Raw genomic sequence first — 144,179 nt, 5'->3', positions numbered from 1 at the left:
TAATAGTAATAGTAGTAGTAGTATGAGAAGAAGGAGAAGAAGTAGTAGTAGTATAAACAATTATTTCACAATAAAACATTAAGAGAAAACACAATTATACAAAATGTCTTACATTAATTACATAGTACAGTACTGTTGCAGAATATTTATAAAAACAAAATGAATTTGCTTGATTACCAATTACTACCTGTGCCAATCACGGAACCGTTATTCCAGTGAAAAGAAGAACAAATGAAAAAATAGGCTGGGGAAAAAAGTTGAAGGAGAGGTAAATACACATACAGCAGAGTTCATAAATACAAGGAAATATAATCATAGAAATAGTAATAATAGTACATAAGCTTGTTAATACAGTGGTGCTAAAAGCCAGTTCGTAGTTCCTTTCTGCGCATGATCAGAAGGTCATTTGTACTAAAGTGACATGGTGCTTTAAAATCTAATGAGATAAGCACCAACTTTGATGTCTTGATTATTCATATATTCTTTTGAATTGTCGTTTTCATTTACATCCACAAAAAACAACAATGCTTCCACGAACGACTGGTATTTCACAGTTTGTCAAGTACATTGTGCAACATGCTAAGATATGCATTCAAAGTAGGAATGCAACAAATACCTTCATTAAGTGTTCATTGGTGTGCTATTCTAGTCATCTGGTCTATTCAATTTCTTCATCCTGCTATGTAAGGCAAGCTTACGTAATATCTTGCTTTGAAATCTGCCTATCATGATGAAAGAAATGAAAGGTCATTTGACCAAAATTGCCCATGAAGTAACTACGAACTGGTCTATTGAACATCCGGGCTTGTCCAACATTATTGTGCTGTTTGTCTACATGCACCACTCAGAATTAAGGGGTGCATTTTGTGGTTGGTTTCATTAACTTCTTAGCAGAACTGTATCTATATGCATATAATTAGCATAAAATCCGTAATACTACACCCAAAATTATTACAAATGGTGCCGTTAAACTCCCATCACTCGATGCCACCCCGAGGACAAAGCACTTTTTTGATAAAATGTTAAAAGAAAACGAAAGTTGAGCATGAGCATCAGCATATCTCATGCTCATGGTCAGATGAGACATGAGGAGAGACAATATTTCTCCTCTATACTAAAGATCCTTTCCATATATTTAGTATGAGGTTTAGTGGTTAATAGTAGGCACCTTTCGCAAATCTCTACAACGCGAGATTAGAGTCGGGTAACTCAAAAGTTAACGATTAATCATAGACTCGAATTTCTAGATTGATTATACATTACAGTCAATACAATCAAACGTAGAAAACTGTTTTACAATCATTGCCAAGCTTTGTGTTACAGGCCCTATAGATCTTGCTTTTCGTGTGCAAAGCTCTTTCATACGATACCAGCATGCCATGCCATGCCATTTGCCTGCCTAAGCTCGCGGTGGGACTGTACCTGTATCATGGCTATGACTCCAGCTGGCTAGAGACATGCGAAATGTAGATTATGACATGGTTAAGAAAGTGTTTTTTCAAACAAATCGAGTACATATTGAGTAAGGAAAAACTTACCGAATTAAGGCTTAGATATAGATCATTACAGTCCATCGAATCGATATTGCATTTAATGTGCATTATTTGTGGATCACTGGCAATTGATTCCATGGGTCAGATCACCTCTCAAGCCGAATCATTTCCCATGCGTTGACATGTACACAGCATGCAACAGGCCATAAACCGTCTAAATTTGCGGAGTTTTTTTTTTTTGCCAGCACCTTCTACATAAACGATATGCCTCTAGCACACAATGTAATGGGCAGTATGTTTTACTTTTCCGCAGAAATGGGGGGTTTGCCGGGGGGTACACTTCCATTGATGAGTGGATACCAGGCGCGACCATGGGGTTTCGAAAAGCACCCTAAACAAGGGAAGGTCTTTTCCAGATTATGAAAATGCATCTCTCAACAAGTATTTGGGTTGTGACACCCTACAAGTAGTGTAAATATATCCCTTTTCACTATTTTAATCATTGTTTCTCACACTCTCATAACGATACGTAACGTAGTTACCCACTTTCCCTTTTTACGTGTGGTCGCGCCTGGTATCCACCATTCAATGGAAGTGGGTCCCCTCGAGCTCTGGGAGGAACCAAATTTGGATTTGGAAAGTCGTCCTAAATCAGATATATCGCTGTTACCATAGTAGCAACCAGAATTTTGCACACGAAACGCAAATTGAATGTTTCCGTTCCAGATGCGAAACGAAAAAAAATCTCATGTCACACAATTTGCATTACAGGACGGAGTTTTACGACCATGACGACGGGCCCAAAAGTCTCTCCCAAAATGAACTACCGTTCTAAATAAGCGCGCGCGTCCTCTAACGAAAGGTCGGGAGTGTTAATCTCCAGAACGCAGGTTGTATTCATAGGCGGGTGTTTGAAGCAGTCTGAAATGTATGTAGCCTGAATAGTCATTTCATTTACGTATGTAAACACTATGCTAGATTACGTGTATTTCCTTTTCCAAAGAGGGTATACAAATAAGGGCCATTTTTAAAACATTCGATATGATATTAGTCTTTTGGAATGCACGATTATTTTTACATAATGTATTGACCGGCAGGGTTTGATGTTATTTTTTCATCTTTCCATTAAGTACTTAATATAATAGCCGAGCCGTAGATGGTTAAGCAAAGTAGGGATGGATACAGCACACACGATATCTAAATGGTTACATCCCTATTTCCATGTAGGTATTGAAACCTTCTTGCAAGGCGGAAGACGCGTCGTCATACTCGGCACCATTGTTACACTCGTAAGAATCACTTGTAGTCTGGTCAGTTAGCGGAATTATGTGGACACGGTGGACAAAAGCATGATTTTTTCTCCAGACCTTTGTTTATGTATAAGAATTAAGAATGGGGTATGCTCCAAAAAATCTGGCTGCAGGAACAGTGAAAAAATGGGTGAAAATGTCAGAATTTATGAGTTCAGATTTGTCTGGTATATAGACTAGCGCTAGTGCAAAACTCAATAGCAGTGCATTATTTTGCATTGGATTAGTTCTTGAATTCAGACCCTTTTTGAACAGATCTTCTGTTTGTCCTCGCATCTCAATGCACCAAATATCTGAATGAAGATGCTAACCAAGCCGAAGGGTGACGGTGGAGGGGGTTGAATGTTGGTGTGTGTGTACATATCTTGGTCTTGGGGTAAAGGTGTGCAAGACACATTTTTTGCATGTGTTGGAAATTGTGTTGCCATGGTAACAGTGTATTATTGCAAATATAAGGTAAAAATCTTGCAGTTAGAACCACTTCCTCTGTTTTTAACCGATTCTCATGAAATTTGGCACACACATTGGTCTTGAGGTGAAGATGTCTAAGACACACTTTTGTGTGTCTTTCAGGAATCTTGTTGCCATGGTAACAACATATTATATGGTGAAAATTGGGAAAAAATCTTACAATTCAAACTGCTTCATCAGTTTTCAATCAATTCTAATGAAATTTGGCACATACATTGGTATTGAAGTAAAGATGTACTAGGCACTTTTTGTGTGTGTTTCAGAAACTGTGTTGTCATGGTAACAAATTATCATATGGCAAAATTTAGGTAAAAAACTTGCAATTTGAACTACTTCATCAGTTTTGAACCAATTCTCGTGAAATTTGGCTCACACATTTGCCTTGGGGTAAAGATGTACAAGAACCTTTTTTTTTGCATTTGTCAGAGAGTGCATTACCAGCATGACTAGGCTAGCCACATATGATATCCAGAAATGTAGGAAAACTTATTGTGGATCAAACTTCTTCCCCTGTTTTTAGTCAGTGCTCATAAATATTCATCTTAGGGTAAAGATTCATATTAAATTCTAAATGTCTTCTCTGCATTAAAATGTGGGGGTATTAATCCCCTTCATTAATATTTCTGGGTTTGGGGGAAGGGGCAGGATTAGTCCTTTAAATCTGACATCAAAGAAGGTTAAAGGCAGTGGCCATTAGAAACATAAAAATGATAAACACTCTTAAAAAACGCAACCCCTTAAGGGCATATAGGCTGGAGGTACACTGGGTGAATATGAAACCTTCCGCTGAAGCAGAGGAGTTCCAACACTGGCAAGCAAAACAAAATGTGTACCCCTTCTACTTTCAACAGCTGATTTTCCAAACCTTAGTTCCACCTCCCCAAGATGTGCACCCCTCCCCATACCACTTTTAGTTCTACTTCCCCATGCTCAAACCAGTCTACACCTTTGTCCCTCAGGGGTCAATGCAATTTTAAAGCTAGACATCACTCTTTTTTGGGGGGTGGGGTCTTTAGAAAATGACCTCATTAAAATTACAGTTAAAGGATTATGACTAGGAACTTAACACCCCCCGAAAAAATAGGGGGCTGATAATACTTTTTAGCAGAAAATCCCCCCCCCCTTCAAAGGTAAGAAGAGTCCTTTGCACTTCAGACCATTCATTTGAAGCTTAATGCATTCTGATTTGATAAAAGAAATTGTTTACAGTACCCAATTAACCATTGTTTATTTATATGCTCCTACTCAGTCTTTTATTCATATTCCGTTCCTACTCTTTCTTTTTAACTTTCACATCACTCTTGATTTTGAGCTTCACTATGCCATCTCCTTCTGTTTCCTGTCTCTAAGTATATTTTTTCTGACATATTTTAAAGTGTACCTTTAATCATGCAACTAATTATTATAGAAATATAAATATATACAAAAATATCTGCACTTGTTTTAGAAATTCACTTGCAAATCCATGACTCAGTAACATACCATGTCAAAAATATATCTATGTGCACAAGAGATTTTAGCCTTATATTTTCTTTCATTTAATTTTTTCAGTATATTTCTGTGACAGCCCCTGCTTCATGCTTCAAATAAAACATTGATTAATTGGACACCGGAAACTTTTTTTCAAAGCAGAATGTTTGAGGCTTTAAATTAATATGCTGAAGTGTAAAGGATTTCCCTTTTTTTTTGGGGGGGGGGGGGGTTAAGCTCCTAGTCGTTATAATTTCATTTTAATCTTTATGTGGCAATTTTCTAAAGCCCCCCCCCCATAAAAAAAAATGTAAGGGGTGTTTTTTTAAGAGTGTTTAAGTTCCTCATGGTCATGGCCTTTAACCTTCTATATTTTTATGTTGTCAGTTTTTAAGGACCTTCTCCGCCCCCCCCCCCAAAAAAAAGCCTATAATTATTGAAGGTGATCAATACCCTGCGCTATTATATGACGTTATAAAGGGGAATCAAACCCAAATAAACACTTGTTTTTAGAGGAAAATGAAAAATCAGACAAGTTTATAGGTCAAAGTTTGAACAATATCGGACAAACCATAACAAAGTTGTGAACATATTAAAGTTATAAACATTGGTAATCACTATACCCATGAAGACTTCAAATTGACCGCATATGTGATGTCACAGTGATTTAAGAAGGCAAGGACCACTCTTCCATGTACTGGAATAATTAATTAGCTAAAATTTCTTTTTTCAAAAGTTTTAATTCAAATTATATCTTTCTTTCATGAGGACACAGAACATACTACCGGGTTTATACTACAGCCCCAATGGAATAGGGATTTAGGAGAAAACCAAAAATCCTGATAACTACTAGTCTTATGGGAAAGTTGTCCTTGCGGCCCCACCCCTTGTCATAATTTACTTACCCAGTTGCCAATTTGAATTCTATATACTAGTAGCCTTAGGGATCTTAATTTTAAAGCAGCCATAACTTTATTTTGCTTGTCCGATTTCTTTAAAACTTTCACCATTCTTATTTTTCTCCTTTTCCATGCACAAAACATTATGACCAAGGCTTGATTCCCTTTTAATACTGAATATGAATCTTTACCCAAAATGAATATTTGTGTCAACTTTTATGAGCACAGGCTGAAAACTGAGAAGTAGACTGATCCACAATGAGTTTCCCCATATTTCTGGCTAAATGTGGTTACCAAGGCAATGCACTCTCTGACAAAAGGTTCTTGCACATCTTTACCTCAAGGCCAATGTGTGAGCCATAATTATTTCATGGGAATTGGTTCAAAACAACAACAACAAAAAAATGATGAAGTAGTTCAAATTGCAAGGTTTTTACCTAAATTTTGCCATATAATATGTTGTTCCCATGGCAACACAATTTTGGAAACACACACAAAAAGTGCCTTGTACATCTTTACTTCAATACCAATGTGTGTGCCAAATTTCATGAAAATTGATTGAAAACTGATGAAACAGTTTGAATTGTAAGGTTTTTCCCCCAATTTTCACCATATAATATGTTGTTACCATGGCAACAAGATTTCTGAAAGACACACAAAAGTATGTCTTAGACATCTTCACCTCAAGACCAATGTGTGTGCCAAATTTCATGAGAATCGGTTAAAAACAGAGGAAGTGGTTCTAACTGCAAGATTTTTACCTTATTTTTGCAATAATACACTGTTACCATGGCAACACAATTTCCAACACATGCAAAAAATGTGTCTTGCACACCTTTACCCCAAGACCAAAATATGAACACACACACACCAACATTCAACCCCCTCCACTGTCACCCTTCGGCTTGGTTAGCATCTTCATTCAGATATTTGGTGCATTGAGATGCGAGGACAAACAGAAGATCTGTTCAAAAAGGGTCTGAATTCAAGAACTAATCCAATGCAAAATAATGCACTGCTATTGAGTTTTGCACTAGCGCTAGTCTATATACCAGACAAATCTGAACTCATAAATTCTGACATTTTCACCCATTTTTTCACTGTTCCTGCAGCCAGATTTTTTGGAGCATACCCCATTCTTAATTCTTATACATAAACAAAGGTCTGGAGAAAAAATCATGCTTTTGTCCACCGTGTCCACAAGTAGGGCATTTTTGACGCTAACAGACCAGACTATTGCGTCTATATTTCCGTATGCAGCCGCGGACCCATTTCGTGTAGGACCAGGACTATCATTTTTATGGTCTCCTTTCCTGTGCGTGGACTCTTGACGGTCTGACTTTTCAACATTCATATAGACAGTTCCAGACTTATCTTGAGTAAGGCCAGAACCAATACATTCGTAAAATTCGTCGCCAGGAATAGGCTTCAGACCCATGCAGAGGCTAGTGGTCTGGCCTGGTGAGGGAGATTGTTGGTCCATATTAAGGTTTGTGTAGATTCCTTGCTCCACCTATATGAAAATAAGATGTTACCTCACAGTGCCTTCATCATAAATATGATATGTTAAACCTATATAACGACAACAACTTAATTTATGATTAAGAGAAATTAAACATAAAGCACCAATTAGAAATGAGAAAATATACTATGATAGCCTCTGATAGGCCTACTTACCCTGTGGTTTCCACGTTGGATGTCTTCCCCCTTCCCTGCGAGTATGGAATCAGATGAGGTAAGATGAATGTAGTGGGAAAGAAAAAGATATAGCGAATTAGTCTGAACTTTCTGATCTGAGAGGACTTTGCCTGATACATGCATCTTCATTTTTATTCCATATCGAGACAACCATGCAAGCGGGTAGTCACACTGCACTGTACTCCTTTTTTGATGGTTCTCTCTTCGTTATTTTATTTCGTTTGGTTTATTCTTATCTTTAATCATGACAAGAATAATAGGTAAACATCATTACTTCTCACTTTTACCTCTGTACATTTCTCCATCAATTATAACTCCCTCATTATAGGTTATAAAAGAGGGGCCTATACAGCACACACTTCGTACCTAACAAATCTCCACTTTCTTAACCCGTTCCACCGTAATTTGGCCCTGGAAGCGAAGGTGTTGGACATGCTGAAGCACGCCTTTATGGGGGGGGGGGGGGTGCTGCGTTTGTTATCCATGATAGGCAGCACGCTCAGGAAATCGGGTTGGTAAAGCTAAAAAGCAGAAATTCAACCAAAATCACCTTCAACTTTGGAATGAAAACCTCAGTTCGTTTTTGCTTGTCAATTTTGTTCTGACCAAAAACACTTCCATTTAAGAGTGAAATCCTCCTGTTTTTGGATTGTCATGAAAAAAAATCACCTTTTTTTTCTTTCCAAAACAGCACTGACCCTCTCGTAAAAAAAACTAGAGTATAGATCTACCGGATTTGTATCTAAACGGTCCTGGTTTCGGCATCGTAAAAATTAAAGCTTTATGTAAACGTCGGTATTATGGTTAAAGTTGATAAAATTCAAGCACTTGCCCTTCTTTCGTTTCCTACAGCCTAACGTCCCACAGAAGTGCATTGCAACCAGTAAGGAAAGTAGGATTAGAACAGCACCCGTCACTCCGAGGGCGATTGGTAAGACTGGTGATTGCCTCGGTGCCGTAGAGTCTAAGAAAAAAAAAACGATGCCAACTCTATATAATGAATAATACAAGATACATTAAGCAGACAAAAGAAAAGACACTCTTTTTATTACTGAGGCGTTGGGAATGGGGATACACCCCCCTTAAAAGAGAACTGTCAGGGATAAAAGAAGTCGACTTGTGAAAGATCACACCCAAACACACCTCTTTTCATATTGTTATAGTAACAAGTGTACAATGTTCCGGGGGGGGGGGGGCAATCAGTATATAATGCGTAGTGGGTATGTGCCGCGGAGGAGACCCCCACTTCCACTCAAAATTCCGTTCCAAGGCATAACATTTTTGTCTTATTGAGAGAAAAAATCAAAGAAAGCCGCTCCAAGGCATTGCATTTTGTTCTTATCAAGAAAAAAGAAGAAAGAAATCCGCTCCAAAGCTTCGCATATTTTTTTTCGTTACGCCGTTCCGGTCGCATTGATCTGCTGCAATTTTGGTGAGAAGCGACCGCAGAGCGCTGTCCAACCATCGTCTCTGCGCGAGCGCACCCGGCGGAGGCCGCGCTAGCTGCATCATGCACGGATGCCCGTTCCATAGGGATGCATACGCATGTACTCACACACTGGCGATCCGTTCCAAGGACCCCACGTTTTCGCAAAATTGTAGTTCCGAAGCCCGTTCCGAGGACCCTCCTTTTTACAATAAGCCCGCTCCAAGGCCCCTGTTTTTGCCTCTCCCGCGGCACACCTCTACCACGTACTTTTTTTGTCTCGTGCCCCCCTCCCCCGGGCACTAGCTCCTTCGAAGGTTCGGACAAGGTTTTCTTTCTGCATAAGAAAATAAATTGGTAGGTTTGTAGTTTGCACTATTATACATGTGATACATATCCAAATAAAATTTTGGGGGGGCAAAATCTCGTTTTGCCCCCCCAAAGTGCCCCCTAAAGTAGAAAAATTATAAATTATTTAAGGACAAAAGTAAACGATGGAAGCACTTTTCTGCCTAAAAAGTGTCATTTCCATTGTCAGAAATGAAAAAATTTCGCCCCTGACGGGGCAATTACATATCATAATCATAGTAAGCCTCGCGTCTTTTGACGAACATGTCCCTCTGTGAAACATACCTTTGATAAGCCCCTTTACCATCTTATTACAGTGTTATAACGTTTAACCTTTTAATGAATACATTTCAGACTAAAACTGAATGGCAAATTGAAAGTGTACCACATCCGCTTTTGGAATGTAATTGTTTTCTTCTAAATAATGTTACATAATGTACGTTATGAACTGCGGTAGTTTGTCAATCAGTTCATGATTATTTACAAATGAAATTTCCTGGAATTTGATATTCATCATTTTCTGGTTATGGTCACATTTTCCCCAGAAAATATGTAAAGAAAAAAGAAGATTTTGAAGTCATCCAAAAGTGCTTCCGAGCCATACAAAACATGCAAAAGGAAACACATAAATCGAGTAATGTATTAAACTTTAATGATTTTCAGAAAAGTTTTAAATTGTTAGATTTCTTTTTCCTCGATCCAGTTACAAAATATGAAACGTATTGCCCACGCATGAATAATCAGGGAGTATCTCCAATGCTGATGTCAGAAATGATTTGTAAGAATGGGTATTTAAGTGCTTATCGACGTCTGCCACGTCAGAACAGTATAACATTTTAAATTGAAAATACATTCATTAGAATTTCTTTTGTTTCTGTTTAATACACTCCTTGTTCTGACAGGAATTTCTTGAAACTTATGATTGTGCTCTCTCGCGTCGTCGGTGTGTATGTAAATGTACATAAATAAATGTTTCTGAAAGGATATTGCATGAAAATTTTAATTTCTGGTATTTTGAGTCAATATAAGCGTGATACGTAATTTAAAGGGATGGTCCGGACTGAAAATATTTATATCTTAATACATAGAGTAGAATTCACTGAGCAAAATGCTGAAAATCTCATCAAATCGGATAACAAATAACAAAGTTGGTGAATTTCAAAGTTTAGCAATATTTTGTGAAAACAGTCGTCATGAATATTCATTAGCTGGGCTGATGATGTCACATTTCCACTTGTTCTTTTGTATTTTATAATATGTAATTAGGTTTATTCAAATTTTTTCCTCCAAGAACTAGAAAAATTGGATTGACAACTGATTTAGTGCATTAGATATTTATTGCTGCAACTTTTTCATTATAAGGGGGACATATTCACACAAGTATGAAATAATGAAAAAATTATGATTTTACGTAATAACATAAGAAAACGGGAAGTGGAGATGTGACATCATCAGCCCACCTAATGAATAATCATGACGACTGTTTTTACAAAATATTGCTAAACTTTAAACTTCAATAACTTTATTATTTGTTGTCCAATTTTGATGAAATTTTCGGCATTTTGCTCAGTGGATTATACTCTATGTATTAAGATATTAATATTTTCAGCCCGGAACATCCCTTTAATTGATCAGACATGAAAACCACATACCGGTTCGACCGTTTTGCGCATAGATTTCATATAGGTTCTCATAAATCATGAGTATAGTTTTCGTATTGAATTCTATGTTCAATTCGCAAGAAATTTATTTTTGAATGCTCTTAAAAACGCAACTTTTATACTCAATTTTTACACAAAGTCCTTAGCGTGGGGGCGCCACACCCTCTCCAGCTCGATCGCTTCGGTCACTCACGCTGTCAAAAATATTGTGCCCCCTTCGGGATTTTGCCCCCCCAAAACTGAAAGTGTTCCGGCGCGCCTGAATAACATAGGTGAAAAACTAACACCATGCAAGTATAACACCTGTGTAAAATAACTGGTGTGGTCCTCTATGTACACCGGGTATAAACACCGCAATTTTTGCTGTGTATATTTATTCATCTTGATCGCTCGCATGATGGCACACGGGGGGGGGGGGGGGGGGGGGTTCAGGACGAGTTAGTGTGGAAGGGGTGTGGCCGGGGTATATCAATTAACTCGTCTTTTCTTTCTCTATCTTCTTGTTATTGAGGCATGTCACTGTCGGGCGAGAAACTTTACTCACTGTGATTCCAAGTACAGGCATTTGCCTTTGTACATATATACTTTTTCATGTTGCTAGTTGTTGTACGGGGGCAGGAGGAATGTGCCCGGGAAGGTAGGCCTACTTTGAAATGCAGAAGCGCAAAACAATTAAAAAAGATGAATCATTTTAGATCAGGGAATGTCTGTAACAATCTTATCAGCCAATCAAATTCAATGATTTCAGTAGGTTGTATCTGTATATGCAAAATGCTATTATAACAAGTTTCATAAAGGGGGCCAGGGACTTTGTCGGATTCATCTCACTTCTGAAGGAACTTACCACTGGTGGAAGCGAAGGTTTCTACTGCACTGCTGGTGCCCAATCTATTGACTGCCCACATGGTCAACCGGTACCAAGTGGATGGATGTAGCCCAACAAGCCTACATGAAGTCCCTGTCAGGACTTTGTCGGATTCATCTCACTTCTGAAGGAACTTACCACTTGTGGAAGCGAAGGTTTCTACTGCACTGCTGGTGCCCAATCTATTGACTGCCCACATGGTCAACCGGTACCAAGTGGATGGGTGTAGCCCAACCAGCCTGCACGAAGTCCCTGTCAGATTGACGAGTATACCACAACCAGCCTCATCCATTTGCGTGTTGTTTGGACAGTACTGCAGAGTGAATCCTTGACGGTGTCCACCATCAAAACCGGGTTGCCAAGTCACGAAGAGGGTCGAAGATGTAGTCTGATTGAGCTCGACGAACAGCTGAGAAGGGGGGTCAGGAATAGCTGAAAACAAACGAAAAAAGTCGAGGTTAACTAGTCAGTGGCGTAATGAGTAAAAAAATGGGGGAGGGGGGTGGGGAGATGGTGCACTATCATGCAAAATTGACAAAATGTTGCGAGCGAGTAAACACGTCGATATTTTTATTGCAAAAATCCAGTTTTGTAAATGTTTTTGTCACAATATTCAGGTCAAAATAATATCATACTTTGCTTTGCTTTTTTTCTCCTTGCTTTCTTTTTCTTTTTTTCGCTTAGTCATATTTATCGTGGGGGAATCGCCCCCAGCCCCTCCCCAATCTTGTTAAATTGATCCCGGTGTAAAATGTGCAGGTCAAAATGTTTTATTTTATATTCCTTGCATTTACTCGTCCTTATCATTTATTAATGGACTTACATGTTGCGTTGAGATTAATGACGGCTTCAACTCTTCCGTAGACGTTAAGTGCCGTGCACCTGTAATTACCGTGATCGATGTCGGGCTGCACATCGAAAATGGTCAAGGTACTCGTGACTGTGCTCTCATAATCACTGTTCACCACATTATTCACCACCAGCGTCCTGTCAAAGAGCTGTGCGGAATGGTTTCCGAGTCTCTCCCAGTTGACACGAGGGCTTGGGTTGGCCTTTATGACACAGACTAGAGTGGCATTTTGACCCTCGTCGGCCGTTTCCCGGAAGTTGTCATTGCTTAGAAAGGTGGGCGTAACTGAAAAGGTAGCAGATCCAAATATATATTTTTGGATAGCAACTGATGCTGATGCATTTCTTTACTTTTTACTCGTGAAATATTTTTCCTAATTATGTTAACCACTTAAGTCTCAAACATTGAAAGAGGAGAGAAAAATTCATGAAATCCATGAAATGAATAGTAGACCTATTTATCCTTTTGTACCAACGGTGTATCATGGTCATGTATACAGTCGCTTGATAAAAAAACAATTTTGTTGATTAGGCCACTGTATGGGAGAATGTCTAGAGGTGTATGTTACACAAATGCAGGGCGCATGGTTTACCAAATCATTGCTATGAGACGGAACATTTTTCTTTCAGTAAGATAGTGCAACATAAGACTGCACAATGCTGTTTAAATCTGTGCCCGTATAAAACAACAACAAACTTTGGACCAAATATCTTATCCAACATGCGTGTTCCTGATATGGGGTAAATCCTTTACCCAAGCTCTGTTAAAGGGCAAGCATGTCTTAATAATACGACATCTGATGAATTACAGCTGGGTTCAATTATGAAGTAATTTGCTTGCATCGACTTTAATTAATGTGGCTAAAAGCAATGTCCTCTTACATATCACGACAAGTTGTTCATAATTGCTGCTCATTGGTGGAAGGTCGTTATTAGCGATGCATCTGTACACCCCTGCATGGTGTCTTCTTACAACCCTGAACCTTAATAGCTGTGAGCCATCCTCTTTGGTCATCTGGTCAAGCATCAAACCTTCGTTGTCGGTCATCATCCAGGTCAGAGCCGGTCTGGGGTTGCCTTCGGCTCGACAGGTGAATTCTAGGTCCGCAACGCCCTCGAAAACTTGGCGGGCAGTTATGCTTCTGGAGATGATGGGTTCTTCTGGTGGAACTGTGGAGAGCGGTGATAGCAGCACATCATCGGTAAATGCATATAAACCACCAGAAGAACGTATGACAAAATTCGAATAAATGTATAGAATATAGTTTCTTCAGGTCGCGTTGCTAGAAATTATTCTAAATACAAATTTTGTTCAATTTAGGAGATCCTTGAATCTTATACAGCAACGAGTTTATCAATACTGTGCTGCACTCAACCCAGGTAAGGTAAGGACATGGCATCAATTTATTCTTTGAAACGCCGAGCATTTAACAGATGCTCTAAGACTTACTGGTAATTTTGGCCTTTTATTTGATTTTAAAAGACATAGAGAGATTCGAGACCTCTGATGAAGTTCGTCTTAATAGTGTTATAAGCATATGTATATCAAAACTTGCCTCAATATAAACTGGTGCTCATTTTTTAGCAGCCCCGACCAGAAAATTGTGTTTAAGATATTTAATCGTGAAGTCGGGTAATTAAAATACGATTATCATTTTCGTGATCTGAAATCTTGCTGCCACCGTTGAAACAATTTGTGACATCAACATACATAACAGGGGCCGCGGAATGGTTTCGAAAGAAGGGGGGGGGGGGGAACTGAGCCGAAAGTGGGGGCTGAGCATGCCAAAAAATCTTAATCAGATGGTCATTTTTACGTTTTTAAACGGTTTTGAAACAAGTGCGGGGGCCCAACAGCCCCGTTTCCGCGGCCCCTGTATGGAAGTTATCTTTAGTGAACAGACCAATTGCTACAATGGCAACAACGCGAGGAGACGGACTCCAGGCTGAACAAACTTTTTACGTTATGTCCAGACAGAGTGTATCCAGGATCTGACTGTTCAGTTGGAAACTGTAGCTTCTACTCACATTTGACATCAGGAACGCAAGGTTCTGAGCAGACGGTAGAATTACATGATGGACCGACAGCGGTACAACACTTGAAGTCCTGTCTGTGGTCTTGTCGGGTGAAGTTTCTCGTGTAACTAAGAGTGGTCCGGGATCCTAATGGTGCGGAGCTTTCCTCAAAGTGGGTCTGCAGGTAGTTTGGCTCATAAATGGTTTCATCTCCTACAAGTATGACAGACATGCCTAATGTTTAATTTTGTATCATTGCTTTACTTTATAATATCTGCATTTACAATAGCATAAAACCATTTCCCTCTTTACTTGCACTACCCACAAAACATATCGCGTCCTTATAGTCTCAAGCCATTCATAGTTTGTACATCTTTTGTATATCGTTTGAAATTGTCAGATTCTTTTATTTTTATTCGGTCGAACGAATAAGATGAAATAGAATCTCTTCAATCTACTATCTGAATAAGGGGATGAAAGTTTTCATCATGCCCACGGTTTTACACTCTGGAATTTGAACTTTCCCTCACTCGTCATTTTCCTGACAGCGCACAAAATGCGAATTTACTTTATTTGTTAATTTTTTTTTCTATATCTCTCTCCCTTACCAAACATTCAAATCACTGCTTTTACACTCGGGGCACGCGGGCACAAGCATATGGAGGTGGTCGTGGGCATGGAGGTGGGGTTAAGTGATCAAGCAAAGGAGAAAAAAGAGAAAGAGAAAACATCGAAGCAAAACTGATACTGAAACACATAGAATGGGTTCTTCGTACTCTTTCGTTAATGAAAACAATTGGAAGATATCTGTATGTCATCTCCCCTGCCCAGCCATCAATTGCAATAATAATGGTAGTAGAAAAAAAAAATGTGATTGATACCTTGCGCGTATATAGTGTATTTGGAATATCCAATAAGAAATCACCTTTAGGGTTCCGGCAAATTGGGTATGTAATCATTTATCTGAATAGGGGCCTAGCCAAGATTTTCCAAAGGAAAAGGGGACACATTTTCCCAAGGAAGGTTTTACAAGCAAAAGTGAAAATTATATAAAAACGGTTTTCACTAAAACGTAAAGATCAAGTTTGTGCCACGTTAAATTTGACAAGTAAAAGTAGGACTCTCAAGGGGGTGGGGGGCATCAGCCCGAATGCCCTCCTCCCTAGACCCGCCACTGAATCTGAATGATATCTCTATACTGTACTTGAAGCATAATAAATGGGCAACCCGTAGGAATTCCTTTGAAAACTTTAAAAGTGCCTAAGAAGGGTAGTTGCTGGCGCAGGGGTAATAGTAACACTAAAAAAATACTTGTATTAAGCGTGTATAAGGCTTGAAACAAATGTTGGATTTTACTATCATACAGTTTTGAGATCATGTAGGGAAGGCTCTCTCCTTATGATTGCAATTGAATTATAGTACATACCTTCGATCCAGACTAGATTAGCCGCAGGATTGGTGGGCCCCGATCGACAAACCATGACCTCCGAAGACCCCTCCTTAACCTCAGGACAAACGGTCACTTCAACGATCGCTGGACAGTCTAGTCGTTGTAGGCAATGATAGAGAGTATAATTAATAGATAAATCAGTTGAGGACAATCGTTGTACCTGGCACATAATAATAATGATAATAATAGCTGGATTTATAAAGCGCTTCTTGCCTGAAGATACAAAGCGCTGCTATTATTACCCCTGCTTTAGCTCGAGCTACCATCACCGGCGCTCAGTGCATTCAAGGAAGTGTGGATAAATTTCTTGCTGGAGGAAAACACGTCATGGCTAGGATTCGAACCCACGACATGGGCGGAAATCTTTCCCGAAAGGTAGGGGGGACAACAAGGGCTGATCCAGCCTTCGCCAATAGGGGGGGGGGGGCGAAAACATTTTCAGCCATAATATGTTAATCCCCGATAGGCCGCTCAAAGGTAATTTTTGTCTGTTTCATTGAAGGAGTATAGTCCTCATAGTCCTTTTTAGCTATATTCTTATAAATCAACATAAATATATATCATTGTCCTTATTTAGGGCCTATATAATGCGAGCGCGAAGCGCGAGCAATTTTTTTTGTGGAAAATCTATATATTTTTTTCTAAAATTTGAACATTCTGGGCAATGTTTGTTATCCTGAAAAAAATGTATATACAACTAAATATTTACTACGACCGCGAAGTGCGAGCAGAGGTTAACTGATGGAAAAAGTACCTGTTAAAGACTGCTTGCAATTACCCATGAAGACGTTACATATTTCAACAATCAAATAATACGAGCGCGAAGCGCGAGCTGAATTTTTTTTGAAATTTTTACCTAAAGACTGGAAATTCGAAGCACTTTTTGTAACTTAAACGTATAATAGGTATATAACTAAACAATTAATGCGAACGCGAAGCGCGAGCGGAAAGTTTTGAGATTTAGACCTGAGAACGAGACACTCTATTCATGTTTTGTAAGTTATGAAAAGGATAAGTAATTGGGGATCTTTCCTACACCCGGTCCTTACATTAATAAAGCAAGAGCAAAATGCAGCCAGAAAATGTTCATATACGTTTAATTTGAATTGATCGAAAAGGTACTTGTTATTTTTAAGGACTGCTTGCACTTAGAGATGAAGACGTTACATATTTCAACAATCAATGCTATCGCGAATCGCGAGCTGAAAATTGTTGACATTTTTTAAAAAAGAATCGAAAATTTTTAATCAATTTTGTAATCGTGAACAGGGTAGCTATATAACTAAACAATTGATGCAAGCGAAGCGTGAGCAGAAAAATTTGAGATTTAGACCTAAAAACGGGACACTCTACTCATTTTTTGTAAATCATGAAAAGGATGAGTAATAAGGGATCTTTCTACATTAATAATGCGAGCACAAAGCGCGAGCAGAACATTTTTGATATTGTGATCTGAAACTGGATAATGATTTAAATAGAGAACAAATTGAATATCTGAATAAACATGAGCGTGTTTCAGATTTAGACTTAGAATCTCTGTACTATAGACATCTATCAGCAAGCGCGAAGCGCGAGCTTAAACTATTTGATATTCCGATTTAAAAAAAAAGAGTCAATTTCAGCTATATTATTTCAAGCACTTTGTAGGAAAATTGTGAGGTGGATATGGATCACACTTAATAAAGAGCTGATAGTTTTCATTATTATTTGAGTTTTGACATATGACTGGGACATCCTTAGGACAAGTCATATGAAAATGATGACTATCTTCCTATTCCTCTTGCTAAGCGCGAGATGAAACAAAAGGGACAATTTAATCATTAAATTGATATCTTATTTATTATTGCATAATGCGGGCGAGAAATCTGATGATGTTATGGCCTGAAAACTGGAAATTTCAAGCACTTTTGTAAATTGGAATAGAATGCATCAGTTAAAATATTACTGATGCGAGCGCAAATCGCGAGCCAAAATCTTTGATAAACTGTCATGAAAATCAATAGTGAGACTTACATAAATCGCCAATCAAAATGCGAGTAGTACTATCTGCTACGTTTTGACAATCAGACTTGAAAAGAGATATTTTCAAACTAAATGGAATACACAAAAGTTATAGGTACTGAATAAATCGAATTTTGCGAGCGCTCAGTGCGAGTAGAAAATGTCAATATTCAGACCATAAAGCTGTAACTTTTACAGATCACTTTTTTAAAAACTGTTTGTAAATCACACAAAATAATGAAAGTTCGATTTCCGAGTGAAATGTATAATGCATATTGACTTCCAAACATGATATTCAAGCTCCATATTGAAACATCATCTATCAAGCAATGCGAGCGCGAAGCGCGAGCGAAAATTTTATATAGTGACATGAAATATTCTTTTTATTTTCCAAGTTTTCTTCTCATCTTATTTATTCACTCTGGAAAATTTGTTTTTCACTCAGAACGTAAGGTCATTTAGTCCAAAATACAAGTATAATTTCGAATGTGAGTGATGTATGTTTCTCCATCATAAAAGACCAAACATAGTAGGGGGGACATTTGATATTGTGTCCCCCTACTATTTTTGGTAGGGGGGACACGTCCCCCCTGGACCCTCGACCCACGACCCTCTGTTTCAAAGGCGAGAGTCAAAACCACTAGACCACGACGCACCCACCATGGTGTGGGATGGTGTGCCAGGCTACGAGTCAAGACATGTGGATTAGCAAGAACAAAAACGCCAGCTTCGAAAGGACAGCAAGTTCCATCAAGTGGCTGCCCCCAATGCTGTCTTTTGCTTGCTCACTTGCATTAGACTTGTTCTGGCGAAGATTGGTCTATTCAACAATCTCCAATTCCAAAGGTATTGTTGAAGTTGTGGTCGTCTTCGCTAGCTAAGGACGAACATCATCATCATCAGTAGAGAGTAAATAATAGTTAACATACATTATTTCGTAAAGTACTGTTAACAGACACAGTAAAGAGAATGATGATAATTGTTTTCATACTCATCACCACCACCATAATAAGAATTTTCGTTATCATTACCACAATTACGATGACTATTATAACATGTATAAGTTTCTTTAACATCTGTCGTGTCATTTTCACCACCACTTGCTTCGCTATCATCATTATCATCACCACCCCCGTAACATTCCCAAGTTGCCACTACCATCTTATTACCGCAATTATCATCACATCACTATCCCATACTATACCACTGAAACCACCACAAGTAAGTTCGTAACCATTCGCACCATCACCAATGCAATCGCTACCATCGTGTACCTCCCTCGTATTCCAATCCCACAAAATATCCCTGCCAACTTACAATTGACCACTAGTTTACCACTTGTCACTCTCATCGGTTGCGAGAGCTGATCATGGATGACACTGCACTGCAACATCAGGCCGTTGTCCTCCCTCAGAGGCAGGTATCGCAATTGACTCAAGACATCGATACGGTTCTCGGCGTCTGCGGATACCTGAAGCGTTGCATCCGCACTGAGGTTCCTGGTCCCAATGAACCATTGAATTGAGGGGGATGGGTGTCCGTTGTCGGCTTCGCAAGTGATAGAGGTTTCCTGGTTTTCATTGATGGCGTCTGGGATATCACTGATAACTGGTTGGTCAGGTGGACCTTGCCAGACACACGTTAAAGATGAGGAAGCGGCATTATGATTCTTTGTTAGTATTCGTAAATGTTTCATATTTGGAAGACGATTGAAGATTTGACCAAGTGTCTATTTAGTGACAACTGTTATACGCTATTGGAACCCTTGTATCTGATTAATTGAGAAGAAATAGATTGAAGCTTTGTTTTGTGAAACCGTTCCCCTGTATACCAAGTTACCATTTACCAAAGATAGTACTGAAGACGCATCATTAGTTTTACCTATGGGTCAGATGATTATGATCAGAGAACGGGGAAGGAAACAGTGTCATCTACATCATTATGCCGGGTTGCATCACTTATAGACAAATTCTGATGATTATTGAGGATATTGGTGACTTAGAATCGGGACTTTTAAAAATATAAAATCAACTTGGGAAGATAAGGAAGTCGCTGCCTGTAGGAGTTTATATAACAAAGTTTTGGGAGAAGTTCAGAATGCAGTTGCAAAAAAAATGTTGGGTTCAACAAGAAATGTTTGTTGCTAAACGGCAGAGGGTAATATTGTCTTGTCTTATCGAAAACATCACCAGCGCCACAGTGTAAGCGAATGTAACAATGATTGAACTGGTGGTGGCAGAGTTTACCTAATTTTTTTGTAGCATAGCTTTAGGTAGCAAGGCCAGATATGATAAAGGATGCTAAAAAGAAATCAAGCGACAGTCTGGAATAGCAAAAGCTGCATTCAAGATCATCTTTACGAGAGTACTGAAAAATCGAACTACTAATGTTTCAACCAGACTTAAAATTACATGTTGCTTTGCAATATTTGGTGTCGGTTGTTTGAAGGATCTAAATGCTAGACTCTAAACAAGGCTATGCAGTAGCGATTGAAAGATAATTAAATGTGTTTATTTTTTGCATATTATGATGGACATGTCAGCAATAATTTTAGGCCGCACTCTTTACAAGAATGCTTCAGAGTAAGTCGCGCTTACTATAAATGGAATGAGTTTACGTGTACACCAAGGCTTGACACTCCACTCAGGGCTAATAGTGATGCCTCTGGTTTACAGTCCATGGACATACGCCGAAAAGAGTGGAACATCTTCTTAAGGCAACGTTTAATTTTGCCATATCACTTTAATGGTATAAAATGGTAGTGCACAACGTATTGTATCTTCAAATTTCGATTTCGATTAATCATAAAAAATATACATGTTTTCTTCTCTATTTTAATAGTCATGTGCTTCACGTGATATGTTATAATATCTAAATTTCTTAGGAGGTCAGCTTAAGAATTTCATCGTACCATCGACGGAGAGTCTAATACCAACGTCACGGCTGATGCCAGAGGTGGTTGCTTGGCAGCGTAGAACCTGCCCATGATGTTCTCTAGAAGGTTGGATGATGATGTTACTTGACGCATCCTGTAACCGAATGTCGTTGGCGTTCGGGGTAAACACCGGTCTACCGATCCCGGACGCCACTTGCACCCCATCGAGGTACCATGTGATAGCAGAGGCGGGTCTTGTTCCAATGCTCCTGCAGGTGATGATGTTCTTGGTGCCTTCATCAAGGGTTAGTGTTCCACCGTCAGAAATGATGGCGGAATTGAGAGCGATGGTCACATTCGTTGGTGGCACTGGATAGAACAATTACAGTACTGATGAAAGAAGGGCCATGGATATCTCGATGGAAGGGGAGGGGGGTGACGGTCAAACATTCCTACAGGACGATGGCAAGGGATATACAATTATGTATATCTAAATCTTGGTCAAAAATTAACTCAAGATCAAAGTCATTGGGCGTCTTCCAATAACATGTGGTAATACAAATGGTGTTAAACATTTTTGTACATTTTGTAATTCCTCATTACTTTGATTTTTCTAATTAGATAACACAATTTACACATTAATATGATCAAGACCCTATAGAGAAATATGTTGCTATGGTTCATTATTTGTGTGTGTGTGTGGGTGGGTGTGTGTAGGGGGGTTTGGGCTAGTTTCAGGCCTACCTTGTACATCAAGCTGAATGAATTTGGTCAACGGTGTCACGAGAGCAGGATGTGTCGCTTCACACGTGACCGCTGTCAGATGGTCAGCCATCGATGGAATTAAGGTCACCTCTCTACTGGACATCGTCAGCTTACTACCGGTCACTGGCTGGTCAACCGTATCATCCTGGGTGATACGAGCGGTGGTGGACGTCCACTCGATGTCTGCAGGAGGGTTGGCACCGGGTTGAGTTGTGCAGGTGAAGGTGTGCGTTTGGCCAGACAGGACGGGCACGACAACGCCTTGTCCGTGGCCAACAGATGTCATTGTGTCCGAGAGTTCTATGCTTACAGGTGGAACTAGGGGGAGCGAGTAAAAAGTACTCGATTTTAGTCATGCATTTCAAAGAAAGATGGCCATGGGGACTGACGAATCCATAGAAGGGGGGGGGGCGGCCCGTGCCCCTCCCCCTCCATTTTGAAAGGCAAAATGCTGGTAATGTAAAAGTGTGCCCCCCTTTGAAAGTGAAGAACTCATTTACATTATTTACTATGTATTACAAAGATCAACATTCACATCGTCAAATCATCGGATATTTGTGTTAATTTGCTGTGGTTATGGCATTTTATATTGAATTGGACTGTTGTTGCCAGTTATTACAATTGTTCCCTCGATACTGCATTACAGTTTCACGTAGGCCTATTTACTTTGGAACAGTGATAATAATGACAAAATAATTAAACTATAAAGAAATTCAGTAGAGTTTCAAATGTATATATATTTTCATATATATACAGTGCGTCCCATAAAAAAACGAAACCGAGATTTAGCGATCATTTATCATTACTTAATCATAAATAAAATAGACAAATGACCTACCAATTTAAAGCTTAGAATCTCCTCTTTCATCTGTTATTACTTAGATCATTTTTCATTCACGCATGAGTGAGCAAATACAATTTGAAGGAAGGATATCAAAAACTCATTTGGCGGGGGGTATCTGGGTTTCAAAAAGAAAACCACATTTCTGAAAAGTTCAATATCTGCTCTTTAATTTGGTACCTCAATTACAGAAAATGGTCAAGAAATAAAAAAGTTCTGGTCATTTGAAGTAAGGCTTGAATTTCAATAATTTCATAAAATGAAGAGGTTCTCCAGGCTGGCTTTCAAACTCACTCGACACTCCGTTTTGTTGGCGATCAGCCATGCATTAAATCTTTTGTTCACCATGCACATGATGCAAAAGCTTCTGTAGGAAACCGGTGAAAACACGTTTATCTCATGAAATTATGGAAATACAAGCCTTATTTCAAATGGCCAGAACTTTTTCATATCTTGACCATTTTCTGTAATTGAGGTACCAAATTAAAGAGCAGATATTGAACTTTTCAGAAATGTGGTTTTCTCTTTGAAACCCAGATACTCCCCGCCAAATGAGTTTTTGGTCTCCTTTCTTCAAATTGTTTTTGCTCACTCATGCGTGAATAAGAAATAACCTAAGTAATATCAGATGAAAGAGGAGATTCTAAGCTTTAAATTGGTAGGTCATTTGTCTATTCTATTTATGATTAAGTTATGATAAATGATCGCTAAATCTCGGTTTCGTTTATTCTGGGACGCACTATATATATCAAATACCCCAAACCAGTGAATAATAAATTAACTACTGCACTCTTAGAATAAATCAAGTTTAGATGATAATTCATTCTACAATATATTGCATATTATTGAAACCCAACAAAAGCTCCACACTCTACAAATGTTATGAAATGCCTTAAATTTTCACATTTTCAAATACAATGCTTTTTGGGTTTTCCCCATTTTTCTTATTTAAAAAGTCTTGGCATTATAGGGTAGGCTTTAGACCTTTAATGCAATCTAACATTCTTATTTCTTGGTATTTATCATTATTTTTCAGGATGTTGCATTTAGGTTTGTAGTTCATCAACAGGTTCTTTTAATGTTCCAACGGAAATCAGGTCTGTTCCCGCAATTGGTATTTAGTTCTGAAAGTTTGCTTTAGAATCAGAGGGGGTATCTATACACAGGACAGAGAACAGTCCTTTATAACATACAAAAAACTCTTTATATTACTCCGTATATTTGATTAGCCAAAATGATAATGATGTAGTAATGATAGAAAGCTATTAACTTGCAGATAACATAGAATGGTACAAGAGCTTTAAGGAAATATATATATCCCCTAAGAGATGATTCATATCAATAATTCATGCAGTAATCAAAGAGAAAAAAAAGATATTTGAACTTCATTAAAAAGTCATTGTCATCAATCATTGTCCCAAACAAATAGCCTACCCTCGCCGACGGGTGGGGAGGGGGTTAATGCCATTGAGCAATAGACAGCATCTGCGAGGATCGTCCAGAAAGAAAATACCCTAGGATTCAAGAGCAAGCTGCTAGGACACTCTAGACGCAGATTCCCCCCGAGATTTCCCAGATTTGCACACCCTAAAACCCCAACCAGGTATTTTTTGTGCAGATGTCCCACCATATTTGAAAATTACATACTCTAATTGGTGTTTTAGGCCATCGTGATTTAGCAGTCTTTTCTCATGTTGGCGTTTTTGACACTTTTGTCACTGTCCACTCTCCAATGACATTGACTCCCCCCACCATTGCTGGGAAATTGATACTAACCATATACAATGAGGCGGGAAAGGCTCCCAGCATCTCCATAGAAAGTGGCAACTCTACAATCATACACATTGTCATCCTCTAAAGAGACATCTCTGATTGTTAAATTGCCGCTTGAAATTAAATCAATGTCCAACAAATATTTGTCTGAATTTTGGTTCGTTCTGCTGCAAGCATTAGGACAACTGTACGCTGCTAACACACTTGAACCCATTTGCCATGCGACAGAGCCAAAATAGAATTCATCCGTCTTAGGCTCGTAACTGCAAACTAATAACACTGTATCTCCTTCTTTGACGGATAGATTTTCAGGCGTTGATACGACTGTTTGCTGAGAAGTCACTGAAAGAGATATGAGGAAGCAAGAAGAAACTATTAAAAAAAAATACTGAGACTTAACTTGGGAATGATTCAAGCATACATTTCCTAGAGTCTCTTATAGGGTTTGACCCACCACTAATTGCAACACTTGATATTCCACTGCAATGCTTTCCAGGAAGGTCCCCTGAACAACATACTAAAAGTCCCAAAAAATCCAAGCTGTGGAAATTTATGAAATTTGCATATTATGCAAATTAGCCATAAAAAGATAGAAAAACAAGGAAAATAGTCCAAAAATTACAAATTAAGTGTCCAAAACAATTTTATTTGAGCGGAAATTCATGATGAATAACTGTAATCAATGTTTTTAATCAAAAATGCAAACAAATCTACCTCATTTGCATAATATGCAAATAAGCATCCATATATGGAAAAAATGTCAAAATATTGCTTGAAAATTTCAATAATGTTGAAATTACTATGCTGCTTTCACTAAGGACGTTGAAAGCATTTATATCAAGCTTAGTGTCTGTAGTGTCATTTGCATATTATGCAAATAAGTATCTAACATGTAATAAATATTCAAGAAAACACACCGGTGATACATTCCTCAAAAATTGCAAGTAGAATATCTATTGAAATTTTCATTTTATCTATTGGTTTCTGCAACACTTTTTCATAAACACATGAGCAATGAAAATGCAATAATAATATATGTATAACTGACAAGCAAACATTGAACATAATTGCATTTTCTATTAATATATATTGATTGTTAGAAGGTTGCAGGGGTTACCACTATAAGCTAAGTTTGACTGCGTGGCAGCCCCAATTGGAATATGGAAATGCCTTACAGGAAAGTAATACCATATTAAAAGTCAACAAATAGACAAGCATAGGAAAATTACAAAATTTGCATTTTATGCAAATTAGCCATAATAATTTGCAAATGAGGAAAATGATCAAAAATTTGGAAATCAAGTGCGGAAAACAATATAAATTGAACAAGCTCATGGTAATCTTTACAAATTTAATAATTCTTCAAATAAAAAAATTGTAAATAGATCTACATCATTTGCATAAAAATTATGAGCATCCTTGTATGAAAAAAAAATCCCAGAAATTTTGATTTTTCTCACACAAACAGTTAAACCCCCATTCAACAGAGAGCAAGACCTCTGAAAGACTGCTGTAAGACGATAAAACTTGCTTGATCTTTCAAGGGCATTTCAACGAACTTTCAAAGATCTCCGATGTCTTTCACGATTCCTGATAGATCTTTCAATGGTCTTTATGTTCCTCGTGAGTCCCAAAACTTTTTGAAACGGTTCAAAACAGTCTTTCAGTGGTCTTACAGGAAAATTGTTTTTGATGATTTTTCAGTGGTCTTTCAATGAACTTTCAAAGTTCTTATTAGTCTTTCTATGATCTTTCGGCAGTCTCTCAAGATTTTTACGGAGATTACTGTAAGACTCATGAGAGATCATTGAAATATCATCGAATGATAATTGAAAGACCAGGCAAAGTCTATGAAAAGAATTTTGAAAGATCACTTGATGCATAAACATCTCTGAAAGACCATTGAAAGATCTCTATAGGACAGGTGTCTTTCAGAGTTCTTTGAGGGGTCTTTCTGAGCCATTCCACAACAGAGATGACAAATTTCAGTGATCTTGGAGACTGCTGTATAAGACCTTGCCAATTTTTTGGTCTCCCCTCTGTGGATCTAGATCAATATATGATTACTAAAGTACATTAATTATCAGCTTAATATCTGAAGTGGAATGTACATGTTATGCAAATAAGCATCCGGCATGTTATAAATAATCAAGGAAACTTGTGATATTTTCCTCTAAAATTCCACGTAGATTATGTGTAACCTTGATGACCTTGCTAGGTTAATATTGACTTTTTTCATGAGCAGTTACCGTCAGAGCAGATACCCCACTCACATTGTGCAATGATGAGTCAGTTCTACATGGGTCCCACTGTTTGAATGCTTCATATTTCTATCCAAGTCTTGCTCTCTCCTTGACTTGGTAGAGTCTTTGCGTTTCTTGCTAGTATAGTCCACGCTAGCATGCTCCTTGATTGTCAAGTGATCAGCACAAGATGTCACACCCAGTACAAATAAAAGCTCGTTAGCTTCGAATATTTGGTCCTTGTAGCACACCACTTGTCTTGGTGGTGAATATGAGTACTTGCTTGAATCACGAGATCTCTGGGCATGGTTTATAAGAGTACCAATGAGCATTTGCCCATACGAGCGACATGAAAGCCACTCATGATAAAGGCTTTAAGTGTATATAGACATCTTTCCCAGATACAGGAATCATGATTAGACGTTCTTGCTGAATCCAGTTGCTGCTTCAGGATGAAGCATCCATTTTCTGTTCTTTCCTCTTTGATGAATCTCCTAAGGATGGCAACTATCTCCAAATATTGTAGCTATAGTTTCTAAGCAAATCGTATGCAAATAATATCAATTTCCTGATATTTATGGCAAATGGAAATTCCTCAGTGAGACAATGAACAACCAAGTAGACGTTAACAGATGAAGGACTAAGCCAGATTATTGCCTTTCCAACAAGAGGACACAACATAACGGAACACCCTTAACATCACCATCAAATACCATCCAACATTGATTAAACAGTGTGTAAAGTGTAAAAGTGTGTAAAAGTTTTATCGGAAGGCTTGCGCATGTTGAGCTCCTAAAGCATCAGTAAGGTGAAGCTCAGAATTGCTACACTAGGACCACAGAATGGTTTGTAGACAAGCCTATAATACACCATTTGTTGACCGGATTGGCAATGATCCAGGCTGTAACAACTAGCATGTTGGAAGCTCTTAATATCATGTTATCATGCTATGACTACATTGGAAGACAACTGATTTTAGTCTTAGTATTTACCACTGATCATGATGATGATGACGCTGCTCTGCAAGGCCTGGAGCCTGTTCTGACCCAGACATTTAGTCAAGCGGGTGTAGCCAAACTACTGAAGAAATTGTTAAAGAAAACAACCTGCACGAAGCTACTAGGCCAGATGGAATCTCTGCTACACTTCTTAATGAGACTACTCATCAGATCTCACCTGCCATAAGTTTGCTTTTCTTGGCCTTCCTTCTGTCGTTCCCATCCATATAAGAAAGGGATGTCAGCTCTAACAAACTACTCACCAATTTCAAATACTGTGCTTTGTTCTTGCCAATCCCATCATCTTGTCAGACTAACAACATGGCTTTAGGACGTGAAGAACAGAGTTCCAGTATTTTACCTTAAATACAAATCATATTAGGATAAATATGCATGCTTAGTGATAGCAGCATATTGATTTGAACAACAGTCAATGTGAGAAAATCAAAATTTCTTGACATTTTCCATATATGGATACTTATTTGCATAATATGCAAATGAGGCAGATTGGCTAGCTTTTTAAAATAAAAACATTGTACTTATTTATTCATCATGAAATTTTGTTCAAATTGCTTGCTTTTGACCTGTAATTTAGAATCTTTGTGTTATTTTCCTTATTTTCTATTTTTAGTGGCTAATTTGCATAATATGCAAATTAATTTTCAGGCATTGTGATGAATTCTCATGCTTAATGATAGTAGCAAAAATGTCTACATAAATGAAATGTTTTCAAGCTGTCTATATGAGAACAATCACAATATCTTGACATTTTATCCATATAAGGATGCTTAATTTGCATAATATGCAATAAGGTAGATTGGCTGGCGCTTTTGAATAAAAACATTGAATGCAGTTATTTATCATTACTTTTCGCTCAAATTAAATTGTTTTGGACACTTAATTTGTAACTTTGGACTATTTTCCTTATTTTTCTAAATTTATATGGCTAATTTGCATAATATGCAAATGTCATAAATTTCCACTGCTTGGATTTTTGGGGACTTTTATTATGTTGTTAAGGGGACCTTCCTGGAAAGCATTGCAGTGGAAAATCAAGTGTTGCAATTAGTGGCGGGTCACCCCCCTATTCTGGCTAGATTGACTGGACTATTAACAAGGTAGGCCTTTGGCTTAGAGAATTGTATCAAGGGCACTGCAACCCCATTCCCTAATGGGGGGGGGGGGGGGGTCGGTGGACGAAAGAAAATAAAAGGAATGAGACGGGGAAATGAATATCGAAAGTGTCCTTACATAAATAAGAACGAGTGAGTACGCCTACCCTCTTTTCCATGCCCCATTCCGGGCCGGCCCAGAAAAGTGAATACGGACAGGGGGTGTGTGTGCGAGCGGGTCGGGTGTACGTGGGGGGGGGGGGGGTGGGAGATGGAGAGAGGGTAGAGATACATTGACTGGGCAACATGAAAAAGAAGGGCAATTATATCAGCCGATTTTTTAAAGAATACTGTTGTAAGTTGTGTGGCCCAGTAGTTAGAAGATTGGACTCATAATCGGAAGGTTGTGAGTCCGAATCTCCAATCTGCCATTGTCTCCACTTTGATAAAAAAAAGACCCGAGAGTAATATCTGTAGTCTATAAGGTCAGCCACTACTGTATGACGGATCAACCTAGACGTAAAATGTTTCCTATATACATAATTGGTTATATACCAGGAATATGCTTCTCTGTCGAGTTCCTACTGGAGTTACCATAAACAGAAACAGTTATAATTGAGCTAAACCTGCTTTGGTAAAGTAGATTAAAGCATGAATGGCAACATAGGAGGCGGAAGGGGGGGGGGGGTTGTTGCACCCACAAATGTAATAACGCCCACAAATGTAATAACACTTTACCCACAAATGTAATAACGCCCACAAATGTAATAACACTTTACCCACAAATGTAATAACACTTTACCCACAAATGTAATAATTTTTGATCGCCCACAAATGTAATAATGACTTTACCCACAAATGTAATAAATTTGAAGGGATTTTTGGCGAATCCGTTCTAAACTAAAATCCTATAGTAATGCGTTCATATAGCACAAAAGTGCAAAGTCTTTTTTTCAGACCGGGTTAATAAAACATCAAAATACAAGTCCAAAGTCTTTCTTCCAGACCCGGTTGTTTCAAAAATTATAATATAAATCCAAAGTCTTTTTTCCAGACCCGGTTGTTAAAAAAATATAATAAAAGTCCAAAGTCTTTTTTTTTCCAGACCCGGTTGTTTAAAAAATTGTGATATAAGTCCAAAGTCTTTTTTCCAGACCCGGTTGTTTCAAGAATTTTAATAAGTCCAAAGTCTTTTTCCTGACCCAGTTATTTCAAAATTTATAATATAAGTCCAAACTAAGATACGATAATGATATTCCTGTGGAAAAAATGGGAATCGAGCTTAGTCTTTTCTCCAGACCCAGTTAATTAAAACTGGTGGAATTAATGTCTTTGTTGTTTCAACTTATACGGTGTATATTGTGAATATATGCACTAAGAGTAAATTGAGAATCAAGCGTAGTCTTTTATCCAGACCCGGTTACCTGTTATTTAAACATTATGAATAACAGTTTAAAAACAGTATAAAGACCCCATAATCTTATTAATGCTGGATATATAGCGTAGTCTTTCAGCCCGACCATTTTTTCTTAAAAAAAAACGCTAATAGTAAGAATTAAAAAAAATCAAAGTCTAAGACCAAACAAACCTTCAACCTAAGAACCTGTTTTAAAAGAGGTTTAGAGTGTTGTCTTTATTCCAGACCTAAAACAGTTACGAAAAAAAATCTTCTAACATAAGACCTTATATTCTTATTCTCGTGGAATAACACGAGTTTTAAAACGTACCCTTTCCTCCAGACCCGGCTATTAAAAAAGGTAACTGAAAAACTTCGAATCTAAGGCCAAATTTCCAAAGTTTCACCCAGTAAAAATATGTCTTTTTTTTAAATAATACTACTACCCCTACAAAACATTGTAATAACGCGTGGGTAAAGCAGACATCCTTTCTCCAGACTTGGTTACTATTTGAAAAATAAAATAGTTTTTACAAATTAATATTCTAAAACGAATACCCAATAATCTAATTACTGTGGAACAACATGAAGACCGATTGTCGAACCGATCGACTTCCCCCCAGACACAATTATTTCAGGAATAAAAAATCAATAAAACTCAACACCCAACAACGAATCTAAGAACCAACAATCCTCCAAATTAAGACCATGCATGTAGAAAAGCACATGTTTAGAGCGTTGTCTTTATTCCAGACCCGGTGATTTAAAAATGATTTAAACAATCCTAAAAACAAAAGACTCATATTCTTATTCCTGTGGAATAACACGAGTATTATGCTTAGTCTTTCGTCTGGACCCGGTTATTTAAAAGATAAAGAAATATTGAAAAAAAATTACAGCTGAGACCAATCTTCAAAATTAAACCCACTTAAAATGCTTGGGCTTAGAGTGTTGTCTTTACCTCTCACCGACGTATATTATAACTTTTGAAACGACCGGGTCTGAAAAAAGACTTTGGACTTGCATTATAATTTTTGAATTAACCGGGTCTGGAAAAAAGACTTTGGACGTATATTATAATTTTGAAACAACCGGGTCTGGTAAAAAGACTTTGGACATATATTATATTTTTGAAAAACCGGGTCTGGAAAAAGACTTGGACTTGTACTGTAATATTTCATTAACCGGGTATGGAAAAAAAGACTTTGCTATTTGAACGCATTACTATAGGATATTAGTTTAGAACGAATTCGCCAAAAATCACTTCAAATTTATTACATTTGTGGGTAAAGTCATTATTACATTTGTGGGTAAAGTGCATTATTACATTTGTGGGTAAAGTGTTATTACATTTGTGGGCGTTATTACATTTGTGGGTAAAGTGTTATTACATTTGTGGGCGTTATTACATTTGTGGGCGATTATTACATTTGTGGGTGTAACAGGGGTAGGCACTGTATATAAACTTTTCACTTGATTTCCAGACAAAACACATCCACAAAATTGTACGGAAAACGCACCCCCAAGGAAGGTATAAAATTATTTTCGTTTGTCGTTCTTTTATTGCAACCCCCCACCTTAATGTTGGAACCGTCCCTGCATAGCTAAGATTTACTCACCTGAATGCATCCACTGCGTCCAAATCATGGCTGTTAAGATCAAGATAACGGGGTGCTTATTACAAGCAGGAGCTACCATTCCCATTGTTGCCTGTAAAGAGACAATTATTACTTAATTTAGATATTAATTTCAATACTAGGTATTTGAAAATTGTCCATGAATATCCGAATTCAATTATCGTTCAATCCTTATAAAGGAACATCAAGTAGTATATTAATATTCATCTAAAACACACGATGAATTATTTAAAACCAACTTAGTGTCCTGGAGTCTTTGATTTTCTGATTAAATTAAATAACAAAGCTGTCGGAGATAAAAGAGCACGAGACCAGTTCTGTGATGGGACGTTAATTTATAGTTGAAAACTAATTTGCGCCTGCGTGACTCAGAAATTGCGTCCGTCCATATCTGAGCAACATTAGCTTTGTAGCTTATTGCATTTTAAAATACCAAAATATTGCGATTTTGTAAGGGATATATGAACGGTTGTTTTTTTAAATGTGGCAATCGACGTCCATACATGTATTTATTAAACATTACAGTAATTTTCGTTATTTGAGCATGATCTTGTCATGCCCCCTATAGTTTATGATGTGAAATCATCAAGTATTTTTGTTATTAAATTTTGAAAAACAGATCCTGAATTAAAAAAGAAAATGGATTAATTTAATATTTATTGAAAATAAATAAAATAGTTGTTGTTTGCGTGAGATTAGACTCTGGAAGAATATCAGGCGGTAAAAAAAACGCGTTGCATAATTCTGTGTTAATTATGTTATGAATTATTGATAATACTGGAATACGTGGGGGAGAAAGGTAGGCCTTTAAAATTGTTTGGACCTACAGACCGCCGGGTGAACTGAGTAAACGGAATTAGTTTTCGTAAATTGTGACGTCTTCATTTGCATCAATTTGAAAATGATCCTAAATGTAAACAATATTTTTTAAGAAAAAAAATGTTAATGGGACAAATTGAAAAATGGCGTATTTTATTTTTCCTTGGTGCTTTTTTGTTGTTGCCTTTATTACATAGAAACCTATTAATTGTCAATAAATATGATTACCGCCCTCTTAAGTCCAATCAGAAACAGCTGCGTGTTATGCTATGAGGAAATTAATTCAATTCAATTCAATTCAATTTTATTCACATCTCTTTAAAAACATCAAAAGATCAAGTATACAAATCAATACAAAATACAACATACATTATACATAACATTATAAAAAGAAATGGTAAAGATGAAGTGAGGAGGATGTGGGGGATAAACAAAAGGCCATTGGCCTGTCAAGGTAAATCCCCGATTTTACCCCACTTCAAAAAATAATACATTACAAACACAAAACTAACAACATTAAAACAACATAAAAGGCAATAAATTAAAAATTAAATTATTCATATTCAAACTTAAGTAAATACAATTTATATTTCCTCCTAAAAGAACGAGTAGTTTGACTTTCTTTGAGGTCATCTGGCAAGATATTCCAAGACTGTGGGCCTTTAAAACTGACAGTTGTTCTTGAAAAATTATAATGGTAAAAAGGTACATACATTTTATTGGCATTTCTTGTGCAATATTTATTTATGTTGACGTTATATTCAAAGTATTCATTAAAATATTTTGGGAGCAATTGTTTAGAGTAAGAAAACATAAAAGATGCTAGTTGTAATTTATTTATATCATAAATATTCAGTATTTTCAATTTCTTGAATAAAGGTTGAGTATGTGCTAAGTAATTGGCATTAGTAATAACTCGTATTGCACGTTTCTGTAATAAAAATAATTTCTGTAGTGAATGAGATGAACAGCTGCCCCATACAATATTGGAAAACATGAGATGTGATAAAATCAAGCAATTATATAATTTGATTAAAATTCTCAATGGTAAAATGTGTTTCAAACTATTAAAAACTCCTATGGATCTTGATATCTTTAAAGCAATGTGATTTACATGTTCCTTCCAATTCAGGTTTTCGTCTATGATTACGCCAAGAAATTTAGTACTAGTTTCTCTCTTTATTAATACATCATTAAGTTTTATATTTATTTCACTATCTTGTATTCTGCAATTCCTACTTTTAAAGATCATGTAACATGTTTTATTTTGATTAATATAAAGTTTATTGACAGTAAACCAAGTTTGTATCTTTTCCAATTCTAAATTAAATAAATTGTTCAATGCCACCGGATTATTACCTGATAGAAATAAACTGGTATCATCAGCAAACAAAATTATTGATAAAATATTACTAACATATTGCAGATCATTGATATAAAGTAGAAATAAAAGTGGCCCGAGATTTGAGCCTTGCGGTACGCCTACCGTAACATTTTCATATTCAGAATTACAGTTATCAATAGTCACATACTGTTTCCTGTTAGAAAGATAGCTTTGAAACCATTTTAATGCACTTCCCCTTATTCCATAATATTTCAGTTTGTTGAGTAAAATCGAATGGTTAATACAGTCAAATGCCTTTGACAAATCTAAAAAGAGCCCTATAACAATATGTTTTTTTTTTCAAAGGCTTTGGCAAGTTTATCTGTTAAATCAATTAATGCATAAGTAGTATGTTTCATGTAAATTAACGCTATGCTGTTAATTGATTTAAGTGAAGCAAAGGGTTAAATGTAAGCCTGTTAATGTATTTGCATAAGGAACGGGCCTAGATCATCACTAAAGGGGGCGCAGGGTTCTACCTCCCCCCTCCCCTCTGATTTTCCAAAAGATGATAGAGAGGAAATATATTTTTTGAAATCATAATGGTAGGCCTTATGAAAATAAATTGAAAAGAAAATACAAACAATTAAATTAATAAAGGATTTAAAACAATGATATTCTTGAACTGCCCCTGTTTAGAAATCATGAATAGGAATAAAGGGCAATGAATAAGCAGAATTTTTTTCTGGTATCTGATTTCTCCTGCTTTAATCCCTTGTCCCCCATCATTCAATTATTTTTTTTACTTATCCACTACTGTTTCTTGTCTCTCTTCATTAACTGTGACTACAATCATGGCAATTAAAAGAGGAAGTTGATCATATTTTTCCGCAATACTAATCCAAATATAAGATACGCTAAAGAAAACAAATTACAAAACCTCTTTTGAATATCCACTTTAAAAATTCAAAAGGCCTTAAAACCTTACATGGAAAAACACACAATGACAATGTACGTAATGGACTGAGGCAAAAAATGTGAATGAATGGAATATAAAACAGCGAGACTATGCTAAACAAAGTTAGTCAAAGGCATGTTATACAACTCTTGATTTCACCACATACGGTTTGGAGGTGGAACATGCAAAACAGATTCCTAAATTATTACTTATAAAAAGAATAGCTAGATTAATGACGGTCATCCATCACACTTACACACACACACATACATACACACATACATAACAGGTACTTATATAGCGCTTTAACAAAAATATGATCAAAGCCCTGTACTTTGAACAACTATAATTCATCACTGCTCGTTTATTTCGTGATCTAAAAAATCAAACGATTCCAATATTATTTTGATAGGTGTATTTTTCAAATTTAATCAATAATCGGCTGCTGCATAGTTTTATTAATATTTATTTATTAAAGCATCGGCCATCGCAGCAATATAATAAACAGAGAACTGCGAAGTGTGAAGCTTGACAAAAATAACTCCAATTTAGGTAAACTATCAATTTTGCTTTCCGCATATATGGAATAATTTGCAAAATGGTTTTAGAAACATTCGCAGTAGAAAAGAACAAATATGTATCGATTGTCAAAAGAATCCGGCTGAAAAGAAAATTAATAAATAGGCATCAGTATACACTGCCTAATACTAAAAATTTGTTTAAAGATTTTTTTGATTAATGACATTTTTTCTGTAAATACGTTCTTTGAAGATAACTAATTATGTGACTCAGTAATAAATCGAAATGATTGAATTGTTGTTTAAAATATAAATTACATTATTTCGGGCTAACCTCAATTAGGATTTTGAATAATATGTTAGCTCCAATTATCATTTGTGTGTGTGTGTTCAAATGTGACGTACTGTTTCATGGAAATATATTTGACATTGAGATTGGGTAATTTCGTGGGTAGGATAGGAAAGAGTCGTCAGATTCAGTTGTAGTCGATCTTTCAATTACCAGCCAGATCAAAATGCCATGAAAACGAAACCAAAACAAAAATCCCTGCAAAGACGGGAAAACAAATGAAGTACATTGAACTACAAGGCAATCATATCTGTAATATGCATATTATCGTATCAATGATTGTTATACGATTGTAGTCATATTAAGTATTTAAGTGAAAATAAAATCAGTGTGGATACTGCTGTTTGAAATATTTATATGCATTTTGCATGATATTGTAACTTTATTTGTATTTTAACCTTGTTAAATCAGGACATTGGTGTGAAACAGCAATTCAGCTGATCTTTTTATCCTGTATAAATATGTTCTGATAAATGAATGAATAAATAAAGTCAATACAAATTATTCATTAGCACCCTCATCTGTTCTTTCTGTATCATCAAATCAGATAATGAATAAAGTGTATATTGAGAACATCATCACCTCGAATGTGACATGAAATCCTCTGACTTGCTTCTCAATATCTACCTCCTCGTTATCGACTGATAACACTCGTCATCTTACAAGGCAAGATCAAAATAAATTTGAAAAAAGGAAGAAAGAAAAACTAACTCCAACCCTTACTCTTAACTCTAGAGCCTGAAATAAATTAAATGAAATGCATACTGGATGTACACATGCAAGTACCTAATTGCATATCAATTACAACCTCTCATTACTAATCATACATGTCCTGTAATTCACAGTAATCTATCACAACAAACATACTTTTTATTTTATTTGAAGCTTCAGACAATGTTCTGAGAAGCAAAACATATTTTATCAATCTTCAAAACAAGACCTACAGATTTCATCACACCCTGAAGTCCACAGCCAGACTGCTATATTAACAAAACAATTAAACTATCTTGTGAGTGGTCACTCTAATTCAACAACTCCAACAACTCTCATTACTCTTAAGGTCCTGTCACATTGTGACCATCACGACGGCACCAACTGAACAGCCAGCAGGCAGCTAATAGATTAAATAAAAAATCGAATTACCTACCTATATATACTCAAAAATTTAACAACTTATAGTTGTTCAAAGACATTTATCAAAATTGAATTCAAAAGTTCACCTGCTATTACTTCTCATTTATCACAACTATTAACATTCATATCAAATCGAAGGATTCATTCGTTGTGCGTTAAGATAATTAAATGTGTTGGTATAGATAGGTTGGTATGATTAAATAGGTTGGTATAGGTTGCCTTGTAGTATTGTTCTCCAACAATACTACAAGGGTATAACACAGTTTATTTAATTATCTTAAGGCCCCACGAATGAATCCTTGGATTTGATATTTATTGCATGGGATAACTTGAACCCAGGTCGCTATGGGTACTCCGGTGGTCTAGTGGTTATAATTATGATAATAATTGTCATTGGTAAAGCGCTTTATCAATCTACAACTGCTCAAAGCGCTTCGCAGTTATTAGTACCCGGTCACTGGATTCATAGCATTCCAAGCAGCCTCTTATAGACGCACACTTGCTAAACCAACCACAATGTTTCCTACCGGTACCCCATTCGCACCTGGGTGAGAGGGTCAAAATGTGGATTGACGCTTTGCCCAAATACGCTGGGCCATGGTGGAATTCGAACACACGACCCTCTGATTACAAGGCGAGAGTCAGAACAGCTAAACCACGACGCTTCCACACTGGTTATGACACTGGTCTCGTAATCCAGAGGTCGTAGGTTCGAATCCCTCCTTGTCTGCCTATGATTCCTTATGGGCAGGCATCAAAACAGTAGTTGTGCTACCCTTGTGGTATTGCTGTAGAAAAATACAACTTATTTAATTATCAACATTCATAGCACTTCATGTCATGTCATGTCATGTGTTTACAAGAAGACAGAGTCAAGGTTCTGAACGTCGTGATAATCGAGTTTACCCATTTCGTTATGTGGAAGTTTACGAATCTTTCTGAAATTTCCGGTGCTGCTTCTGACATTATTTCATTTGACATTTGTTTTCATCGCACTCAGGTCAGTGCTGTTGTCGTTAAGCGGATGTAACGTCACTCCTCCCCGCCTACATAATTTCTAAAGCCATCTTGTTTCTAACATAGGGATTATGTATACGCATTATTGGTAGTTTTGGTTTGGTTTTCTTCACGGTAACAATGTAGAGTAGTAAAATAAAGGTTACAGATAAGAATATTAATACAATGAATACTTATTAAATACCTTTAAAAGATGCCGGGATGGTTCACCCCATTCAGAGTCAATGATATAATGGCTCTATTTTTCAATGAAGTCAAGGCGTCTTTGTTTTCATTTGATTTTATATCTTTTACCACTTGAAGAGAAATATTTGATAATAGATCGAAACACCGTTTATCACGTGCTTACTCCATCGGAATTTCGTTTCCCTTTATTCTAGTTTAAATGATTGTAAAAAATGTGTATAGAAACTGTCTAATGGGGCAATTAGCAATGGAACCATGATTGTATCTTGACCAGTACCACACTCTTTGCTTTTGATTTCAATCTTATATCAAATTTCCCTGACATCTGTCACACTGACGTACAGATGGGGGAATTTGGGGCCATGACCCCCCCCCCCCAAAAAAAAAAAATAAATTAAGAGAAAGGATAAAAATAGAAAAAGAAAGAAGGGAATGTGACTTTTGAAAATATTGCGTCACAATCTATGACAAGATTAGATTTTTGAATTCAAAATTATCATTTTTTTGCTGGCTCATTTTGGTCGCTCGTAGCCTTTTTTTTAAAATAGAAAATGTGCTCCATAATATACTATGTCAGGGGAGCGTTTCATGAAAGGACTTGTCAGACGTTTTATCCGACAAGTCCTGTTTTATCCGACAGTTACTATGGTAACAGTGCTTCTCAACCAATCAGAATCAAGGAAAGTTGTCAGATCTGACAACTTGTCGGACGAAATAGTGATGAAACGCCCCCCCCAGGGCTCCTCAAATTAACTGTTGGCCCATTACCCTACTGATCTGCCATGCTATTAAACCTCAATCACGTCACAAATCCCCAATTCAAGGGGTCTACCAAGTAAGAAGTCATATAGGTCCATAGAACATATAAGAAACTTAAATTTCTATGAACTTATATGGCTGGATAGTATTAAATGCGGATGCAAAATCCATATGTAGCTTTAGCATAACACCTACCCAGGGGCGAATCCAGGATTTTCCGAAGAGGGGGGGGGGGGGGGGGGTCACATTTTACCGAGGAAAAAATTGACAAGCAAAACCCCAAAATGGTCTTCAATTTCAAAAAGGGGGGGGGGCACACTTCTGTTTTAACGGCATTTTTAACATTAAAGATTTTAATTGTGCCTCTAAAATCTAAAAGGGGGAGCACGGACCGGCTGTGCCCCCGGATCCGCCAGGCGACCTAACAGAATCTAAATGCTGGTAAATGCAAATTGGTTTTGAAAAATTTTGTGATGCATCGACACAGTACTTTTCGAAGATGATTCTTTCAATTTTACAATATTCTGCCAGACCCTGCTTGCTTCAAATGATTTTACAAGAGGAAGGAAGTCCTACCTCCGCAATTTGTTTTTGTAAAACCAAAATGGAGAGATACATATAGAATTTCGTTGTCTGTATATTTCATTGCGCGTACCTTATATTCAGGATTACCAGATGTCCTGGATTTTATGGGACAGCCCCATTTTCAGCAATGTGTCCCGCTTTCCGTATGACCTTGCCCGGGAACTGTTTTGTCCACTATTTCACGATTTTGAAGACATTTATGTGAGAATATTCAAGCATTACATTTTTTTGCCATATGCATAGCAGATAAAGAGAAACGGGTGAAATTTAATACCGTTTTTCTGAGGATTATGTCAAAATCTATCACAAAATTTGATTTTCTTTTTAAATAAAAAAAGTCATAATTTTGCTATAGATCGCTTCGCTCACTCGCAGCTTTCTTTTTTCTTTTTTTGCCCTGTAAGCCATGTTGAACTCAGTACGCCACGAATCTAACCTCAACAAATCTTTTATTTTTACTGTCCAAATCCGGTCACCCTGCTTATATTAGCTCGATACCATGTATACTACAAAAATTATAATTTCTCTGTAATAGTGAAGGCCTAAAGAAAAGTATGAATGCTCACTTACCTAGGACTGGATAAGATATCATGAAAAAAGACAATCACATCAGAATTGGCCGTTCAAATGTAAAAGCAAGTTGGCCTATACATTCCAGCAGAATTGTGGGGGAACAATCGATGTACGTATGAGAAAAAAGTGATATCTGCTTCAGGATATAATTATTAAATACTATCTACATGAACAATGACACAATGTAATTATTTTTTTAATGCAATTTTCCCAAGAGATGTCGCTATTCCGGCCAGTGGCGTAGGAATCGAAGAGTTATCATGGGTTGAGTTTTCAATACACAGCGCGCAATCAGAGAGTGGAAACAGCACCAAAACAATTGATATTGATTAAATAATGATTTATCCTGTCTTAATATTTTTCGTAGCAGAATTCCATTAGCACATGACGGTTTTTGAGATCCGTTACCTATTTTTTTTTTCATTCCAGCTTCAAGATGAGATGGATGGAAAGCTCAGGGTTCGAGCCATTTCTTTTGCCCAGCCCCCCCCCCCCGCGGAAAGGATTTTCAGTGGTTCAGTGATCCAATGAAAGGGCTTTCAAACAAACTTTCTCATTGGAAATTGCTTAATGAATAGGCGTTCCTTAGATTATATATATATATATATATATATATATATATATATATATATATATATATATATATATATATATATATATATATATATATATATATAATAATGGTAATATGATTTGTAGAATACCGGCGTGGGGATATTTTAAAGGATAATTTGTTCCATTTATTTAAAGCAAGATAAAACGAGACTCTTTACTTGAAATGGATCTCAGAATAACAGCCGGGGCTTTGATGGAAATTTTATGAACAAGACCATATTGAAAAAACTTTCATTTTTTTTCAAATGTTCAAACATATCCCGAAATAGGAATTTTAGCAAGGTGGATATGGGACCTCTTATGCCATCCAAAACATAGTCGACTGGAAGAATGTTAGTTAAATGATCTTCCCTTAAGACAAGTTCTTCCTCAATAATGAATTTTCCCTGTTTATCTTGAATATTGTAGTAATTCAATTGCAAATGTTAAATTATTATTCATACATTGGGTGCGCTATGGTACTTTTTGTGTTTAGCGCCTCTAAAATATTTTATTATCATTATAAAAAAGATGCAAAATGAGATAGAGCAAAGAAAACATATCGAATTTCTTAACAATAGAAAAAGAAAAGCTAAATAGCATATGGAAGCGAAGAAGAAAAGACCACGACAAAATCACACGATCAATAAAAGATTGATAAAATAAACATTATATTTTCAATTCTTTTGAAACGAGATTATCTAATTAAAAGATGGTGAGATCAATCATCTCAGAATTAATCTATCGGATCCACTCAATTATGTCTGAAAAATGACTTACAGTTTGTGTTAAAAAAGAAGATCCTCCAAAACGTGCCATCTTGAAAACCTGTAGTGCATGTGATTATTTTTTTATTATTTTTTTTTATAATGTAGTAAATACCCGAGATGCATTGCTGGCATTGTTACTAGCATCTCCAATTGGCGTATTAAAGCATAGCTCATCAACAAAAGTCATTAAAAATCAGCCCCTCTATTTCACAAAACCATAATTTCGGTCTGCTAACAGCGAGAAGACTGAAACTGCATTTTAAAAAACAGTAATTGAAATGAATAACAAGCTTAGCCCATCCAGAAGAATATGAATATAGAATTAGACTAATCGCTCACATTTCAATATGCAAAGATTTGGTATAAAAATTCTTGAATTACTCTTATCACTAATAATAATGTTTTGTTTCATAACGCCTTCACGGTTTGATTTTTCTTTTTTTATGTCAGACAAAGGCATCGTGACACAAAGGTTACCGATTAATCGCTAATTTGAAAGAACAAGTCAGTCTACGGAGAAAATACATGTACATATGCAAACATGATCATGATAGACCAATTTTAACTTGCGATTAATCGCTAACTTTTGTGTAACGAGGACCAGAATGTTGATGAAAAGCTTCACAAGATGTAATCGAGCAATTCACTATATGTTGATGGGAGACCTATTCAATGTGGACTGTTGACATATCAGCGTCATTTAAGATGTTAACCAGCAGAGTTTCGGGTCCGACGAATCGGCGCATGGTGGTGATCAATGCCCCGTCCGTTAGCACGCGCCCCATAGCAGACGCATTAATAATGCAGCGCCAGTTAAAGTATTCATTGCCACCATGGTCATGTGCGGCGAGGCAGCTTTCTTCGCCGATGCAAGGCGGTGTGAGTCGGAAAAGAGATGACAGGGGCAGCTTGCAGAAAGATTTGCTTTAGAACATTTCTCCCCCCCACCTCCAAAAAAAATGCGCAAATATCAATGAACAATTCAAAAGTCTTTGTCAGAAAACTCATATCAGGCAACGTTTCAGGTCCAGTTTTATCCGACAGTTACCATAGCAACAGTGGTTCTCAGCCAATCAAAGTCCAGGGAAGTTGTCAGATCTGACAACTTGTGGGATGAAAAATGTAGATGAAACGCTCCCCTGGATTTTCGTCCTTGATTCTCTTTCGTTCTTTCTTTCTTCTCTCACTGCGCCTTGGGCATTCTGCCGAGTGGATTTGGCGCACTATAAATTACATATATTATTATTATTATTATTATTATTATTAACAAGCGACATATTTGATTTTTTTCGTCTGCTCAAAAACTGAGAACGAACCGCTGTTCATGTTCAGCAATATTCGACAAACACCAGTCCCAGTTATTCATTGTCATATTTTGACGGGAATTTTCAATACATTTACTGTGCTCTAGAAATCGTTCTGCGTAGCAGTCCGAAAGCTGGCTAATGCCATGCAACTAGCAGATAAAACAAAACCGATAACAACTGTTTTGTTGGAAGGAGAACAGAGGAGCTGCCACTTTATAATTTTGTATCCATAACAGTTGGATCTCTCGCAAAATAAAAGGCGTACAAATAATATGTAAATAAGGAATAGAACAAAAAGTAACGAAAAAAAATGAATAAAGCAGAGCAGAATACTGGAATACAATAGGACAATGGAATACCAAACATGATTTTATCCCCTGTTTGCACTCGTAGGATAGAAAATGTGATGCTCCCCCAAAGTGGATACAAACTTTTGAATAAACATTTTTTTTCAAGTCCCATGTTACTTTCGATAAATAATGTTCCAAAATAATTAACGCCTAACATGACGTATAGCGATTTTCTTTTTAACCTCACACGGTATTACCATGATAGTGTAACTCTCTGTCAAAAGAGGGCGTGACACGATAGACATCCAATTTGCGCACTGGGTGAGTTGGTTGGACTGAGAGTGCACAGACGAACGCAGCAGCATTTTGCACACGTGCGTTACTAGCAGACGACATCCTTAGACGAGCGAGGCGGGAAAATTTCCCGAGGAACAAAATCATTTCGTGCATGAGGAGGAAACTTAATGACCGCTTTTATCACCCTCTCTTGAACTAAGCCACTCTTTTAAAGGAGGTTATTGTTTTCCAATTTTTAATTCTCTTCGTGGGAAAATATATCTTGTGGAATTTCTTAGACAATCTCCGACAAACTTTTGAGGTGAGTGTATCTATCCTAAAATCGGTTTTCGTATTATGTCTGGCCTTAATTCAAGTACATACTGTAAATCAATATAAATTTGATTAGATGATCAATGTTATAATCAGTCGTGATTAGCTTGAAAATCGCACAGGTTATATGATTATTGTATGTTGAGAAGGGAAATAGCTCCTTACTTGTAATACAAGCATATTTTCATCTGACATTTTTATAATAAATGATCTTCCAATTGACATGCACCATAATTGTAATCATTGATAACATAAAATTTATCGAGGGACATGAGGTCTGCTAATACAAGCTAATTTTCTTTTGGAGTTAGTTGTCTAAGAGCACAGCACAACCTCACATATTCTAAATAAACAAAAGTTTGAAATGTGTTCGGTAACATCACCGAATTTAAGGTATGTTTAAGATTATCTTGAGGATTGTGACTTTATTACCGATAAGGTTGCAATATAACCGAGCTTTGACATGATTACAATAAGGCTCTTATGCATATGCCTCACACATAAAAGAAGCATAGGCTACGCCTTATACATAAAAGAAGCATAAAACTTTGAATATGATAACGTAAATCATTTAGCAGATAGTTGACATGGTTGACATGCCGTGGCCGAGTGATCTTAGGCGACTGGCTATACATGGAAAGTTCGGGGTTCGATCCCCAGTCGCAGCCCCGATGCCCATGAGCAGTGCATTTAATCTACAATGCTCTTATATCCTGCATTCAATTAAATCGAAATGCTATAAGCAATGTTGGCAACTAGTTGTGCACTTGCTAAAGAAAAAATGACATGTATAAACAGGGTATAAAATATGAGTATATTTAGACAAGCACACTGATGTGTTTGTGTGTGAAGGGGGGGGGGGGGTGACAGCCTGGCTAGCAAAACTTAACCTATTTGTTAGATCGTGATATGCGTATAGGCTTTTGATGAATCACTTGTGTAATTTGCGAACTGTCATATTATTTGACATAACTGAAATAAGGCCCAAATGCATATGCCATATACATACTGCATGAAGAAGCACACCCTTTTGAAATGACGCAACTTAAATCATTTAGCAGATCATTGGCATGGTTAAGGTGCCATGGCCGAGTGGAAAGTCCGGGGTTCGATCCCCGGCTGCAGCACCTTTGCCCTTGAGCAAGGCATTTAATCGACAATGCTCTTTTATCCTGCATTCAAATAAATGGAAATGTTATACGCATTATTGGTAACTAGGTGTGCACTTGTAAAAAAAATGACATACTATAGATAGACGATACAGTTTGGTGGAAGCATTTCATGAGCTGAAAAGTCGATTTTGCTCATTTGTTGCTGGTGATCTTTCTTAGATTAATTCTAGTTTACAATTGAGGTGTTGGATTATCTTAAGATAGAATGAGAGAGTGCGTGTGTAGGTGTATGTGCGTGTGTGGAAGGGTGAGAAAGGGAGAATGTGTGTGTGTGTGTGTATGAGGGTGTATGTGCGTTAGGAGGTGCAAATAAATTCCTAATCACTATTTGGAATAATGGATGTCTGTTGTACTGTTTTTTTTTAGATTGACCATTAATCTTTTTCTTGTTATTCCAGGTTGCCATTGGATATTCCTGGATTTTTTTTTCTCTCAAAAGATCGATCAGGATGAATTGTTGGGTTTTTGACTGGGTATATCTCGTTCTTTGTCTCGTTATATACGAGACCGTTGGAGGTACGTATGAAATACGATTTAACATTCATGTCAACACCAATTTTAGGTTATGAGAAAAAATCAGAACAAGTCGGGTAAAAAACTGCAGTCTTCATATTAAAGTAGACCGCACAAATTTTCTTTTGATTTTCAGTGTTAAATTCATTCAGTCAAACATACTTTATTGATATATATGTAGTCCTACCGGTTTAGGCTGTTTATTTAAACACCATTTCATATCATTTCTAATACCTGATGTGCGGTCCTTTATGAACAATTAAATTGGTTTGTTCTGACACCAGAGTTTTAATATCAATGCAACCAATATTGGTGCTATATAAAAACTGCAATTTTAATAACAAACGGTACCAGGAATGGGTAATTTGCATGATTTGTTATTGAAATCTTCATCTGGGTTCATGTTATCTACTAAATACTTATTTCATATTTAAATAAAGTTTAGTCTGACACGGATATACTCTACATGTTCAAAGGTAAGATTGGTTGAAGTCTTCAGGGGTGAAGTTTAACCTTCAGGGTCACAGCGAGGATCGAGCGCCCGACGTGGTTTAGAAATTAAATTCGTAAAGGGTGCCCATTCGGACCCATAATCAAACAAAAAGTTTTTTTTTCTAATTCTCTAGCGCTATTGTTTCAATCATCTGTCGCTTGCCCTCCCTTAAACATCTAGAAAACATTCAGAAGTGGCTAAATTTTGGTATTTTGGGTCGGAAATAATTATTCCAGTGATATCTTAAACGAGAGAACTCTCGATTGGCTTAACAGGTAATTCTCATTTCCACACAGAAATTAGTTTAATTTGTTCGATAAATCTCTGTTACAAAGTGACACTCTAAGAAAGGATCGCTCAAAGTCATCAAACGTTGTCGAATGTGATGTATGTCAGACAGAAATAATCTTGAAAATAAACGAGAATTCAGTCTATTATTTGGGAAATGAATTAGAGAACAGAATATAAAATGGAGAGTGATTATTAAGGAAAGAGGGGAAAAAGTTATGACCGGGTAGTGAAATGATAATTATTAACATACTTAGCATTTTCAGCACAAAACAGGCAATCCCTCGAAAAGAAGGTAAATTGCCACAGCAAAGGTGACCTTGTTATCAAGTGATCTATCCAAAGTAAAAAGCAAGTAATTTTTTTCGAAGAAAAATGAGTCAAAGTCAATAAATTTCTTTGTTCGTGTTTTTATTTCTTGGTTATTTTGGTTTTCCCAGAATCAATAATCTGATAGCAGTGGCTGCACTGATGGAAAGAACGGAATGTGTTAACAGTGTGTTCATACTGTTAAAATGCGATTCACACTATTACAATGCTCAAATGTACCAATGTGAAGAGGAAGAGTGAGTCTTCGCTGTGTGTTCACATTGCTGACAATGTTAAGATGTGATTCACACTGCTAAAAAGCTCCAAACTTTACAATGGGGTGACAAAGTGTAGGCTTACACAATGTATTCACAAAAAAGACTATGTTACATGTACTTCACACTATAGAATTGTTTAAAAAATCAATCTGGGAGGATATAATGTGAGTGTAATTGTTCATTGTGTGTTCACATTGCTGACTATTTCAAGGTGTGATTCACACTGCGAAAAGATTCAAATTTAACATTGGGGTGACAAAGTGGGGGTGTGAACACACAGGCCTACATACACTGTGTAATCACATAGAACACTGTGTTAACATGTACTTCACACTATTAAATTGTTCAAAAAATCAATCTGAGGGCGGATATAGTGTGAGTGTAATTGATCATTGTGTGTTCACATTGCTGACTATGTCAAGGTGTGATTCACACTGCTAAAAGATTCAAATGTAACATTGAAGTGATAAAGTGTGGGTGTACACTGTGTGTTCACATAGAAGACTGTGTTATAAAATGTACTTCACACTATTAAATTGTTTAAAAAAAATCAATCTGGGAGAATACAGAGTGAGTGTAATTTTTCATTGCTGACAATATTAAGGTGTCACACTGCTAAAAGATTCAAATTTAACGTTGGGCTGACAAAGTGTGGGTTTAGCCATGTTTGTTCACATAGAAGACTATGTTAAGGTGTATTTCACACTATTACATTGAAAATCTAACTGTGGAGATATAGTGTGAGTGTAAATTGTGTGTTTACATATAGAAGACTATGTTAAAATTTACTTCACTTTATTGCTAAAATCAATCTATGAAGATAGAGTGTAAGTGTGGGTGTTTATATTGTGTTCTCATAGAAGACTATGTTAGGATGTGACTCACACTGTAAAATTTATAAAATCAAAGTTAACAATGTAAATATAGGAAAGAGAATGTGTTGGTGTTCACAGAATGTTAAGAAAAGTTTATCCAATATTTGGTAAAATGGGAATATGCAAAATGTTTCTTGGACAAAAAAAAAGTACCAAATAATTTGTAAATTTTACGCCATTTTGCGTTGGAATGTACTCTTCAAACATGCATTTGCCCTATGTTGGGGGAAAAAACCCAGCAAGCATGCCTATTCCCTTTCTACCCAAGTGTTTACTCTCCACGTTTAGAGTGTATGTTAATATGTGATTCACTATGTTAAAGTGCTTAAAGATAAATTCCAGTTTTGGAAACGATCTCAAAATGAATTTTGACAGAATCTAATATAATGACCACCCAAGTGTCTGTTTGTATAAATGAAAAATATGTGCCGAAGGATTCTGGAAGAAATTGTGTAATTGCTGAGAAATAAGCAAAATAAGCGCGGATTCGGTCACTTCCGTCGGGTCTTTATTCCAGCAATAATATACACTGTCCCACGTGTGCCTATCCGTGTTGGTGATCTTCAGTGTGGACATTTTTCAGCGTAGATTTCAAGATTACACAAAGTTCAGTTTATGTAACTGTACCAGATCTAGATCCTCGATGATATTCTGACAATTAAGCCTGGTTTTACAAGCCCTGGACTTACTCATGAAATCAGTGTTTACTGCAACTACTGGCATTTCTCTTTAAATTCAATAATATGGATACAAAGCGTGACTCATCAGTGTTTACAAAGGAGACTATATTAGGATTGCTCAAATTAAACTGGAAAGATGTAGTGGGAATGTTCATAATTGACAACGTGGACTTGATATTCACACCCAAATGTTCACATCTAACAGCGTGAAAAGAATTTCACATTGTGGATACCTCTAGGGAGATTGGTATCTATGTTGTCTTAACATCATGAAAATAGTGGACAGTGTGAGCACAGTTAAAGGACAAGTCAACCCCAACAAAAAAGTTGATTCTAATAAAAAGAGAGGAACCCCCAAGAAAAAAAAGACATAATACTTAAAATTTTATCGAAATTGGATGTAAAATAAGAATTATGAACATCTTGGTTTGTATGCAAATAAGGTATCACATCATCCACTTACTTTTTTTGGATCGTATTTATGAAATATGAAATATTCTGATTTCTTCTCATTGTCCTGTGAAACAAAATTTTGTTCCTTCCTGAACACGTAGAATTACCATTGTTTAACATTTTATGGTTCTGTCGGGTTGGTCCTTATTGTCACATTGGTAAAAAATGAGCTATTTTATAATTCAAACTATAAAAATGCACAAAAAATATTGCCTATCACTGAGTTGTGCATATAACTGCTTTGTGAAAAAAAGGCGAAACTTTAAAATGTCAAAGATGTTTTATGTTACATCCGATTTTGATGAAATTCTCAATGTGGTGTTTTTTTTTTAGATTTTTCTATATTTATTCAAGTCAAATTTTTCTGGGGAGGACTTGACCATTAAAGCGTAACAGTGCGAAAATTATTTTCAAGGTGTTTCACACGTGGGCACACTGTGGAACCACTGTGGGACTTCTTTCCAGGAGATTTTCTAATCGCATAGTCAAATTGACTAGACTATTTCTAACTTCGTCAATTTCACGTCTAAAATAAGCCTAGCTTAGCCGGGTAATAATAACAGCAGGGCCCGCTGGGAGAACAGTTTTCGGAACTGAAGTGGCTACCCTGGGTAAATATACCTCTATTGTTATTATTGTTATTGTTATAATAAACATAAAATAACAATGGACCGCCCCAGCATCCTTGACTTCCCCCACGAAATCTCTTTGGATGAAAACTTCACCGAGAGTCATCGGCTCGTTATATTGCTGTCATCGCTTCGCATCGATTCCCCGCGCAACCAATATAAAATATTCAGTAAAATGAGTCCTTACCCATTACTTCATTTCGAAATCTTTCATCACTGCAATGAGTGAATCATTAACTCAAGAGGGAACATGTGTTGAGAGATACATTCTTAAAAGTGGTGAAGAAGAAGTGTCCCATTTTTTGTGCGCAATTTACATCTGTAGCCTATGTTATCAATCTAGGCTTATTTGTTGGGAAATTTGAATGACGTAATCACTATCCTGGCCAGCATCCCTTCAATAACATCACATGCTTGATTCAAATAAAGCAGAAATATATCTTCATTATATCTTCAGGATTTTATGTCAATGAATTTTCAAATTCTAGGGGCACACATCGTAGTAAAAAAAAATCTACCTGGGTTGGTTTACTTTTTGATTGAAACTGATCACAATTCTAAGTGAATTTCAAAGTGAACTCGCATTACCAGAGTTATTAAGTGTCGATATTCACACATTAAATGAGGAATTTAATTTATGGTTGGGAGTTGTATTTTCATGATGAACTCTGTCGGCAGGCCTCCCTTAAACCGCAGAGACAGGTAGACCTACCCTACTCGTTCGTCCGAGATGGCTTAGGCGTAACTGAATCTCACTCTTAGCGAGCTTTACAGGGATTGTTCGTCAGGGATCGTGCGCACTTATTTCCATCCTATAAGCGGATAAGCTGCAAAGAAAAATAAGTCTAAATCCAGGGTAGGTGCTGTTATGTTAATGAGAAAAAAATGTGCATGTGTCTCTTTGATAATCGATATTGTAAAACAAAATGGTAAAAAGATGAAGCAAATAGAATTTATGTGACTAAAAGCTGATTCCACAAATACGAAAAGTCGGTCACTTTCGGCGCAGAGAGTAAGATACGATGTATATTTTTTACTGTTTTTAAAGTTGAGGCGGACCTTGTTTACCAATCGCGCACCACACCATGTGAGCTTGGCCATAAATAATACTAAAATGCCATAAAACATTTCAATTGTAAAGTGGGGGGAATGCCGTTTCCTAGATAACTGTCGCAATTACCCCCAAACGACATCAATAATTCATTATAATATTTTGTCAAAAGGCACTCTATTTTTGCTTAAAACTTTCAAGATATTCCGTATCTTGTTGTACAGATTATGCTGCATGTATTCCAGGATAAAACTCATCTCGTATCGTGTTGGAGTTATTATTACGAAAAAGGTTTAAACAGGGGCGGCTCTAGGGCAGTAAGGGGGAGATGACCAAAATATTGATGCCATTTTTTTTTTACCCTGACGTTACTTTATGATCCCCTTTTCTCCCTCTTTTCAGGTTCTGTCGTATTTGACTTTTCATGTTCTTCTGCTGCCCCTGCCTTCGTGTTCCCTTTTGCATAAGTGTTTAATTCTACCTAAATGATGAAGGCTGTTCTACTAGGTTGTACGCCCTACTAAAAATGGGATTTTCTCAAAGCAAAAGTAGTACGCCGGTGACCACGATAGGGTCAAATAACTGTCGAAGCTTCCTGAAGAAAATAAGGATTTGTAGCTCATGAAGTTAGAATCCCCTCCCCCTCAGCTCTAAAAAATCAATTAACTGTAGCAATGCATAGCAGAGTATCGCATTCGGCGGTTAACCATTATAATGTCCTCTTTTAAAACAATAATTTCATCGTAAATTCAATGTGAAATCAAACTCTGGAATCTAACAATGACGATAGTAATCTTTACAGGTTATACCAAATCTTTGGCAAATATTGTTTGATGTAAATTATTTGGAAATAACCTGTGATTTTATCAAATTTTATCTTTGGTATTCGGTCTCATGATATTTTATACCAGTACAAGTTAATGATATTCTTTTCAGACCATAGTCGAATTTAGTCAATTATGATAAAACTATAGAAGAAACCGACCGAACAACTAAATCCATAATCTGATTCAACATATGCCAGTAAAAATGACGACATTACTCTCCCACCCGCACGAGTAAATATACTTCTTCAAAATTCTAGTAATGCCAATCTAATTTCTCTTAAAGATGACAAAAGCTTTGCTAAATCTAGATAATCGAGTGTTAACTCCTTTGTGGATTCAGAGGTTTCGTCAAATTGTGAATTAATGGTTTTTATAAAAGTCTTTGACTATGACTAATTTCGTTTTGATGGTTCAAAATTCATTTGAATGCTATAGGTGATGCAAAATAATGTTCCTTGAATCCTTCAGTCACATAATGTTTTAAAGAAGATTTTGCTTCATTAAATATCTTGTGCAATATTTTCCGAACATTTCGCGGAATGTCTATTAAGTGCAATTACACGCTTATGGTTTCTTGTCTACCACGGCTTACAAAAATGTTAATTTCTTGTCACCCCTTCGTTAATGAAACTGTAATCGAAAATTCATGAGGTCGGATATATTTAAGCCTTACTCGCATTTTTAAGCATCTTTTACGACCTTCCATTTCTCTCGAGGAATCAAATATTACCGACCCATGCCCACAGTGTGGTATCCCCTGGCAAATCCCTGTACGTATATATGAGCAATAATCCACACAGTGACGTCATTGTTTTGCTCACCTCTACCGGTCTCATCTGTGGGTTATTTCTTACTATTGACTGCGTACGTTTTTTTTTAAATCATGTAACATATTTCTCTAACAACATGGTGCAGCGACCAGTCTGCATATTTCAGGAGATTCAGCATTTCGTAGGGGTTGTAGAATAAAGTATGTAATGCAACATTCGAGTTGTTTCTATCTTGAAAATATGACAAGATATAGAGAAACTATAAAGAGGGAATAGAGGTTATTTGCTAGTCAATATTTTCACTGGCCTCTTGACCTCATAGGGAATTACATATCATAAACCACGGGACTGAAAAATTATCATATATATAATCTATAACATTAAACATGGAATACATAATATGTCAAAGGGATAATTGAATTGCTAAAATAATAATTCAAAGAGTACCAAAAAGGCCAAGTACGGCCAATGTGTAACCAAACATTTTGAATGCATTCCTTCATCATTGAAATAATATATATTTTATTTAAAGAATGGGGTGGTGGTGGTAGCGGGGGGGGGGGGGGTGATAGGTTCACCCCAATCGTACCCTTCTCCCCTATAGCGCTTTCCCTATTCTATACTCTCCCTGTGCCTCTCGCTCGCTGTATCTTCGTGGTGGCGGTAGTGGTTGGGGCGAGAGGGGGGGGGGGGGTCGTTCAAATCCTCCCAACCCTCTGTCGCACTTTCACTATATCATATACATCTTATACCTTGGTCACATTTACTCTACGGAGGCCGTACGACGAGTCGAAATCAGCCGTTTAAACATTTGTCTGTACTAGCTACATATTGGTAGTTTTAGTAAAATGAATAAAACGGCTGTTTTCGACTCGCCGTACGGCCGCCGTAGAGCATATGTGACCATGGGTTACTGGCCATGCAATTATTATTATTTAGAGTAGAAGCTCGAGGTACCGACACTTATGGTGCCTCTAGTACTAGTGGTTGTGGTGGGGGTCATTCAGATACCCCCCCCCCGTAGCGCCTTCCCTATTTTATGCCCCTTTCTGGCTCTCACTGTGCCCTGGCTCACCGCGTCCTCGTGGTAGCTTTCAGCCTTCCGTGGTTCGTTAACAATTCATACGGTCCTTTACGTGTTAACCACGGTCGGTCTATTCCCGAGTCTTAACTGTCACAGTGGCAAGGAATCTTCTTCTTCATCGTTCGCGCGTTCTGGAGGCGATCGTTCACCGAGAAAGGGGGATCGGGTAGTTTGGTAGTTGAAAAACATTAAAAAAGAAGTGTGTGAGGTTGATACAAAATTTTTAGTGTATAGACATCATGGACATTGACCATTCCAGAGAATATATATAGTTGTATTTGTATTGTGTTGTATTATCCGAGTATATTTCATAAAATCTTCATTTCTATTTGGAAACAAAATACTATTATCTATTAAAAACGATCAATTCATCAAGCAACGATGAATATAGGCCTAATGATAATTCTGAAAATTTTAGCCATGTCCATAACGGGTGGAAATAGAGACCAGTCGAATAATAGATTTAACCAGTGTCCTCCAAATATTTGAATTCATTCATTCATTAGAGATTTACAAATGTATCCAAATGAGTAATAATAAAATTCAACGTTACCGGTCACCTTTACAAACGCTCTATAGATTTATTCTAGATCCTTGAAATTTAGTTTGTGGTTGAATATTATATGAATATTGTTTCCATGTATTTTTTTTTGGTGGGGGGATTCGAGAGAGATTATTGTGAACCTAAAGCTAAAGTAAACATAATCTTAACAGGACGATCTAAAACGCGAATATTATGTTCATGTTCCCGTCAGAATAATAGACACAATTAATTAAAAAATTCATTGATTTCCATTGTCATGTTCTTGGTAATGACAATAATTCGTCTATGAATCAGCATTATTTCACAACTTCATGTATATAATTTTACTGGCACTGACACTGAAAAATATGAATAAGGCCTACGCACAATTTCACTTGCAGAGGGATACTTTAGCTTAAGGGAGACTAAGAGGGAGATGAAATCCCAAGTTATAACCTGTAAATAATTGAAAAGAGGAGCTTGATTTTTCAAAGGTCATAATTCAGACGCCATGCGGGAACCTACTCGTAAAAAAAAAGAAACGGCGTTACTAACGCTGTTAAAGAGAAATCACAGTCTTCGGAGAAGAGCTCATACGAACTGGTTAATCACTTCAAAGTGTTTCTAATATGAATTGAAAATTACAAGTTTGATTCCATGATATTACCTATTTAAGTAAATACTGAAAATATATCCGATACAGTGTTATTATGTTATTCTACAGTTAGGTTTATCTTTATAAATTTATCAAGTTTCAATTTGGGGGATCTTGGAAACCTAATATCATATATATATTCATATATATATATATATATATGTGGGTGTGTTTGTGATTTAAATTTCAGTGAGCATGATAATAAAAATGATTAAGACATTAACATGAATATATATGCATTAAATGACGTGACATGGGCCTACTAAACTAATGATCATTCATATTTTTTCCCGTTCTGTTTACCCAAATGCACTCAAAACCCATTGTATTCGCTCTTGTTTATTGATTGTGTACGTTTCCTTATCACGTGATTTGATGGTACGCACGCGCCCTTACCTCCGAACCTACTAATTCCTACGAACCCTCCTACTAACACGTTTATCCAAATGACCTTTAAACTTTTTATATCCTTGTTTACTTTTCTTTTCTTTTTTTCTTTTCTGCTCCGTGGATGTAAATAATTATTCGGATTCTGGTGTTCCCAAATGTGAACACTTTTAACTTTCAATTGTTTTTATTAATTTACCTGGCAATCCTCGGGTTTTTCATTCGGTTGGGTACGGACACTAAAAAAACCGAACGTCCCCCCCCAAAAAAAAACACCAATAAACAAACTAACACACAACTCCTCTTTCCAAAATTACTATGAAATATTCGTTCCAAACCTGTATATCGAATCCCTCGTATGGCACTACGAAAACCCAATTTGGAACGAAACTGGTACATTTCCGACACCTTCCTCCCAATTTACCATTAAACTTTTATGGTTAACCTTTCACCAAAACTTGACGGATTCTGGAATCATTTCTCATGACTCACCGTCCCCCACATATCTCCCACGAGTTTCTTCTTCCAATCCTTCAACTGCTCTTTATCGATTAATGTTTGTCAACACAATGTTGTGAAATACCCCCGTCAACCCATTCCTCTTCTTGAAATGCCCCTGAATTAACCCCCCGACATCCCACCGACGCTCCAACACCAACTCCCATTCCTAATCCATCTTCGCGCCTTCGCCTTGGAACACCCCTCTCTTTTACCCCTCTCGCTCCGTAATTCCCTCTTTATTAAACTCATTCATTGCGGAATAACGTTCGTCAATCCGCGATTGGTATCTTCACGAATACTGGACCTACACTTACCATTTTTTTTGTTCTGGAATATACCAATTTGCTTCATCCCCTCTCACATTGGATTTCCGGGCTCTCTTCTCATACTTGCACCCAAAATGCCCTTGTTATTTTACATCTTCTACGCCGAATCTATTCGGTACTAATCCTACCTTCAAATAATGCTCCCCCACATGAACCAATTTGAATCCGACAAAACCCCTTACTTACATCCTCTCATTTTTGAATACCCCATTGCACTTACCCCTTCCGATCCAAATACCCCCACATTTTGACCCCCTTTGCTATGAAATTAATCCATTTACCTCACTCATTGATCCGGTTAACTCATCACATGCCCCCTTCCGATCCAAATGCCTCCTTCATCAAAAACTATTTGCTTCAAAATACAACCCTTAACTGGAACCCTTTTACCTCGTAACCCCTCACTAACTGTTTACCCCCTTTTGGCCAACTGAACACCCCTCTCACTTACCCCTTTCGCTATACACCTGTCGTTCCCCCAAACCAGTTCCCCGCAAACCCGCCCTTCGTTTCCCCCGTCAAATACCAAATCCAGAGCTATTTCAAGGCCGGATAATCATCGGATCAACGGCTTTTACCGAGCCGATTAGCAACAGCAAATGTGCCCAAGAAGTCGCATCTTCGGATACCGCGTTCCCAGGGTCAATGTACAGAAATTGTACAATGGCTCCGAAAACTACACCACCGGGTAAGTATGAAACGGTTAACCGATCTGACATGTCAATACCATATCATCTAAAACCGACTTCAATCAACTAATCGTCGCCATTATGTCTGAGGATGTGTGAAATTAATTTGCAATGATGTTTTTTTTTAATAAAGAGCTCAAAAATAATAATTTTGTTTATTTTTATGTTGAATACTAAAATATTATGGGCTTTGTCAGGTGACAAATAACCATTAAATATATTTCATGATTCCATATAATGAAACTAACAAATTACATCGAAAAATTACTATTTTCTGACAAAATGAAATTGTATTTTTAGGACCAATATTTGTCAATGATATGTTATCACTAATTAACCCCCAACCCAACCCCTTAATGGACAATACCGTATATATTTCTTTGTTGTACGACAGTACTTCCTTAACTGTACTTGAAGCGAGATGTTCTATGAGTAATTTTATGTCTCTTGTTCAGGCTAAAGTCACACGGCTGAAGCAGTCTCCAAGCCGATCGGAAATATGAAGCCCCCCCCCCCTCCTGTCTGTGCACCTAAAAATGCAACATAAGATAAATCATACTAATTCAGTAGATAATGTGCCTCATATTCTTATGAGTAAGTGTATCAAAAATCTCACAAAAACTTGAAAGAAATATCTAATTTTCTTGGGAAAAATCCTTGGCCAGTCATTCTCAGACTTAAAAAAAAGGAGAAAAATGGAACCCCGTGTCTGCGCACCAATTCACTTTACACACGAGCCAGGGATTTTGATGAGAAAGGCTGCTTTTTGAGGCCGTCACTTGAAATACCCAAAATTCATTATTTTTCCACCATTTTGAGTTGGATTTTTTTTTAATTACTATCATCTTTCTATGTATTGCGTGTGTAAAGTTTGTGGTCGTCGCACTGTTGCGCAGACTTGGGGACCTTACCATACTTTATTGGGATTGACATGAAATATTTGTTCGACCTGGAGCCGGCTTCGCCGGTGTGACATAATTTCTTTTCTTATAGTAATGAATTTGTGACCACCCAGCTTAAAACCTCTAATATACTGTAGAAATGGGTATTAGTTAATCAAATCTAAAACATTCTATTCTTAGATTACGATTGCCATCATTTTCACCAATATTTTTTTTGCCCGATTTATCATCGATTTTGAAGTGGCTGGTTACATTTTCAAGCCTTGAAATACAATGTGTAGATTATCAGTGTGATGTAATAAACATACACGTATACCAATATATTTGTATTGTGTATTTAACTGGTGTGCATATATATGTACGTGTAGTAGTGCGCTAAAATATTTAAACACTTAGAAATGGTTCGTGCTATGTTATAACATGTAGTTCACTGGAAATAGTGTCACATTCAAGAATATTTATTGCATGTATCTTTGTGTTTGCTGATGACAGGGTAATAACGATATGTAAAGTAATTGTTTTTGTTTCAAATAACCACCGTTCTCTTTATAGCATCATGACCGTAATGTATTACAGGTTATTGTTTTTTTTATCTACAACTACTACATTCAGGATTATCAATACTGTTCATACTTATCGTCGTCGAAGAGAGTAATTAGTAACGTGATCCAAACGAATAAAGGAAAACAGTGGAGTTTTTAGATAATTAAAAACAATATTTTAGTTAATAAAAAAAAGCTCTAATGAGTGTGCACTGATGAATATAAAAAAATGATGATTATCATAATTACATCATTTTATACATTATATTGCTATCATCATACTAAATATTGTCATTATTATCTTTATTAATATCATCATCATCATCATCAATTCAAATTCAAAACATTTATTTTCTTCCACTTCATTACATTTTTTTCGTTAACATAAATTCATACATAAATCAATTTGTTATGAAAAATATTAAAATGTACATATTGCGTTTAAGGAAGAAGGCGTATACCCTAAAAGCTGAGGCTTGTGGCGGGATACGCCTGTTCATCATGAACATTCCCATTTTTATTGTTATTAATATCATCATCATTATTTGAAGCATTATTTTGTCGTCATTGTCATCATGATCATCATTAATTATATTTTTAAAAAGCAGATGGAGTTTAAAATTATCCGAGTTGGCTTAATATATATTTGAGAACGAATTTACAGAGCGATGTTGCGTTTCATGGAGTAAGAATCTGTAATGGGTGTTTCGGAAACGCACATACACAAAGATCTGTGTGTAAACATATCTTTATATACACACACAGCCTTAGTAGGGTCCCATCTATGGACTTGCAAGTTGTGAAGTGGTTTCATTGTCCCACATACTCGTTGTAAATTAGCAAATGAAACATAATCTTAGACCCATTCCGTTCCACCAGCCGGGCGTCTATAATTAATTTTACGCTCTTTTGATAATTGGTTCTACGTGCAAAGTTCATTTCATGTTACCTTGGGATATTGATATTCAATTATTGTTAGAAATAGTTTATTTAAGAAAATCATTTGTGATCCGATATTCCTTCATAAATATGTCACGTGGTAAAGGCGCACACATGAAACGTGCAGCACACTATTGCCACACAAAAACTGAAAGACAAAGAAACACACATTTTGTTATACGAAAGTAGACTATCATACAATATTTACAACAACGAACCGTTCTCAATGGAAACTGTACTGCGATATGGCATAAGACTTTACTATGTGGGCTTTTGATATATGACTTTGACCGATTCTCTATGGTAGAGATGTCCAGTATCCGACAATCAGTCGGATCTCTTATTCGACATAGGAGTTATATCGATCCTCATATTAATTTCAAATTTTCGGCACCCCAAAATCACACAAAAATGTAGTCATATAATAATTTACATTCGGGTCGATTTACAAGTCGTAGAAATAGGTCACGATAATATTGTGTCTCCGTGCACAGATCTTCGCTGAAAATGTTTCTGGAAACATTTCCCTACAATATTCCAAACTGCGGGACGGTTAAATGACCAATGAATATATCAACGTCGAGTGATGTGCCCTTAGAAGATGGCTCAAAAAGCTTTCTAGTGATACTGAGAGGTTTGAAACACTTCGCTGTACTAAGGTGGAAAACCATAAGCATTATCGTTAAGAGTGAATAATCTCTTAAAAGGAAAGGCTGTAATGTGCATCTATTTTATTCATTTTTTTGCAGTTGCTGCACTTCTTATGTGTTATATCTTTCATCACCAATAATTTGTGTCTCATCAGGCGTAGAGTAATTAGTACTGTCACATTTCCGTGAATTTGACAATGATGGTTATGATGGGACAATGCGTTCATAATACACGGAAAATTGTATTAATAAAAGTGGGAGTTGTACATGTAGTTAACTCAGTGATAATATGTGGATTATCATTGCAAAGGAGAAGGTCAAAATCACATGTTAAGTAGGCTACAAGTAAAGAAATAGATCGAAAAGACTAATTAACAGTTGAATAAGAATGATTAGTTAGCCAGTTGCATATTTCATGAATTTGGGCATTTATGACATTAGAACTACAATCACTACGAAACTACGTACTGAATCTAAATCGACCAAAGATGATCCTCTGCCATAAAAAGTGATGTATCTTTTAATCAAGAAGGATTTATTTCTTTAATGTGACATTAGCATTTGCCCGTAGAAGCGGTGGATTTTCACTTTATTTTACAATGCAGATGAACGTTACTTACTTTAGTTTTGTGATCTTGCAAAAATCACAGGCAAAAATGAATAAATGAATGAATGAAAACACATCAATACATGAAGAGTATAGTTGCAAAAGGGGTTAGGTCCACTTTCGACCATTCCGAGAAAAAGCATGTTTTTTTTATTTTCACTTATTGCAATATTCTTATGAGAAACTGGGTTGTCACGATGTACTACCCTATCATGTGAACATATAATTGGGTATAAAAGAAATCTACCTGTCTTCATTTTTTTTCTATATTTTTGTTTTAAATTATAATCGTGGACCTAACCCCTTTTGCAAGTAAACCAAAATGAATCCAATCTCTTTTGATTAATAAAAATGATTATTCTTTGCCACTTTCATTAACGTTTTCATTTAAATTTAATTTTTTTAGTATCATCAAAGTGACTAAAAATCTACAGCTAGATTAGAAACAGAAAACAATAAAATTTATGAAAATTGGACCCAACCCTTTTTTTTTGGCAAATGAGTTCTTCAGAAGAGTTTAGTTGCAAAAGGGGTTAGGTCTACTCAAAGAAAAGTTAGTCCGTCACACCAATAAAACCTATTCAAAACCGACCGATGATAATGCCATTGGAAATACCGCAATCCCTTTGGTCGGACCGGAATCGGTTCTTATGTGTGACTGTGGCAGCAAGGTCTGAATTTCGCTTAATTCAAAAACATCATGGAACAATTTAAGACCAATCAAGGTTGAATCCATCTACCCTCTGTGCGTTCCCCAAGGAACCTTCATACCTCCTTCAACAGTGACCTTCAATGGGGCTAGTGGAAGTGTCAAACAATTTATAAGTCATTAGATTGCTTGGAGGTTCAAGGGCAGAAGGCCCATAGGGGTTTGGTATCAACCGAAAGGAAAAAAGAAAGAGGGAAGCCGTGGAAAGAGATGCGTATTTATTTTACATGACGCACTGCGGCAGAGGCGCACAAACCATTGTCAGCGATATGCAACGTTGTTTTATCCCATGTTCATACCTTTGGCAAAATATTTGTAGGAAAATATTCATGCGTTAATTGTAACCTATTTTGTCGTGAATGTGTGCGAATACGGAGAAAAGGGGCCAAAAAAGCCGTTTGGGAGGTATGTCCTTGATACGAATAGTGAATTCCACTGGTAATCAAAGCGGTTTATGGTCTACGTCTTTTTTACCTGGGGTGGGGAGGCAAAATTGGTATTTAATAGCGGGTTTGACATTTTTATCTTGAAAAGAAATGCCTTGGTGCACACTTAACATGCTTTTTCGTCGTTTTTTTTAATGTACAAAGATAGTATCGGGTTTTTCCTTTCGTATGTTGAAAAAGGTGCTTTGGTGCGCACTTTACATGCATTTTAGTCTTTTTTTAATATTCAAAGATATTTTCGGGTTTTTGCATTCTTATGTTGAAAAAGTGCTTTGGTGCACAAATAGGCGGCGGAAGCGGGGGGGGGGGGGGGACGTGTCCCTCCTAAATTTTAGGTGGGGGGGACGGCCCCCCCTAAATTTGTTTTTTGATAACTTTTTTTTTTTTTTTTGGCTCGTCAATTTTTTTCCTGCGTCCCCCCTAAATTCACGTGGACCCCACCTGAAACGTGTGTTGTTCCCCCCCCCTAAAATTTAGGTTTATGACTTTTTTTTTTTTTTTTTTTTTGCTTGTCAAAATTTTTTGGCTAGCAACGTCCTAAAATCTAGGTTGATAACCTTTTTTCGGGGCGCTTGTTTAATTTTTTACCTGTGTCCATCCCAAAAAATCAGGTGGACACCCCCTAAATTTTTTAGCTTCCGCCGCCAATGGGTGCACACTTAACATGCATTCTCGTGATTGTTCTCAATATTCGAAGAGGTTTTCGAAGAGTTTTCGACTACTCGAATCCTTACTCTTCTTGATACAATACAGAATCACTTCAAACGTGGGATGATTTTTGGAAGCAAAAGGTTTCATCGTCAGTTGGTCAAACTATCATTATCACCATTATTCATTAATTACCTGATTGACTGACACCCAGTGCTTTAACATGTTTTATAAAATCATTGAATTATTGATCGTCTTATTTTCTCTCCAGATCCATTATGTATAACGCGATTAATAACTGAGGATACAAATAAATGAAACTGTATCCAACAATACCGAATAAGGTTTGGATACACCGAATCAAGTTAGACAGTTTTCGAGCTTTTGATAAATAGGCATGCTATACAATATTTACACTACATAAGCCTCATTTTGAGGTGACACGGCATTTGTTCTGCGCTCCGCCGACAATTAATCCGTGCTTTCTTTCTTCTATGATATACACTGCAAAAACTCCGGCATTGATTTAACACACTGTAAAACTGTGGTGTTAAAAGTGACACCAATTGGTGTTGATAGCGGACCACACCCTGAGGTGTTAAAATAATACTGTAGAGATTGAACATAACACAAAAGAGTGCAAATGTAACAACCATAGGTGTTGTAATTACACCTATAGGTGTAAAACTAACACCACCAATTTAACACCGATGTAAAATAATTGGTGTGGTCCTCTATATACACCGGTTAGCACCACAGTTTTTGCTCTGCACCAGGCCGGAATCTATGTATGTCCACACCAGGGAAGTATTGAAAGAACACCAGTTTGGAATCAAACAGATGTCAAAAGATGTCAAAAATTTCTCTTACATTGTATATTTCTTATGTTTACCGTGCTCTTTCCTAAAGACGTGAAAGGTAAAAAAAGATCTTATCTATCTTTCCGGAACGGTTAAGAATAATTTGAGAGAGTGAGAGGTAAAGAAATTACTGATAGAGATTTATGCCACAATTGGCTATTCATGGCTTAACCACAACTCTAAACCAGAGTGTGAATAAAACCCGACTTCAGAATACGGGCCATAGTGTTTTGTTACATTTCATTTTATTTTACATGTTGAATATTAAGCCTTTAGTACAGCAATTCAACGCAATATGTATCGAGAATTTAATCTCAGCGCCTGGTACCTAGGAATCACCTCGAAACCACATTGTGAGTAGAAATTTTATTAAAATACCATATCATTTTCAGCTCAGACCACTCTTTCTTCTTCTAAAACACGTGTGGGATATAATTTTGTGTTCTCATTATTTGGAAAGAGACCTTTACGAGAATTTTGAAAATGTTATGAAATATCATGTAATAGACTGACTCGGTGACTCGCGCCCATGTTTTAATGAAGGTCCCTGGGAACGATTATTTTAAGGTGGGGTGCTGATGTAAATTTGAAAATAAAAAAAGAGAGAAAAAAAGGGTTTCACTACAAAATGAAGGTCATCTTGGTTACATTTTGCCATTTTCACACATCTTCCAGAACAGCTGGGGGTGCTGCCTATGGAAGATAATACACAGCACCCCCGCTTCCAAGGGCCACACTGAGTGACTCATGCCCATATTTTATTGCAGGGCCCTGGGAACGATTTTCTTTAAAAGTGGGGGTGCTGATGTAATTTTGAGCAGCAAAAAAAATACACATTTTTCAAATTACATGAGGTGCTGCCTATGGAGAATAATGTTTTAATGATGTCAAAGGCAATGAAAATACAAACCAAGATGAAAAAAGGTGAAAGACCCTTCAACAGTATAAGACCATTATCACAATTCTTCCTAGCGTGCACTTTTTTTATTCCTTCACTGCTTATTATTAGTAGTAACAACGCTTCATATTCTCTTATTTTTGAGGAAGCATTTTTCTTGAATGAAAATCTATCTCTTCTTTTAAAGAATAAGCTTTTCGAAACACTTTCACTTCTATTTTCGTGCCAATGCTTGAACGCTTCCATCTTATAAATTCTTGTAGGATTACCGTTCTTGAACTTCCAGTAAAACTGCAAAATTAAACCCAACTTGCGGTGTACTGCTAATACGTAGTATATTCCTTTCGAATTCAACCTTAACATGCTTAAAGTCATCTTACGGCCTATATCACAGGAATGACCTTTAATGAGAATGCGCGCATATCGGTATTCACAATATCATAAGATATGACTCAACAATTTCTTGAGAGATGCAGTTCTTCTCCTGAAGTTTTGATTCAGTGTAAAAAAAAGTGTCCCTCTTTTGTAAAATCGGGATATATTTAAAAAAAGATTCAAATTTCAAATGCATTTCTTATGAATTCAAATCTGCTTATCACTAGCTTATGGGAACCGAGATAAATATTTAAATATCCTTCTCTATTGGCGGATTAATACTGATTTTTTTGAAACATGAAGATACTTTCAGGTAAGCTTCCGAATTTTATTTTCGCGAGTGCTTTAATCTCTGCGCACGTTGAGTTCGATTATGATAAAAATTCGATTTTTTTTTCGTCCTACAGACAAGTCCGGGATACCAATTGGCACCGTATGATTCACATGGCAGTGCAATAAATTTCTCATCAAATTAAATAATTATGATTGCATGGAAAAGTATCAGAGGAATTATGGTGTTTCGCGATGAGAATTAATCACACCATTCTCAGTTTTATTCATTATATTTCAACAAAGGCAGTTTCAAAACTATTTTCAGTTTAATTTAAGACATGCTTTCTCAGGTTTTGTTTCACGTTTTCAACCCTGCTCAGATAAATTTTCCCATAACATGTAAGATATTTTGGTATTATTTCATTTCTACAAAATATATGTAGGACTTCTTGAAACACAGACTTACCTTTAAGGGCGACTTTATGAATACAACAATTCAATATGAAGAATTCATGAAGTAATGCTAGCAAAGAGTGTCGACTTTTCAGTCTCCTTCAGATTCACCCCTACAATGTCCTTGTTAAGATGTTTTCCATTGTCTAAAAATACGATTAACTTAATAACGCTTGAAATTTAATAATATGAAATTTACTTCAGAGAATGATGATTATACTTGCTTATGTAGCGCTTATCAACTAATCTATATGATATCTCTAAGACCTCTACAAAAGAACCTATGCATTCACGTCATACAACCCCTTTCTTAGAGGCTGATTTATTTGCCTTCCATGCGTTAGTGATCTGAAGCTGGCGTATCTCAGACAACTACGCGTATTCGTATGTCCTCTGAGGGAGGGCGCTTTAATATCATGACGTCATATGCATAATGTATACACAGCTGAAGTAGATCAGCTGTTCGGCCCTCCTGTGTTTCAAGGGGAAATAAAACACCGTCACATTAGAATTAAGAATAGATCCTCATAACTCCTTGCTAACATCTGTATTCCTTTATCCATTAATGATTTCATATCTACTTGAGATGACCTTAATCACATTACAAATAATATGTTACAGTCACTCTGAATACCGTCAGCTCAAGACCAAAACTACCCTGTATGGGTCAAGTATTATTATCAAGGATGCAAAATTTAGTTCATGTGTACTATTATAGGTATCATACTATCCTCTAATCTTTCCAACATGCATACCTCAATTATTTGCACCAAAGTGAAATGATAGTCTGCTTCCAGGCTTTTCAATTTTTTTCTAATAACGATAACCTAAATCATTTTATCTTTTACTCAAATTTCGCAATACATTTTAAAATGTTTGATGGAAGAATGAGGATGATGAGACTGATGTCACCTCTCCACTTGTTTTTTTTCTGTATCTTATTATATGAAATTAGATTTATTCCAACATTTTCCTCTTAGAACTAAAAAATTGAATTAAACACTTATGTAATGGATCATATATTCATTGGTGCAACCTAATTTATCATAAAGGGGACATCTCATTTACACATGAATGAAACAATCAAACAATCATGATTTCATTTAATAACACAAGAAAAGGGAAAGTGGGAATGTGACATCATCAACCTATCTAATGAATATTTCATGTCGATGTGCATATTAATGTTTTCACAATATATTATTAAACTTACAAATTTAATAACTTCGTTATTTGTTATATTTTGATGAAATTTTCAGCATTTTGCTTCGTGATTTTTTTGTAATCTCATTTATTAGAATATAAATATTTACAGCACGGTGTGCCCTATTACGATACACATTATATGAAACATTAACTAAGCATCTGCCTTTAATATTCAGTTTAGCTTTATGACTCAATATCTGTTTAAATTAGGCTACCTAACTTTGGAAAAATAGTCTTTTACAGGTCATAAAAATGTTTTATCTCGATTAGGAAATATGTATATTCACGAAGAAATTATGTGATAGATATATAAGCTAAGTAATATAAAACATACTCCTGAATAGATGCAGATCTACTCACCTTATTCTAAAACAAAATACTACATGTTTTTAATTCTAACAATCACAAGATGATATTGTTAGTATTTGTGAATTAATATCGACACTGTTCCAGTATAAGTAATACACATTTGTATCTCCTTAAAATTGCATAACTTTTAAGGCTCCACACCTTTGTTAAGTAATACACAAAAAACACGATTCATTTATATTTTCCCTTAAGAATACTTTCATTCTTCATATCATTATTCAAAATAAAGCTTCATATCTACTTTAGATTTAGGATAAACACTTTCTCGGAAACATTTGATATGAAAACAAAATCCCCATGTGGTATTTACAAGACTTATTCTGACTGGTAGAAGAATTATAACAAATCAGACGCGGATCCAAGACCCCCACCCGAAACCCCTAAATTCCTTCATATGGCAATGATGACTCTTTTTTTTGCTTGTCATTTTTTTAATACACATACAAGAATAAATGAATGATAATTCGTTAGGTGCATGGTGTTATGTGCTTGCCAATGGGGCCCGTATTGTCTTAACTTTGCTATTATGGCAACTGCCATGGTAACGGGGTTCATCAGCCAATCAGAATCAAAGTTACCATGGCAGTTGCCATGATAATGGCATAGTTACAACAGTTGCAAGTTCTTCATGAAACGGGCCCCTTGGTTTATTATGTTTTCAACACTTGTTTGATTGAAAAAAAAAACTCTTCGGATCGGAAACCTTATGCCACATGATTATCTATTCTTCGGTCTTATTTGTCTTGTACAATCCTCATCTGTCTGTTTTGTCATGTTAATACATGACTTTCTTGGTCTTATTGTATCGTCTTCTAAAATTTAGCCAGATCGTTTATATTTCACACGATGTTGCATGTTGTTTAACATTATCTTACGTTGCTTCTAGCTTGGAGATTGAAGCGCATTTGCATGAGGCTTTTTGTATGTTTCGTTGGTTTGTGCGTTCTATAATATAAATCATGACCATTCCATCACATTTATTTGCTTAATTCCCCAAAGAATGTTTTATTTGCATTGATTCTATCACCATTCTTCTGCTCCATTGCTCATTGTTTGTTCCAACCACCTTCCAGCCCCCATATTTAGACGAGTATCGGGTAAGATGGAAACACATTAAATGCCCATAAAATTCTGACTACTCGTTCAACTTTAACCATGGTCAAGGCCAGGGCTGAAATTACAGGAAGCCAGAAGTGTCCAAAATCTGATTAAAATTCTAAATGCTTTTGAGAGTTAACTTTGCTCTTTTCCCATGTTTGAATGGTGGAGAAGATATATTGTACCTATCATTTTCCCGATTTTCAAAGAACTTGGAGACGATTTGAGTAACAAAATTAATTGAAAATCATACATCGATGGGTCAAACATTGTTTAAGATTTTGAGTGAAATCACCGATTCGAAGGGCGTACGCTGACTTAAGAATGGGAAGGTGCACCTCCTGATGAGGTGTAACTAAAGTGGCATGGGGGCGGTGCACATCTTGGGGCGGTGGAAGTACAGTTTGGAATATCAGCGGTTGGAAGCAAGAATAAGGGGTCCAAATTTCGTTTTGCTTGCCAGTGTTTGAACTTTTCTGCCTCAGCGGAGGTTCACCCCCCCCCCCCCCACCTACGCCCTTGGATTGAGACCACGGTTGAGGTTAAACCGGAGTTTAGAATATGGGCAGTTTAATAGATATTTTAATTCAATCATTTAGAGTTGAGCGTGGGTGTGAACTCTCAGGTTTTATAATTGAAGTGAACTGACATGCACGAATGAATGGAATGTCGAGATTATGGTAAAGCATGGCCACTCGAGTGAATGTATTTGACGTCTTATCATTACCCTTGCAAATGTGAATTGTCCTAGAATAAAGGGTTTCTTGAAACCTTTGCGGCCAAAAACTACTCGTCATGTTAAAAGATATTTCACTACGATAGTACTACGTCAATATACTTACCACTTCCCAAAGGGAAGGAGACGTAGCCCCATAATCAGCCAATTCACAATTTTCTTCAAACTCTGTTGTTTATGTAATGATATGATCTCATAAAGATATGATTTAACCGAATGTTAATACTTGCCATCTAATTCATTACCATGCATTTAGCATTATGGTATTTTCTTCACTCCTTTTATTTTTTTCACGATAATTTATTTTCAAAACTTTATTTTTGATTTAGCATGTGCTTGTTACTTTAAAGGTTTATGGGCATGTGATTTGCTATTTTTGCTGTTACGAAAATACATTTTAGATGTTTTATTGAAATTGTGATGAATAATTTAGAACAGTTAGATATGACTAAATTAACAAGTTGCTTAATTGTAAGCTGAAGCCCCTCAGAAGACACGGTCATGCAAGCCATTAAGATTTTTTTAAGTCTGGAAAATTTTTTGAATTGAATGAAAAAATAATTAATGTGAACAGATTTATAAGTTTTCCTAAAATCACTTGCGCTGAAAGGCTTCATTTGAATAAATATCCACCCATTTATCATGAATAACATTGTAAAAAATGTTTAATGTCACAAATTGCGAAAGAATTACTCTTGCAATAAATGAAGTTCCTTCGCCAATAAGGTTCTAGGAATTCTCCACGAAGATATTCTTCCTAAATAAAGATTTACAATCCCTTAATTTGAAATTTGCTATAAGAATAATAATACAAAATTTAGATTAGGCCTAGAGCTGAGCTCTCAATCATTACTTCCATACAAAATGTATATCCTTTTGGATAATACGCCATTCAAAATGTCAATAATGTTAAAAGCCAAAGGTTACTATATCCAATGTTGGAAGTTGAAGAAAGGATCCCTTACTAAATAGAAATCATGCTTTATGCAGTGTTCGCTGTTTATATGATTAATGGTAATTTTTTAATTGAAGCAATTTTTTCCTGTCGTACTTATTTTTCATTAAAGCTCCTGGAATGCCCTATTTCATCACACACAACGTGCAAGTTATGATTCGAGTCAACGAAGGCGGTAATGCTCATTTCAAATGCCGAGTTGCTGATCTAGGGGACTATCCTGTTGTCTGGTATAAGAACAACAAAGGAATAAGTAAGTGTTACTCTTATAGTGAACTCCGCACACCACCCAATTGTTTTCAATCTAGACCTTATGTAATGACGTCATCGGGCCGCCATCTTAGAGGCTGATGATGTGCAGCTTGCGCATGTTTGGCAACTCCGTTTAGCGTATCGTTGTTCTTATTGCAGCGTCAAGAAAGACATAAGTTGCTCTCGGTACCCCACGTGTTTTGCAAATATTTAAGCAAATTGCTAAAATGCAATAATTTTATTTCTTTTACATCCGACTTGATATTTGTTGCAGTGTAATTCTTCTCTATTTCAGTTAAATCACTTCGTATCAATATTTTTAATCCTAATTGGAATCTTCTATACATGCATTATTCAGTATTATGCAATAATAATAAAAACATAACAACAATAATAATGATAATAGTAGTAGTGGTAGTGGTAGTGGTGGTAGTGGAAGTACTAGTAATACTACTTCTGCTACTACACTTCTACTACTTCTACTACTAATGATGATAATGATAATAGTAATTGTGCCGCAAACTGCCAATTAAACATGTGAAAGATAAAATATATTTGAGGGTATTCAAAGTGAAATAGTATACGAAATTACATCTTTCCGACAGACATAATTGGCATCATTTTGTTTAGAAGAAACCACTGGGACTCTGTACTCGATTAATCGAATTCTATTCGCATGCAATATCTTGGGAAAGATGTATTAATGGCAGAAATGCGTGCTTGTTCATGGAATTACAGTTGGTCATGAATACGGCTTTATAGGAAATTCAGCAGTCCCGCGGGTTGGTGGGTCGGTGAGCCTCGACAACTATGTCTTGATCTGTATAATGAAATCGAGAATAAGGGTCTCATCTAAAGGTTAAAGATAAATAACAGTTGTGGTAACAGTCTAAAAATGAGCATGCACATAATCCAATGAAATTGCCACCAAAGTGTTTGTATGTTTGAATGAAAAAAAAATATGTGCCAATTAGTTCTGATAGAAAATGCGTAATTGCTGAGAAATTACAAAATAAGCACGGATTTCCATCACACGTCGGGTATTCTTCGAAGCAATATTAATAAATGTGTCTCACATATGCAGCTTCTCTGTGTTAGTGATCATCAGAGTTATCGATTTCGAGCCTAGATTTTATGAATTAACAAAGATAAGTTTGCATTAATGTACAGATCTAGAGTTGTGATAATATTTTGACAATTAAGCTTGATTTAAAAGACTTTCTCATGAAATAATTGCTGCAACTGTTTTTTTTTACTTTTAAATAAAATGTTAATTATTGGACTCCAGATCGTCCAAACTATTACGTTATTTTCAATGACATGCAAACGGTCGGTTTGGAATAGGTTTAGGTGGTGTGACAGTAGTAGTGAGTTATGATCTATATTATAGAAAAAAGGGCCTCTGTCCAATAGAGAAAAAACACTTTGTGAAATGTAGTTTCTATGTGACATTGAGTTTGGCTTCCCAAAGGTCCAAATTACAAACAGCAATGCATGTACATGTGATACAAAATTAGCACATTGTATTAGTACTGCTCAAAATTCCTTTCACCAATGATTTTTAGGAAGTCTCATCGCCTTTGGACCATCGATAGTGGATCAATCGCGACACTATATCAAAGATGGCGACTTTTTCAATTCGACCTTTGACCTTCGACTGAGAAAAGTTAGAAGGTCGGACGAGGACATCTACGCGTGCTCTATTCAGACGACCCCGCCCACAGAGCTGAATTTTACTCTACTTGTGTCATGTAAGTGAATACTATCTTTAACATCATTATAATCATGCAAGTCTTAAATTTATTCAATACTAATTAAATTCCCCTGTTTTCTTTCCATTCAAGTATTTATTCATTTATTTATTAATCAATTAATTGATTAATTAATTAATTCATTCATTCATTCATGTTCACAATGTACAATGTAAAAGTAAACACAGGAAATAATGAACATACAAAGGTGTTGCAACAATTTAATATAGATCAGATACAAATTTAAGGATTGGCATTTTGAGAAAAAGCAGTATTAAAAAGAATAAGGAGAAGGAAAAGAGGGTGTCCAATTAAAATCAATGTTTGTACCATTAGTTAAAATCATCTCTTACTTGAATTGATCCCTTGTGGAAGGTTTACTCAATAATATGCATTTCCGTTATTTGGTTGAATATTGCATTATCATTTGAATGGATAAACGCTTTATAGATGTGAGAAAAAAGGAGAAGAAAATGTCATCATTGTTCTGTACCCCTATCCTAACCCTTACCTCATTCTCCCAGGCTACATCTCATTTTTTGTGGATGAATTCAATTTAGATTCAATAGATGTATAGAAAGAATCTATAGGTGATGTCCCTTCCGTAAAATCCAGAGCTATCTGTCCTGTTCTCTTCCTGTGTGGTACATCTTCACTATAGAGATGTGTTTCGTTGAGGTGAATTTTAATAGAGTTCGCCTTAACTGCTCACTGGGGACCAATCTGACGCCACGGTGTGCTGAAAATGGTCCATCACTGTCTAAGAACTGTGAAGCAGATTAACGCCAAAAAGTGCTACACCCTTCGCGTCGCCTGCATGCTAAATACGCTCTTTGCCAATGCAATCAAACGTCTTCTCAAGCCCGATAGGTACGGGCAGGAGCAGCTGTAACATAATAGGGACTTAACTCAACGGATTAAAGAACAGAGTAATTGAAAATGCTTGTCAAATGTCAATGGATAGTTGGGAGGTATTTGTCGAAAGTTGGCGAACCGAAACAATAGTTTCGCCCTACGTTTCGGAGATTACGAAAAATGCAATGCCCGGATGTGACGAACGCGCCGTTTGGGTTCCACACCAATTTTCGACAAAGGCTTCTTGGCTGTTCATTGTCATGAATGGCATCCGGCAATACATTTACCTGTTTACCTGTGTTCTTTAATCCGTCGCTCGTCGTGAAAGCGAAGACCCCCTTAGGTTTGAACTTCGGGCTCGTGCTTCACATTCATTTTCCAAAGTCAATGGAAATTCTCAATCTAAGAACATGCATTCGATCCACTGGCGGATCCAGGGGGGGGGGGCACATCTGGTCGGTGTGCCCCCCCCCCTTGAGAGCCATAATAATAATAATGAAACAAATTTTTGTAAATATGCCGTTCTTACACAAGTTCCCCCCCCCCCCCACTTGAAAGTTACAGCATATCATTTGAATGGGAATATGTCTTCCATACACATGTGAGGATCTTTTAGTTTTATTTTTTGGTCAAATTTTCTTCGGGAAAATCCCCCATGGAAAGTCCTGGATCCGCACCTGGCTAATTCAACCCTTTTAGTAAGGGAAGTAATGTGAGAAATAATCAGAGTTTCAATGTCAACGTAAATCTGGTTTGATGGTCAATGAAAGCTGTAGTATCTTGTGATCAAGCAGGGAAATGGCGCCATTTTTATCATGATTATCAGGACCATGTGTATCGATATGTATGGGGAAAACGGTTATCATAATGAATTTTATGTGGCTTCTTGAACCAATTATTTGATCTCCGAAAGCGCTCGTTTGTACTCAAATTTCGATTTATAGCGATATTAAAATTATAGACCGTATAGCCAAACTTGTACCCATTGTGAAATGTTTTACCTCATGACTTACTTCTGATTATGATTCAACAAATTCGTTGGCAAATGACGCGACCCAAAGTATGTTCGTAATTAATCTTGTTCTAGGCCCTGGGAGTCAATCATCTCAAAGAGGCAAGAGTTTGAGCCTAATGTCGTTTTAAGCCCTGAAGTATTGATATCGTTATGATGGAAATTCACCCATTTGTACCTCAGAGGTTGCCCACCATTACTAACTCACCGTTATTATCAATAATAAATCATTTTTTAAAGGGAATTTTTTTAAGGGAATCAAAGGATCCACACAACCTATTTCACAAGTGGAACCGTGTTTGATAGTTCTGTAAGGAACTGAATATGTGCACAATTAAAGAATGTATAGATGAATTAACTCATAACCGAATTGTGGACATGGGAAATGAAAGCAAGTAGCTAGATCGTCTATTGATTAGAAACACGACGCGCTTTTAAGAATAATTTCAGAGGAATACTTGTTTTAAAATAAGTAGTATCCTGTCAGTCTGTACACCGGTATGCATGGAAAGTCAACTTGATATTTTATATTTTGTTGGTATTAATATTTGATCTAATTATTTCCGCTGAAGGTCACATACAGGTAGAACAGGTGTCAGGAAAATACAGGATGAAATGCTAGCTCTGGGTCATAAAGGGTTCGGTGTGGGGGAAACCGTATAAGTACATAGAAATTTTTAATTTGACCTAGGTCATATTTCAGATTTTTGCATGAGGGTAATTGTGGCATGATCAGAGAGATTTTGAAAATTTTTAATTTGCGAGATCAACAAACGATGACTCGAGTATGAATCACAACATGAATGATATTTACAAGAAATTTATGCAATAGATATTTCGCCATCAATTACTTTAAGAGATTATTCAACTTTATATGCGAAGAATGACTTGATAGAATATTGAGCCACACACACACATGGACCCCCACCCGCACACACAAACACACCCATATTTATATATAACAAATATCAATGTCCGTACATTGAGTATACCATACAATATATGCATATGGGTGCTCAGTAGCGTGAAATTTACACGTGTAAATTTCCTGTCGGTTGCATTTTAATTGTACCTTTTTTTTATCTTTCAACTCGTACAAGACATCGCGTGCCGTTCCTCTGGATACGGGGTATTGTTTACGACCATCGGTACTCAGATTAAAACTAACGTGGCGTACCATAGTTAAATAGGCTTTCCATAACTACTTAGCAGGGGTCTCAAGGTGAATTAACAAAGAGAAATTATTTATTAAAGATTGGCTTTTCTAATTGTGGAGACACAATGGTCTTCAATAGATGGATACAAGTGTTGATGAGATTGGATATGATTATACAAGTTTCATCATTATTCATCCAAACATTAATCCTGGAAGAAAGTAGGCCATGTCAAAAGTTGAAAAGGTTTCATCATAATTTCTGAATATCGATACGAGTATTGTGTTGCAGATAAGGATTTGCATTAATTCTTAGAATATTGCTAAATTTAATTGCACTCTGGTTTAAGTTGCACTGGATCAATACCATAAATACTCTAGGGGCTTAGAGGATGGGGCATTTAATTGTTTCATTAGAATACAGTGCGTATCAAAAAAAGTTTACACTTTGAAAAAGCCTTGGGAATTAAAGAATATACAATATGTGGGTAATTTTTTCACATATGATCTTGGGTTTGGGTCTAATTTATCTAATGAAAGTAAAAGTTTTGACGGAATGTTACACTTGAGTGAGCACTGTCCATTTTTGTAAAGCTCGCAGAAATCTGTTTGCGCAGAAATGCTTGTTTTCACGCTGTGTCAAGGGGAAAGGGTGAAATCAAACTTTCCCTGCTAAACATTTCTCATACATTTCCCTTGTACTTTAAGTCAATTGAAATAAAAGGGATACATTCAAGCATTTTGCAACAATTTTGCCACCCAAATTGAAATTTCAGCACTTGGTAAGCACAACCTTTACACTTTTTGTGCCAGCTGGATCTGAGGACATAACTGAATCTGAACAAAAGTTTATATCAGACATCTCCAGCATTTTTTCACTAAGTTCTTATCATTTAAAATGGGTTTACATTTCATTTTTCACGTAATACTTGTTTCTCCACACCTTTCCCAAGCTTGACAATGATTAACAAAATGAAAATCAAGCCTAAGCCATTTCATGTAAATCACAGCTCAGTGTAAAGCAAATATCGTCACGATGGCCTCAGTGTATGGGGGATTGGGTCGTGGTGAAATGCACTTTTAGAAGTGTTTTGGGCAAAGAAACAAGTCAAGAAAGGTAAAAGATATCTTCAAATCAGTTCAACTAGCTAAATTACACGTGTTCTTCATGATTAAGGTCTACTTTTATTCGCATAACTATTTCAAAGTTCTGCGCAAATCATTTTTCACTAACTTTTCAAAATTAAGTGGTGCTCACTCAAGCAGAAATATTTTTGACAGTTATATCGTCATTTGCTTAAATGGGTCTGTACCAATGTTAAAATGTGGAAAAATCTTCAGGATATTACAAATGTATAATTTTACAGAATTTTTACAAAGTGTAAACTTTTTTTGATACGCACTGTATTACCTATAGGCTAATGAACGAATATTTCCAACGAGTATTGGTCGGTTTGAAAACGTTTTTGCCGGTGTAACTGTGTGATTAAATGCGTCATAATCAACCATGGTCCAGTAACACAAAGGCTTGCGATTGATCGTACGCTTGATTTCCAGGATTGGTTGTACTGTGTAGTCAATGAAATCAATTTTATTGTAAAGATATTCTATGATAACTACTAAACTTTGTGTTACAGGCCCCTGCTTCTTTTAACCTTTGAAAGAACGATTCTGATTGGTTCCCAGTCAGTATACCGGGCAAAATGCGCATGTAACGATGTTCATGATAGGCCATTTCATATAGCGATTAATCGCTAACCTTTGTGTCACGGGGCCCAGATTGCTTTAACCTTCGACATCTTATAGACTTCCTTATGAATTCACGTCACAGATATGGCATGGGTTGGTGCAGTCATTCCCCCAACCGGTTTCAAGTATCCATCGCCATGCCTCAGTCTCACAGGCGAAACCGACTTCCGACCGATCGGATCTATTACATTATTTCCAATGGCTTCCCATCGGTCGGTTAGGAGTCGGTTTCGCGTGTGTGACTGTAGCAACCGGATCGGTTCGAGGTGTTGACATCACGTCATGTACTTCGCCCTGCATCAAGGGAGTGCGCATGATTTACCAACCACGTGCGTTCTTAATGATACATTATCCGAAGCGCTTCCATCAAAGGAAGAAACAATGAATATGAGAAGGGGACATTGCGCTGGGGGATATTTTATACCATCTCCCAGATTGATCATAGTGTTCTTGTTGACGAAACCGATATCTAGAACAAGGCCCACAAAATATATTGCCAGTAGCAATTCTAATCATATGCCCATATGCCTAATGACTATTTTGTTCATGTTGATGTTGTTGGTTTGTTTGGTTTCTTTGTCAATACTGTTTGATCTATTTGAAAGAGCATGTATTAATGACAATGATTGCCTTTGTTCCGTTTATATGAAATGTTTATAATCATCCATTCGCCCAGTAGACATGCAGCACAGCCCCTGCAATATCATGTTTTGAGCATCTGTACCATGTTGAATTTGTGCGAGCATGAATATTTTCCAAGGGAGACCAGAACGTAAGGTCAAAGAATTCATAAAAGCGAGAGAGGCGAATCAATCGAGATGATTTCGAAGGTGTTTTGGAATTTTGAAATTGAAATTGTAGCGGTCCGAAACTCCCTTTGGCAAGAGTATTACCAAAATTCAAAGAAAGAGTGTGTTGATAAAAACAAATACAATCCTGCCTCAATCCTCGTCTCCAGCTGAGCACTAAAAAGTGACCTTGCAATAGGCTAAAAGGGAAATTATAAACAATTATTCATTAACTAGTTTACAATGTATCTAAACAAATCTATATTAATTTTAAGCAACAATGCCTCTATCGTCCTTTCATACAGATCCAGCATCGGTTAGAAGGATCCTCCCTAACGAGGCGCCCTACTGGAGTCCTGCCGAACCCAACCGGGTCTACTTTAACGAATCATCGAACGGGACACTCACGTGCCTCGTCGATGGATCCCCGGCCCCCATTGTGACGTGGTGGAAAAAGGATAGGCCTAGCCGGATGACCAAGGCCAATCACCTGATTATTGCGGCCAGTGAGTATGATCATGACAATTGTCAGTCCCTCCAACCCTTCTTCTCCATCTCTCTTTCTCTATCTCTTCATCTATTTATCTATCTATCTATCTATCTATCTACAATGTATCTATCTCAATGATTTTCCATTTCCAACAATTATTTACAGCAAGTTTTGATGCATATCTTGATACTTAATCAATAAAACAAGGGATCTTTGTAATGAAGATAACCATATTATCTATTTATCTATCTTTCTGTTTATCTATCTACCTACCTACAGGTACATATCTATCTATCTATTTACCTATCTATCTATCTATCTATCTACCTATTTACCTACCTATCTATCTATATATCTATATATCTATCCATCTATTTCACTTATTTTCCATTTCTAACAATAATTTACAGTAAGTTTTGTTACATATATCTTAATACATAATCAACAAAACAAGGAATATTTATAATGAACCATATTATCTATCTATCTATCTATTAACTCATCAACAAAGGAACACTGAAATTCACATAATATGATTCGTACAAGATCTAGGCTAATCATTTTGATGATCTTTGGAGGTTGTCATGGTGATACACATAACCCTGAGGAACTGGTTAGTCCTAAAAAAGGACGGATGGAAGGTGAAGTGGCGAAAATAAAACTGAGGATCGAAGAAAACTTAGGTCTAAATGCAGATATGTATACAACTTTTCATAAAAAAGGGTGAAGATCAGAAGAGAATAGCAGATGAATTAACATAAGTTGAATGGTTTGACATCGTTGAGTACATAATCAGTTGATAGGGGTACATTTTGTTGAGATAAGTTAAGTGGTCCTCGCAACAACGAGTGGACGAGTATGAGATGCGATGAGGAATATTCACTTTCCGGTGCAAGTTGGCTGTCCCTCATCAAGAACTATCCGGTTCACGAGAATAAACTAAGATTTGAATTTTGACCTTTAAGCATGTTTTATTAAAGCCACCACCCGGAATTCATGACTTGCAGTTCGAACCACGGAATGCTGTTCTCGAAACTGAAGATGCAGGCATTGCCATGCCCAGTAAACGTTTACTGAGGTTGATTAGTAAGGGCGTGGAAGGGGTCATGTGGGTGGGAATGGCAAAAGCTCTCAAGCTCTCTCCTGTGTGGAGGAATCATGATCACTTTGTTCTCATTCATATAATATTCAGCATCCCCCTGCCCCCCCTACCTTGATAAACCGAGGGTTGCTCCACAGTACAGAAATAATTCTTCATTTGACGATTTTCAGGCACAAATGGACACATCCTTGTTAAATATTGAGCAAGGATAATGATCAATCACTGATGATATTCATAATGCATGTCCCTCCGCAGAGGTAATGTGCAACCTTTAGGTCAGTTTTGACAGGGTGACCATATCGAAGAGGTTTATGGTGATAAACGCGTGGTCAGCCTTGCTTGTCGGCTCGAGAATTAATCATTCAGCTTTTTGTCATTATTTAGGATCTTGATCTTATTTCGACACAATGTTTATGGTCACGAAAAGGCCCGATTTTTGTCTTGAGTAGATATGAATAGATTACACGAGGCTCACTGTCTTGTTCAGGGCCCCGTTGCGTGGAAGGTAATACTATGGTAACTTCACCATCTAATGGTGACTACCATGGTAATAACGCTCAACAACCAATTAAAAACAAGGATTCTGTGAAAGTTTTCATCACATGGCAAAGTTACCATTATGATAACTTTTATGAAAAGGGGTCCAGGATTGGTCAAATTTTTAAAACACAAATTAAAGCGGAAAAAGTATGGATCACTTACAAATAGAAAAAAATATATTTTCATATGTATATCCGATGTGTGTGTGCCCGTCCGTTTGTAGATTGATGTATTTATGAAATGAAAGTCACAGTTCCACATAAATAATGATGTATATTCTTCTAAATCTGATTTCTTCAATCAATATACCACAAAAATGTGATATCAGAACAAAAATTCTGAATACTTTCTTTCGCATGAAACGTGTAATAAAAAGGTTTATACTGCAGACCATTGATTTTGCTTCTTTGGGTGATAATGAGGTCTAGTAAAAAAAAAATCGAAACATATTCTCAACGATAAAGAAAAAAAAGGGCAATAAGACATTCTTGCTAAAAATTTCAGCTCACTAGAAGAATTAAGCTTTAGATTAATATTCGCTTTAATTTGTCGACTTTGTTCAGCTTGGAAACAAAGTATTTAAGCTGTGTGAGTCATCCATTTCCATCTTACTCAAAAACATATTTCTTCATGATCACAACAATTAACGAAGATGATTACATTTTGGGGGAATCTTTTTGAGTAGCAATGTAAAGTGATCTTTTCTGTAATGCATGCCGAACTATCATCGTTATGTATTGAATTATATTATAATAATTTCGTCCATAAATGTGTTTTTTATGATCCTTGACAAGCGCAATTTCGTCTTTAGAAATACATCACTAGTCAGGAGGCGGTTTACGTGTTTTTATCAAATACATAATGCCTTTTAAACTCTAAATTGATCATGCATTATTGATTAAAGTATGAAAGTAATTGTAAGCACTTCATCGTTAAGCTTTAAAAATTATGCGACATTAAATAAGTTCTGGAAAAAAAAACATTGTTAAGCTTTGAGCATTTATTTTTACTAACTGCGGTGAAATATCATCTCGTCAAAATATTAAAAATATTATGTAGTAGTTTTAGTGCATACATGTATACTGCAAATGTATATTTTAACATATCGATTTACTAGTTTAACTTTCCTATGTTATTTATGTTAATTGGGGGTCAAAGATTAAAACAATATTTTAAATGTTGTGTATAATTGCTTGCTCAAGAATTACTTAAGGGCATACAGTGTGTCATGGACGGACCCTTTTTTCCATATATGTTTTTTTTAATTCAGGAATATCGATCAACTAATTTTTATTACCATCCCTGTGAAAGAAAATCATTATTTTATCAAGATTTATTATCAGTTGGCTTTTCTAATTCGTTCAGTTTTTATCCTTAATTGCATCATATTTTTCTATTGACTTGAAGAAAGATTCAATATGTTGGAGATTGTTAGTCATAATGATGATGCTGTCATGGTCTATCTCATATTTGTTTGGCGACCTTTTTTCACTGGTGTGAAGTGGGTGGCATTTGATGAATAGCTCGATGTGCACTAAATGGTCCTTTTACACGTATAACGTGGGCTGTATCTAATGTGTATCATGGCGTGTGATAAAGAAGACATTTGTACCAGTGTGAAGTGGGTGGTATTTAATAACCAGCTTAGGGCGCACTAGAAAGGACCCTTTTACACGTGCGAAGTGGGTTGGGTAAAGTAGCGTGTGATAGAGAGGACGTTTTTCACGTGTCAATTGGATGGCCTACAATGACTCGCTCGGTGCGCGCAGAAGAAAGGCGATGTTAAATCCATGGTAATAGATGGCGTTTCAGAAACGAGTTGAATAATAGATTTTGTGGCTTAAATGATGAGCGACTCTGATGACAGATTTGCATATTGCAAGACGAGGAGGAGGAGGAGGAAAACAGGTTCAAGGGAAGATATTAAAGTTAGAGACTAGTTTGGGATCGCCTGTGATCAATTCCAGTGAGATATCAACATTAAAATGCTTTCAGTTACAATTAAACGATTACGATTTAACTGTATTGAGGACGTAGGAAGCGATGGTTACGATGGTGGTAATGACAATTGTAAAAGTGATGATGATGAAAATAGTCATAGAAATTATATTATTGTAGTATGGAAGACACGATAGATATATAGGGCAGCAGTAAAAGTAGTAGTAGTAGTAATAGTAGTAGTAGTAGTAGTAGAAGTAGAAGTAGTAGTAGCAGCAGCAGTAAAAATAGTAGTAGTAGTAGTTATGTAGCAGTAGCATCAATAGTTATGTAGTAAAAGTAAAAGCAGCAGTTAATATAGTAGTGGTGGTAGTAGTAGTAGTAGTAGTGGTGGTAGAAGTAGTAGTAGTATAGAAGTAGTAGTAGTAGTAGTAGTAGTAGTAGAAGTAGCAGCAATAGTAGCAAAAGTAAAAGCAGCAGTTAATATAGTAGTGGTGGTAGTAATAGTAGTAGTAGTTGTAATGGTAGAAGTAGTAGTAGTATAGTAGTAGTAGTAGTAGTAGTAGTAGTAGTAGTAGTAGTAGTAGAAGTAGCAGTAATAGTAGCAAAAGTAAAAAGCAGCAGTTAATATAGTAGTGGTGGTAGTAGTAGTAGTAGAAGTAGTAGTAGTATAGTAGTAGTAGTAGTAGTAGTATCAGCAGTAGTAGTAAAAGTAAAAGCAGCAGTTAATATAGTAGTTGTGGTAGTAATAGTATCACAAAAGTCATTTACTTACTGTTTTATTCGCGTTTTCATCACTTTGGATATGCGTATTTACATACATATTTTATGGTTCTGGGAATTCTTAAATACATTCATATTTGGCCCCCAGTGTACTGTCAAAGATAAACAGGTCTGGGTACCAAGAGTGCTGTAGTAGTAATATATTCATATTCCCGTATGAAATATATATTACATTATTCATCCTCTTGCACTTCAACCAGGTTAGCGGTTCTGGGGCCCGTCTTACAAGGAGTTGCGATTGGTCCGATTATCCACAACTATGGAAAGCCAGTAAAACTCTTACGTAGCCTTAGTGCAAGCAGTAGCCACAATCATAGGTTTGGGTTTCCTGATATCATTTCGAATTCAAGAGGCCTCCTTGTCTTAACTGAATAATTTTAATTAGGGAAAGGTACATTAAATAATAAACGTGTAAGAAAGCAATTTTCATTGAATACAATCATTAGGTGATTTGAAAATGGCCGTGTCCATGATGATAAATGTTACCTTCGACTGTTGAAATTGTCACGTTCATAAGTCTTGATTCCATGTTTGCTGACAAGCAATTATTATCATCCTGTTCCTCGGCCAAGTAGCATGGCCCGGTTTATCAAGCCTAATCTATGGTGTTCTAACATGCACAAAGATTTTTGTTTTTCATTTCAGTATTAGCGTATTTAAAGTGATTGGTTAACATTGGTTTGACTTTTAAAAAATCTGAGCTAGAAGGTCACACTTGTCTCCTGTGTCTGTGATATGTTACAAAAATGAAGTCCAGAAAAATCGCGTTCGAAAATAATTATTTAGTGCTTCAAAAATTGAAATTTAAGTGACTGGGAACACCATATTAATTTCATCCAATGCACTTATGTGTACTATTTAGTCGTCTATTAGACGCCTATTTACAAAATCGGGGTTTGCCTTGTAGTTTTAGCTTTTCATTCTCAATAATGGTTGTTTTCAGGGTTTATTAGTTCTAATCATGCACTTGTACACATGTTTCATCTTGGTTTCAGAATGTTTTTAATCGGCTGCTCACAAAGTTAAACAATACCTTTAAAGCCTTCACGCTCATCAATCTTGATACCATGTTCGCTGACAAGCAATTATCATCATCTTGTTCCTCAGTTGAGTAGCATGATCCAGTCTATCAAGCCTAATCTATGGTTTTCTAACGAAAGTTTTTGTTGTTCATTTCAGTATGAGCGTCTTTATCTGATCCATTGTATATAAGAATACATAACGTGTCTTAAAGTTGTGTGTAAGCTATAAGGGTCATTATCATAAGCCTGATTCATGGGATTCTAATATATAATAATATTAATTATGATGATTTATATTGTGAAATTTGAATATATGTATATAATCAACTGCGCATTACAGTACTTAAAAGGTGAAGTAGTTAACAAGATAGGTATACAAAAGAACGATTAAGTTATAATTGCGGGAAAAGGAAAGCCTACTGTCTCTAAAAATGCAACAGGACGAAATTTATTTATTGTAACTCTCTTGAAAAAGGAGGTTTTTAGTTTATTTTTGAACAAGGTAACAGATATGTATATTTTTTTCGTTTTGACTGTTGAGTGTAAGGCCGATCATCATACACCTGATAAAAAAAATCATAATCACATTTTCAAGTTAATTATATGGATGATTACCATAAGCCTAATTCGTAGTGCTCTTAGTTGCATCTATGTTTTTGAGGTTGAGTTTAAAGGTGATTATTACAATCCCGTCCACGGCTTTCATAATGAGACATAATGTTTTTGAAGTTCAGTATAAGGATGATTATCCCAAGGCTGACATATGGTGTTCCTAGAAGCATAATGGTTTTTAAAGTTGACTATAAGGGTGATTATCCCAAGGCTGACATATGGTGTTCTAAGATACTTTTATGGTTTGGGGTTGAGTTAAAGGGGGGTTTTCCTAATTTTATCCACGGTTTTCTTAGATGCATAATGGTTTTTAAAGTTGAGTGTAAGGGTAATTATCCCACGGCTGACATTCTGATGTACTTAGATGCATAATGGTTTCAAGTTTAATTAAAGGGTGATCATCATAATCCTAATCAATGATATTATAATAAAGACAGGTTTAACAAGTCTTGTATTTTAGAGTGCTGGCAAATCACACGAAAATAAGAGAGAAACCAAACCAAAAAAAAAAAACAGAAAAAATCATCATCATGGATGTATAATGGAAGCAGCATCGAAATGCTATCTTTATCATCATGATCTTATAAATGAACAATCTACGAATCATTTAAATTGGTGATGATTAACTATTCCGCTTCATGCTGCCATTTTTTTTACCAAGAATAACAGATTACAGTGTTTGTAATGGGTTACAAACCACTTGTTAAATCGTAAAACCTATACGGGGAACTTATGAATATCTTATGTATGCCTGTAGTTCTTGTCTAGTGGTCGCGTCCCAGGGTTCTACCACATGGTATGGTAAGGGGTTCGATTTCATTTTTTTGGAAATACCTTGATTCTGACTCTTTGCTTTCATATAAGCTCAAGATCATTTGATCGAATCCCATTCCCCCATCCCCCTTGACCAGACGTGAACTACACTTTGTCACTTTAAGATGTCTTTGGATACCCGGTAGAATATTGTCAGTATGGCGTATGAGCTTTAGATCTTATGTTAGAATGGTCCACATGGAATGGAGAAAGTGCCTACCTTTTGTGGGATTGTAGATAACAATAGAGTTATCTACTCAGTGTTTATACACTGTTAGAAAATTCGTCCTTAAAATAAAAGAAGTTCCTGCAGCAGAGTCTCGAGAACACCTGTAATCTTACCAAATTGCGTAATCTTACAGGAAATTGGTATTGGGTGTATGGAACCTTACAAATTTCCTTTAATAAAACACCCTTTTCAAACAGACCTGATCTGTTAATTGCAGAAAAATTCCTGTTTTATGAATTTACAGAATGATTCTGTGATTGCTCTTTGCAAAATAGTCTTTCTTTTATCTGTAAAATCAGGGTATTTTTAACAGTGTAGGTTTCTATGACATTTGCTCCGGCGACAGTTGCTCCGCTCTAAATTCCACACACTCATAGAACAACCAAATTAAACCCTAGACTTAACACTATACCCTAAGCTAAACCTAACTTAAAATCATATTGCAACCCTTTCATCTTAGACGAAATAAAACCTGTAACAATTGTCGCAAGAGCAAAGGTCGTGTATTAAGAGCTCTTCAAAAGTGGAATAACCATGCAGGAAAAGAGCGAGGTGTGGTCACAATGGGTTCACATATTGGACAGTGTGGAAATGCTCAAACTCAACAATGACAAGCTATTTACACCCTGTGGACACCCCGACAGTGTGACTGTTCACAGAGTGTTCACATGGCCGACTATGTGAATATGTGATTCACACTGTTGTTATGATTACAATTAAACAGTGTGAAAGTGATGTCACAATGTGTTCCAAACTGTGAGCACACTGTGGGGGCGCTGTGTTCTTGCCAGAAGGGATTTCTACCTTCTATCACTACTACAATTGCCATGTTTTTTTGTATGTGAATACTTTTAAGGCCACAATTTGTGACCTTTGTCACCACCCCAAACCCCCAATATGTCGCCGGGTAAGGGGATCTTGTTTCTGTTTCTGTTTTGTGGTAACTCCCGCAAGAACTCGGCAGGACAGCATTTTGCTGGTAAACGCCAAGCTGGTATATAACCAATTACCTATGAAACTTTTGTAAATAAAAAGCGAAAATAGTAATTTAGTCTCCCAAATCCCCCCAAAAAAGCTTATCTGAAAGGACACCGTTACACAGTCTGCTCATCTCATGCTTGAGTTAACCCCAAACTTCAAACCTCGTTTTCTTCTTGCATTTTAAGCTCTTGCTGAGTTTCCTCTGCATTCAATCAAGTACTTGTAATGTTTTTTTTTGGTCAATTTCAACATATTGTATATAATTCAAAAGCTTAGGAAATGATTCTTCAAGCTCAATAAATATCTCAATATTAATTTTGGTCGACCTATTGTTGGCTTTGAGGTGGCAGGTCACATTTTCAATCGAAGAAAATAAAATAATTTCCACATTCAAGTCTTGCATATATTTTCCTAATCGAGAACGCGTGCACAGATTTTAATCAATTATCTATGCAGCAGTGCATTGCTCTTATGCCCAATCATGCTAGCCGTTCAATTTCATTGATAATATTTAGCTATTAATACCTTGGTCACATTTGTTCTACGGCGGCCGTACGGCGAGTCGAAAACAGCCGTTTTAACACTTGTTTGTACTAGCTACATATAGGTGGTTTTATTAAAAATGAATAAAACGGCTGTTTTCGACTCGCCGTACGGCCGCCGTAGAACAAATGTGACCATGGCATTACTAATTGATGTTGAAATACAGGATATTGGATCTTTTAATCTGCAAAGTGAGCGTGTATAACCTTGTCCTGGGCTCCCAACATTACATTAAGCGATTGATTTTTGGCTGATTTATGTAATTGGTTGCATTGATATTTGTGTATGATCAATTGTAAAAATCGATCCTAAAATTAATCGCTAAAGCTTATGTTAATGGGTCCTCGACGGGAGGACGGGAAGGACAGATATAAACGTGAGAAAAAAAAATCGGAAGGTCATTGATTTTATACCAATAACGATATATAGATTTCCGTTGCTCTGGCAATTATATACTGAATACACTCACGTATCTGTTTGATTTAGATCCGCTGCAGTCAAAGTTGAGTGTGTTCATCCAGGGATCCGTTGCATAAAATTTACCATTATGGTAACTTTTCCATGCACCGGTAACTGAGATGGAATCCTTGATTCTGATTAGCTGTTGATTAGCGTAGCCATGGTATCTATCTGTGGATGACAAAGTTGCCATAATCGAAACTTTTATGCAAAGCGGCCCAGGATATCGAACTGATTGACATCCTATGGTTGATCACATGTATTTAGCACATACAGAAATGAAAGAAAAACAGCCTACGTTTTCAAAAAGAAAAAAAATGCTTCCTCTTCCATTTAGGTTGGAAAAAAACGTCAAAAATGTTTTTTTTTTGAAAAGCAATAGTAATTATTCACTTACTCTTTTTATATTTTAATGGATCTTTTTATAAGGTCACATGATATGGTTCAAAATGACATTGTATCTTCTGAATATATTGATTTGTTCAAACTGCTTTCTTAATCCTCCTGCCCGATAACTGGATTAAGATCAAGAATATAACATGAAGCACCAAAAATAAAAATCATAACATAATGTGTTACCAAAAATTATTAACTTTTAAGGAGGATATCACTAGCATTCTAACGTAAGTGAGTGAAGAAATATGACATATTTCTTCACTCACTTACGTTAGAATGCTTGCCCGCTGATGTGCGTGTAAAACAGACCTCATTCATTATTATTGATTTTGATAATTTGCCCTTTTTTGTAAGACGTGGGAAGCAATGGAATGTAGTCCCTGTAAGAGTAAATTAAGGAAGTGGTTTACTTAAGGCTTCTCGGCGTCGCCACAACCCTTTAGCTGCGTAAAGCAATAGCAGGTTAGAAGTTTAAAATGACGTGGATCGTGTGGGCTTGATCAAAGGAAAATGTTTCATCATTACAGCAATTGCTGTCTTTCTGGAGTAGTGCAGTCATAAACGGTACAAGTGAGATTGCTACTGTATCTACTATTTCTACACATCATAAACACAGCTGCTTCCGCTATTCACCTGTCTCTGCATATAAATTGACTATAAAGCCTTGACTAAGCGGTTTGTTCCCACTGCCCTGGAATCAAGGGACAGCCTTGATTAACCTTCCTTTATAAAATATAACCCTTCCCTTTCCGTATTCAAAAGGAGAATAAATCATATTTAACTGACAACTACAATACTTTAATTCATTTTCTATATCACAGGCTTTATCGTTACTTTATGTTACGTATTTAGGAGTGTTCTAGGTGTTGTATATTGTGTTTTGGCGGGGAATAATGTGTATTTGTTTCTATTGTTGGCAGCACCAATAAGGCCTCTCTGCCTTTTAAGCTGTCTCCTCGATTCATAAATAATTTCTGTTTCTTGTATATTCCAATATGTTTTGTAAATGTTTTTTTTTTTATATATGAACGAAATTAATTCATATGAATGAAAACAAGGGGCAACAAGAGTAACATTATCGAAGGGGCCAAGTAGAGATTCTGGTCCAGAATGTTAGGTGACCCGACTCCGATTCAGAGTCATGTTTCATGAAGACATGTTATAATTACAAATGCACAATTTATATAACAAGTTTGCTATCCATGCTATCAGCCAATAGAATTGAAGGATTTCAGTCGATTTGAACTGTTATTGCATTTAAAAGACATTATTTTAACAACTTTAATGAATCGGGCCCCTATTCCATTATTATGTTTGCTTGAGGATGTGCGTGTGCCTCTCGTACTTTTATAGTCTATTTCTTTGTTCGAGGCAACTGCCTTCATTTTATTTGTCATATTGCGCTATATATATGCCTATATGAATTACGTGAATTAAAACTGTAAGTGATTTGGATCATTTGGTCAAAGCGCGTAATAAATATTGGGTATTATTATTATGTTTAATATGGGATATTACATAATGAAGAAATATAATGTGAGTGTGGGGACTATGTGTGCGTAATACAAGGGATTGAGTATAGGTGTGTGTAATATAAATGGATACAGTAACCGTTACTGTGGGGACACAATTTTTGTGTGCTTAGAGGTCAAACGTAAAGGTATTAGACGTATGTGTGTGGGAGGGTGTGTGAGCATGGTGAGTGTGTGTGCGTACGCTTGAGAACGTTTAGGTTATTTTGTAAGATTCCCGTGCAGTTACATACACACACCCTCACCCACACACAACAAAATTACGGTTGCCAATTTGGGGATAGTGTGAACGATACCGGAGGCAAAGTGCCTCCTCTAAAAACTATGAATAAATGATAGTTTAAGTTGACACCATCGCGTCGGTGCGGACTCCCCACGAGCGCTATAAAGCGTATTGTCGCGACGACATGCTTACAGTAGCGGAAAGCCGTTTATCAGTGAGACAATATAAAATTGGCAACCTTTAAAGAGAAAGATGGCTTTGGTCAAAGGTGGACAAATCACAAATTTGACTCGTTTTCCAAACTGGAAAAAAACGCTTTCGTTGGGGTCCTTCGCAAACAAACATAAATATCAAACATGGTGAAATATTCAAATTTAAACAAAGAATAGAGCAAAAAAAAAATATTAAAAAATGAAATAGTGAAAAAATCATGATTAACTATGAAAAATAACATAACAAATGAAATATGATACTGTACAAATGTTAACTAAAAATTAAAGAAAATTGTATGTACACATGAAAAGAGATAAGATATGTACAAAATGAGGAGTAAGAATAGAATAGATTCCATCAAGTCTTTTTTTTATTCCCATTGTGCCATTTCCCGTTGAAATTGTTTAATATCTTTTATGAATTTTTGATATATTATCTTCTGTATCAGGTGTATATTCTTTATATTTGGTTTATTTGAATATTTATTTCATTTTTATTTTCTGATATATTTTATTTATTGTAATTATTGCTGATAAATTTTGTTGGAAAAATTGAATAAATGAATGAATGAATCGGAGGCGTTCAGGTAATTAATTCCACTGCGATGGGCCTGTGTTAAGAAATGATTTCTGGAAGAAGGTTGTCAAGAATATTGATAAGAGGGTTGATTCGTTTTTTTAGATTCGTCCAAAGTTTCGGAGCTGACGAGTGCGTGCAATGTTTTTTTTCTCATTTCATCGTCCCCATTGGTTGTTTGCTATATTGAATAGCGAAAACACGAAGCAAGAACCGAGCCTCACATTGCGCAATATGTAATTTATTTTAATTGAAAACCGTTGATCCCTTCATTAAGGTAGGCCTAAATGCCAGTTATGGTAACGATATCAAAATGAGTTTGTACATAATCCAATAAAATAACCCCAAAGTGTCTGTTTGTATAAATAAACAATATGAGCCAAAGGATTCTGGAAGAAATTGTGTAATTGCTGAGAAATTAGCAAATAAGCATAGGATTCGGGTCAAGCGTCGGGCCGACATTCAAAGCAATAATAATAAACTGTTCCACGTGCGCTTATCTGTGTTGGTGATCTTCAGTGTAAACATTTTTCATCGTAGATTTCAAGATTTCACAAAGTTCGGTTGATGTAACTGTACCAGATCTAGATCCTCGATAATATACTCACAATTAGCCTGGTTTTGCAGACTTTCTCATGAAATCTGTATTTACTGCAACTACTGATATTTCTCTTTAACCATTCATCGGAATTAATTTCATTTTCAACAGTTTTATATTGAATGGGCGTGTGGATTGTTTGTGATAACCATAGAACGTAGACGGCGCCAACCAAAACGTTAACAATATATTGTACTTTCCTTGTTCGTATCGTGTAAATCACCTTTACTTCCCATTTAAGTCTAATTATCATAAACTGGGACCACCTTCCAGTGTGAGAGAAGATGAGCATTGGAAATCCCTCCAGCGCTGTATGTCTGTCTCTGTCTCCATCTCCCATCTCTCTATGCATCATTTTCTTTTTCTATACTTCTTTCTCTCTCCCTTTCTCAATCCAACATGAGGCAACATGGGTATCCAGTCCCAAATTTAGGTCATGACGAATGAATCAATCTTCAAATGTATTCCAGTCACGTTTGATGTAAACAAGCACACCTATTATCCGCCATCGTAATGATATTCGGATAATAAGTTTGAGAGAGCAAGAGACTGTCAGAGAGAGAGAGAGAGAGAGAAAGGCTGAGAGAAAAAGGAGTCTTAATGAAATTATTACAAATCGATCCAGGTCATTGTAGTTTGATAAAATACTCTTGCTAATTATACTGCGGTTCGCGTTCACACTTTTCTCAGAATCGGACCAAGGTCTAGATTTGATGAATGAATGACAACCGTGTATTAATCGGCTGAAAAAAGGTACATGATTATTTCAAGTAAAATAACTATTAATTATCAAAACATGGGTTTAATCTTTATCTTCATGATGATGACGTCGGTAATGATAAAAATTGTAACAACAATAATAATGATAAGGAAAAAAGGAGATGAAGAAGAAAAAAAAAGAAGGACAGGAATATTCATGATTGTGTTGATGATAATGATGGTAATGGCAATGGCGATAATGATAATAACATTACTCTTTTTATTTCTACTACTACTATGATTTTTACTAATACTACAACTGATATTGATAACAATGATCATGAACATTTGCTCTTGTTCTTGCTGTGACTATCAGTAGAAGTACTAGTATCATGTACTTTATTATTATTATTATCAATATTAATGATAATGATCACTGAAATTATCAACGTCATCGTCGCGATCGTCATCATGATCACTTTTATTTTGTTAAATTGGCAACTTATTCATCGTTCCTTCTCATTTCAGGTGATAACATTACCCTGTTAAATATATCCCGGGAGCAGAGTGGACAGTACGTTTGCGACGCTGAGAATGGAGTCTCGGGTCGTGACCCCCCTGACAGCAGGGTCATTGATGTCGTGGTTCAGTGTACGTCATTTTCGGTTCTTATTATTGATTCAGCTTTGATATTTTTAATGTTACAGCTGAGTTGTAAATGAACATTTGCTTTCCTGAATTTGCCTTAATATGGGCTTTACTGATTTGTGTAGAGGGAGAAATCTTGAAAAAAAGTTGAACGAAATGCATTAATAGTATTTCTTATAGGAAATATAAACAGAAATAAAATATGATAGAATTTTGAATAGATAATTGAGCAGTATTCAATGCTTGACCCGTGCATAATAACGAGGTAAGTCGATAGATGTCAACTATGATATAATTTGCTTCTCGTAATATTAATAGAAGTTCATTACGGAGTGTTAGGGAGGATCGTGAAAGTGATATTTAAGTCCTTTTAAGGAAGTTTTTTTCTGAATTGATGTATGCTGAATACTTAACATGCCCTCTGTTTTTGAACGATTCATTGGAAATTAAGCAAAGACGGATCTTAGATTTTTTTAAAAGAGTGGAGAAATTGGCTAGTGATTTTGTCAGAATTCTAGCAACCACAAAAATGTCTTGCCCCCTCAAACGAATGATAACTCTCACCTTAAACGGGGTTCACTGCGGAAACGATAGCGTTAAGTTGCTCCCCACTACTTGTACCAGTCCAACACCAGTGTTATATTCACGTGTAAGCTCGACCACATTGGCGTTATCATAACATGTTCTGTTGTAGGTTCAGCGCATCTCACGCGGTGAGCCGCGAAGCTCTCTCAGATGGGCCACTAGAAGCTCCAAATGGGAAAAAATCGGGGGAAACTATACCGGAGTATAGTTTCTGTTTCTGTTTGTGGTAACTCCCGTATGAACTCGGCAGGACAGCATTTTGGCTGGTAAACGCCAAGCTGGTATATAACCAATTACCTATGAAACATTTTACGTCTAGGTTTATCAGTCATAGTGGCTGACGTTATAGACGACAGATATCACTCTAGGGCCTTTTTTTATCAAAGTGGAGACAATGGCAGAGTTGGGATTCGAACTCACAACCTTACGATTATGAGTCCAATGCTCTAACCACTGGACCACACGACCCGAACATGTTTCGTCCGATCGGTCTACGTGGGTCAAACAATACTTAAGCATGCTTTAGGTATCATGCATGTTGCAAGGCATGCAAACGCACACTATGACGGTTTCGATCTAACTTAGATGTGAACCTCGTGTGCATGCGTGTTGTGTATATGGTATATAATTGTCGCCCATGTACCGGACATTTGCGAATGCAGATTAGTTCTCAAACTGTTTGTTTCGAATGTGCTTCCGAGCTTTGTGTTCAAATTTAATGAGTTATTTTTTTTTCATCAAAATGGACGATTTTCTAAAATTTTGGTAGGTGGGCCTCTAAAAAAATATGAAAGTCAAAGCGGTCCTCGACTAAAAATAAAGGGGGTCGAGAAGCGCTGTGTTAGTTACCACTTGCATGACTGTGAAGTTTGTTTTTCAGTGGTTCTGAGTGACTGGTTTAGTCTCGGCTAGTCAGATGCAATTAAGGACTCGAAGTAGTTTATCTGTCGGTGATAAAAAGGGAATTTTTCGCTCCAAGACGTACGGACGATCTCGGCAAGATTACAATAGATGTATTGAAAATACAGCTTGGAGGTCTTTGTCGAAAATTGGTGAATCGGTAGATTCATCCAAGGTTTTGGAGCTGATGAATGATTGCAATTATGTCGTTTGTCCAAAGTCTAGGTGGGTGTTTCATAAAGCTGTTCGTAAGTTAAAGATAAATTCCAGTTTTGGTGACGATCTCAAAATGACTTTTTACAGAATCTAATATAATGACACCCAAGTGTCTGCATGAATAAAAAAATGTGCCAAAGGATTCTGGGAGAAATTGTGTAATTGCTGAGAAATAAGCGAAATAGGCGCGGATTCGGTGTCTTCAGCAATAATAACACACTGTCCCACTTGTGCCTATCTGTGTTGGTGATCTTCAGTGTGAACGTTTTTCAGCGTAGATTTCAAGATTTCACAAAGTTCAGTTTATGTAACTGTACCAGATCTAGATCCTCGATGATAATCTGCCAGTTAAGCCTGGTTTACAGACTTTCTCATGAGATCAGTGTTTACTGCAACTACTGGCATTTCTCTTTAATATGTTTAAGAGCGACTTAACGGCTGGTGATCCTTTCTTTTGATAAGTGATATTCACCATTAAATGTTTATTGGTGATTATTTGGAGTGTAAGAGAGGTTCACCAGTCGTTCTTAAAGTCGATCTCAACTTACGAACAGCTTTATGAAACGGCCCCCTGGACTAAAGTGCTGTTTTGATTCACAAATTTTCGAAAAAAAAAAAATTGGTAATGTTCTTTGAAATGAAGAGCATTTGACAATATATTTTCTCTTTGTTTCTTTAATCCTCCGTAAGTCACGGTGCGGAAACTTCCTAATCACTGACAGAACTCCTCATGAAGCTCTCGCCAGAATTTTTTTTTCTCTCCCTCAGATGCTCCCGAAGTACAGACCCTTTCTCCAGACATTCGCGTCGGGGAAGGGAAGTATCTTCTGCTCCAGTGCAACGTGAAAGCTGTACCGAAAGCCAGATTCTATTGGATGAAAGACAATAAAAACCTTACGCTTACATCACAGAGTTCAGATAACAGGTAGGAATGGGCGGTGTCCATACTAACCGTGTGGTATGGCTTCAAGTGTTCTAGATCTGACCATAACGGTATGGTGGAGTTTTCGCTCTACTGTGCACGAAGGAACAAAGAACGGAGTAAATGTATTGTTTAATGCCCATTTGACAATGAATAACAAAGAAGTCTTTGTCTTAAATGGGTGAATAAAAGCAGCAGTTTTGTCTTGTACTCGGGACAAATTATATAGTTGCAAATTTTCGTCGGCTCCGACATTGCCCTGGAAAGCGAAGGTGGTGGGGAAGCTGAAGCACCCCTAAAATTACCTTGAGTGTGTTTCGTGTATTATGCTCCATCGGGAACACCCCTAGTATTCTGGAAGATGTGTAAAAATGTAAAAATATAACCAAAAATACTTTTTATTTCGTAATGAAGCCTTTTTCCTTTTTTTTGCTTTTCAAATTTCTCGCGACCAACTTGATTTCCATTTTTCTTGTGAAAACTTTTTTTTCTTTGCTTTTTGCTTATAAAATTTACCTCAGGGCCCTGAGCTCCTAAACTTTGGCTCCGGTTCACGAAGGACTTTCCAGCTGATCTTTTTCGTTTTACGGGCATTTTCAATACATTTACTGTGTTTTTAAATCCGTCGTGCGCTGCGGTGCAAAATCTCCCTGTAATCACACCAATGAGACTGACTCGAGGGTCCCTAACACAAAGGTTTGCGATTAATGTACACTTGATTTTCACTATTGATTGTACATTGTAGTCAATGCAAGCAGTCGTAGAAAAAAAGTTCTTCGATCATTGCTAAGCTTTGTGTTACGGGCCCCAGATCGACCAGATCTATTACGTTATTTCCAAATACATAATGCCATTGTTTGGATTAGAGTCGGTTTCGTTGTGACGGAAGCATAACACTGCAGCGACAATCCAAAGAACATCCCGACATTGGTTGCGCCACTGCGCAAGAAAAGATGGGGATAATTGTAATCGGATACCAAGAACGCTTTGAGAGATCTATTTGAGAAATAATATGTATACATATAGCATGAAAACCAAACTATGAGCTTTGGTTTACCTAAAGGACCGACATGAAAGGCCTAGGTAATCTTCATTGTAATATTCAGGATTTCCTAGCTTTCACTCTTGTGCAGGATCAACAACACATTAGAACTAAAATAATATCGACTATCTTGGATAATATTTTAAGTTACCTTTCTTAATCATATATAGGACAATCTTCACTATAATGAATAAAAGCAATCAAATGATCTTTTAATTCTTTCTTTTATTTTCATAAAAAATGAAAACTTCGACTATTTTCTGATAAAAGATTAAGGTTTATCGCTCACTTTCTGTCAATAATTGACATATCAGTATGATAATTATGGGACTGCAATCAAACGCAAGTCCAATATTTTAAACTCAACTCAACTTCAGCCAATCAACAGTGCGCATTAGGGCCTTGAACTTCATATTTTGAGTTGTAATCAAACACAGCTCTCTCTCTCTGCGGCGAGCCCCTGGAAAATTAAACAGCGTATGTCGACGTACGCATGCCAAGCCGTTTAATCAGTAATTTGTAGTTGTTGATGTCAAAATTTGAATTCTCCCTACCAGAAAATCGATTTCGTTGTATAAGAAATCATTCCTGTTTTAAGATCACGATTCTTGATATCAAGAAATTGGATTGAATTTGATTTTATTAAATTGGTTTTGAAAACTAGGCAACTCTCAAGCTGATATATTCAATCTACCAAAACGAAAAAATACAAATACATTACACAAGTCATGAATCAACTTCAGATAAAAAAAATACTTTGACATTGTCACCACTGATAAATGAAACTTGCCAAAAACAATAAGAATTTAAAGGTCTTTCAGCGGCTCGCCCTAGTATGTATGAATATGCTTGATAAATGGTCAAGGTTTCACAAACCCATCAGACTCACACCTTCCAGTTCTGAACACAAAATGACTCTAATACTATCCTATTTCATTCACGAACACCACTTTCTAACCAATATCTCATTTTTGTGCATGGTGTGGCGTACTAACTCATTGTGTGGATCCTAATCATTCTCCTGATACTAACACAATTCTGTTGCTGTTTCAGTGTAACTAACCCCTTTCTCCATCACCTCGGTCTCGTTTCTTCCGCTGTCCCCGTTTCCACTAACACAATCGAGCAGGATTCCTTTGCTTTGTTATGAGAACTTTACTAGGCAAGTAGCAGGAGAACATTTCGTCATCAACCCCATACTCCTGTATTGACAGAGGCCTATTTGTATCCATGTTTTAATTTGAAACCTGCATGAGGATCGCATGCGTTTATTCCAAAGACGCAAATAAATGGAATATATTGCGCTTCGCGCTTTTGTCTTATTGTTTGTATCGTTCCTACTTCCTCACTCTCTCAGCTACTAGTGAATATTGACTATTATAACAGCTACAGAAACCCACTTTGGCTATAATAAGCTTACATGGCTTAAATTATTTAATTCATATCAATTTATTTAAGTTTATTCACTTTTTAATTTATAACTTTTACTCATTTGAATATTTCTATTTAATATATAAACTATTTTTTTCACAGTAGTTAGCACTACTTCACAATGCCTTATGCACTCTAGCGCACCATGGATGTAATAGTCTTTTAAAGTCTTTTTACAGTGAAAGTATTCCAAACTTAGGTTGAACGCTGAAACAAAGGAATGGCATTAAAAAGCTACGGTTTTATAAGTCCAATTTGAAATTGTGATCAACGTTGAAGATTTCTGTTTTTCAGTCTTCAAGATAATTTGACAGAACATATTTAACATGCCCTTTGCATAATGGTAGATTGGCCTATTTTTGTTATTATTATTTAAATACCATAATTTAAATCAATAGCTACTCAATCATTTTTTGATGATCTGCTGTGTATGTACATTGTCAGTCAGCGTGCATGTATTTGCCTTCAATGTTTTCATCAACTAACAACCTCATGTTTGGCCAAGCTTCTATTTATACATTGTGTGTATTTGTAGCACCTCGTGTTATAATCGTGCAACCGCCGTCAGTTCACATTTGAGTTTATCATGATTCCTAATACCCATATCTCCAATGGAACGATCACATAGTAATCTTTTCCACAGACTCGTCATAATATCATTGGATCCGAGACGGGATTATGGAAACTACACATGCGTGGCATACAATCGACTGGGGTCATCAAATACCACTATTCAAGTCAGTGGTGAGTTACGTCGTTTCAACGACATTTCATTTGTCAATACTTCCACCACAAACGCAAGATGGCGCATTATTACGGCGACTTGTACCATATCGGTAGCCCAGTACGTACTTGGTAGTCTTCATTAATGAAAGAAATGCCATTTTACTAGAGATGGCGATTTCATTGGCGGAATAAAACACCAATCATATCGTTGTTACCAACCAATAAATCAAACAAAATGAATTTTGTAGTCCGAACTGTTCCATTGAAAGACCAAGGATCAAAAGCGAAGGACTAGAGATCCTGAACAAAGAAAAATACCAATGCGTCATAACTTGTCATCAATGAACCTAGCACTATCAGAAATACGATACTTAATCGCAAATTCTCGAGTGGTCAAGAATTGATGGCAAGTTTTTGTGCAGAAGCCAGATATGATAAAACCTTTTGGGGGATGTTGACCATTCTTCCACTTTAGAGAGAATTAAATATTCTTGACCTTTTAATTTTCATTGGTTCATTGGAACATTGGTTCTTGAATTTTTTATCAAATAGATTATTGAAGATAGATAGTCATTGAATGTGTGCTAGAACTGCTATTCAATACAATCATAGTTCTCGTTATAAATATTTTTATGCAATTAATCCTTGAATATAGGACGCCCTCTGGCCCCTCATGTTACCAGTAGTTTCCATGGCACTCGCCGTCACATCTACACATTACGATGGACACCTGGAGCTAATCTTCAAGAGGCACTTCAGGACACCATAGAGATCGAAGCATATGATATTTACTACAGAAAAACATGGATTGAGGTAACAACGTATTCACACTCACATGCGCATGGATTCTCATTGGCGAATGGTCACTATGCAATGGTGTATTATCTATTATTGTGACATTTATCATTATGGACTTTCGTCATACAATCTACATATTATTGTAGATGATGTGCCATATTATGAAAGTGAAATTAAATATACATTGTGATTATGTTAACTTAAAAGATTATTTTGGTAATGCTGCTCACAAGCGGTTTTTTTTCGAATGAAGAGAAAAAGTGAGACTTACGAGGAAAACATACGAGTTAAAGGTCAATGTGCATCACTAAATATTGTTATTATCATAATTTTTATTATTCATGCTATTATTTTTTTTATTCTTGATAATTATCATAAGCATCATCGTTGCCAGTGTCATTTCTATTAATGTTATTTGTATCAACCCTTGTGGTAGTAATGAATATTTTTATTATTCTTATCGTAATCATCATCTTTATCTTCAGCACTACATGTATAGTTCCTGTATTCCTAATACCATTACTGGTATAACTTGTATAGCTAGCTATTATTTCATTTGCTGATAAGGCTTATATATTTCCGTCATAATCATCACGGTATTACTGTACTTTATTAGGACGTAAATGGACGAAGCAGCGTACGATTCTATCCAGAGCAGCCCTTAGCAGACACCGTGTATCCTCGTCCCGACGCCTGGTCGGCCCAACAAACTTTCATTCTCCGTGACCTCTCGGACGACAGCACCTACGAAGGACAGATATGTCCAAGGAACATGTACGGCACTGGAGACTGCGCAGACTTCAAATTCAGGACAAGACTCGGTGAGAAAACCTATTTCTTAGAATTCTTAAACTATAGAAAACATTTCGTTCATTAATAGAATGAGTAACTTACGTGTAGGTTTACAAAAAAACTGACATGTGAAGTCCTACCAACGGTAGTATCAGAGGGGCCGCTTCAGCCCCCCACCTTTTTCCAAAACCGTGTACAAAAACGTAAAAATGACCATAGGATTGTGATTTTTTGCATGAATAGCCCCCCCCCCCCCCCCCCCACTTTGAAAACCATTGCGCGGCCCCTGTATCATACCTATCAGAAGATGACCTAGCAGAAGATGATTTGCAAGAAGGAAGAAAGTGTCTATTTTCTCTCAATAATATTGACGTTTGTATCTGTAGCCTTCACCACCGGTCGGCTCAAACAAAAACCTAGGGGGATTCCTGTCTGACCCAAAGGCCCCTCAAGGTTTATAATTATAACTACAGCCTTAGCTACAAGAAAGATTTATATATTTAAATCCGGAATGAAGTTGAACGATCCCTTTATTTTTCAAAGAATCTTTATCATTATAACTGACTTCGTTTTAAATGTATGTCTATAATTCACGTATTTCTTTTATTTTACAGAGGATATTGTTACCACTCTCCCACCCGAAGCAAGGCAAACGATGCAGGATACAGGTAATACCTCAGTCACACAAACAAAACCGACTCCAGGGGAGCGTTTCATTAATATTTTTGTCCGACAAGTTGTCATATTGGATTTGATTTTGATTGGCTGAGAGATACTGTTACTAGGGTGATTGTCGGATAAAGCAGAACTTGTCGGACAAAATCCTTTCATGAAATGCTCCCTAGACCGATCAAAGCTGTTACATTGTTTTAATGGCATGAAATCGGTCCGTTTGGAGTCTGTCATATCCAGTCACCATGGTCACATTTCCGATACGACGCCCGTACGTCTAGTTGAAAACAGCAGTTTTAACATATTTTGTACCAGCTACATATAGGTGGTTTGAATAAAAAAATGAATATAACGGCTGTTTTCGACTCGCTGTAAGGTTGCCCTAGGGAAAGTGTGACTGTACCATTACATTGGTGGGCATATATTCAGTACTCATATTATTGACACAATTTTCATATTTCCGTCAGTGTTTTTTTTTTCAGTATGATATTAACAACAACCAGGCACGATGTTAAGAATTTTGAATATTTCTTATTGACATTGACAAACAGAAACTAGGTAAATGAACCATTGAAACAATCGAAAATGATTTTCATTTTCAGGAGGTCCCGTAGACCAGGGGTCTAAGTAAGGACCCAGACTAGGCATATGAAAACAGTTTTATGCATGTCGTTATGTCGTTATCCATTGAGCAAACTGGTGATTTCATAACCGCACTGGTTGATTTGTATTTTAGTACATGAACTTGTGTTTATTCAAATATTTTCCACTGTCCGGGAATCAGTATTGTCAAACCTGATGGGAGTACTACAACTTCGGACAAGGAAAGGCTGCAGTTTTGTAGGATGTTTTCACATCAGTATTTACTCAGGAGAATATGAATGACATGCCAGTTCCCCCTGTGGGTGCATGTATTGCTCCGTTTGATGACATAGAGATATCATCCAACGATGTATTCAATCTTCTGTGTATACTGCAACCAAGTAAGGCTCCTGGACCAGACCAAATCCATCCACGAGTTAGCTGGTGTACTTTGCTTACCTATTTCCATTCTGTTTCAGAAAAGTTTAGGACAAGGAGCTTTGTCTGAAGAGTGGAAGAGTGCTAAAATGTGACCCCGGTATTCAAGAAGGGTAGCAAATCAGAAAGTAGAAACTACAGGCCTGTCAGTCTGACATATGTTATTTGAAAGTTACTCGAAAGCTTGGCAAGAACACAACTTATCACCGGGAGAATGACCTGCTCTCTGTTCATCAGCATGGTTTTATTGCTGGACGTACTTGTACAACACAGTTTTTAGAAGTCCTGGATGAGTGAGTCCTTGAATGGTGGCAGTAGTATAGATGCAGTGTCCACGGATTTTATGAAAGCATTTGTCACTGTTCCCCATCACCGACTTCTCAGTAAACTTCAAGCTCTTGGAGTCAAAGGTAAAATGCATGCATGGATTAGTGACTTTCTGCTTGGTAGACGTCAGAGGTTCGTTGTCAGTGGTCAACACTCCCACTGGCCAGAAGATCGCAGTGGAATACCCCAGGGCAGTGTTCTCGGCCCCATTTTGTTTTTAATGTTTGTAAATGATCTCTCAGCTTCGGTGCAGACTTCAGCAAATCTGGTTGCTGACGATACTAAGTTGTATGTTCGTTCTGATGTTCCAGGGGTCACCGGTAAATTGCAAAATGATTTTACTGAGCTTGAGGCCTGGGCTAAGAAGTGGCAGCTACGTTTTGCCCAGATAAATGTACTGTTTTGAAGATTGGAAGAAGGAGGTCTGACTCTGAGTATCATTATGACCAAAGGTTTGCAATCGATTGTTCTACGTGAATGTGAGAGTGAGAGAAATTTAGGATTTCAAGTAGACTCACGTCTTTCTAAAGTGGTTTCAAAGTCTAACAGACTGCTTGGTATTAAAAGAAGAACTTTTTTACATTTGAATAAGACCTCTATTAAGCTTTTGTTGAAGGATATTATTCGCCCAATCTTAAAGTATGGTCAGGCTGCATGGTCACCGTGTAAGCTGGGTGAGCAGAGGCGGTTAGAGAGTGTCCAACGTAGAGCTACTAAATTTGATCCATGTATGAAACACATTTCATACTCCGAACCTTTTCGCCTCCTGAAATTGCCATCGCTCAGACACAGACGAAAAAAGAAGTGATGTGATTGACGTGTACAAATATCTGCGTGGTTACTAGGATACAGGTTCTGAGCTTTTCTGTCTGAGAAATGGTAGTAAAACACGTGGCCATTCATTCAAGCTAGGGAAAAGATATTCACGTCTTGATGTGCATTTTTTTTTCCATTCCACAGAACGGAGACCATTGAAAGACCACTGAAAGACTTCAAATTGGTGAGGTCTTACAGCGGTCTTCAAGATCACTGAAATTTGTCATCTCTGTGGAACGGCTTAGAAAGACCCTTCAAAGAACCCTAAAAGACAGATGGATATTTCTTGTCTTACTGGTCTTAGCCTAATCCTATAGAGATCTTTCAATGGTCTTTCAGAGATCTTTTATGCAACAAGTGATCTTTCAGAATTCTTTCCATGGACTTTGCCTGGTCTTTCAATCATCTTTGAATTATCTTTCAATGATCTCTCATGAGTCTTACAGTGATCTCCGCAAAAATCTCGAGAGACTGCCCAAAGATCATTGAAAGACTATTAAGACCTTTGAAAGTTCATCGAAAGACCGCTGAAAGACTGCTGAAAGACCACTGAAAGTCAGTTTTCCTGTAAGACCGTTGTAAGACTGTCTTGAACCGTTTCAAAAAGTTTTGGAGTCCATGAATACCACGAAGACCACTGAAAGATTGGTCAGGACTCGTGTAAGACCTCAAAGACCATTGTAGGTTCATTGAGAGACCTCTGAAAGATCAGCCAGAATTCATTGTCTTTCAGCGGTCTTGTTCTTTGTGGAATGGGGGTTTAACCGAGTGATAGATGTGTGGTACAGTCCCCGAGAAGATATAGTTACTGCTTGTTCAGTGATTTCATTGAAGAAAAGACTGGATAAGCATTGGGAGAAGATTGCCTATGATTATTAGTAATTTTCGAATTTCGTGTGTTTTTCATGGAATTTCTTGCTGTCTACGATACCCCTGCCACTCCTCCCTGGCAACATAAGTAGCGCATCTAATTTTGTCTGAAAGAGAGCAGAAATAGACATTCTCCTTGGTCGATGAACAGGCATGATCCTACAATATCGTTGGAGTAAACTAAACTAACTAAAATAGTTTGCATGAAAACTGGTTTAATTCATTATATATCCATTTCTGCAACCTATTTTATCATAAAGGAGACATATCATTCACACATGTACAGATGTATGAAAAATGAAACTGTTATGAATTCATAGGGATGTGGCATCATCAACCCTCCTAATGGTCATTCATGACGATATGCATAATAACTGGTTTCACAGAATATTGCTTAATTTGTAACTTCAATGACTTCGTTATTTGTTTTCAGATTTTGATGACATTTTCAGCATTCTGCTCAGTGAAATTTACTCCATTTATTTAGATATAATTACCTTCATCCTGGATCGCCTATAGTTGTTTCAACTACAAATGCAACCATTTTCTTTGGCAGGTGGTAACTCCGGACTATGGACGGCCAAATCTGATCAGTGGAGATCGAGCGCACATGTGATAGCGCCCTCATTGTTCGTAGCTCTCAGCGCTTCCTTTATTTCGTCGCATTTGTGTTCTCATTAGAAAAAAATCTAACTTTAAAGAAGAAGTAAAGATGATTATAGCACCTCTTTAGCTTTACTATTTTGTGAAATTTAGCCTATTAGTTTGGGTACCAGAAAACGAAGAATATAATGGAGAATTAGTGCCTAGTTAAAATCATGCATATAATCCAAGAATAATTTACATGTTTTTGACCATCAGTCGAATGTAGGCAAACCACATTAATCTACAATTAACATATTGTTTTCAGTGCTTTTTTAGACTGTAATTTATGCTAAACTTACTATAACAATCATTTTGCAAGTATCCAATCATAGTTATTAATTAATCGTATGCATGCTGGGAGTTGTAGCATGCAACAGTTTACATGGTATTTTGTTTTAATGATTACATGTACCTTTTTGTGTGTTACGAAGCCCTTAACTTTGATTCTTATGAGCCTTTTATTTATAACTGTATTTATTTTAGTTAAAAACATATTTCATATGTCAAATGGATTGCTTGAATCAGGGTACTAAACAATAAGTCTTGATATAAAGTATGATATTCCAAAAAGTAATTATTTCGGGAAAATGAACTGTAGATGTGTTCCAAAGAAAACTTTCGTATAGTAAATTTACCATGCCGCCAGATACACGTCTCTGGCTGTTTTATTTTTTTCGCCTTCTTTTAGAATATGAATTCAAGCAAATCTACGGCAGTTTGCCTGCCATTTTTCACCATCTCATATGACATGATTTAATAAGATGAAGTTTAAAATTGATAAAGTACATTTTTTTTGGTAAGTTCATTTTACATATATATGCACCTGAAATAGGCATGCCTCAAACGTCTATGACATGGACCTAAATAATTTTGACCTAGAAAGAGTTTGAATGAGAATGTCTGCGCCGTGATGTAATTGTGTGCGTGTGCGCATGTGGGTGGTAGTGTTATGCACCACGCTGAGTGTATGATGTCTGCTTTTTGATAATGGGTTGGAATATTTTTCGTATGCTGTAACACGCGACGAAAGCTTTGTACATTGATACCTGCTTATAGATCAGCAATGCCTTGGCGTTAACGGTTAAATGGCAGGAAGTAATTGGAAAAAAGTGATGTAATATTTGTATAATTATGCCTCTGTTAATAAATCGTCACTGAAAATAACATTGTAAATATGACATAACTGTACGCTTTAATTTTCTACTGAATTTAACAGGGAGATTAAGAACAGATGTGTGTTTGCAAATTCAGTTATTATATGTGTATATAATGATTATCACAAAAATATACCTATAAATATAGTGTAAAATCTGATGTCTTAAAATTTGAATATACGTATTGGCCTACACTCGAAATATTTATATCGTTTGTATTGTGATGTCAAAAGTTTTGTCCATTCCAACAAGTTAATTTTAACATACAAAGGAATACCAGGTAGGGAAAATACTAACAATTTCTTCAAAATCAGAATTTAAAGTTTAGCAAGTAAGGGGGAAATTAAACCTCTTTTGATTTTTTTTTAGGAAAACATGGCATGCATATCACTGATTTTTCAAATAAGTAAATCTAAGAAAGTTAAATCAGATTGTTTTACTTTACATCGGATTTCGATAAAATTGTTAATGTTTTATTGCATTTTCCCTCTATTTATTCAAATCTACTCTTTTGTTGGGTTTGCCTGACTTTCAATATTTTCTAGAATGTATTTGTACTTATTCGTATTCAAATATGACTTAGATAACATATTCAATGTAAGGCAAATATGTGTAGCATGTTTGCCAAGAAACATAGTTCCAAAGATTGTTTACATAATACTATTACGAGAATGCAATGTAGCGTAGATGTTAATAAAAATAACGAAAAGAGCGCATGCGCCACAATAAAATTTGATGCACTTCTTCACCGCAATCTTAATAGCGAAAATATTAAAATGATCTTGATGATTTAAACGCAAACATGCAGAACTGAAAGTCTTATATTTATTGTTTAGTTGATAACAGGGATTTCTCTCTCTCTATCTTAATCATGTTAAGGTAGATTTAATCATATTTGTTATTCATCAATTATTGAATTCCAAAGAATAGTAATAAATTTTAAGTTGTAGTAATTACAGTAAATAATACAATTACGAAACTGCTAAACTTATTTCTTTATTGTATTTTATTTGTATTCTGAGTAATCAGCAAAAAATCTTGAATTTGTAGGTTCAAATGAAAGAAGAGATAAAGAGGGGGAAAGAAAATAATTATGAAACAAGAGTAGGATGTGGAGAATAGGTAGAAAAGACGATGAAGAAGATGAAGAAAAAAATAAAAATAAAAAGAAGGCCTTGGAGGAGGTGAAGATGGTGATGTTGACGATGATGATGAAAAGGAAGAAGACGGAGAAGAACAAGAAGAAATAGAAGAACAGGGAAAATAGAAGACTGTATAAACAATTCAAATTTTTATGATTGTGCTGATATTTCTCAGTAATGTCACTTCAACAAAATTATCTAGAAAAAAATATATTTTAAATATATCGTTTGTGCTGAAAACGTAATATACATCTATATAATGAAGTATATTTCAGTTCATCTCGAAAGCATTATTTGTAGTTTTCATACACTGCATGTAAATTGAAGTAGATTTTGTGTCATTCATTGTCATTCATAATGTCCAGTGACATGCATTGGTTTTGTTACATTGTTGGTATATTAAAATCATACTGAATAATTTTAAATAATGTATTACTTTTGTTTTTATTCCATTGTCAGATTGTGTATGTGAAATATTTCCCCAAAACAAAGATTTGCACTGCAAAAACTCCGGTGTTGATTTAACACCAGCCCGGAATCTATGTATGTCCACACCAGAGAAGTATTGAAACAACACCAGTTTGGAATCAAACCGATGCTGTTTTGATACTAATTAGTGTTGTATAAACACCTATCTGGTGTAAGACCAAAACGAAACTGTTTTTAACACTTCTCTGGTGTGGACATATAGAGATTCCGGGCTGGTGTCAAATCAACACCAGAGTTTTTGCAGTGTGCCAGGTATTATGCTACAGGTAGCACAAACAAAACTGAACCCAAACCGACCACCTGTATAGTTTTGGTCAGTTGGGATTCAGTTTCATCGACCCCGCTGTGGCATTAAAATATTAAACGTAAAATGGCGGTCAGTTGGGATTCAGTTTCATCGACCCCGCTGTGGCATTAAAATATTAAACGTAGAATGGCAGTCAGGGCACTAAGAACATTTTTTTTCCTTTGGGGTGCTGATGCAAATTATAAAAGCAAAAAAAAAACATAGCTACAAATAACTTTTAACTGCAAGTTCATTTAAGGCAGCATTAATTTGACTTGCGTCGTAATTTTTGTGACGAAGTTAGGAAATTAAATTGGCCAAACATACTCTTATGCGCAGGACGGGAAGTCTGCTCTGTGCAAGCACTTAATATATTTGTTTAATAAGTGAGTCAAGCTGAAAAATTTTGAAAGGAAGTCTTACAATCTGATGATCACATCAAAATAAAACTATAACTTCAGCATAACCTTTCAGTATACATAGTTCATTTATTAAAAACGTAGTTTTGAATATTGCATTAATATACATATCAAATCCAATATCAAAATATAATAAGTAAAACGTAGGTAATACATAATATTGAAGCTCTTTTTTATGAAACAAATAGTGATTTTTTACTATTGTGCTCTGAGCCACTCACATAGAAGGATCGGAGGAGCTTACAGCACATATTCAGTGAAAAATCACCAATAATTTTGTTTTATGAGATACTCCCCAAACCTATTTTAACTGAATTTAAAAAAAAAGCATTTGTTGATAAAGTTGCATATACTTATATAACATAATATTATACAAGAAGTATTTCAAGTGAACTTACGATATAAAAGTAAATATCTGTTCTTTATCATTGCACATGCATGTAAAAAGTATTTTTTCGTCTCAGTATGTATGATAATAATAATGATGACGATAAAAATTATTAAAATAAATGTGACCTACACTCTTAAAATGTTGGCAACATAAAAGTGACTGTCCACACGGCAATTGATTTAAACAATTATCCAAATCTGAGTAGTAGTAGTTTTTAACCAATACTGTGTAGTTTTCAGTGAATTGTGTTATTTTCATGTATAAATACCAATCCCTGCAGTGATCTTTTTTACAAGAAACTTGAGGGGTTAATTCTAAGATTCATAATTATTACACACGTCAGAGACATCTTATTCACCAAGCCTTTGCTAGAATTAATGCTACGTTGAAATCCTTAAGAAAAATTGCGTTAAAGAATGGAATATTTGTCCTGCTGATACAAGAAGTAGCAGTACCCCTTTAATGACTGTCTTGGTTAAAAAAAATGTCATAAATACCTACTTGATAAATTTAAGACCACTTCTTGTTAGTTGCACCTGGGGTGACATATTTGGAGTGTGAATGTGTGTATTTGTGTGAGTATTCCATGTTTGAGTAAAATATCATTTGTAGGCGCCCCTGATTACAAGCTATGCTTTTTGGGGGTCCCAAACCTGTCATTTTCAGTTCTTTATTATTATATTATATTATATTTTGACTGGTTTTATAAATTCAATTCAATTTATTCATGAAATAAAACATTTGCTCTCTTTTTTTTGCTCTAAAGCGCACAATATTGCTTTAAAACTACCAAGAATTTGATAAAGTTTTAAGCAATTGTTGTGTGGACAGTAAGTTGCCTAACAGTTTGAAGAGTGTATAAAGCGCCGAATCCACTCCGTAGAGTGTTCAAGACGCATAAAGACTTAGGAATTTAATCAGAGAGTATAAAAGACTATTGAAAAAGGTTCTGTTTCATGTCATTTCTACGGGCGACCATTGCTCCGCTGTAAACGGAAGCTCTTCAATGTGGCCAACCGACTTCTGAACCGCAATCAGTTTTCTCCTTTAGCTATAACCTCCTGATGGTAAGGCGATGGCTGAATCATTTATTGATTAGTTTGGTTTGAAAGTTCAGAATATTCATCATAGTCTGAGACCTAAAATTGTTTACCCGAAACCTGAACCTGTCACCACTTCCACGCTGGATACTTTTGAACATACCTCTGCGGATGAGATCCTTCACCTTCTTCGTAAACTACCTCCAAAGTCTTCCCCATTAGATCAAATCTCTACAATCCTTTCAGGAATTGTGCCTCTACGTTAGCTCCGATCATTTCTGATATAGGAATCAGAAGCGTAAATGAAGCCACTGTCCCATAAGCTTTGAAAACGGCCTTTATTCGTCCTTTATTGATAAAAAATATCTTTAGATTGTGAATCACTGAAAAACTGTTGACCGTTTAGTTCTCTTCCTTTTCTGTTCAAGATTCTTGAGAGGATTGTCTTTTCAAGACTCGTAAATTATTTGTTAGAACATGTCGAGACACTCCTCACTAATGTTTCTAGTTTTATCTGACACAGCAATGGTACTCCTCGGTCTGTCGGCCGCGTTTGACACCGTAGACCACATCTTACTTATTAACACTTTGACTAGTTTATAGTGTTCAGGAAAGGCCCTACAGTGGCTGAAATCTTATCTTTCATGCCATTCAGTCATTTGTCCTAAATGGTGTTACCTCTTCATCTGGGCCATCGGTGTCACCCAGGGCTCTTTTTGAGGGCCCACTTTGTTTACCATTTATTTAACCAGGGATTTAACAAGAATATTTTCCAACATCATTCTGTTCAATACCAGTTATATGTTATACATTAGTTTGGGGCTTGAAGTCTCAACTTAACAAATTCCATATTGATTCAATTTCCATCTCAGGCAATGGCATCTTGTCGAAATCATGTCGGAATCTTGGAGTTTTTTTTAATCCCACATGTCCATGTCCAATCTAATTTCAAGCATTTGCAGATCAGTTCGTTATCGATTGCTCAACATTGGCTTTATATAGGAGAAACTGATACATTCACTCATTTCTGCACAATTCGATTTTGGTAATAGCCTTCTTTACAACTTACTAGATTCTCAAATTGGGAAATGGCAGAAGTTGCAAAACGCAGCTGCGCGTATTGTAACTCTATTTAGCAAGTGCAGCCACATCACACCCCTGAAGGAATATATAGCCTTTAAAATCCTTCTTTAGATCTTCTACATAGGCAATGAAACTTCCTCTAGTTACAATAAGTTTTTGATACATAACTACCAACCCTCAAGATCCTTACGATCCTCATCATCTAATCTGTTACAAATTCCAGTTTCTAAGAAATCATGGGAGCGGGCCTTTGCTCATGGACGGCCAAACCTGTGGAATTCTCTTTCACAAGGTTTGAAAACCCAGACTTCAGCTACCACCTTCAGGGACAACCTGAAAACAAATCAGTAAAAGAGTGCCTTTTGACAGAAATCGATCTATTGTTTAAACATGTAATATATGTAATTTGTTTTGTTGCTGTTCTGCTCTGAAGCGCCTTGAGCAACTAAAAAGATGGAAAGTGTGCTATAAAAGTCTTATGTATTATCATCATCATTATCAAAATTAATATTATTATTATACTCCACACACTAATCGATTGATAAACTTCAACCCTTGTAAATGATAAGACACTGTTATACCCTACCCTAGTCCTACTCTAAAACTTTACGTATAACCCTAGTGCAACCCTAACTCTACATCATCCAAGAAATAAAACCCGGACCAATTATTGCAGGGGCAAATGTCGTGTCACCAAAGGCTCTGACGATTTGTATTTTGTTATTTAGTGGACCAAGACGGCAGAGGAATACCTTGGCCCGTATTCTGAAGTCGGGCTTAACTTAAACTCAGGTTTAAAGCTGTGGTTTAAGTATGGAAAGCCATAAGTATCAAACTTTGTATTAAGTTGTATGTTTCTTATGTTCACTGTGCTCTTTTCTGATTCATCGATGGTGAAGACAATCATCTATTTATGCTTCCTACACAATTATAAATGATTTGAGAGCCAATTGAGCTGAAGTATAGTATCTCTACTGTTAGTGATTATGTAACAATTGGCTCGCCATAGTTAGACCACAACTTTAAACCTGAGTTTAAGTTAAACCCGACTTCAGAATACGGGCCCTTGACTCTATAGACAACAACATAGTTGCAATTGTTCGTCCGGTGCAAATCTTCGGATAATCTGCGGTCCCGGTCCACCAATTTTCGACAAATGCCTCTCTCAGCTCTCCATTGTGGTTTTGATTACATTTTCAAAGGAATCCGTGGTTGGAGAGATCGGTTCCGTGCTACATGCGAAAACTCTCTAGTTATCTCCAACTATCAGAGTCTTCCGTTATCCGTGTATTCAACAATTGGAGACTTTTCGCTCAGTGACGTATGGAGGATTCAAGAAAAGACAAAGTCAAATGCGAATGCCGTCATGACAAAATACAACAAATAATTCTTTTTCGAAAGTTGGTGAATCAAACAGCAGTCTAGTCATTGATTATGGGCAAACGACATATTGCAATTTCTCGTTAGCTCTACAACTTATGAAGAAACTGCTTTTCCGGTTCATGGCCCAAAGGCAGCACCCCCTGAAAATCTGGTAGGTATGATACATGGCAGAAATGTAATGAAAATGACTGACATTCTGTAGGATTTTTTTTTTTGGCTTGCTTGCTTATTTGTCAAATTTCTCTGGACTGAACTGAAACCACCCGGCTTCATTTTGGATCGAAATCCCTTTGTTACTTGTTAAATTGCTCGGGACCGAAAGCACCTTCATTTTGTAGTGAAAACACTTTTTTATGTATATTTTTTATTTCTTGTCAAAATCACTCACCCGGCTTTATTTTGGATCGTAATCCCTTTGTTACTTGTCAAATTGCTTGGGACCGAAAGCACCTTTATTTTGGAGTGAAAACACCTTTTTTTATATATTTTTTTATTTCTTGTCAAAATCACTCCAGCACCCCCACTGAAAACATCTTTCCCAAGGGACCTGTTCCGGTTCACAAATTTTTGACAAAGACTTACCATCTATACCTTGTCATTTGACGACATTTCCAATACATTTACTCTGTTCTATAATCCTTCGAAAGTCACTGAGCTAAAAAGGTCTAATACCATTGAATGATACCTCATCATCAGTAAATGATTCAGCTTAATAGAGCCTCGTAATACAAAGATTATATCTTGATCATAGTGCTAATATTCTTGGGCAATTCCATAAAATATGTACTTCCGACCCCGTGTATGTGAGACATTAATGAATTTCCTGTCTCTGATTTAGTGTTCTTTTGACAGTCTGTAATGCTCGGAAATGACCATGACCAGGGGAGTGTTTCACAAAGATTTAAGTATGACTTAAGTCGCACTTAAATGCCGACGCGTACATGATATGCAACGCGCGATCTTATTGATAGATACGCAGTAAAGCGCGTCCTCATGGCACGATCTGACCAATGCGGTCAAGCCTTTCATACCGTACGCAACTCGGCATTTAAGTGCGACTCTAAGTCATACCTAAATCTTTGTGAAACACCCCCCTGGTCAGTTAATGAAGTGAAGTAAGTATTGAGGAAAATAGGAGTCGGACGTACGAAAATGGTTGTACATTTTATGAAAATAGCCCTCTAACTTGAAAATGTCAACATTTTGGGCATATTTTTAAACCTAATTGTGTAATCGATCCTATTCATCAAATGTAGGAACAATTACGAAGATTTGTGCTGCTTGCCCATGATCGTAACTGACTACTCTATGGCTACTTCAATAAAATTAGTCGTTACTTCACTATGGATATATGCTGTCTAGCAAAGTGCAATATTCCTTTGCAAGATACAAGATAAAAAATCTACAACATGACTAATTTCATAGAAAAGCATCTGTATCAAGACAAGGGTCGAATTCTCCAGTCCTGTAATCGCAGTGGTGTATCCAAGTTCTATGTTTTATCATTCGGCGAAAGATATGTACTTAATGTGCAGAAAAGTGAAAGTATGACCAAGATCGACATGCAACCGATAGAGGGCGACGTACTGCATGAAGCTCGACCGGTAGATGGTAGCGACTTTGTTTCAGGACTGATCTCTGCCGAGTTTTCTGCAAGAATGTAAAAATTGGTTCAATGAGATTAATTGAAAATGGTCGAAGTAACCAATACCTATATACAATCCCATAATGAAGGACGGAATACCTATACAATCCCACAACGAAGAGCATCCAGAAATTTGTCAATGAGGTGAAAAATTCCGATCTTTTGTGCTGAAAGCTTTGGCCTACAAAATATTCAAGATTCAGAGGAAATTGACAAACTAAGTATCTCACACTGGCTGCTTCATAAATTGGTAAAGCAAATACTTTTTCCGGAAGGATCCAGAAGCCTGTTGCATGGAAAGGTAGGTGCAAACTGGACCTTAATAACACAAAACTCCCGAGAGCCAACTCTCAGAAAACATCCTAAGCCAACGAAGAACTTAACTTGTCTTTTAAAGGAGCTGGCCGAGATTAAGAGAGATATACTCACCTATTTGTTCTAAAGTAGTTGGAGAGATAATCCTGTTCTCTGGAAAATAAAAAAAATGGGAAAAAATATACACTAAGTTATGTAATTCTTGATTAAACACATGGACAAGCCCTTATGATTTTGCATTTAAAAACGATTAAAGCATTGGATGGTAGAAAGATAAGTAAAGTGATAAAAATATACATTAAAACACCCTCGCAATCGATGACTCTACCACTATTTATTAAAGTGCGCCATCAACGTGCACTGCTGCTCACGCTCTCTTCGTATGAAATATACAGCTGAAGTGCTCCACAAGAGAAACAAATTAAAAATTAAAAAGGATCCGACTCCTTATTATTATGATATAAACAAACGAAAATTTGTTATTCAATAAAAGTTTCGTTTGTCGTGCGTATTCGAGAAACAGCACCTTGCTCGCCGTTCTTGGCATAATTATAAAGAAGACAATGCTTGTAATGCTTATAAGATTCAATCTATAGTATAGTGTGTCCCAGAAAAAACAAATAAACCGTAGTTCACTGTAGGTTTTTTTTTATTAACAATCGTGATCATAAATTTCCTTTATGAGATGTACACGAATGACAGAGTATGCTTTGCTTATTCCATTCGAATCCCGTGTCACTGTTCATAATACACGCATTGAGTGTGTTTAATAATAATGGGAAGTGGCGCTGCTAAATCCAAACGTAACATTGACCAGCCAACTGCAAGATCGCACTCATCGCGCATTCTTAAATCATTGTACCTTGCTTTGTTGGGAAAGTGATCAATAGAATAAGTAGAACATGAGCATGTCTTTATGCAAGATTTTCTTGACCATGCATCATTCATAGCTTACATACAATATCTAATATGACAGGAAAAAAAATAGATATTCAAGTAATGAACTTTGTGCTCCGGATAAGATGGCAGCAAAAGAAAGAAAAAATCGCGCAAAATCGTTATTTACTCATGCCAATGGAAATTTGGTAGCACCAGTTTACATTGATCTAACTTATAGTAATGCATTGTCTTTCCTTTCATTTACATCTCATGCAGCATATTTACGATCATGATAACAAAAACTAAATTAAACCACGGTCTGTTTTTTCTGGGACGCACTGTATTAAAGGGGAATGAAACCTTTGGAACAAATAGGCTTGTGTAGAAAGAGAAAAATCAAAGAATAAGAATAAAGAAAGTTTGAGAAAAATCGGACAAATAATGAGAAAGTTATGAGCATTTGAATATTGCAATCACTAATGCTATGGAGATCCTCCCATTGGCAATGCGACAAGGATGTGTGATGTCACTGATGAACAACTTTCCCTTTGGTGGACTATAAAATACCCTCAAGTTGTCTCTTTTTGCTTTTTCTTATGATGATACAAACTCTCTATCCATGATGTATTCTTAAAAAAATATGTATTACATGCCCTCATGTAGAAAGAACACATGATCTATGGATAGATGTGATAAAAGAGGCAATTCAAGTGAAATATATACTAAAGTCTTGGGGAGAGTTGTTCACAAGTGACATCACACATCTTTGTCGCATTGCCAATTTGCTATCTCCATAGCTATAGTGATCGCAATATTCAAATGCTCATAACTTTCTCATTATTTGTCCGATTTCCTCAAACTTTTGTTGATCTGTTTCTTTGATTTTTCTGTTTTCACACAAGCTATCTTGTTCCAATGGTTTCATTCTCCTTTAACATTCGATGGTTTAGACTGAAAATGAATAATCAAATGATTTTACCTACCATTGGGCGTATAGAAGGTATAGTTTGCACAATCGCCCTTGCCATAATCATTTATCGGACAAACTTCTGTCTCGTATGTACTATTCTCCTTCAGTTCGGTGAGATAGTATTTGAAGACATTGCCTGGAAGGTTGATGGAGTTTGGAGCATCATTGGGGTAATAGATGACTTGCATTTCGTTCCCCTCCGTCTGGGGTTGCATTATAAAAAAAGAGGAGAAAACAAACGGATATTTAATTCTTTTATTCGAATAATATGGAGTCCTCGCCCAACGAGTTACGAGGGATTAACGAATCGAGGGAATGTATTGAAAATGCCAGTCAAATTATCATAAAGACAAAGAACAGTTGGGAGGTCTTAGTAGAAAATTGATGAACTGGAGCAGCAGTTTAGCCCTCAGTTTCAGAGCTGACGAAGCAGTTTCCCAGCGTCGATGACCAAGCTGTTCTTGAATCATCTTTACGTTTTTGTCTGAAAACTCCCTAAACCGATCTTTTACGCATTAACTACGGGGAAATTATCTACAACGCGTCCATTCCTTTTAAAATGCAATTGAATTTCACAATGGAGAGCTGAGGGGCTTTTGTCAAAAGTTAGTGGATTGGGACAGCAGATCATCCGAAGATGTGCACTGGACGAACCACTGCAAATATGTCGTTGTCCAGAGTCAATAGATTTCGATGCTGTCCCGCTCCACCAACTTTCGACAAAAGCCTCTCAGCTGCAATTGTACTCATGGCTTTCCTTTCTATCCTCAAGCCGTCATTTTCCTTGCACACACAATGAGAACTTTGGAACAAGGAAGAACGAAAGAAATTTTGAGTTATGAATTATTGCGGAGATCTCTCGAAGGATAAAGATAAGTACGACAGGGTCGTGTACTAATAAAGTGAAAGTCCTATTCAAGCGTGATTGAAATTTAAATGAAGAGATGCAGCTTTTATTTTTGATAAAAAGACGCATCTTAAAAGGGTTTGATTCATAAAATCGAAATAATTCTGCCTAAAAGCTGTAAACAATAGTGACCAGCACGGGATCAGGAGAATGCAGCTTCGGTTGGGGATAGAAAAATTCATTTCAAGTGAAAGATTACGGAAGAACGAAATAAGATATAAAAAAGGTTAGAAAATAAATGAATAAATTAATGAATTCATAAATAGTAATAATAGTAATAGTAATGAAAATAACAATGAAAATAATAATAATAACAATAATGATAATAAAGCATTATCATTATTTGTTTTTGGCGTCACCTGTCCCTGGGAGGCGAAAAGCGAACTGAATCACTGTGACCCGCAGGTCTCTCCTCCCGATATAACTGATTGGGGGGAATGCAGGTGGACCACTACACCGGGGTTTCCCCCTACTCTTATACGAATAGTGCAATGGGTTCTTAACGTGCAAAGGTGGTGACTCTCCTGTACACGGGGCCTCCATTTAACGTCCTATCCGAGGGACGGAGTGTTTTCCATTGTAACACAGCCTGCATCTATGAAACATGGGAGAGACGTTTACACACAACGCACTGGCTTCAGTCATCCGCCCGGGGTGGACTCGAACCCACGATCTTTGGTTCGACGGGCAGACGCGTTACTGACTGAGCCAACACCGCTCTCGAGTATAGTTATCTTCGTCACGAATAAAAAATGTGTTAGCTCTTCACTTAAGTTATTCGCAGATGTATTAAACTGGGACACTTTTTTCGAAATTATTCCATCATAATACCAAATTGCTGAATACTTAAGAAAAAAGATAAACACATACAAACCTTGATTTCCAATCTCCTGTAAAGCAATCTATATGACGTAACAGGTATGTCGTTTTGAAAATTCAGACCAGGCGACCAGGACAGATTAAACGATCTCCGCCTCGTACTCAGAGCTTGCCTGTTTAAGATTTCAGGAGGGTAAGGGCTACCTGAAATCGAAAAAAGGAACAAGGTACCATTTGATGCACCATGTTAAGATCATCAATAATTATACTATTTCTGGAGGATCGAGTATACACGAAATAGAAAAATAATCCAAAAGTAAGATTTGATGTACTTGATAATCAAATTATCAATATTAAGGCCCTCGTACTGCCAAAAAACAAGAATGTCAACAATACTAAAGAAGGATTCTAGTTTCACTTTCTTTCTCATCACTTGACATCTTTCAAACGTTGTCTGATAGGAATGGCCATAACCAGTAAAGCTTTTCTGATCAAATTAGATAAGCCACTTTGATCGATGAGGGAGAATTTCATTTAACCTAGTTTTTATACTCATATAAGATATATTCAAGAACTAGAATGCATACCAGCCTTGTCAACAGAAATACACAGATTAATAAATTAAAGCAAATCTAAAAGTGAGAAATTATTTCTATATCATGTTCATGACTTAGTAAATTGTAGAATGACACATCATTAAATTTTGAGGGAAAGTATTGGTTTGTTAATGCTGATAATGACGTGTGTGTGTGTGTGTGTGTGTGCGGAAAGACATTGTGTGCGAGCCTGTGTTCATGCGAGAGAGAGAGCGTGGATAAGAGTTAGCTTGAATGTGAATAACTCCGATTTATATATATATTTATTTATTCATTTACATCTATTGAAATGAAATTCTAATAAAAATAGATTCATGTAAATATAATATATAAAAATAAAATATGAGTGGTATGGATAGGGGCATATCAAATATTTGTGTATGCGAAACATGATTGCGAAAAGTTGGCAAATTCTATCAATCTTCCCTCACCCTTCGACACGGATTTACGCCAGTGACCTATGCCAAGTAAAACGATGAGTTTATAGCCATAATGCAAATTTTCCCAATGTTCCATGTAATGTGTTTACATAACTTAAATTTAATAACAAAATGCCCAATTCCCTTTTGTCCTCACGAATTCCTCTCTCTTCCATTTTTCGCTTTTATATACATATATATTTATATCAAAACATGGGCGGCCATGCAAGGTTTGATTTTTTGTGCTTACCGTTTACTTCAAATTTTACACTCGCTGATCCTAAAATATTCGTTGCGACGCATGTGTAATTTGCGTAATGACTCCCTGGCTCAATCCCTACGATGACCAGCTTTCGACCCGACACCGCTTCAGATCTAAAAGAAAATAATATACAGTGCGTCTCAGAAAAAAAGGGAAACAGGAATTCCCACAATCATTTTTCTTCAAAAGCAAATTATTTATGATATTCGATTTCAATTCAATTATTCCTTTACATTTTGATACCGTCCTAAGATGTGACAAGCACTTTACACATTAATGAGCAAGACGAGTTTGAAATTTTAATATCAAAATCAGGTTACGCAGAAATATTGGACAAGATTGATTCTTGATATGACAACCGTACTTATTCGACGATTTGCTCATTAGCATTTTTTTTGGTATTCTTTGTGAAGCTTCTCTCACTGATCCCCAGAATGGGAGTTTATTCAGATTCTTACGTGAGTTCCTGCGTAAATCGTTTCTGATAGGCCTTAATATTAATTGTTTGGAACCTGCCATGCGTGAATGATTCGCTAAGCTGTTGGTCCCAAATTAATTATGAGATTTCTCTCTACCTATAAGTATCAAGTAATCAATTCATATTTCAATAATTGTGAAATTTATCTCTAAGAACGGGTTTCCTTTTTTGTAGGACGCACTGTAGAGATAAATGATTATAGATTGAAACTTTTTGCACGATGTGTCACAGTTGCTATTTTTTCCTGAGTCACTTTAACCAACCTGATTTTGAGATTAATGAAAATCCGAAAAAAGGTGTATGAAGGAATAGCAGTCGAGATAAAAATCAAGTGCTAACCAATCGAATCATTCACTGAAATTGATAATAGTCTGCGACATTTTATAAGATGAGATTGATTGATTAAAAATCGACCTTACTTGGGATCGATCTTGAAGTTAGGAGCTTGTGAGAAAAATCTTATAAAATGAAATAAAACCGTGTTTCTTACGAGTTGTTTCTGGCTGATAACAGTTTTCCATTTTTTAACCAGTGATATGTCGGGCTCGGAAGACCAGTGAAAGACCCTTGCAAGAGGAGGTACCGACCAGCACTTCGTTTGTGTACCTCGTAACTTTGTTCAGACTGTGGCGGATCTAAATGGATTAGAAGATAACAAGAAAATGAAAAGCGCCACTTCAACGGAAGGCAGGGGGAGAAATCACCACGCGGCGGGATCCTCCTCCTTACAAAATCTCGTGAATCACGAGGCTTTCTGTGTGGTCTATAACGTCTATTGCAATTAAGAGTTCAGTATTCTTATTTCACGTTTCCATATGTATTTTGGCCCATGCAAAATTTGATATTGACCCCCATCAAACCACAAGTCCCTATGAAACTAATATTAAAAGAATAGATCTTCAGGTTTATCATGATGTAAAAATTATGTGGGCTCAAGCAAAAATAAATCAAATAGAAATCTGCCGTCAGGCTGAAAATATTTTGCAGTATTTTTTAGATCCAAACTTTCGCCTACATTACGAAGGTTCTAAAAGAATAAGACAAAAAACTGTTAAACAATTATTGCTCTGCTTTACATAAATACCGCGAGATGTTAGCAGCAAAGACCAAACTGAAGGACGAGCTATGATCCGTACCCGTATTCAAAGTATGCAGAAACTACACATCACGCACATCAACAATAGAAAGTAAGCTGCATTTTGAGGACCTGTCTAGGCATTGGCGGCGGAAGCAAAACATTTTAGGAGGGGACAACCAACAATTTTTTGACAAGCAAAAAAAAAAGAAAAAAGAAAAGGCTCTCAACCCAAAAATTTTAGGGGGACGTAGGAAAATAAAGTGACAAGCAAAAAAAAAAAAAAAAAAAAAAAAGTCATCAACAACAAATTTAGGGGGGGGGGACCGTCCCCCCTCCTCAAATTTAGGGGGGACACGTCCCCCCCCCCGTCCCCCCGCTTCCGCCGCCTATGTGTCTAGGCCTACTGACTGCCAGAAGTAGAGGGAAATGAGTAAAAAACATAATAGAAAGCTTTCGCAACACGACACGGCCGCTCTCTACAACGCACCAATTCCTTTGAAAATGTAAGTCAAAACACAATGGAGAGATGAGACGCTTTTTGTCAAAACTTGGTGGACCCGGGACAACATATATTAAACCGTTATGCACCGGACGAACGATTGGAAACATGTCGTTGTCCAGAGTCACGACAACAACGCAGTTTTCGCGGTCGACCTACTCTCGACAAAAGCCTCTCAGCTCTCTAATGTGATTTGAATTGCATTTTCAAAGGAATTGTTGCGTTGCAGAGAGCGGCCGCGTCGTGATTGCGAATACTCTCTATTAACTCACATTGGACGATCAACTCCACTCTTCTGGTTGATTTCCTGCTGTTCAGCGAATTTCGTGCAGAGCATATATAAATGCCTGAATAATTTCTCGTTATCTGTGGTATGTAAAGGGATCCGTCCACGTCGGTAAAACCTGGAAGGTTAAAACAGAAAAATATGTCAATGATTTTCATGAATTATACAGTGACAAATTGCAAAAGTAGTTGACCAGGTGTTAGGTAATCATGAAATAGTGTCGACTGACTAAGGGGCATCTCTGGGGGAAGGGATCGGAGGCTCGAAAACGAGAGTGCAGCTCCATACAATTTCAGAAATTTCAGGTACATTGAAAAACGTGTACCTGTCATCTCAAATTGTATTTATCATTATATCTAAGGTTTTTGAGGCTATATCTTAAGTAGGCCAAATCATCTCGACTTTGTTGGGATCTTTAGATTTTAGAGTTCAAATAAAACACACGTTGGAAAATGAGATTTTATTCCGAAGAGTTTATAAGTTAAACCTTCTCACGCCGAAATCTCCGTCACTCTCTCTCTTTTGGGGACATCATCTTTCATGAGGATCAAAGTTCAGCATTTCTAGCCGATTCGAAACAGAACAAAGTGAAACATTTCTTACTCTTCATCCTTTCGGATAGACTCGGGTATCCGTGAAGTCTCCAAGTAACAGCTGGTCTCGGATATCCGTCTGCTATACAAGTCAAGGTGATATTGGCTGTTTCGTTGAAGTAAAACGTATCCTGTTGATCCGAACTCCAAAATGGTGCAATACGAGGTCCGATGCTCCGAACTCGGGCAGGATCTGCAATGGTGAGACCAAGAGATATTATTTTTCTGAAAGTCTTTGTAAAACTGAAAATGATCCGAATTCAAATCCTTCGGAGTGGAATTGAATTTCAGAATTCAGCAAATAACCGGCCGACCTGGATCTATCCTCATTGGGCATAGAATATATCGTTCATATAATTGTACGCAATGGATTACACTTTACACAGTCACATGTAAGGAAGTGAGTTAGTGCCGACTTTACTTGAAGGTACATCATATTAGATGTTTTTTCTTTAGGTACATTTCATGAACATGTCGAGAATATACATTGTTCAACACGATTCAAAGCAAAAACACTGCAACAAAGAAAAACATTCTTATACAAATTTCAAAATGATAGCTGTTTATGTGTGCTTGTAATTTCCTTTCATGGGGTAAATGAATGCTCGTGATATTATGTCTGTTTCCGTGTCTGTTATTTTCAAAACACCCCTTTCCCCATTTTGGTACATTCCGGGTCTGCACCAACGGAATCACGCAAGGAAATAGTAATGAGAGAGGGAAAACGGCATTCAGAAGGAAATAAATACAAGAAAATTGATACCCCATTGCAAAACATTTTAGGGATTATCTGGTATAGAAATGGTGCCATGATTTCGACCTCGTTTCTTGGTTTAATTTGAGAGAACGATTCATTGATTCCCATAATGTGTCAAAGATACTGCTATCTAATCCTGAAATGAGATAGGATACTTCAGGTCATAAAATGAACATGATGATGAAACTAATATTATTCGATAAATCTTAGATCATGCAAATTAAGCACTTCAGTTATGTCACATAAGCACTGCTGTACAGATGGGGGAGGGGGGGGGGGTCTCTCCCCCCAAAAAAAAATGTATATATGAATGTGTGAAGTTATACATGTACTACAGCTTTGGCAACTCTTTTATGTAAATATTGTGTGAAAGAAATCGATGAAGAGAACAATGGTAGGCGTAGCTTAAATCAAGGTTACCCAGAGCTATCTAGCCTTTGGAAAAATTGGTGATGCCGAAAAAATGTCACTGCCGGGAATCAAACCCGGGGCCCCCAGCTTTGAACGCCGGTGTCCTAAACACTAGACCACAGAGACGGGTTAGTGACTAGGGCGTCCCCGATCCGATCGACCGTCAGATAGACAGATTTTCGACACCATACATGTACCAATTATAATTTCCTTTGTCGGGTGAAGATGGGTTTTGAAGAATGACAAGCCGCCATGCCTCAGCTGGATCAAGGCTATTGCTTTGATACAGTACACGTATTGGAGAAAGTGTATACAAAATAATGTGTGAAGTTATACATGTACTACAGCTTTGGCAACTCTTTTATTCAAATATTGTGTGAAAGAAATGGATGAAGAAAACAATGGTAGGCGTAGCTTAAATCAGGGTTCCCCAGAGCTATCTACCCTTTGGAAAAATTGGTGATGCCGAAAAAATATCCCTGCCGGGAATCGAACCCGGGCCCCCAGCTTTGAACGCCGTTGCCCTAAACACTAGACCACAGAGACGGGTTAATGACTAACCCCCCGTCCCCGATCCGATTGACCGTTAGATAGACAGATATATATATATATATATCTAAATAATGACCAAGAAAAAAAAACAGAGAAAAGAAAGAAAAGGAAGAGAAAAGGGTGAAAATGAGTTAACTTTCTGAATATTTTTTAAAAATCAATCACAAAATTGGATGTTTGTAATAAAAATTACAAAATGTTCGCTCCCTCACTTTCGTTCCCTCGCAACTTAAAAAAAAAATAGGCGGTACGCTATATTTATCCCTTCAAAATGTTTTGCTTATTTACGCCACTGCAGATAAGTGAAAAAAAGTATGATTACCTTTAAATGTGACCAAGAAGTGCTGGGTACGTTGTTTTATATCGACAATTGAAATAACAAACCAAGAGAATCAAACAAGTCACATCTATTTACAGCAAGATAAGGTTTCAAACGTGTTTCTTTGTACATGTTAAACATTATTATGTTGATCGCTCACTCTGTTATGGAGGGAAAGAAGAGAAGAAAACAGAAAAGGTATGCTGGAATAGAAAAAAGAAGAGACACAAACAGTTTGGAAAAGTCTGTCACTGTAAATCCCTACTTGATTCATTTAAAATGTAAATAGAACACACATATTTATCAGTATCGCCAGTCCCTTCCCCGTTTAATATCATCATATGATGTCACAAATTCAAATTAACGACATATAATAGTGTTCAATGATTTTTTTAATACGTTTTTCTGTAAAAAGAAAATAAAAGAGGACGGAGACCATCTTGCCAATCTAAATGATGAATAATTACAACGATCATATATTTTTTGGGGTTAATCCGAAATTGCACCCTGACGCAAACCAAAATAATAAATTGCACTTGGATACAGATTTCACGTTATAATGTTTGGTTTAATAACATCAATCACATTCTTTTGAAAGCTACAATACTTACACTGCCTATGATAATAACTTGGAATATATAGTATTGTTAAAAGGAATGTTCTAAGAAAATGGGAATTTCAATTATGTTCATTAAACTTTGTGTTTGTCATGGTCTGTAGACCAATGTCATGTTACGTTTTTAACGTATAGAAGTTTACAAAAGTTAAAGATGACTGTCACCATATCAGGTAGTAATATGTATTCGTATATTTTTTGGGGATATAAGCTGCTTTTTCGTATGCATTACGTTATTGTCATGTTTTATTTTTTGTTGTTGTTGATTGTTGGCATTGTTAAAATCATTGATATATTTTGTTTATGTTTTTTATCATATTGATTCAATAAAACACAAGAAAAAAATCAATTACATTTGCTACCTTTTGGTAAGCTTGATTAAGAAAATAATGTAGAGTTCCTAATAATCATTCCCTAATTTGACTAGTTTTGTATGAAATTTGTGATCATATAAGGCCCTATTGACTTTCTTATGAAACATTTAATTTGGCCTATAGAGTCCTCTACGTTAGACAACACTTGTCTCTTCATTACCCACGCAAACGAAGTGTGATGTTTGCTTACTCATACCCCGTCACATTTCCCCTACAGCGGCAACACGGCGAGTCGTAAACGGCCGTTTAAACATTTTTTTTGTACCAGCTACGGTTGTTTGAAATAACATGAATAAAACCGCTATTTTCGACTCGCCGTACGGCCGCCGTAGGGAGAATGTGACTGAGGTATGAAGAGCCAATCACACCTGAGCGTTTTATTATTTAGTATATGCCGAAGCAAACGGTATGGAAATGCGTTTAATCATTTAACATAATGTCTTATTATCAAGATCCGTCATTTGTTAATAAAAACAATATTCCTTAGTGCCAAAACGTGAATTATTCATAGCAATAACTCCATTCTCAATATCAAGTACTACTACTAATAACAATAATAAATAATACATAATATAGGATTTGTAAAGCACACGTATCCACCTCGCTAGGTGCTCAATGCGCTACTACATTACCCCGGCTAAGCTAGTCTACCGATTCTGGTGTGCACAGTATTTTTAGGAAGTACTTCCTGCCATTTACCTCACCTGGGTCGAGTGCAGCACAGTGTGGATACATTTCTTGCTGAAGTAAAACACGCCATGGCTAGGATTCGAACCCACGACCCTCTGTTTGAAAGGCGAGAGTCAGAACCACTAGACCATGACGCGCCCACAAACATAATTATGATTGATATTCGTATAAGTTTTAGCCGTAGAGTGGGTAACGGGTCCCGTTTCATAAAACTTGTTATAATAACATATGCAATAGCAGTTTAAAGCTACGGAAATCACGCAATCCGATTGGCCGATAGTACATTTATATGTCAAGTCCTCCTGAAACGGGCCCCAGACGTAACACTCATGCACCCCCACCACCTTCACCTCTTAACCAAAGTCATCTTATCAAACAGAAGCTATTTCAGGGAAATTTTGTTCGTACGTAGGGCTTAACAATGTTCTGGTAAGATGAAAGAGAATTTAAATCGCTGTAATAAGGGTGGTGTGATCTTTATCCGATCTTCACCGAAATGCATTTCCTTTTTCTTCTATTTGTGAAAGGTGTTAATGATGTGATAAATTCGACTATTTAGTTGACTTTAAGTGTTTTTAATGTTCATGCGCCACTGCGTACGTACGGTGAGCCGAGGCGATGTTCGCTCACCGCGTTCCTCGTTTTAACCTGAAATTACCCCGAAGAATAAAATAGTGTCTCCACACATTTTCCGCTGAATAATTAACCATCGATCCGTGTTTTAAACACCTATAATATCCGCTGTGTTAATAACCCCTCTCAAGCTGGTGTGTACGCATTGCCGATCTACACGTACATCAAAAAATAAACCAAAGCAAATATAAATGTAGGCCGAGTAATGTTTAAGGAATGTTACAATATTTGAGAACAATTTTGTCTAGCATTAAGAGAATTGCGGTGTAATGAGTCACAATATTTAAGGGACACACAATTTTACAGGCGAAGTTACTTAACTGACACAAGTAAGCCAATCAATTGAACAAAAACGACATTTTGTAATATGAAAATGTAATGTTGTGCGTAAGCTGAAATCTAATATAACACTGATTAATTCAGGGAGCTTGCCGTATATTTGGCCATAGACACGGGACTAGGGTAATTTATGGTCAAAATATTCATCAAACTGAATTGCGAAAACAGAAATTATGCACTTACCACGATTATATGGATGAAGGTCTAACGTGTGGCAGTATCCTGACATTGTGGCACAGACTTGAACCTCAAAAAAGATAAGTTCTGTCGCGATACCTCTCCTAATTCTTTCAAAATTCATAACAAAATGGCCGATCGAGACTAGGGTAGGAGAGAACTTTTTGTTTTTTGAGGTTCCAGTCTGTGCCTCGATGTCAGGATACTGCCACACGGTAAGCCCCTGGGCACCCTGGGTTAAACACTGATCAGCCTCAATCGCAAACTGTGGGACTCCAACAACAGTTAACATGTCGTTATTATCTTAGTTTGTTACTCATGCATTCAGCGTACTTCAATATCACTTTGGTCTGTCAATGACGCATTTGGGTCTTCACTTAGAGAAATGTCAGTTATCCTTACTTTACCCAATAATCTAACAAACCAAAATTGTCATTCTATAATACAGCGGGCACGGGTTTACAATCGATAGATCCCCCCCCCCCTCCCTCCATCTCGATATATTTTATAAAGTCACACCTCAGAATCTGACTCCACGCCGACAGATGCTATTTCATTGGTAATAACGCAATAGCTTCGGTAGGTCTGGCATCTGTTTCGTTGGTGTGGCTAAATCAATAGGCTTCAGCTGAAGGTAAATGTAAACCACCTTACGCATACTGACAGCAATTTAGACTTAACCAATTGGGTAAATTACTGCGCATCAAAATAAAAACTCTTTTCTAGCACAGATTGACACAACCTTCCTTGTTTCAAATGAACGACTGGTTTGAACCTTTCCCTTTGGATTGTGATGTTGGTGGGATGAGCGTTTTCCCATCACATGCTCGGATCGAAAGGGAAGTGCAGAGGGTGCGGGCGTACCCGGTAAAGTTGTAACCCAAAAGGAGGGGAACTGAAAATGCAATCATTTAGGACTGCTAAGTAATATTTTTATGTCTCTTTTTTTTACTAAATGTCCTTCATTTTTTTTATAAAGACCTTTTTTCTTGTCAATTTTCCTCCATTTTATCAGTGATGACTTTTTTAATAGTTGTTGCTGAAGGTGTTTTATTGGGTGGTGAAAGACAGCATCATTCCAGCAACAGTAAGTGGAAGCGGCAAATTAATTGGAAAGGGTGAAAACATGGAAAAGATAACGTAAAGGTAAGAAGAAGATAAAATAATCAAAGGACATGAGAAAAGAGAAGTTTACAGAAAAAAAGTGACTGGTAAAGAAGACAAAGAGGGAAAAAATAGCTGGAATTTAAAGTTACATTCTGTAGACTATGATTTTTTTTAATTGTAAAATAGTCTCTCGTTTATTCTATTCCGTTTATACATCAGGAATGTATGTTCAAATGAATCTTGATGTGATTGTTTATAAAGAATACCAGAAATGTGACAGGAACAGCAGTGGAAACGCACCGGGCAATGGCATGACTGGTTATAGTTCTCCGTCAAATTAATTCCCATATGATTACATTGGATATGCATATTTCATGTGAAAAGAAAATGGAAAACCAAATGATCTCCAATTCTTAATCATTTCCCACTGCAGTAGGTCTACCTATTTCCAACTACCCTCTCCCATTAACATGATAAACCTTCTGGAAACCCGCAATCATGTACAGCATATGCCTCCATGTACCCCTAACACACCCATAAACCATAATAACAGAAATTTATACAAAATATTACCCTTAAACACCCTCACACATGGACATACGCTCATGATAAGTTTCTGGACGCGATTTCGTATACTTATTTAAAATACATTTTAAAAGGGGATTCTGTGTCTAAAACTCTAATATAGTTTTAAATATGAGTTCAGTCGGGATTGTATCAATGAATCGCCATCTAAATACATTGTAGATAATGAAACGAGACACACTGGTACTTCAAATTCGATGTTACATCAATTGATGTATGGAATGAAGAGGGGCATTTTGCTTCTGTATGACATATCCGACAATTGCTCCGCTGCTATTCCACGCATTAATGGAATGACCAATTTCAACCCTGGATTTAACACTATACCCTAGCCTAAACCCAACTCTAAACCTCACACAGAACCCTTTTGCAACCTTAACCCTTACCCTATTTCTTAGAAGAAATAAAGGCCGGAACAATTGTCATGTCACTTATGCGGTTGTAGCACCAAAGAAACCAACCCCAGACCGACTAAAATCATGACGTTATTTCCAATGACATGCAAGCTGGGAGTTTGGGGTCGGTTTCATAGGTGAGACTGGAGCTCTAGAAAGAGGCTAGACAGTTTTTGCATTTACGACATTCTCTACAACGCATCGATTCCTTTGAAAATGCAATTAAAATCACAATGGAGAGCTGAGAGGCTTTAGTCGAAAGTTGGTGGACTGGGACAGTGGATCTTCCGAAGATTTGCACCGGACGAACAATTGCAAATAAGTCGTTGTCCAGAGTCAAGAAATCCTGTCCATCAGCTTTTGACGAAAGCCTCTCAGGTTTCCATTGTAATTTGACTTTCATTTTTTTCGATTCAATTCAATTCAGCATATATCTCCAATACATTACAAATACAAGGCATGATCATGTACAAAGAGACAATAAAAATCAAAACATATCATTGAAACATAAATAAATACAGACGAAAGTGATAATCAAAGTATTATTGCCAAATCATTGAAACAATATAAAAACAAGACGAAAGATAAATGAATGGGAAACAGGAGTGTACTAAAAAGCCTAGAGAAGGCTTGTTAAAACGCACACACCCAAAATAAAAAAAAATCTTAAAATAATTATAATATATGGATGCGGCAATTAGCAATAGAATAAACACAAATAAAACAAAAACAGGAACATAAAGAACATCAACAAGATATAAAACAAAACTTATGGAAATTATTGTACTGTGAGGATAGTAACTTTGGATCAGTTTATTTTCAAAGGACTGGTGAGCTGTAGAGAGTGTCTCAGTAGTTAATGCGAAAAGTCTGGAATTATCGACCTAGAACGTAGGTAACGAGCACTTTCTGCAGGTGATTTTTCAATATCATTATTTCTTTAGCAGTAGACTACCACCACACTATCCTTCAACTTCTTAATTAATTATCAATTAATGTCCTTCAAATGTTTATCTGAAGTTTTGGAAATAATAAGCCTAGCCTTCATTTGTCCCTGAGGTGAATGAGAGTAGATAAGCTAAAGGAATGAGGATTGGTACTGGCCGGATATTAGTAACAGGCATGGATGGGGCAATAATTATGGTAAGGATGATCTATTCTCGTATCAACAATTATGATAAGATTAAAGAAAAAAAAAGATACAAAGGTGATGATTTCCCCCGTTCCTTGGGGCAAAACTGAGTTCAACAGTGCATTCATAGTAGTCTCAGTATCCTTCCCTTTTTCAAATCCTATATTAATTTAATACATCTCTAGAAAGACGTTATGCCAGCGATTAATTACAATGAATACCTGATGATTCGGAAGAACCGGATAGAAGAAGAACGGGATATTGTGCAATGAACAAGTGGCATTGACATGCCTAGATATTCCCTTGCCGTTTGACGTGGTCCAATTTATTTTTTATGACAAGTCATAACTGTACATGATTCCACTGCCAAAATGTCTTGTACCCTCTTCTGTAAGGTACAGGGATTAATTTTCTAGATACGCCATCATTAATTAAGGGGTCCCCCAGGGACGTATCCTGGGGACTTGACTATTCACCCGATTTTTGGTGCGGCTGCACGTCAGGAAAATTATATTCGGGTCAAAGGAGCCATTATATTTTCAAGGACTGTGATCCCTACGTATATCATCAACTGCATACAGGTTATATCCTGATATTTTCTTAAGCGGATAGCTCTTCCAAAAAGAGCTAAAAAATTCATTTCTTTGACGAGGAGCGGATCCAGGATTTTTCGAAAGGCGGAGGCACATTTTCCTGAGGAAAATTTGCCAAGCCCCCCCCCCCCCTCCAAAAAAAAGGTTTTAACAAAAAGTTAATAGTATTTTATTCACGAAAAAAGTGACAAGCAAAAAAAAAGGGGTTCTTCATTTTCAAAGGGGGGGGGGCATACTTCTCTTTCAACGGCATTTTTACATTACAAATTTTCATTGTGCATCTCAAGGGGGGGGGCACGGACCGGCCAGTCCGTGCCCCCCCACCCCCTGGATCCGTCAGTGACTTTGACCATGATGTCACATCGAACTAGGTGACATGAAATTTCCACAAAAATAAGAAATTCCGTCGAGAGTTTTCGATATTTACTGTTAACTCCCGTTGCCGAACTTCGTCTACTGAAATTGTGTGTATTTGTGATTTGCCTGTTGCAATGATTCATCTATGTAATTCTCTAATTTATTTGATACATGATGCTATACCGACTTTTTAAATGACCATTAACAGAATAGTTCCTAAAAAACATGACAAACACTTTTTCTAACAAATATTATAGAGCTTTTTACAAAATACTTATAAATACCAGGCAAAGAGGGTTTTCATTTTGTTAGTAAACGAAAACTCCGCCGAATCACGTAAATTCACGAGACATAGTTCAACTCACCTCCTTTTGCACCATCGCACTCAGACCCCCCCCCCCTTCCTCTCTCTCCGCTTTTTTTTCCAGCCCGTCTTCATTGAATGGGGTTTCCTCAAGCAGTTTTGATATTTACAAAATTATTTACAATCCATACTCACATCTCACATCGATCCGATACAGCTGTTCGCCAGACAAGTCGGATCCAGACTCGAAGCCGGATATCTGTTGAAAGACGCATCGGTATACACCGGCGTCGTTTGGTCCGAGTCTAGATATCCGCAGTTCGGCTGTAACCGATTGATTATCCAAGCTGCGCACCATAGAGAAACTACGATGGGAGTTGATTGGCGTTTCCATGTTACTATTGAAGATCGGTTCTGCAAACACAACAAGAAGTAATCGTAGTGATGATGATAATAATAATGACAATAATTATTATGATAATAATGATCATAATAATGATAATAAAATCATTATTACAATATTGAATGATAATAATTATGATAAGTATTCTGGACGACTCAAACTTTTGTAAATGTTTTATTGTGTCTGCTTCATACCTGAGAAACTTATATGCTTATTTGTTTTATTTTGTTCATATTACACCAAAGGAAATCAAATTTCTCAGTAATCATAAATATCTTGTATATTGAATTAGACCATCGGTAAATTTACCGCTTCGTTATAACCCCATAGACCCATGTGCCACGTGTGCACTGAGATTAAAACTACGAGGGAACGCATTAACTACGGTACGAAAGACTTGCCAAAAAAAAAAACAATAACTTTACTATTTTCTAGTAAAACCGGCTATACTCCTGGCCAAGCATGTTGAATTTGCCTGAGCTCAAGCTCATCTACTAAAATCTCATAAAAAGGATTGTTCAAAACTTACGAATATATTGATGAATATGTTTCGGCTGATTTAAAAGTTATATAGAAGCTTAAAAAATATTTGTTCAAATATTGACAATGTTCTACAAGATAGACAGACATTCACCAACGGATCGGTAATTTGACCAAACCTTTTTAAGACTGTATACCGATATCAGGGTGGATTCGGTTAGGACCTTCTCCCTTAACCTTTTTTTTTAAAGATGAATAAGCAATGTCATGCACCACTCACATCGGCAATACCAACTCTAAACCGAGCATAAATTATTAAGAAAAAAACATCGGTCGGTTTCGGGTCAGGTTCGTTCTTGTGACTGTAGCATTAGTATCCTGTATAGATACCATTAGCACAATTTTCCGGTAAAAAATAAAACACTATGAAATCAACAATGATATAAGAATGCCGCTTATTTAGTGGAAGTTTTATAAAGATTATCAAATGTCAATCATGGCAGTACCTGACAATGTACTTCCAGTGTCGCGTTTGGTCCACTTCAAGATAAAGTTGTTGTTGAATCTGTTTATGCGGCATTTCAAAACGACGCCTTCTCCCTGTGTGCGAGTGTGATTAAATACTGTATCGGACCTGTTGAAGTATGGTGTCACCACGGCTGAAAATAAGACGAAGATTGATAGTATTCGTAAGATGTGTTTCAACTTGCTTACATGTATGGGAAATATCAATTTAAATATACTAAAAATAATATGTATGAAATAAAAATGTACTAATGACTTGTGAATGGAGTTCCACAGGGTTACTGCGTCGGTACTCACTTGGTCGTGTAGGATCAAGGCAATTTCTCCTCATCCAAGCTCCTGGGTTAGGTTCGTTCTGTGGTAATTGGGGACAGTTCCTTTGATAATGGTTAGCACACGGGAACACCGTTGAGCCCAAGATTATTGTGTTACCTGTATAAATGATATGGTCGGGGCTCTTTGAATTAAAGTACATCTGTGTACGTTAATTGCGGACAACTTTCACTACTTGAAGCGATTAACTTGGTGCTACACAATGTGTTGAGAGTATGTTTACACAGTAGTTTTAGTAACATTTTTACTAAGATATAGGTGTATAAATTCATATCCAATGCTTACTATCTATATTGCAAATTTTCTTGGAATATTTTTATTGCTGAAAAAACGAGCGAAGAGTGACATTGAAATTCTGAACTCAGCTTGTCCAAAGAAAATCATGTGGTAGAATGAACATCGAAGTGAGAAGTCAGTTTCGACAATTTCTTTTCCAGAGGTGTCGGGGTGTAGTGGTTCTGACTCTCGCCCCTCAATCAGAGGGTCGTGTGTTCGAATCTCACCCACCCGACGCCAGCGTCCTTTGACAAGACGTTGATCCGTACTTGCCACTCTCCATACAGGTGATTATTGGTATCCGGTAGGATGCTAAAATTATCATATGCTTGAATTTGCCAGCGCTATTATTAGGCTGCGATGAATGAAAGGAAATGCTCCCCAGGGAGTGGAAATTGTGCACGTTCGTGCGGGATTGAAATGAATCCAATGACCGGGGTAATGATATGCTGGAAAGCTCTTTGAACCGTGTATGGGAAAAGCGCTGAATTAAAACTAGCTATTGTTTTATGATTAGTGTTGTTGTTGCAAAACACAATTACACCTTCATCTCCCTCGCCATATATCTGATCATCATTTGGATCCCTGGGGCATCAGTCATTATCAGCATGGTGAGAAGACTACAAATGCAATTGCTTTACCTATTTCCGTATCACCTATCTCCCGGTCAAATTCATTGGGAAAAAAATAAATGTCGAGAGATAGGTTTTTTAGCCAAACGGCACATTTCAGTAATGTTTATTTATCTAAATACGGAGAGATGAAAAGAAATCCTTCCAGCTAACATCATTTTTCAGCATGTCCGTATGACATTTAAACAATGCAAAAAAGTTGATTGCGCCATATTCACTGTCCCCAGGCGTAATCCTGTTCGATTTTTTTTTATGTAAGGTAACATATTTCTAAGAGGGTGAATGGCTTCATGACGTATAGCAATCTATTATTTCCGATATGCAAGATCTATGCAAACTCGACACCTATTATATTTCCCAGATTTCTTTAATTGTTATTGTTCTCTTTTTTTCGGGGGGGTCTGCTTGTTACTTATTTCTTTATTTCTCTCGAATTTCGTAAAATGTACTAAATTGTAATTCTAAAATCTTGAACTTATTCCTTTACTTACTTTATTTTTTGTTTTACCTAATTTACTTTAATGCTCAAATCATATATGTGTTCCTTCATTATTTAGGGAGTCGTAATGTGTTTACTTTTTTTTAGCATAAAAAAAACATCTGAAAACCTTCATTCACATGATTAAAAGGGAGTGAATAATTATGATAGTAATGATTAATGAAAATGACAATGATGATAATGATAATCTTAATAATTATAATGATGATAAGAAATATCGGCAGAATAAACCGATGTGTTCTCCCTCACAGACCTAACGTCGTCCGCCGCTCTTTGGCAGATAATGGTAATGATGATAGTGTTAATGATATTCTTCTTGGCCCTCCTTTAAATGTGTCAAATAACTTTTTCATTTAGCCCCCACCCCTTCTCTCTCTCTCGCACACACCCCCACGCACTCGCGAATATCTAGAATTGGTGCTGTGAACAGGTTTAAAGTTACAGGGTTTTGTGCGAATGAGGTTACAGTTCTGACAACCTGATCTTTTTATCCCTTTCGAATGCATTATTCAAACGGAAAACTCCCTATAGAAAACAGAAAAACATCTCACTACCACTTGAATGACACATTTTGAACGGCTTAGAAAAGTGTTATGAATTGTATATCGCTGTCAGATAAGATCTACAATTATGTACACTGTAAAAAATGAAGTGCTAATTTAGCACTTACAGTGCTTGTATAGTGACTGCACTACAAGTGCTGATTTTCGAGTTCAAATTTAAACTTGAAAATCAGAACTGCTAGTGCAGTCACTATACAAGAGCCGGAAGTGCTAAATTAGCACTTCAAGTTTAATAGAAGGGCCAGGTGATTAAAAACGGGATTAAAATGGATGAGGTTAGGAATAAAAAAAATGTCTTCTATTAGATAGCCGCTTGTCCAATAATATTCGATTCCAAATGATTGCTATATATACAGAAGATATTCAAATGAGAACATGGAAGGCTGCTTAATTGGAAAATATGATGAGATTTTTTTTGTACATATAAATGTACCAGATGTTTCGAGTACATAACAAATGACATCGAAAAAGTAGCTACTGATGCTACTACTGCCGATTTTGGTGATGGTAGTAGTAAAATAATTTATTTTTTTAACAAGAACTTTTCAGCCCTCTTTCTCTTTCGCATACATTCGTAATTCCGAAGCTTCGTTATTCCGAAGGTTCGGATATTCCAAAAGTTCGTTATTCCGGAGGTTCGTTAGTCCGAAAACGAATTAAGGTTCGTAATTCCGAAGATTTGTTAGTCCGAAAAAAGAAGTGAGGTTCGTAATTCCGAAGGTTCGTTAATCCAAAAACGAAATGAGGTTCGTAATTCCGAAGGGTTAGTTCGAACACGAAATGATTAACGAACCTCATTTCGTTTCCGGACTAACGAACCTTTGGAACAACGAACCTTATTTTGTTTTTGGATTAACGAACCTACGGAACATCAAACCTTATTTTGTTTTCGCATTATCGAACCTTCGGAATAACGCCCCAAATGTTCGGATTAACGAACATCGAGGTATAGGCAATTTACGTGTTTTGGAATTACGAACCTTCGGAATAAAGAACCTTGAGAATTACGAAGGGTAACCTTCTCTTTCTTTTTGTTGACCCAAATAATATCAAAATATACACAAGCAAACATTGCACAAATGATGAATGATCTCAAACAATAATACTTCACATTTCTTCCAAGTAAATGACGATTAAAGTAGCATCCATGAAGTATTGAATTCGTTAAACAAACCAAATATTGAATTAATACAAAATTTATCGCTCATCTCCATAATTATAAAACATTTTATTTTTCTTAATTGTAAACACATTTTTTTTTTACTATTTAACATTTGAAGAAATATATGTTTGATTACACATATACCAACAATTCAATGCATCATTTCTTTTCTAATCGAAACCTATTTCCTTCCAAATTTCTGTACTAAATTTACTTTCATTAAAAAAGGAAAATACCCTTTGGTAGTAAAAGTATTGATATTCAAGTATAGTGAAAATTCATTAAGAAATAACACAGTTATTGACTTTAGCTACTTAAGTTTTAATCTCACCACCTCATGTGAAAATTAGCCGGAAAACGTATGGGATAATGATGATACAAGACCTACTTCTTTAAAATGTCATTCTCTCAGAATTCAGTGAATTGCGTAAACTTGCATTTTATCTCTGCATTCTTTAAATACTACCATGCGCATGACAAAAGAAAAAATAATCGTCATATTAAAGCATAAAAAAATTAAGGACTTCAAATTTTACTTGGAAAATTTGTTATCACAAAGATGAAAAAAAATATATATTCAATAAAATATGTGCATTTTAAATTTTGCTTCAAACATTCACTCTTCAACTTTCTATCAAAACAAAACTGATGCGAGTTTCTGACAATTATAGGAGAAGCACTGAGAAAATATGGATAAATTTAACCCCAAGCGCAACCAGCATCCCAAACGTGTTCCAATAATATTCCTTCTGAACGCCGGCGCATTGTTTTACCGGGGGCGAGGATATATTTCTAATTCTCGTTCTTTCCATTCTCCTTTATTACCATCCATCGCAAGTATGTATCTGTATTCTTTCCTAATGCACTGAGGAGCAGTTCATCATTTATCGAAATTGGAAAAAAGATTAGGAATAACCTGGCTTTGACTACAAGCGACAATCCATACATGAATGGCAATAAAACCCTGAAGATATGTTCTAATTTGTCTTCGTTGTCACTTATCGCTCTGAGTTGGACGAAAAAGTGCAAATCTAGTTTTAAGTTTCCTTTATTCGCTTATTCCATAGAAAACTAAACATGCTGCGGGAAAAGCGGATGTTCACATTATCCTTGCTCTTTCGAAATTCTGTACTAAAATTAACCAATTTCAAATTACCATCAAGTGGATTTAGCTCCTTTTCGAATCGTATTAATAAATTAATACGATCAATTTTTATGAAGGTCCATTTTTTTTCAAATGCGATATGGTGCTTTGATTCCCACGTCTAAGATACATACATTAGTACACAGCAAAAACTGTGGTGTTAACCGGTGTACATAGAGGACCACACCAGTTATTTTACACCGGTGTTAAATTGGTGGTGTTAGTTTACACCTATAGGTGTTATTACAACGCCTATGGTTGTTACATTTACACTCTTTGGTGTTATGTTCAATCTCTAGGGTGTTATTTTAACACCTCAAGGTGTGGTCCTCTATTAACACCAATTGGTGTCAGTTTTAACACCACAGTTTTTACAGTGAATAAACAAAAAATCAATATTGGTCAAAAGTGGATTTGGCCCCTTTTTCGAATCAAGCTCTTCATATTAGCAGCTGATATAATTTCCTTCTATGTTGTTGTTCCTAAAATATAGGGATAACTTTGTCGACGAATAGAATGTTACTATGAAATACGATTTCCCCCAAAATAGAAGCTTCCACACTAGCACCAAACAATCAAAAGGCTGTCAAGTTGTCCTCTTATTTTACTAAAAATAATAAATGAAGAGACTACTAATTGAAAACTTTGATACTTACATGTTGGAATAGCTATCAACTCATTCAAAAGTCCCTTGCCCGCTTCCATTTGAAGGATTTTGGAAGCCAAAACTATTAAAACCGTTACTATGGAAAGCCACTTCATCATCCTCAGATATTGGTATTACCTGTATTAAGAATATCAAGATCGATAATTATTTCTTATACATTTTTATTCGCATTTTCTCTTTATTTATTTCCATTATGTATATATAAATTAACATATCAATCATTAAACGTTGCACACCTCTTTAGCAGGCCTATTTTAATTGACCCATGCATCGATCAAGTGTCCTTTTAAATAACAAATTAGAAAATATAATGGATCGAAATCGATAGAATAAATTGATTATCAAATGAATAAAAAATGAATACATATACGAATGAATGAATGGATTGATTAATTAATTAATATACACATATGAATAGTTGGTAGATACATGAATGAATGAAATACATGAATATTATATTTCTCTGTTTTAATAAACCCTAACTAACATAAATACTAATGGAAGCATTTTCCGTGTAGAAGTCAATATTTGATCGTCACATCAAAGATATCTCACTTAAATCTCTTCAAATGATTCTATCCCGAAAATCGGGCCCCATATTTGATTCCGATTCGTTGGGAATGAAGGGTTTTGATGCATGAACTCTTTACCGCTTTTACCGACAAATGTGATCCTTCCTGGGGCTTTAACTCCAGACTTATCACTGCGTGGAATTCGATATGGGTAAGCCAGCGTGAACAATTATCGATTCATGTCACCTAATGATATTTATGTGACTTTGCGAGGGTTTTTAGGGAAGCTTCAAAGTGCTATCTTCTTGACGGCATAGCAAGGTATCTTATCTCGCCAAAAACTGTGATTATATGTCATCGTGGCAAGATATTCTAACATTATTTTCAATGTTATATTTTCTGTTGTAATAACCTTGAATTTTTCTTCATGTTCATGTTACCGTTTGTGCATTTCATTTCATGTCAATTTGGTGATTTCACTGTTTCCTTATGTCCTATCGTGACAATGATTTAAAAAAAAACCTGCCCAAATGAATGCCATTGCATGAACAAAATAAATCACCACGATTCGACAATACGACTTGTGAATATGTTTAAGTCGTATTGGTGAAATAACGTATTAAATAGACTTGATAAGATTACGTTATCGTTATCTACTATGTATCTCGACCACATTATGTCGCAACGGGAAGTTACAGTATAGGCCTATCGGTATCTTTTCACTTAAGGGTGATGGCATCACAAAGATTCCGTAGATTTTCCCTCAAAAAAAATCTTTTTAGTCTTTACCAGTTATTCCTGCCATGGACCTACTAAAACATTATTGGAAACAATTTTGAATGGAGAAACTATTAACGAGATCTTGTCAAATTTTCTACACCACGAGCGGCTCCACCAGGGTGATATCCACACCACTACTGTTATATTTTATAGCATTTTTGCACATTCCATGATTAACTTACTGCGTTTAACTAATTGATGGACAAACGCTTAAGGTTTTAGAAACAATACGAACAATTAATATCGAGTAATAGCTATTGTCCATCCAAGTAAAAAGCCTGTAGTAATAACTGATATTTATTTAAGACCTATATAGTAACCTTCATGGATATGCTTAAGCAGTCATGCGTATATTTATACGTTAGCACTAATGGAATTAATTCACTAATGAACTTTGTCCAGCTCTGTTCTTCTCCGAATGACCATAGAAATTATAAAGCGAATCACTCGTTGATCTTTTTCCCTCTTCTTACACATCAAATAGTTTTTAGGGGACGATGGCTACTCCATTAAAAAAACAATTACATATCGCAGTTACGTAGTTAGAGGAGGGGCGCATTACAGTACACAAAAGAGGAGGGGGAGAAGATAAAAAAATGTAAGTCGTTGCAGTAGCATCGCCGTTGTCGATGGCACCATAATTCATCTAGAATAATTCCTTGCACTGTTCTTCAAAGAGTAAATAAGGCTACAACTTACAAGCATACTATTTCAGTCACACCTCTGCTGTTTTTATTTATTCATTTATTCATGTATGTTCACAATGTACAATGTAAAAGAATACACAGATAATGTATAAAGATATATATGAAACACAAGTAAATAATGAACATACAAAGGTGTTGCAACATGAGCTAAAAGCTTGATTGGTTGAAGCACCATTAAACTGGTTTTGCATCCAAGAAAACAAAATAAAAATTTAAGTATAAGGAAGAGAGGAAAGAAAGAGAAGAATGTAAAAGTGATAGACTGCCGAGATATAACAATTAAGTTTCAAATTGTTATGAATATATGGTAATAGTAATTCAACAAAGTTAAATTCTTAATCTTCAGTTACGAAGAAAAGACAGAAAGAAAACAAAATTATTTACATGTAAAGCTGTCCATCACACAAACAGGCACACTCACACACAGTCATGCATACCCTACTGCTCATAACCATGTGCATCCCACATTCAGCTAGGCATGCCCCACACAAAACAAGCCACGGACACGCCTCACTCGTACACACCCTCACGCTCATCATACACACGCACCCTATAGGGTGAGTGTGTGTATACACACACTAATACAAGCATATCCCCACACAACCACGCACACCCCTTACATAACCGTGCACACTTCCTACACCCAGCTACGCGTATCCACACTCACATCCACGCACCCCAGCAACCACAGGCATGCATATCCCACACTACGCGCACACTACTTTCATACTATTTTTTATTCGCAAATTGGGATATATAACCATGATACTATCGCTGTTACGTTTTTTTTAAATATCTCAAAGCATTACAAAACAAAGGAGAGAAAAGAAAAAAAATAATTATACATAGAATTTATATAGCGTCTTTTTCCATTCTGATAAAGAGAGGGCGTATAGAGAGAGCAGAACATAAAAGTAAAAAGAACTTAGAGAAGTACAAGAAAGGGTATATTATACATGTAAACCAAGAAAATGTATGTCTTCTATACAATGAATTTACAATGAAACCTTGAAAAAATACTACATGAGCATCGACCTTGATATCTTTGTAGGGCAGTATGATTACTTGAAATGTTGCTATCTGTAGCAATAATTACAATTCGTTTGAACTTTATGTATCATGATATTGAAAAACATTAAAGTGCGTTATAATTATTTATCTTTCCTACTAGGAAAATTACTATAGTAGGCCTACTCTTGAGCATGGTGACATTCTTTATTTTAATTTCTTTTATTTTGTTAGAGAGAGATAGAATGATCTTCCTGTGCCTAGCTAACCCATTAAATGTGATCACTCAATATCAAACCTCGAGAGACAATTATTGGAAGATTAGGGAAGTTGAACGATTTGGAGACAGGGCTGACCCGCATCAATAGATGAGATCGGGAATTGCCGAGGTATTTTTTTACCCCAAGGATTTAAATGGCGTAGTTACAAAGATGCCCCAAGATGGAGTCGATCATTTGATCAAAGATGTACTCGATCATCCCCTTTCTAATAAGGGGAAAGTTAACCCAAAAGGCCTTTTACTACAGTTCACAAATGCACCTTTGCACGCTTTTTTTGTAAGAATACTCCGATATTATATTGATATTATCAACAGCCATTACTACACCAAAGAACAGTATGAGCTAAAATAGTACGATCAAAAGAGAAAGAGGCCTAATGAAATACATTGTCTGATTGTGGTAGCAGTGGATGTGGTCACGGTGGCGGTGATTGCGGATCGAGATTGTGGCGGAAGTGGCAAAAAAGACTTGTCGTCGTCGTCGTAGTAGTAGTAGAAGGAGGAGCCGGGAAGGATGGGAGGAAACAACGTTCTTTTATAATAATATAGGGTATTTATATTGCGCACATATCCACCTTGTTGGGTGTTTAAGGCGCTCCTATATTACCCGGCTAAGCTAGGCGTTCATAGCGCACACAGGTTTTTAAGGAATTACTTCCTACCGGTACCCATTTACCTCACCTGGGTTGAGTGCAGCACATTGTGGATCAGTTTCTTGCTGAAGGAAATTACGCCATGGCTGGGATTCGAACCCACGACCCTCTGTTCCAAAGTCCGAAGACTAATCCACTGGGCCACAACGCTCCACTTTTATATTATTTTCCATCTTTTCATAATAATTTGTCATTCGTTCATACTCTATACCCATACTCAACATCTCTATATTCGTGCATTTATCATGTTTATTCTCACCATCTCCCGCTGCGCAAGGTCACCCCCTCTTCCCTTCGCCAATTTTTTTTTTTCAGATCTTTTATCACGTCTTTATTCTCATCATACTTTAATTCCTGATATATTTCTCTCTAATTACCAAAATGAATGACACGGTTGACGTGGTTTCAGGGCAAGACCGAATTCCTCATGGGGTTCATCAAGTAATTGGGCTTTATTTGTATCGTCCACCCCTGTAATCACGTTGAAAATGTTGATCGCTGCCGACATCAATTCATGTTTCAGTAATAGAGGATCATGTAATCAGAATGATAAGATATTCAATCCAGAATAATAGATACGTTTACATTTTTTTAATCATAGATTCGCAATATAGATAGAGATTTCGCATTATCAATGCATCTAAAAGAAAATGGATGCAGTGTGTAGGTAATTGCAATCGAGTTGTTAAAGACAACAAAGTAATTCGTCCGGGAATATTTGATAAAGCTGTTCGTAAGTTTTACATGATTTCACGAATGATAGGAAAATGAAATTTATCCTAAATCAGATTCTCAACAATTTAATCCCCATCAACTAAAGCTAAAAATGATCAGTGTAGATCAAGTTTAAAATAAATAACTTTGTAAGCGTTGTCAATGATATTTTTCGGGGAAACGTCAGGAAACGGTGGTGAAGGCCAATAATTGCGCAATCAATTCGATTCCGCAAATACAAGAAAATTCGAGAACATTTGCGTGGGAATTCGGTTCGTTTTATCATGTTTAAACCAGCCGAATCCCCTCCAAAATATTTCTAGAATTTAACGTGACTACAACACACTTGGGATGTACTCGGATGACATTCGATTGGATTATGCGAGGCATTCGGAGTATTCTGGTCAGATTCGGACTCATTCGTATCATTCGGGCCGTAACGGTTTGAGCTTCTCGCATTCGGCGATATTCGTTCCGATTCGGGTCAACATTCCGGTTGTCAATCGTCTAATCGGAGCAATCGGGCCACATTCCGCTCTAGTCTCGGCACCTTTGGAGATGTCGGATTTGGTTTTGGTAGGTCCATGGTTTAACCCTGGCTTTACCAATGGTGTGCTTTCAATAGTGTAGTGTTACTGACAATGTATAGTTGGAATTTTATCACACTCATAGAAGGATATGACCCTGACCTCCTGTTAAATTATGATGATGAATGAGTTATCTATTGCATGCAAACAACTTTCCTGTTCTTTTTATCTTAATTTCAGAATATAGTAGGTTTTATGCAATCATCATGAAGTGAACCACTTACCATTCCACCTAATTACTTTACGCCAAGCCACGCCAGCCAAACTGAATCAGGGGGAGGGTTTCATAAAATAACTTTTCAGATGCTTTATCCGACAAGTCCTTTTTTATCCGATCCGACAGTTAGTAACAGTGCTTATCGGTCAATCAAAACCAAGAAAAGTTGTCAGATCTGACCACTTGTCGGACAAAATGTTAATGAAACGCTCCCTGACCGAAAAATACTAAGCGACAATATATCACTCGATTCAAAATTAGTTTAATGGGGCATCTCTAGCATAGCGGCAATGGGCTACTTAGTAGTTAAAATAATCCAAAGATTTTTTGACTTACAATTAAAAAAAACCCTGTAGTCCCCAAATAAAACTAAAATTAGAAAGACGTAATTACTCAATTACCGTGCACTTGCCTGTCAGAAGACTATTGAAGCATATAAATTTCATTTCCTATAAGTACTCACTGTAATAGCCTTGGCCTTCCCTTGTGTTGTCATGGGCTCATCTATTACTGATTACATTTTTAATATGCCACAGTCACAAAGACGATATCATTCTTGACCGATCAATTATATAACGTTATTTCCAATGACATGCAATCGGTCGGTCTAGAGTCCGTTTCGATAATGAGACTGTAGTGTGGCAAATTGTTCGTTACGTGAGTGGACAAGGTGAACGTTTAAACCCTTACGGTGGCAAGGAAATCTCATCTCAAACTTAGGAAGTGAGAAGGGTTGTTAGCATGGGCTGGCAACTTTGACAAGCCCCCCCCCCCAAAAAAAAAAAAAAAAAAAGAAATTTATTACCCAAATTGTAAGGTCATTTTCACACACAAAATGTTGAGAAGCAAAAAAAAACAGGGTTTTCAACCAAACTGTAAGGTCATCTAGACCAAAATACATGTATTATTCCGATTGTGAATGACGTATTTTTCTCCGTTATTTAAAAAAAAATAGTAGGGGGCATTTGATATTGTGTCCCCTCTGCTATTTTTGGAAGGGGGGACGTGTCCCTCCCCCCCCCCCCCCGGGATTTCCGCCCATGGTTGTTAGCAAGAATAAACGTTCGGCCGGTTTGCAATATCAATACAATAAAAGGAGGGGAGCATTTCACGAACGGGGTTAACGGATTTTGTTTCTAATTCATCCTATAGGTATCATAGTTACATTGAAGCCAATCCAAATTAAAGAAAGTCGTCTTATATGAAACGTCATTCATGGCAGACAAGGTGCCAGATACCACATATTACTTAGTTTATCTCAAGAAATAAAGTGGAAAACAAACCCCTCTATATTCTTCTCCAGCAAAATATTCTTCATTTGCATCTGTCGGATTTGACATTCTTCAGAAGTATACTCTCCAGGATATTCTGTATGCGCCTATTTCTACTATTCAATTTTTGTGTGGTTGAGGTATTATGATCAGCAATATCCTGAATTAGAATGCATTTCAGTTACTAATATACTTGCAAAATGGAAAAAAAGTATCTCAAAGCCCCTTCTTGAGTTATAACTCTTTAACGTGTATAGGTTGTGGTCTGTGGGTGTTTTACGAACGGCAATTTAGATGTTAAACACCAACTTCGGCTGCATCTTAATGAGTTACGTTCATGACTGAGGATCCGCACATAATCGTATCAGCGAGTAACATCTTTCTGGTGTATTGCCATTGGCTCGTTCCTGACATTTGCTGAACTTTGAGTAAGGTGTCAACATTTTTTCTCCAAAACCACTCTCGGGATTTTCTCCTCATTATACTTTTAAAGACACCATCGGATAGAGCGCGCCAAATCGGAAAATGAAATTCCCGGATGAAGAGCCGGTCATGATAAACATGGTTCCTATCATTTCCCATTATCCTACTGTACCCGACATATTGTAAAATTGTGATTTTCGCGTGAGTCGACTCGTGCAATTCTTAGAAATTTATATGAAACTAAATTGCTTCGATTGATATTTATACAGTTATGATTTCTGTAAAGAAAAACAGTGCAAGAAGGAAGGATGTGAGGGTGTGGGTGTGAGTTGGGGTTGTGTGTAACAAGACACTTGGATTACAAGCATTGTGTATTTCTTCCATGACATTTCTCTGGGGTGGAGCTGCGGGAAGGGTAATCAGGTTCATTTTTTGTACTATAATTTTTTTTCAGATATGGCATAAGAGGGGAGATTGTGTGTATGTGACTTTACCACACTGCTAACTATCCCCTCATGGTGCGGTCCAGGGTTGCAGTATATTATTTAATACTTATCGTCATAGAGTTAAAATTTGTGCTCCTACCTGCTCTTCAAACAGATTTTAATGAACTGTAATATTTTCACAAGTGAAAACTCAACCTACATCACGGTTTACAATAGAATTTCGCGTTGGAAGGGCGATTGTGTGCGAGAAATAGTAGCGACCGATGCAAGAGATTTTTTTTCATCAGTGAAACTTAGCATCGCAAGGTGACTGAGTGGTAGAGCTCGGATGCGGAGAGTTTTTCCACTGTATGCCTGTAAGTAACGAACAGGGGAGGGACACATTTACACACAACCTAGAATTCAGTTATCTGCCCGGGTTGGATTCGAACCCATGACCTTTGGTTCGACAGGCAGATGCTATACCAACTCAGCTGACTCCCTCATAAAATAACAAGATGCCTTTACACTGAATATATCCCGCAAGCGGTATCTAATTGTTCTTTGTCCTAACTGGTTATTCAAAAGTGTTTTTTGTCTAGCTGTTAATTCAGATTCACACTTAAAAAAATATGCCTGAAAATATGCCTGAAGTTATACACTACAAAACCCCGGTGTGGATTTAACACCAGCCTGGAATCTATATATGTCTAGTTTGGAATCAAACCGATGTTGTTTTAATACTAATTGGTGCTGTGTAAACATCTATCTGGTGTTAGACCAAAACGAAACTGGTGTTGTTTAACACTATGGTGTAGACATATATAGATTCCAGGCTGGTGTTAAATCAACACCAGAGTTTTTGCAGTGTATACCTTTTCTGTTCTATTTATTTCATCTCTTCCTTATTTCCTTTTTTGTGACCTTTCTTGACGGTTTTTTTTGGTTCTCATTGTATTTTTTCCTTTGTTTTTTTTTTGTTTTAAGTGATGCATGAATAAATGAATGAATGAATTAAAAAATGAATGAATAATAAATAAACACACAAATAAATGAATAAATTAATAAACGAATAAATAAAAGTAGATCGAATCAATTATGCTCTAGTCACACCCAGGAAATCAATTTCAGACCGATGAAAGCTATTACGTTATTTCGAATGCCATA

At 36.5% G+C, this 144,179-nt stretch overlaps 3 protein-coding genes across 5 annotated transcripts; 1 reads left to right on the top strand and 2 right to left on the bottom strand.

Moving 5' to 3' along the window:
- Positions 1-11,759: 11,759 nt before the first annotated feature.
- LOC121420671 (nephrin-like) lies at positions 11,760-31,664 on the bottom strand. The gene is made up of 10 exons (XM_041615332.1): positions 31,580-31,664; positions 24,215-24,553; positions 21,577-21,915; positions 20,869-21,201; positions 19,275-19,583; positions 15,933-16,049; positions 14,519-14,719; positions 13,373-13,660; positions 12,465-12,776; positions 11,760-12,073 (listed from the first exon to the last, which is right to left on the bottom strand). Exons 1-10 carry the CDS (start codon positions 31,662-31,664, stop codon positions 11,760-11,762), a joined length of 2,637 nt encoding a protein of 878 aa, XP_041471266.1.
- Positions 31,665-43,262: 11,598 nt separating this feature from the next.
- Positions 43,263-102,677, top strand: LOC121420012 (neuronal growth regulator 1-like). Of its 3 annotated transcripts, XM_041614530.1 has the most exons (14): positions 43,263-43,378; positions 44,960-45,077; positions 55,691-55,891; positions 66,843-66,866; positions 68,671-68,811; positions 70,376-70,561; positions 76,424-76,624; positions 90,396-90,518; positions 92,985-93,141; positions 96,255-96,355; positions 96,993-97,150; positions 97,752-97,956; positions 98,542-98,595; positions 102,189-102,677. In XM_041614530.1, exons 2-14 carry the CDS (start codon positions 45,011-45,013, stop codon positions 102,311-102,313), a joined length of 1,743 nt encoding a protein of 580 aa, XP_041470464.1. In that variant the 5' UTR covers positions 43,263-43,378; positions 44,960-45,010; the 3' UTR covers positions 102,314-102,677. The 3 variants fall into 3 exon arrangements, with proteins under 3 accessions (XP_041470464.1, XP_041470466.1, XP_041470467.1); XM_041614532.1 differs by lacking the exon at positions 66,843-66,866; XM_041614533.1 differs by lacking the exons at positions 55,691-55,891; positions 66,843-66,866.
- Positions 102,678-110,763: 8,086 nt separating this feature from the next.
- Positions 110,764-135,530, bottom strand: LOC121420717 (limbic system-associated membrane protein-like). The gene is made up of 12 exons (XM_041615374.1): positions 135,425-135,530; positions 130,457-130,591; positions 130,141-130,293; positions 128,947-129,165; positions 119,421-119,603; positions 118,804-118,935; positions 117,445-117,589; positions 116,465-116,589; positions 115,255-115,403; positions 113,487-113,676; positions 111,739-111,777; positions 110,764-111,314 (listed from the first exon to the last, which is right to left on the bottom strand). The coding sequence occupies exons 1-12, from the start codon at positions 135,528-135,530 to the stop codon at positions 111,157-111,159; spliced, it is 1,734 nt and encodes a 577-aa protein (XP_041471308.1). The 3' UTR covers positions 110,764-111,156.
- Positions 135,531-144,179: the final 8,649 nt, after the last annotated feature.

This window comes from Lytechinus variegatus, chromosome 8 (assembly GCF_018143015.1).
Source record: "Lytechinus variegatus isolate NC3 chromosome 8, Lvar_3.0, whole genome shotgun sequence".
Classification (NCBI taxonomy): domain Eukaryota; kingdom Metazoa; phylum Echinodermata; class Echinoidea; order Temnopleuroida; family Toxopneustidae; genus Lytechinus; species Lytechinus variegatus.
Note: the sequence above shows the minus strand (reverse complement) of the source record. Positions and strands in the feature narration are given on the sequence as shown.

Coding starts and splice junctions, on each gene's coding strand:
- LOC121420671 (XM_041615332.1), bottom strand. CDS start 31,664: ATGGGAATGGTAGCTCCTGCTTGTAATAAGCACCCCGTTATCTTGATC. Junction 24,554..31,579: donor GACGCAGTGGATGCATTCAG/GTGAGTAAATCT, acceptor TATCTCTTTCAG/TGACTTCTCAGCAAACAGTC. Junction 21,202..21,576: donor CATTCAGCTTGATGTACAAG/GTAGGCCTGAAA, acceptor TGTTCTATCCAG/TGCCACCAACGAATGTGACC.
- LOC121420012 (XM_041614530.1), top strand. CDS start 45,011: ATGAATTGTTGGGTTTTTGACTGGGTATATCTCGTTCTTTGTCTCGTT. Junction 45,078..55,690: donor TATATACGAGACCGTTGGAG/GTACGTATGAAA, acceptor CCCCCAAACCAG/TTCCCCGCAAACCCGCCCTT. Junction 97,151..97,751: donor ACAGAAAAACATGGATTGAG/GTAACAACGTAT, acceptor GTACTTTATTAG/GACGTAAATGGACGAAGCAG.
- LOC121420717 (XM_041615374.1), bottom strand. CDS start 135,530: ATGAAGTGGCTTTCCATAGTAACGGTTTTAATAGTTTTGGCTTCCAAA. Junction 118,936..119,420: donor TCTATCCGAAAGGATGAAGA/GTAAGAAATGTT, acceptor TTAACCTTCCAG/GTTTTACCGACGTGGACGGA. Junction 111,315..111,738: donor AACTACTTTAGAACAAATAG/GTGAGTATATCT, acceptor ACATTCTTGCAG/AAAACTCGGCAGAGATCAGT.